Below are 121,896 nucleotides of genomic sequence, written 5' to 3' on the forward strand. Positions count from 1 at the left end.
ATCCTTCAGGAAAATGTTCACAGGGCTCTAAATGGATAAAATTGTGTTAGAGAACTCCTCTTACTAGGATTTAATAAGTCTTCATTTAGTAATAAATCTCACCTCTGAGTAAGCTTTTATGGTTTGATCATGTCATTTGATAGGTCATGATAAAAGAAAAGTGGCCATATCTGTCTTTTTCAAAACATATGAGACAATGAAGGATTGAGAAGGTGAATGAATTTTTCAGAGCTTCACATCTAGTAAATAGGGAACCATATTCTGGAGATATTAAGTGCTTTGACGCCAAATTCTATACACTTTGTTCACATCTCTTTGTCCTGGTGGGATCACTAATTTTCTCTTAAGTTTGGAAACATTCGTGATTTCAATTCTTATCACTGAGCACCATATCTTCAGGGCACCTGCAGCACAATGTAGTTATTATCCATTTTTCAAAAGCCCAACAGACATTTGTGCTAGAAGCTACGACATGGATAATGCAGAAAGAACATTTCCATCCTCATGTTACACTTTCCTGGGCAGCTGCTCTGAGCCTGCAATTGGTCTTTTTATTGAAATCATCTAATACAGAGTATTTCCAGAACAGTCAGAATTTCAGGGTGAATAAGTTTGGAGGTAAGACCTTTAATGGTCCAGCAAAATGGGGGAAGTAATAGTTGAAAGGGAGTCCTTCTCCCCCTCTCATTTGCAAACCATTTGCAATGTCTTACTGAAGGCCTCTGACTCCACAGAGTCCAGGGAAGGTCTACAAACCCTTGGTAATCTTGCGTAGCTAGCAAGCCAACAAGTGGAGAAGGGAGGGATGGGTGTGCCACTTTTCTCCAATAACTTTCTTGCAGATGTTTGTGTTCCTAAAGACTGGCTTGCGGATCAGAGGTATGACTCCACCAGCAGTGATAAAAATGACAGTCCAGGTAGGTAATATTCAAGATAAGATCCAATGAGAGAGGGTTATCAGGAACAGTCTGGTAATGCTGCTACTTTAGCAACTGAAGAAGGGACTGTGAAATCAGACAGTAATGGAAATATACATGGAGGTCTGCTTCATTCTTTTCATATTTAATAACAATAGAAAGTGGTATTATGATCATGCACTTTGAGTGTACTGTGCCTGTAATCATCTTTCCTTCCTATACTATTTAAGATCAAATTTCCCACAAGACCAATCATCAAAGCCTTTATCTTTGGTTAGAAGCTCTTGGGAATAAAGCAAAAGAGATTGTAGATGAGGTTTTGGTGTTGACCTACAATAGAGGAGATCTGGTAGGACACAATCTCTCCCAGGCTCTCACCTAGACCTGAGACAAAGTTCTTCTACTGAGTGCCAGGTGGTGGTTGAGAAACAGGGTTTCTCCCTCTGCACTTATAGGTCTGGTAGTACTGCATTAATGTTTTATCCTTTACGTGGATTCCTGACATAAAGAACATTTGCTCTGGGCTTACTATACATGTACTTGGGTCCTGGACAGATATGGTACGAAACACATCCTTGAACATCCTTCTCTTCTCTACTTCTCACACAAATTCAAAATCCTGTGATTAGATTAAAACCTGAAGCTTCTTCCATCTGAGAGAGGTTCCATGTACAACTCCCTGTCCAACACATTCCCCAGCTTGGCTGGGTTTCTGGAGGACTTGAGTGAATGGCCTTCCAGACTTGCTATACATACTGGTTCTTGCAGTCAGAGTACCTCTGGGCAGCAGGGCCAAGGATTCCCTGCTCCTCTCATATTATTCCCATATTATACTGCCACCCTCTCCAATATATCAACTGATCAATTAAACAATCCATTCTAACCAGGGAGCAACTCTCAGAAGCATGGAGTTGAATCAAGACCTGTGATTCAACTGTTGAATCGGTGTTCCAGCCAGTCAACTCTGGCCTGCCCCCGCATGACAGTCATGCCCCTCCAGATACCCTTCCTCAATCTTGTCCAGGCATCCATCAATGCTAGTCTTTCAAAGGTTTGACAAAATCTCAGAAGATTTCATTTATTTAAGTAGCCTGTAGATCCCCTATTATATCACTTTCAGACTAAGGGAATATGGACAGGTTACTTTACCTCTAATATTGCATTCATCTCCTCTAATCAGTTCGGAAACCTACAGGGATGTTGTGAGGACAAACTGTCTCCCATGAACCTAAGGTCATACCAGTCACCGGACAATCACTTGATTTGTAGGACTGATGGTCACTGTCATCCACAGGACCTGATTCAACTCCATGTCTCTGAGAGTGGCTCCCTGGTTAAAATGGATTGGTTAATCGACCAATTGAATTAGTGGAGAGGGTGACAGTATAATATGAGAATAATATGGGAACAATGATTATTCCTCCAGTGTTCCCATACTGTAGAAGAATATGATTGGTGGAGGTTGACAAAGAGAAAACAAATGGGCAGTAATATGGAGAGAGAAAAGAGGCAGGGAGGTAGCGAGGGAGGAAAAAAGGGAGGAAAGGCAATGTCATGTATATAAAGACATGGAGACGGTGTCTGCCTTCTTAGTGGAACAAGAGGATACAGGCATTCCTCGCTGGCCACAGTTGTACTATTTGAGAGCTGGGAAAGGGACCCTGGAATCTTAAGACCCAGTCTTTCATAGCAGACAGAGGTGAAGTGACTGAGGGCCTAGGAGAGGAGTGTAGTGATGAGGACAGAATCGTATCCTGGGATCAGGCCACATTCTGGCATAAACAGGAGCTCGAATTCTCCCCTCCAACCTAGCTTTCCCATTTCCTTTCCCAAGGTTGCTAGATCACCACTACTGCCCCATTTAACCAGGAGGCCTACTTCACAGATTCTGAAGTACAGAGAATGACAACTTGCATGTAATTTACTTTCTTTTTTGTAATCTCTCCCTTTCTTATTCATAAGCTTCTCTTCATAGCTTTTCTCCATTCCATCTGTTCCTTATTTTATGATTCTTATCCTGAAGGAAATGGTCTCATTCAGGAATTTGAGGTCATGGAAACAACAATGTATATAAATTTCTTCCACCCTCCTCCTTAACTATTTTCTTAGCATTGCCCTAGTTCTAAACATACGTGCACACTGAATCATCTTGCATAACCCTGAATGGCCCAGGCAGGGAATTGGGCTGGTTGTCAGAAGCTTTGGGCCACAGCCTGTGAAGTTGATTCTGGGCTGGGATCTCGCCTTACAGGTGTGTTCCTGCACACGGGCACATGGTGCACATAGACATCGAGTGTGTTCTGTTCCTTGCAGCTGTCTACACTGATCAAGGAAGAGGAGTCTCTTCATAAATTCCCTTTTTCTGCAACACACTAAAGACATTGAAGAAATGAAAAGACAGAAAGAAGAAAAAGAAATATGAGTATGGAATAGATAGGATAAAGAGAGGAAGGGAAACAAGTTCACATGCATTCCATTGCTTTCCTAACCTTTTTTTGGAACTTTAGGAAAATCAGCAGAACTAAGGAGAAACTCGGGTTTCCACTATTCTATGTGAACATGGAGGTGGAGACATGAACCGGCTGGTCAAAATAAGTGCAGGCAAGTTAATGATCCAAGGTATCTTCTGGGTCCTGTTACCCACTGCAGAAAAACTCTTTCTCCATTGACCCCTATGCCTCCCTAGTGATCCCAGACGTGGTGTTTGTGTTTCTTCTGGCACAAAGTATCATCAAAACTGATGATGAGATTCCAACGTTCTTTCCATAATGCCACTTCCTTTTCTCTAATGCATAAAAGACTTTATTCTTTCTTTACACCCTAGTAATTTTAGCTAGAATATGTCTTGCTATTAGTCGTTCTGTGTCAATACTCAGGGTAAAATTTTACTATGCCGCGTCAAAGAATTTCTTTCCAGAAAAATAAGGAATCATAATTTTAAATATTTGTTTCATGTCTTTGCTTTGGTTCCCTCATTCAGGCACTCGTTATTCCTAGGTTATACTTTGTATGCCTATCTTCAACTTCTGACACTTTTTTCTCAAATTTGTTAAATACTCACAAGTACTTGGCCATGCTAAATTTAAAAGCACTATTTTAGAAATAACCTCTAGAAGAAAACCTCATTTGATTTGGTTTACTGATTTTTAAAATATCTGTAAACATAAAAACCTGGTAGTCACATTATGCCATGAGGTTAGTACCCCGTATCTTGCCAACAAGTGAACTGAAACAATAAAAATGTTGGACTCCTACAAATTGGCTCATATTCTGGGATTTCACAAATGCACTCCCAGATTTCCTGTGTATGGGGACATTATGCTGCTCACTGAGTAGACAACCATCTGTGGAAGTCATTCAACTCTGTTTACACCTACCTCTATAACACCTTCTTTGGTATCTCTCTTAAATAAAAGATAAGAGCTACATGATTTAAGCGTCCTTCTTGCACTTGACCTCCCCTCCTATGTACAAGTAACCTGTTCCAGTATCTTCCAGTAAAGCTTGGCTGAATTTATGAATTACAGAGAGTGAGACATGGCAGATGAATACTGGGCAAAAAATGGCATTCTATTCCAGCTCGACCTTGCTTCCATGGCTGACTGTGAGAGAATCTTCAAATCTCTGGGACGAAATAGAGCTCATGGGGGGAAAAAAAGCCATTGGATTAAATCAATCCACGGACTAACGAAAATTAAGAATATTATGCTAAGTTCTTGTTCTGCACTTGCTTTTCAGATTATGGCAGAAGGCCTTGACTGCTCCTAGGAAATGCAGAACCAATAAAAAGGATATCAAATTCTTGGCTTTTCTGAGGAGGAAGAGAATATATTAGAGACTTGATGGGAGCAAGGTAGCTGAGCCAAGGAATTAGGTGGTGTATATTAGGGGAGAGAAATAGTGATGGGGGATGTCACCTGCCTATCACTTACTCAGGTGTTGTCACTGGTGTGATAGACCCACTCCCTTTCCTTGTCTGACACCGGGTCCCATGGGACTTGCCACTTGGCTAGAGGAGGGGACAATGAAGGTGCCAACATTACCGTCTCAAGATAGTCATTAGTACAAGCATATTTACACTATATGGCAAACTCTTAAGCAAAATAATATAATCACCTAAAATCAAGTGCTAGAGGAGAAGGAGGGGCAAGAGAAGGAAGAGGGAATACACTAAGTTCATCACTGCTCACAAGGAGGATTAATACATACAAAAGAAATGGATGATTAAGGGTAAATAAAAAAACGTAATTACTAGAACAAAATCACAAACCAGAAAACATACACAGGTACACAGAAGCATACATGTATAAGTGTACTTTTATTTCGGTATTTTAATTTTCAAATTTATTTCTCTCCCCTTCCCTGCCTTCCCCCCTCCCCCCCAAGTTGTCTGCTCTCTGTGTCCATTCACTATGTGTTCTTCTGTGTCCGCTTGTATTCTTGTTAGTGGCACCCGGAATCTGTGTCTCTTTTGTTGTGTCATATTCCCGCATTAGCTCTCCGTGCTTGCGGCACAATTCCTGGGCAGGCTGAACTTTTTTCATGCTGGGCAGCCCTCCATAAGGGGTGCACTCCTTGCACGTGGAGATCCCCTATGCAGGGGACACTCGTGTGGCATGGCACTCCTTGCATGCATCAGCACTGTGCATGGGCCAGCTCATCACAAAGGTCAGGAGGCACTGGTTTGAACCTTGGACCTCCCATGTGGTAGGCGAATGCCTTGGATGCCCTATCTGTTGGGCCAAATCCACTTCCCAGAACTATTCTTTTAAGTATTACTGCCCTTTAACAATGTGATGATGAATTTAAGTAGTTTTGAGTGTTAAACACTGTTAAGTTAAAATCAGCATGAAAAATAAAGAGCAATTAAGAATTCCAATCTATACTTAAGAACAGCATAAAATCAATGAAGCAATGGACTTTTCAATATGACAGAAGACAGATGAAAGTGCTTAGGCACCCCTCTGACTTGATGAGTATGGAAAGAATTGAAGAGCTGTATTGTTTGGAAATAATGGGGAAATAGGTCAATCTCTTTGCAATGGGAGAGGTCGGCCATGCTTCACACACAGCGAAATCCAGTTAAATTATATGAAATGGAATTTCAAGTTTTGGCTATCTTATTGCCATAAGTGTCTTTGAAGAATTTAAGGTCAGGTTTAAGGTTTTAGGTAGGAAACCATTTTGTTTACTTTGAGTTTTTAGCCCTATGTATTAGGCACTTTTGTAAAGTACCTAATTATGTTATTTCATTTGACCTTTATAATCACCCTATTAAGAAAGAATCTTTTACAGATGAGAAAACTGAGGTTTGTAGAGATGAAATCACTTGCCAAAAGTCAGCAAGGGTCCACCTGCTGCACAGTCTATGTTAACAGTCATTCTACCGAGACTGTCTCCCTACCATTAGTGCAGTTGGTACATGAATAGAAACTGCTTTTCCCCTTCTCAAGTGTTTTCCAATCATGGCACGTTGTAATACCTATCCTAAATCTATGCCATATATTCCTTTATTGGCTCTCATGTTGACAGACAATACTGCACAGTCACCCACACTAACTGGTTTTTGTCCTGAGCTACATTATCGGGTAGTTGTGAGGTCTAAATGCCTGAATACATGTAACAGTGCCTGACACATGGAAAGCACCTAATAAATATTATTATTACAGTCATCGTCATTATCCAGTTCCCATAGCTGGGGCCCCTGAAGCTTTCCTGAACCAAAATGCTCTCTGGTTAGAGTGCATGTTTCTTCCAGATAAAGACTGACTCTGACCCTTGGGTTTCCACATAGTGTATTTCCTTTACTGGCCTAAGTATCCTATCAACAAAACCACTTATTTGGGTCAGCATGAGTAAGAGTCTCTGTTCCTTGCAACCCAAACAGTAAAAAAATATACAGACTGATTGCTTTGATAGGTGAATTTTTAAAAAGCCTCTAAAGTTATATTGTTTTTTCAGTAATGAAAACATTTAAAATGTAAGTTAATTTAGTAAAAAAAAAATAAGTACAAATGCAGGTTTTATTGCGTTACTAATAGGGAGAGATTATACCATCACAAGAAGTGTATATATATGGGTCCTTTTTGTTTCCAGGTAGCTTACTCAAGAAAATCATTAAGGAAAAAAAACAATGAATTAGAATACATATCTAAAAACAATTCTTGATGGCCTGAGTCTTGAAACTTTACTCAAAAACTCTCTTCCTTTCTGAAACCTCTTGTTTTCCATGACAGCCATTTCACTTGCTTTCTCTTTCCTTATTAGTTATGCATACAATTTTTATTATGTATTTTCTATATTTGATCTTAAATTGGGTTACAATTGTTTTCCTTGAAATTCTTTATGTGTTTGTCCCATCTCACCTAGCAGAGTAGGAACTCCAGGGAAAAGAGGTTTCTCTCTTTATAAAATGGCAATGGTGCATAATGTAACACGCAGGAGATATGAAATAAGATGATATAGATGCTAGAGAGTCAAGTCCCGATACTCTCACACTTTGATAAGTCACTAAACCTGTCTCAGACACCATGGCATTTCTATAAAGAGGAGATGCTCTCTACCTGCTTTCAAAGTCCACTGGATTTTTTACTTTGCTTCTCTGACACTGATGGATCAAATTCATAAAAAGATTTATAGTTATATCCTCGGCTATAGGTGGTACTACTCATGTTCAAAACTAAAGTTACTACATTGAGAATGATGAAATGACTAGTAGTGTCAAATGGCAAAGGCTACCTGATTTGGATTTGTGGAGGACATTTACCTTTTGACAGTTTATTTTTAAAGCAGTGGTTAGAATTAGATTCCAAGTAATGGTATTCCATCACTTACCATAAGCTAACATAGTCCACACCCCAGCCTGTCCCCCCAGCAAGTTCACTAGTCTAAAGTTACTTGTCACCACTCACTGGGAGACTCTGAGCTTTTACCTGGCCATAGAAGATACAACTTGATATTTATAGCTCTGACCCTTATATAGTTCAATGTAAAAATCTCACCTAGCTGCACTTGATTTTAGCTTAAATTCTGTCTTCTCTTTCTCACCTCTCCCAATAATTTGATTAAATAAGAAACATAAATTAAATATAAACACTTTCAGTTCACATTTTTTCTCTTTTCTGCAGAATCATATCAACAAAATAAAAATAGTAATAATAATAATAATAATAATAATGGTAGAAGTAACAATTTGTTTTTTATAAATTGTCCAAGTAAAATAATCAGGATTCCAACTAGTGCATCCAAACAACAGGCTAGGATACTAAAAGTATCACAGAATCAAAATCACTTACTTGACATTTCTGATACAACAGTGGAGTTCTCTTGTAACTGGGGCTAAATCAGACTTTACAGACACCACTGAATTCAGTTTTTTCACATGTCATTTGAACAAAAAGCATGACAACTTAAAAATAATCCAAAAGAAGGAAAACAATACATGTACAAAGATATGTATTACAGTGGTATATTAAAAAATATATAAATTAACTAAATGTTAAACAACTGGGAAGTGATTTAGTACATCTTAGTTCCTTAATAAGATGAAGTAACAGGAGCTGATGTGGCTCGAGCAGTTGAGCACCTGCTTCCCACATGGGAGGTCCCAGGATTGATCCCGAGTGCCTCCTAAAAATAAAAAAAAAGGAAACAACAAGGAAAAAAAAAATTAATTCAGGGAGCCAATGTGGTTCAGTGGTTAAGCACTGGCTTCCCACTTACGAGGTCCTGGGTTCAATCTCTGGCTGTATACCTCAAACAAAACAAAACAAAAAATAAATAAGATAAAGTACCACTTAACTCTTCAAAATGGTCATTATGAAGACTGTAAACCAGTAGAGGAAAATATTTGTAATCTAACACTGGATGAATAAAACAAATTATAAAGTTGACTGTATATACCTAAAATATGCTGTATTATGTTAATACATTATAGAGTATATTAGTCAGCAAAAGGGGTGCTGACATAAAATATGAGAAATCAGTTGGTTTTTATAAAGGCTATTTATTTGGGTAGAAGCTTATAGTCACCAGGCCTTTTATAAAGCACAAGCTACCTCCTCACCAAAGTCTATTGCCACATGTTGGAGCAAGATGGCTGCCGACGCCTGCAAAGGTTCAGGCTTTGTGGGTTCATGTCTTCTTCCTGAGGCTTGCTTTTCTCCAGTCTCAGCTGCTTTGCTCTCTCCACAAGGTCAGCTGTAGATTACCACATGAACGGCTCATCTCTCTTCCAGGGGCCTCTGCTGTATCTGCTTCTCTGTGTGTTTACATTCCAGGTTTAACCTCAAAAAAATCCCAAATCTGTCCTTTGCCATGTCTTTTCTCTAAGTCTCTGTAAGTGTGGGGATACAAATGTCCTACTGACATGGCCCAATCAAAGCCTTAATCATTATTTAACCAAATAGAAGTGAAACCTCTGAATCCAATATAATCTCATATGCCCAGAGAGACAGACCAGTTTACAAAATAATGCAATACCTATTTTTGGAATTTATAAACACTATCAAACTGCTACACAGTCTATGTAAAAGATATATGTAGGGAGGAAAGTAAGAAAAAAGGGGGTCACCTCTGGAGGTGGGTGTTTAATAAGAATTTTCCCAATAGTCACAACACCCATAGAGTTGGGGACTGGACCATTTGTGTGCAGAAGGAGGAGACAGAGTCCCTCCAGGGAAGGGACCATGTGGTCCCATGATGGGCAGCTGCCTGGGCCTGATATGAGGATCTGTGACTCTGAAGTGAGTCCCCCTCATGTCCTGCCAATCACTCATTCCCATCCACAGCTTTGTAAATGGGAATGGCCATGCCATAAAAGGTTGAATAATGCTGCCCAGTAATTTGGAGGGCAGGAGTCTCCCAGTAAGAAAAGTTTCCAAGACTCCCTGTCAAAGGAGGCCTTCTCAGTTTGGATATGGACTCTGGGTCTCTTGTTTGCATACTCAAAAAAATGCTACATCCATTGCAGCATCCCAATCCTTCTAAGTAACAACTGGACCTCATCAATTGTTTGCCAGTGGGCATATGCCCAGGCAAGAATACCTACCGTACATAAATGTATGTTTTTTTTAATGCCATAAATAACTAAGTTGATAGGAGAGGGGGAAGAAGTCTTCAAAAGACTTTCAATTGTCAGTTTGCCCCTTTCTCTTCATCACCCTGAACAAAATCTTTAAGTATGGTTTGACTTTCCACACAACTAAAATTTTGAATTTTTCTTCTCACTTTGGGGTCCTCTTTGGAACCAGTATATACCAGACTCATAGACAATTGCTTCTTTCTCTAGGGTGTCCCAATCTACCTCATCCATGTTGGGCTAGGTTTCCACTAGCATGATAGTAGCAAGATCATTCAGGAGAGCCCCTGGCCTACAGCGTTCACGAAAGGGTGTTGCCCCACTGACAGGCATCAGGGCTTAATAGGGCCTGAGTATACAGTATGGGCATTTTACATTTTTTTTGTAATTTTGTGATATCTCCTGTAGTTGCAGGAGGAGCTGGTACCCTGGCTTGGCCTTTGGTCTTCCCCATAACCCTTTAGCCACCTTCCAGGGATTGGATCCACAGTAATCCATGGAGTCAGGGTGCAAAGAATGAGAGTAGGAGAGAGCCACAGGCACAAAAGAACCATAGGCCCCAGGAACACAACTGCCTGTGGGGTGCCACTTTATACTCCCTGTGTAGGGGGGGTGCCCCTATTGCACAGTGGAACCCCTATATGGTGTCTGGTGCACAGTACATAGACATCGTGATTGTCCCCAGATAGTTTCCCAGTTACTGTCAGCCAAGGCCTCTTAATTCCCACGCACTCCTTGCCCAGCAGGGCTTGCCCATCTCCTGTCCCTATACCAACTCCATTAGGTCAATGACCTTTGGATAATATAAGACAATTTGACTCAGACTAATCATGCTCATTCTGGGGAGGACTGGAAACCAAGGTTTCCGCTCCCTAGACATATGAGGGCTAGCATCTACAGAACCCAAGGAGGACTGAGATTTGCAAAACAAACAATTGAGGGAATTTTGGCAATACCCAACATAAACAACAAGCAGCAGCGCAAAGCAGAATAGACTTTAAGTCACCAAACCATGGACCCTTCTCAGACAGTAATGGTCTTACTAACTGAGAGAGCCAGTTAGTAAGCTAAGAGTAGGAAAAAGGCATTATGCCTCACATCCAATGGTTGCACCAACATACCCTCCTTACTGCACCACGTACTTTTTAAATAGATATTTGTTAGAAAAGTTTGAGTTTACAAAACAATCATGCATAAGGTGTACAGTTGCCATGTATCACCCCTTCAGCCCAAAACCTTGCATTGTTGTAGAACTGCACACTTACTCTGAATGAGTTAAGCTGGGGTTTAAATTTGGGTCTCGTTGGACGTCAGGTGCAATACAACTGGAACCTGAGACCTTAGTGCATGATAAATTTTATTACAGATTCTAGAGATAGAGGGTTGCCAGGAGGATAGATGGCAAGTATGATTAGTTAGGTGGCTCAATCAGCAGCTATGGAGCACACAAGAATAACCAGAGGTAACTGTGAGCCTGTGCCCTCTTGTGGTCCCAGGTTGAAGGTTGGTAGAATTCCACTGGGAGGCAAGGATTGGTGGGTTTAAAGCAAAGATGCATCCAAAGTAAAGGGACTGAGAGTACTGAGGTTGATGGGGATGGTTAGCTTATCACATAGGACTAGCTGTGGGTTTTGGGTGAGGTATGTGGATGGTGTGGATGGTGGCCTCAAATACAGGTTTGAACTCTGGGGTAGTTTATGGCCCAGGGCTGGAAAGATCTTCATTTAATGGACCTCAAGGTCAGTGCTGGAGCAAGTGGCTTAGCTGAAATGAGATGGATGCCAAAGCAGCACACAAAAGTTTTGATAATTAGGACCAGGACCCCTAGAAACACAGAACTTACCTAAACTGACTCAAGAAGAAATGGAAGCTTTCAGCAGACATATAGAAAGGAGTTTGAATCAGTACTCAAAAACCTCCCAACAAAAGTAGAAGACCAGACAGTTAAATGGAGAGTTCTACAAAACAAAGAATTAACACTGATCCTTCTCAAATGCTTTAAAAAAATTCAGTAGGAAGGAACTTTTCCTAACTCATTCTATGAGGTTAAAATTATTCTGATACCAAAGCCAGATAAAGAAACTAACAGACCAGTTCCCCTTAGGAATATCAATGGGCAAAAATCTTCAATGAAAAGCTACGAAATGGAATCCACTTGCATAATAAAAGGGTTACAAACCAAGATCAAGGTTGATTTATCCCACGAATGCAAGGGTGCTCCAACATAAGAATACAAATCAATGCAATAAACCACATTAATAGATTATTGATTGAAAGAAAAAATGAAAATGACACAGAGGGAAGAAGGTTTGGCTGAAGTGATAGAGCATCCACCCACCACATGGGAGGTCCAGGGTTCAAACCCAGGCCTCCTGACCCTTGTGGTGAGCTGTCCCACGTGCAGTGCCGATGTACACAAGGAGTGCGGTGCCTTGCAGGGGTGTCCCCTGGGTAGGGGAGCCCCATGCACAAGGAGTGTACCCCATATGGACAGCCACCCCACACGAAAAAAGCACAGCCTGCCCAGGAGTGGCACCGCACACATGGAGAGCTGACACAGCAAGATGACACAACAAAGAGAGACACAGATTCCTAGTGTCTCTGACAAGAATGCAAGCGGACACAGAAGAACACATAGCAAACGGACAGAGAGAGCAGACAACAGGGTGGGGGGGAAGGGGAGAGAAATAAAAAATAATTCTTTAAAAAAGAATGATACAGAAAAGGCATTTTACAGAATCTAACACCCTTTCTTGATGAAAATATTCTGAAAACTAGTAATAGAAGGTACTTTCCACAACAGTATAAAAAGCATGTACACCCCCCCCCCCCATAGCTAACAATGACCAATGGTGAACGACATGAGGTCAGGAACATGACAAAGATGCCCAGGTTCACCACTGCTATTCAGAACTGTACTGGAAGTTCTAACTACAGCAAGGAGGCAAGGAAAATAAATAAAAAGCATCCAAACCAGAAAGAAGTAAATCTAACCCTATTCACAGAGGGCATAATCCTTCATATTGAAAATCCCGAAGAATCCCCCCAAAAAACTATTATAGCAAATAAACTCAGCAAAGTTGCAGGGTACAAGAAAAACATGCAAAAATCAGTTGTTTCTATACACCAGCAAGGAAGATCTAAAAATATTAACTAAAAAGATCAATTCCATTTACAAAATCATCTAAAAGAAAAAAAAGGCAAACAATAAATTTAATCAAATAATCAAATACATTTAATCAAATTTGTACACTGAAAATTACAAAACAATGCTGAAAGAAAATGAAGAGCACCTAAATAAATGGCAAGATATCCAAGACAATAATAAAAAGTTTTAATATTCAGGCCAAAGAAGAGGGGAGAAAGATGTTGGTGCAGAGTAAACATATGAGTTAAAAGCGATTTTGGAAGTACAGATCCAAGCTCAGAAAACCTCACTCTGTCCAACCTTAAAAACTGAAGTGTGAAGACAAAATCGTGAAAAAAGAGAAAAATGACACGGTAAATGAAGGATATTAACAATGTGAAGGCCTTGGATTTCCCCTCAGAAAACAGAGGTCGGAAGAGAGTGAAACAGCATCTTTCAAGTGCTGACAGAAAAGAACCCTCAACCAAGAATACTACAGGCAGCAAACGTTGCTTAAGGTTTGAATGCAAAATCAAGACCAAAGGAGAGGACGGGAAGACAAGAGAATTCATCACCTGACAGCCTGCTCTCCAAAAATGTTGAAGGAACTTATCAGCGGAATGGAAATGTTCCCAGAGGGAAGCCCCTCAACCTCAGGAATAAAGGACATGGAGCAAAACTGGTGAGTATCTAGGGAAATGTGATCAACTGTTTTTCAACTGTTAAATTGTTTACTACATGAATAAACTTTGCAAAATTACACAGTTTTTGGGAAAGTTAGACCCCAGTCTGGGTGGTGGGCACATTGCATGTGGAGGGAAAGCGGATGACCCTATAACAAGGGGCATTAAATGATCCACATGGTGGCTGATGGGTATGGGGAAAGGCAGGAAGAGATGAGAGGTGGAGGCGTCTTTGGGACATGGAGCTGCCCTGGATGGTGCTTCAGAGGTAATCACCGGACATTGTAAATCCTCACAGGGCCCACTGGATGGAATGGGGGAGAGTATGGGCCATGATGTGGACCATTGACCATGAGGTGCAGAGGTGCCCAAAGATGTACTTACCAAATGCAATGGATGTGTCATGATGATGGGAACGAGTGTTGCTGGGGGGGGGGGAGAGGTGGGGTGGGGGGGTGGGGTTGAATGGGACCTCACATATATATTTTTAATGTAATATTATTACAAAGCCAATTAAAAAAATGGGAAAAAATGGGAAAAAAAAATGATCCACATGGCTCTAAGGTGTCTATGTTTTGCTTGACTTGGTAAGTATTGGCTCTATTAGAATACGAAATGGTTACTATAAATAGTCTTATTATTAGCTGGCCAAATTAAATTTTCCAAAATCAAGATAAAGCATATAGCCCCAGTACTCCTGTGTCTAGATGTGAACGAAGCAGCTGAAACATTCACCTACCAGCTTCTGTGTGGAGGTAGAGGTGCTCCCTCTTGGTCCCCTGCCTGGGAGTGGGACGCTGGGTCACGGGGTCCGTCCCTCCCAGCCTGCCTCGTCCGCCATCTTGGCCGCCACCCTGACTCCAGGGCTTGGGTGACACCCGCGCTTCTATTCTGAGTAGTTCTCCTCCCCCAGGATCCCCAGGGAAAGGGCAGGTGGACTGAGAGGTCTGACACCAGAGATGCCACCTCGAGAGGGATCTGCCGAGCCTGGCCGCGCTGCCGGCTGCTGGGTCCGGTCCGGTCCACTCCCCCCGACAGCTGCAGGTGTGGTCACTGCTCTATCAATAAGCTCATCTCCCTCATCCAAACACCTTCAACCCGCAGCAGGATATTTGAAAGCAGCAGACCCGGGCCTTTGTTCACAAATCTCCTCAGACTTCTCGTGGCGTGCTCTCTTGCCGCCCTTCGTTGGCGCGTGCGCGTTTCCTCACACCTCCCTGAAGCGTGTTCGTTCCCCTCCTTGCGCACAAGCCTGAGCTACAGCATTCTGCGCATGAGCGTCTGTTTTTCACTCACAGGTTGCAAAGACGCTGCAGAGCAACAGCCAGTACAAGGTTCAATTTGCCTTTGGCCTTGTTGGCTGATACAGGAAATGCTCAGAACGCATCTCTCTTGATCCAAGGTCCTGGCCTTACACATCTGCTGCTCTGGACATTTACCTGGGCAAGCTTTGCCCCTCGCTGCTGCCACTCGTACTGGGGGGTGAGGACCTTCCCGGGGACCTCGCGGCCTCCAGCCGGCTCACCGTGCCCGCCGTGTTCCCTTGTCCGGATTGGGTCACACAGGAGCTCCTGCCCCTGGATCGCCTGGCAGAACATCCTCAAGTATCTGGTGACCTTCCACTGGCGGTTTGTCAGTCTCTCAGAGACCACACCCCATCATCCTGCAGACCCTGCGTTCCTTTCTGGGGGTCCATACCTCACTGTTCAAGCGTCCTGTTGGAGGAAGCCTGCGTGCGCTGTCTGCTCTCAACTCCGGAGTGTCCTGCAGCTCAGCAACTATGATGAGCAGATGGACTCTCTTTTTGGTCCAGTAGCTGGGAGGAGCCTCTCTGCAGCCAGCAGTACCCACGCGAGCCCAAGGCACAGGTGCAGACAAGACTGTTTTCAGGGCCATGGGAGGGGGTGGGAAACGACTGTGCAGTCTGCATTTGGGTCCCTGGGGAATCAGTGGACGCCTCTCCTTCCTGCCCAGGCCTGGGCCTCTGAAAGAGACCTTCATTCCAAAAGCTCAGAAGGCAGCTCCATCCAGAACTCCCAGACTTCTCCTGTGAGCGCATGTGTCCAAAAGAAATGCATGATGAGCTTTTCTATATAGCTCCACTTAAGGTTTCCTGCTGCTGCAAAGGGGCAGGGGTCCAGCTCTATGCATCTCCCTGCTGCCCTAGAGGCCAAAGAGAAGGTGAGCAACTATGGAAATGGGTCCATCTCCACAGCTTCCGTGGTATTCCAGAGGAAGATCCAGAGGAAAAAGGCTTCCCATGTGACCTCAGGGATGAAACAAGGGTGAGGAATGGTTCACCCCTGACAGTTCCATGCCCCATAAAAGGAAAGTTCGTCTGCTGACACATAGGGGAGGGGACCCTCTGAGGCTGCCCCCCCCCCCACCCCCCACCCAACTAGGGAATTGAGTCACCACTGAGGATCTACATGCCAAGAAGGAAGGAGCACTCTGGGGCATCGACATTGCACTGGGTGGTAAGACTGAGGCCACCCCCAGGCTACAGTGACTCACAGCTTCTGGTCCTTTCCTCTGGCCTACTGCAGGGACTGCTCCTCTGCTAGCTGCCCCTACAGCCCCTGAAAATAATCCACAGTTGAGGAGATGCAGGATGAAGGACTCCCTAGACCCAGCTCCATCCTGGGATGTGCTGCAGTGGCCGCCTCCGTGGGTCCTTTGTATAGAAGAAACACTGCTCAGCGGGCCCCATTCTCCCCTTCCTGTCCCAGCTCCTTCCAAGCACCTTGCAACACCCTCTCCCTTCAGCTCCTTAAACCTTGCTGAGCCCTGCTGCCAGCCCATTATCAGATACCAACCAGGCTGGCCTGTGCACAAGGGCCACACATGAGGGGTGGACTGCGAAAGGAGAAGCCCTGAGCCTCCTGCGACTGCTGCTCAGAGTTCTCCCTCCTTCTGGTTCAAGCCCTTTTCAGAGATACCCCTCAATAGGGAGGGAGAAGGCCCTCTGCATCCCAGAGATTCTGTTACAGTGGCAGGATGCCAGTTCTGCCCTCCCTGTAGCTCCCAGCACCCCCACACTTCCCTGGTATCCCATCACATACAGAATGTAATCACCAACACCAATGTGTGTGGACTTCCCTGCCTCCCTCTCACAGACCGCCCCCCACCACTGAGCTTGGGGCCCCTCCCTCCACAGGCCTGACAGGGGCTGCTTCTGTGGACACTTCCAGCCCCTCAACCAGCCCATCTGCATTCTTGGCCCCCAACCTGCTTCTGACCTTGAGGTCACCCAGATGACCTCCATGCCTCTTTTGCTCCTTCTGCTCTGGCAGCCTCCCACTGGCTCCAGTGCCAGCTTCTTCCCATCTGACCAGGCCCTGCAGACACCCCCAGTGGCTGCACTGCCTCAGCCACAGGCACGCCCAGCCTGCCCACACTCAGGTTCTGCTGCCCCACCCCAACTTGTAAATTCCCCTTTAACACTGGAGACACCTCCCAGTCCCTATCTGGGGTCCCTGGTGGGCAGCCTCAGGGAGCCACCAGCTCTGACCACTCTTTCCAGTTTGCAAACCCAGCAGCTCCTGCCTCAACCTCTTCTCCAGTGCAGCCAGCTCTGGGCAGCACCACACAGTCAGTTTTGGGAGGTTCAATACCCACAGCTTCTACCTTGGGCACCCACGCTAGCGCCCAGCTGGCCTTTGGGGTCACGCCTCCTATTTTCTCCTTGGATATAGCCACTGCCTCTGGCCTCGCAGCTGCTACATAACTGCCCAGGCCTGTGACCAATGTCGGGCCCAACATGAGGCAGTGCTGCTCACTGTTTGGCAGCACACCCTCAGCCCCCTCCAAGTTAGGGGTTTCAGCAGAACATAGGGACTTTGGAAGCTGAGAGGAGGTTCCAGATCTGAGTCCATATTGAAGCACTCAGTGTAAGAGCAGGATGTAGTGGGGCACCCCAAACTACAAATCGCATTGGGGGAAGCTTAGGCCTGAAGCCTTGGGGCCCTGAAAGCCAGAGCACCCCTATGGCCATCATGGGAGCCAGCACCCCTAAGGGTAACCCTGTGTTTGGAGGTACTAATGCTTCTAACCTGCTGCCTAAGACGCAGGGGCCCACCCCAGCAGGGCTTCCTTACTTCCCGTGGAGGCCCAGAGCCATGCTGGGTTTATTCCATGTCCATCCCAGCCTTTTATTTTCACCACCCACGCCTCAGGTGCAGGTATAGCAAGGAGCAGCCTTGCCTTTAGGCTTAGTCATTGCCAGCCTGGGGCATCGCAGGAGACAGAACTGGGGAGAATCAGCCCATTCACTTCCCTCCAGGTCAACTCCACATCTCAGGGTCTAAGAGGGGAATGCTGGCCTGAGGGGCACCTGGAGAAGTGGCCTGGTCTACTTTTCTCCAGGCTGGGTCTTGGGTTGCTCAGTTTAAATTGTTATAGAATTAGACCCCTGACCTCTGCATTCCTAGAACCAGCTATAGGGATGGAAATGGAAACGGAGTTTTCCATTTCCTCTGCTTTCCCTGCAAAGTTGGGGGTTTGGGCCTGTTTTTCTGGGACCTCAGCAGTGAGATTACTTGGACAAGAGAGGAGGCCTCACCCATAGCCTGCAGATGTGGAGCTGGCGGAACCCACTGCTGCCCATGGGTGCATCCTGCCCTTGTGTATCTTCCTCCAGAATCCCTCATCTTCCAGGAATTTTATTTTATAAAATCTTGTTCTTTCTCTTTTGTGTAATTCTCATGTATCTGTGTTCAGTAGATCAAGTGTAGAGAAAGCACTGACTCGTATGCATGGAGACAGGTGAAGCCAAACACCTGGAAAGTTTCCAGGGCTCAGCTAAAGGGGGGCAGTAGCACAATGGATGAGTATGAAGGCTGATTCCTAAATATAAAAATCTGTTTTGATTTTAAGGGATGGGAGCCCATACTGCATGGGCACAGGGCAGGTGGACACATGAGGGTAGCCCAGGGTTAGCGAGCTCGGGAGAGGAGGGATATATGAGGAGACTCATTCTTGCCTGTTAGACCTGTTGCCTGTCACCCCCTCTTTGACCATGCAATAGGCTGGTTCACTCCTAATGCACCTGATAAAATACACTTGCCATGTTTATTCCTTTTAATATGGTAATTTGTTTTTTTACCTTTTTTTTTTTTTTGCTTTTATTCAGGGTTTAGAAGAATCGTAGACCCCCACCACAGCTCACCTAAAGTGTGGGCCTGGCATCAAGGCCCTGGGACCAATGTAAACAGGGAAGAAAACACACCTCTGCTCTGTAATTAAGGAATGTGTCAGTCTAGGCTGTGACATATCCTGAGCAATTCTTGTCATCCTCCTTTTAAAAAGCAGAAGGATCCCCTGAGTACCTCATTTCCCTTGTCAGAAATAGGGATGGAGGGAACTATTGGGTGGGGGTGGCAAGCTAAAAGTAGATTTTAATTATTAGAAAAGATGAAGTTTCACAACTGCATTATGATGTAGGTATGTTTCATTATGCTCACTTTGACAGATGAGGGATAGTCACAAGACCTCAAGTAATTTGCCTGAAGTCATCGATCAAGTACATGTCAGGATCTAGGTACAGGGAAGCCTGACTTTAGGCTAAACCGCGGCAAGTATGACTCCACAAGAGTCACAATTCCACCCAAGTTGGGCTGACCTCAAAGCTCATGCATGTCTCATCTACATCCACGTGCTGCAAATGTGACCCTCTGAAAGCGCCTCCCAAGCCAGGTGAGTCATTTTACAGGAAAAGCTCTGGGCACCATCCTCCACTCTCTACATGCTATTAATGAAACAGTGAGTGATGACTGTCTGCACAGTCCTGTGCTGGGCACGGGGCAGGGAGAGCTGAATGGAAACCTGAGAGGAGTTTACAATCCAGTGAGCAAGAGATGAAGAATCAGCAATCAAAACTTGAGGGGTCAGTGGTAGGAAAACAGCAGGTAAGAGAGATGTCACCTGTCAGAGGAGACAAGCCTGGAGCTGGGGATCAAAGGAGGAGGAGGAAGCAGCCAGGGGGTGAGGGGCTATTTCCACATCAAGGAAATAGCCAGAGACAAATGGACAAGGAAGGGAGAGCTTGACTCACCTCCAAGGGAAGTGGGGGTGGTGGGGGTATAACAAAGGATGCCAACCTAACACACCAGGGGGCACTGGGCTTTTTCTTGAAAGTCACTGAGTGCCAAGAGAAGACTGAGACAAAGAAGTGCTGAGATGGTGTGTAGACTTGAGAACAAACTCCATGGCTCCGAGTGAAGGAAGAATGAATGAGCACAACCAGAGACACGGGGAGATGCTGCAGTGACCCCAGGAAGATGGCCCATCGAGTTTCTGCTCTAGTGGAATTAACAGTGGGGAGGGTGAGGAGGTCTAAGGAAGAACCTGCAACAGGACTGGGCCCACCTAACCTTCTGGCTTAGATGTATGGAGTTTTTTAAATCTTTGGACAAAAATAGTAAGTTCAATTCAGAACATTATAAGATGCCTACGTAACAGGCAGCCAAAAATACACTGAAATTTGTTGAATACCTGCTACATATCAGGCAGTATTCTATGTTCAAGCATCAACAGGAAAAATTAAAATCCTATGAAGGTTGAATTCTACTGGAGTGGGGGGGGGGGGAGAAAGTGAACAACAGACATAAAAAGTAAATGTTTTGTATGCTGGGAAGTAATAATGCTATAGAGGGAAAAGCAGTTAATAGGGGATAGAGATTGGGGGTAGACGCCGCACTGCTTTTTTGTTGTTGTTGTTGTTGTTTTGTCTTTATTTTTTTAGTGTTACATTAAAAAAATATGAGGTCCCCATATATCCTCCACTATCCTCACCCTACTCCTCCCCCCATAACAACAACCTCCTCCATCATCATGAGACATTCATTGCACTTAGTGAATACATTTCTGAGCATGGCTGCACCTCATGGTCAATGGTCCACACCATAGCCCAATGCTCTTCTTTTGAGTTGCTACTTTTACAGAAAGGGCAGGAGAGGTCTCATGGGAAGGTGGAATGTGAGGAAAGTTTGAAGGAGGTGATAGAGAGAGCCATGGGGCTGAGGCAGAGAAGAGAATCCTGAGCAGAGGGAATATGTGTGACCAAGAGTCTTCACTTCCCTTTAGTGGACTGAACCTCAGACATGCTTCTCCCTGACTCTAGGCCCCGATCTTCCAATTAATCAGGTCCTTACACTCTGCAGGCACCAGACAGGTCCCTCACCAGGGAGTTTCTTCTCTCCCTTTCCCTCTCTTCTGATCCTTACATTCAGCTCCAGGTGGCCTAATCATAGTAAGAGAAAACATTCCAAACCAAACGGCCCTAACTGCAAACTCAGTAAATCACTTGCCCATCCCAATAACGTCCACCAGTATCTTCCCACCATCCCAACTCATCCCCTACAAACCCTGTCATTCCTTGTCTCAGTGGAGGTGTATTCTAATCTCTCCCCTATTGCAATAGCCCTGGAATAAAGTCACCCTGCCTGTTTAACATGGTCAGATGTAAACTTTTCTTTGACATGTGCAGAGGAAGAATGAATGGTGCCTGAGAGGAGTTAGGAACCTAATGCTGCTGGGATGGGATCAGCAGGTGGGAGCACAGGAGATGATGACAGAGGGGCCGTGGAGCACAGACCACATGGTCTTGTTGGCCAGTGTAAGGACTCTGGACTTCACTGTGAGAGAGCCAGGGATGAACTGGGGGCAAAGAGTAAAGGGGGCCATGATCTGACTTGGCTTTCAAAAGGATTGCTCTGGCTGCTGGATGAGGATAGACTTAGGACAAGCAGGGCAGCAGGGAGACCAGTAGGAGCTATCACAGGGGTTCGGGTGAGAGTCCACTGGGGCCTATTGTGTTTGGCTTCTTTTGCTCTACATTTTGTGAGATTCACCCATAGAGTTATACTTGTTTTAGGATATTACCAGCTTGGATAAGTTAGCACCAGTGGAGGGGTGCAAGGTGGTCAGGTTTTGTGTATGTTTAAAGGAGTTGATTCAGGACACAATGTAGATTATGAGTGTGAGAAAGACAGAGGAGCCAAAGTAGACCAAGGTAGGTGTCGCTGTAGGCTAGAGAAGAATTTTGGCATCATCTATGTATATTGGATTTTTGGAATGAAGGAAACAGATCCCTGCTGGAGAAAGAATAGATGAGATCAATAACAAAAGTCAACAGCTCCCTCTATAAAATGACATGTGGTAAACTGAATTATGTATCACAACAAAGATGTGCTCTTAGTTCTTAACCTTAATCCTCATTCCTAAGGGTATGAACTCCTTTGTAAATGGGGCCTTTTGATGATGTTATCTTTAGTTAAGATGTGGACCAACTGAATCAGAGTAGGCCTTAATTCGTATTATGGCACTTCTTTCTAACCAGATGCAGTCAGAGAGGGCCACAGAAGAATACGGTGGAAGCCAGTGGGAACTGGCAGGGCAGCCGCACGGAGGAGTGCAGGGATACTGCCTTATGAAGGCAGGCAGAGATGAAAGCCTAGGAACCCAGAGGACTGCAGCAAGCCAGCACCAGGGTGCTATGGACTTCAGGGAGAGAGCATGGTCTTGCTGATGATGCCTGATTTTGGACTCTACCTTCTGAAACCATGAACTAACAAATGCTTACTGTTTAAGCCAACTCACTGTGTGGTGTTCGTCATAGCAATCCAGCATACCAAGCACTTTGTTCAGCTAACTGGAGAGCTATTCAGAATGGGAGGAGCAGCCAACATTGCAGACTCAGCTGCTCACATTCCAGGGAGCCCACGGAGGGGAGTGCTGGGCAGAGCTGCTCTCAGTGGCCCCAGCTATGTGGGAGGGAGGGAAGAAGTCAGGATTAAATATGTGTGAATGCCCAGAGGTTCCTGCAGCCACCTAGGGCTTTTTGCTGCAGTGAAAAGAGTTGCTCTAGAAATCTCAATGTCGTGACTGAACTTGATGGATACTCAACTACGCAATCTGCAACCACATAACACTTCTGAGTTCACAGCCTATTGGGAACATATTGTCTCTATTTTTCTTTTGTTTTAATTAAAGTATCATATATGTATGAAATCTTCACTATCATAATTGCACAGTTCAATTAATTTTCAAGAACTGTACAACCTGTGAAATCACGACCTAGATTAAAAAAAAAAAAAACTGCTGGAACCAAGCACCAAAGAAGGCGCCTTGAGGCACCTTGCAGCCATGAACCTGAGACAGCTAAGGGTCAACACCATCCTATCTATTCATACCACCCATTAACTTCGCTTGATTTTGAAACCCATAGAAAGGAAGTGATGATCCCTATTGTGTCTGGCTTCTTTTCTCTACATTTTGTGAGATTCACCCATAGAGTTGTACGTATATTAGGATTGTTCAATCTTACGGAGCTATGGCTTAGAGTTGTTGAAATATAAAATTTATTTATGCATTCCATTGTTGATGACTGTTTGTGAAATTATAAATAATGTTGCTATGTAGAGCAGAGCACAGTGTGTGTCAGGAGGTGGTTGAGAGGGAGGGCCACTCCCTTTCTACCCCCGGGTCTTAAAGCAGCACCTTCATGTTCTGTCCTCACTGCTAACTCCTGCCATAAAGGCACACCCAGGGTTGGATAAGGGAAAGAACATTTCCTCAGGTCCTACTGCACAGGCTCCCGTGTCCTGGAGCAGCGCAACAGGAAGCATATCCTTAAGTACATTTCTAGTCTCCACTTCTCAAGCAAATTCCAGATTCTAGGGTTGGGAATAAAACCTGAATTTGCTTCGCGATGTGAGAAGTTCATGTCCAGCTGTCCAACAACACTCTCCAAGGCCAGGGTTTCTGGAGGATTTGTGTGAAGGACTTCTGGCTTGCTTAACACACTGGCTCTCAAAGTCCCACTGACCTAGTCTCCTGGACCAGGACAGGGGGTCCCTGCTCCACTCAGAACCCATGGCCCCAGCCAGTCAGCTCTTCCTTGTTCCCAATTCCAGGCATGTCCCTTTCCTCAGGCCTGCCCAGGTCCCCTTCCCTCCCAGCCCTTACATGGCTTGTGTAAATCCTGGAGGGTTCCATTTACTTATGTGACCACACCTCCTGTAGAATTCCTGTTGTCTCACAGATGAAGGGAATTTGGACAAGCAACTTTATCTCTAATCTCACAGTCATCCTTTCTAATGGGTCATGAAACTACGAGGTTGTTGTAAGGAAACAATGTCTCTGAAGTACCTAAGTCATAGGCACAGGACGGTCACTTGCTCTGGGCTGTTGGCCCCCAACAGTTACTTTCTGGATAGGATGTGTAAGGGTAAGGCCACATTGGGGAAATAGGAATAGAACTACATTGGGAGGTGGGAATTGCAAGTTCCTTCAAATAGATAAATGACTTAAGACGGTCTGTAAAGAGAGTGCCAATAAATAACAGGATGGCCTGTAAGGAGAGTGCCAATAAATAATATGGGACTGCTTACAAGAAGAAGCCTTTCAAAAAGAAAAAAAACATAGATACGTTATCGTCAGCTAACTGCAGTGTTCCGCTTCTGTGCCAGCTTGCTTGCTTGCTTATTAGTAGACGCCCCCCTTCCTAAAAGCTATAAAACCACCCCTTCCCTGAGACTCCGGGCTGCTCTCTCCTCTCAGAGGATGAGACAGTCGCCGCGGCTAATAAAGCTCTCAATTGGAACTATATTCAAAGTCTGAGTCTCGTCGATATCGCTGGTCTATAACAGATGGACTGGTTAACTGATCACCTGCCTGACTGGAGAGGCAGTAGACCCTCCATGATGACTCCAATGTTTCCATATTAGAGAACAATATGATTTGTGGTAGTTGACAAGGAGAAAGGAAATGGGCAGTAATTAAGAAAGTGAAAGAGGCAGGGAGGTAGTGAGGGAGGGAAGAAGTCGGGAAGGCAATGTTTTTAATTTCCTCCTCATCACCTCGCTGGTGAAGGAAGGTTTCACACCCTAGGTAGGGTTTTGGGGATAGATGAACACATGACACCCAATAAGGATGGATGAGATCATCAGTAGTATATCAATTACATGCACGCAGAGCCCTGGAGAAGAGGCCCGCAGGACCACATTGAGTTGCACTTAGGAAAGCCATGTCCAAGCAGTGGCTCAGGGAGGCAGGCTTTGTAGCAGCAAGAGGGGGAGGGCACCCTTGGTTCTTATATGAGGGTGTGGTGGGCTTATTTGAGTAATGCCACAGGTTTGCAGAGAACGGAAGCCCACTGCTCGGAGATGAGCAGGGATTGTGCCTGGTGCCCATGAAAAGGAGTGGTTTTGGGCTAGGGGACCTTATCCATGGGAGCGGAGTGGAGAAGAGAACATTCAGTGAGGACATTCAGGGCCCTGCAGGCATTCCCCCAGAGTCAAAGCACACAAAACACAGGGCCTTTATTTTGGTCTATACCAAGCCATGCCATGCACAGAAAGACATGGAGACAGTGACTGTCTTGGAGGAACAGAGAGGCACAGGCATTCCTCCCTAGTCAGCGTTATACTATTTGGAGGCTGGAAAGGGATCCTGGAACTGTTAGACTCCCTCTTTCATTGCAGAGGTGAAGCAACTGAGGCCCTGGAAGAGGAATGGAGGGAAGAGGACAGAATTGGATCCTGGCTCAGGCCTCATCTTGCCACAAAAAAACAAAACGCTCAAGTTTCCCCCTCAATTCTAAGTTTCCTTTTGCAAAGCCATGCAATTATTGTTATTGCCCTGGTTCATTCAGAAGTCAACTTCACAGATTCTGAAGTATCAGGTACAGACAATGATTATCTACATATACTTTATTTCCTCTTTCTGTCTCTTTTAAAAATCTATTATTCCTAAGCTCCTTCCCATGCCATCTTGCCCTCTTTTTATGATTCTCATTTTGAAGGACCTGGTGTCTTCCAGACAGAGAGTTCAATGCAATGCCAATATCTATAAAAACTTTCTGCAGCCCTCCTCACTCATTTCCTTAGCACTGCTCTGGTTTCTGAACCCTGGGATGCACCACTGAATCATGCTGAGGAAGCCGGAGCAGCCCAGGCAGGGAGCTGGGCTGGGAGTCAGAAGCACTGGGCCACACCTTGTGGAGGGAGCACCAGTAAATTCCAGTTCTGCCAGAACCACTCCTCTCACAGGCGTTTCCCTGCACTGGGTGACCAGGGCATGCATGGTTGTTCTCTCCCCCAGCTGTCAACAATGTTCCAGGAGGAATCTGGTTCCAGAAATTATCTTGTACTAGACCAAAGAGAAGAGATCTAGGAAATAAAAAGAGATGAAGAGGAAGAACTGTGAAGTGGGTAGGATCAAAAAGGAAAGGGAAACAAGTTTCACATGCACTCCTTTGTTTCCCTAATTTTTTTTGGCACGTCAGGAAATTCCCAAAAGCCAAGAACCTTGGAGTGGCTGCCATTGCCTAGAACCATTCAAGCAAAGACAACAAAGGCTGGTAAAATCAGTGCAGGCAAATGAGGGATGTCCTGAGAACATCTTCCCAGGAAACCACACCCATTCTGTATATCCCCTAATGTAGCCTGGCCACGCCCTCCAGTGGCTCCTTAGTTTGAGGAGAGGGCTGTGGGTACCTGCGGGGTCACCACATACATGATCCCAGGGTTTGCTATTTGCATAGTAATTTTTGTGAACCGTGCCCTTGGGCATCAACATTTATGCCCTGCAAGTCCCAACTCTGCTGTCCCCACCTCCTTGAGGTCAGCAGGCAGCACCCCCAGTTAATCAGCAGGCTGCTGAGGGTGTGAATGACTCTGACCTCCCCTCTTCAGCCTGCCCAGGGGACCTGCCAACTGAAGACTGCCTACAGTGTCCATGTTAAATGGCTTCCGTGGGCCAATCTCAGATACTCTATGCTGACAGACAACACCCTCAGGAGAGAGTAGAAAACAGGCTTCAGCATCCTTTGGCTCTGCCTCCTGGGGAAGCCAGGGACCCAGGTCTGCCTCTCCCTGGACTAAGGAGCCCTCTGGGTCCTACGGCGCATCCCAGCAAGCTCCCTCTCCCTCCATCTCTGCTTCTCTGCATTTCCTGCACCTGTGCTTGTGTCGCAGTTTCTGGTACTGACATCTTGGAAGCTACCACCAGGCCTCAGCCTGAGCCTCAGAGAGGCTGAAGGTTGCACAGCACTGGGTTAAATCAGGCATGAGGCCAGAGACCAGGAGCTGCCTCACCACTCACCCCTGAATATCATCTCCCAAGTCAGGTAATTTAGTGCCAGTTATTTAAATTCTGAATTGTATCTATTTAGAATTAGTTTTAGAGATATTCTTTTTATTTAATGTTGGAGATTTTACAGTCAAATATTTATGTACTAGTGGTTAAATTTTTTAATATATTTTAAAAAATGAAATACCTATACAGAAAAGCCTATATAGAAACACTGTATAGAAAATATTATGCTGCTGCCCATTTTATATGAAATCACTTTTCTTGAATTTTTAGAAAGGAATAGGATTCAGAAAAACCTTTTCCAACCTCATGGAGCTCCCTCTCTCCTGCTTATTCTGAGAAATGCTCTAAAATAAGGCAGCCTACTTCCCTGCACTTCCTGACTCTGCATTTACCCCACTCTTTAGTCTGGACCTTCTCCTTCTCTCCTCTATTGATCTGTCCTTCTTGACTTGGATTCTGCACTTGATTTTTGCTTCTCAATGGGAGCCCTGTCGTGGAACAACTGCCACCATCTTATCAAAATAAATAGTTAATCCAAATGGCAGGCAGAAAGCATTGAATACCCTAGGAAATCAGAACCAATGACAAGGAAATGAAATTCTCAGCTTTTCTAAGGCAGAAAAGAAAATATTAGGCACAAGATGTGTGCAGGGTGTTGGAGCCAAGGAATTATGGGCTGCATATCAGGAGGAGGGCAGCAATGGGCAAGGTTTGTCACCCACACTGCTGGAGTTCCAGTGGTGTCAGGAGGAGGCTATGGCACAGAAGTCTTCAAGTGTGTCATCCAGTGAGTATGCAATCAGGGTCTATCCCTGCAGCTAAAGGGACAGTTTGGTAGTGCCAGTTACTAGGGCCTGTGACCCGTATAGTTGCTCCAGAATTTTTACCTTTGAACTTGTGTTTTGTAAGTGAAATCCAGTGAACTAACAGAGCATGTGCATGGACAGAGGAGATATGCCAGGTGACAGCGGGTGTCCCTGGGGCCTCAGGCCTGCAGGCTCAGCAGGCAGTGGGCAGCACACACAGGAGTTGGCCTGACTGCCTGGTACTCGTGTGCACAATGGGGGATGTCCAGGGGCAGCAGGTCCCCAAGCAGCGATGGCAGCAGCATGAGAAGCAGCAGCAGTTGCAGCTTCAGGAGAGAGAAGGGGTTCAAAATGGGGAGTCTAAGATTGGCCTTGGGAAGCTGGCTGTCTGTCTTCAGAGCCAGTTTCTCCTGCATCTACACAAACATTAAATATCCAGCCTGAGTACCAGGGTAGGAACTACTGGTGCGCAGGAAGTAAACTTGGTTATTGAAGTCTCACAAAATGAAAGTGTATGCAAGGACATTTTGATACAGTATATTAGAGTTATAGGAGTTTTTCAAAAAGTTTAGAATATCTGTTTCTAAAATGACTGCAACATTATAAAGCAAATATCCACAAGCTGAGAAATAGTAAATCAAATGAAAAGATCATTATTTTCAGCAGAAAGAATACTTTTCCTATGAAGCTTCAGAAGAACCAAGTATTAATAAGGAAGACAACTGTAAAATTAATCTTCCCTTTCATTGAAGATAGAATGTTAAGATGAATAAACCAGCATTTTGAAATGTGTTTTAACCAGGAACCAACTTTTGGTTATCTGTCTGACCACCAGTTCTTATGGGAAATGCTAGAGGAAGCATTAAATGCTGTGTATTAATTTACATTTAAAATTAAATTCAGAATTACATAAAGTTTGTTTCCAGTGTTAAATCTTTTTGGAAAAACTGTTTCACAAGAACCATGAGCTCTAGGTGTACTCTAATTCATATTTGGAAGTAATTTCAGAAACTCATCCCATTCTTGTCAGAGCCTGTAAAATATTCTTAACAGCTCCATTATTGGTTGGATAGTAGAACGATCCTTCTCAATATTTAAAATTATCAAAAATTATATACAATTTTGAATTTCCACAAGCGACCAATATTGCATTCAATTACATGGATTAAAATTAAACTTGCTAGAAGGATACATTTTGATGTAATACTAAATGAATTTCCATAAGTGAGCCAGGAAGTTCTTATGATCCAATCAAGATACCACCCTAATAAAATGTTACCATTTATTGCATTCTACAAAATAGGACACCAAAATTATTCTTTTGCAATATGTAAGTTTAAATTGTTACTTTTGTATCAGCATCACTCATGTTATGTTTTATTTATTTATTTATTTATTTATTTTTAAAGATTTATTTTTATTTATTTAATTCCCCTCCCCTCCCCCGGTTGTCTGTTTTTTGTGTCTTTTTGCTGCGTCTTGTTTCTTTGTCTGCTTCTGTTGTCATCAGCGGCACGCACGGGAAGTGTGGGCGGCGCCATTCCTCAGCAGGCTGCTCCCTCCTTCGCGCTGGGCGGCTGTCCTTATGGGTGCACTCCTTGCGCGTGGGGCTCCCCTACACGGGGGACACCCCTGTGTAGCACACGGCACTCCTTGCGCGCATCAGCACTGCGCATGCGCCAGCTCCACACGGGTCAAGGGGGCCCGGGGCTTGAACCGCGGACCTCCCATGTGGTAGACGGACGCCCTAACCTCTGGGCCAAAGTCCGTTTCCCTCATGTTATGTTTTATATGTACTAAGATATTGTAAAGGGAAAAGCTTAATGTTTTAGAGCCTTTAAGTGCACCTTTCCCCCAACTTTTTGCACACTGGGTTCCACATTTTCATTTTGCACTGGGCACCACAAATTATGTAGCAGGCCCTACAGAAATGTAAGATGTTTCCAGCTTGCCTGCATGACAGCACTACTGCGTGGACAAGGGAGTGGAGCCAGCAGAGGGGCCTTGGCTCCACCATAAAGGGAGCCACAGGGTGACCTCAGCAGCTCAGAGCGGCCTCACCAAGCTGTAACCAGTAGGATCTGAGGGGTGCATGGAAGGGACACTCTGCCAAAGACAGTTTGGAGTGATGACCACGGAACATACCTGGACAGGCACCGTCAGCAGTAGGAAGGTCTCGCTGTCCACACCACATACCCTTGTTGTGCCCTGGACTCAGGATGGAGGGCAGGAAGAGGTGGGTGACCTCAGGATGTCACTTTTAAACCTGAAATGTCTAAGAAATCCCAGAGTTTGATTAGATTATGCTTTCTGTCTTATGCAGAAATCGAACTTTAAATAGAAATTTATGGAATGTATTGTAAAATGAAGAAATTTATGCTCACACACTCAGTTTTGTGGTAGATGCAGCCCATACTTAATACAAGGTTTTCTAAATGTGCTTCTTCATGACAAGGGGCTGTCAGGGGAGGCTGGGGACAGGGGACAAGGGCAGATGATTTAATAAAAACCACTATATTACAATTAATCAAATTTTTATATCCAGGTGTATGTAAAATGAAAACTTATCTGTCCTGCATCCACACCCGAAGTATCTACAATTAGTATTTACTTGGACTCAATTCTCAATGCACCTGCAAGTATATCTGTATATATGTTTAAAAATTGTAACCCAGGGAAGCTGACTTGGCCCAATGGATAGGACATCTGCCTACCACATGGGAGGTCTGCGGTTCAAACCCCGGGGGCCGCCTTGACCCCTGTGGTGCTGGCGCATGCGTGCTAATGCACGCAAGGAGTGCCGTGCCAAGCAGGGGTGTCCCCCGTGTAGGGGAGCCCCACATGCAAGGAGTGTGCCCCGTAAGGAGAGCCACCCAGCTAGAAAAAAAGTGCAGGTGGCACAAGAATGGCACAGCACACACAGAGAGCTGACACAGCAAGGTAACGCAACAAAAAGAAACACAGATTCCCAGTGCTGCTGATGAGGATAGAAGCAGTCACAGAAGAACACATAGCAAACAGACAGAGAGACCAGACAACTGTGGGGGGGCGGGGAAGGAGGGTAGAGAAATAAATAAAAACAAATCTAAAAACAAACTGTAACCCGAATGAGGATTTTCTGATACAGAGGTTTTGATGGTGCTCTGTTCACTTGGCAAGGTAGCTTAGACAGCTCCTCAAGTCTCCACATCAGGGAGAAAGTTGTTTGGTATATGTTTCCCCACTGAGTTTCTTCTTGAGAGGCGATCAGGCTGCTTCCCCACCTCTCATGTTTCAGTCAGTGGGTAATGAAACTAGATCCTGGATCTCCCGGCCAGTGGACACTCTCCTGGATGTGAAGGCACTAGGCCCGTGGGAGTATGCAAGTTCAATGATGACAGATGGACCAAATGGCCTTTCAGAAGGGCTGGCGGCTCTGATGCCCATCGAGGCAAGGAGTTTGTCAACACACTATGCTGGCACCTGTCCATCCACCGTGTGGAGAAAAGAAGGGCCTCCCTCCCTGGACACTTCCTCCTGCAGGATGCACAGCAGGGTCTGGGCCCACATGATAACACCTCAACCATTCTGCGTCCTGCCTCCCCATCTCCCATCCCAGGCTATAGCTGGTCCCTATGTCCCTGCTGCATGCATGCCTTTAACTTATTTCGGACCAGCTCCTGATCCATGTGGCACCTTGACTGCAACCTCACCCTTCAAACTGTCCACTGTCTCCATGCTAAGGATGAACTCTGCATCACTTTTAGCACTTTGTATTTTGATAAAAATTAACCATTTCGGAGGGAAGACCCCAGCCCTAACTAACTTCTCAGGGCTGTGGATTTAGGCTTCTGACTTATCATACAACTCCTTGCCTGGACCATTCAGGGATACACGAGTTGATTTATGGTGCAAAATAGGGTTGGAAATCCATGCAATGTTAAAATACAGTGAGTGAGGAAGGTGGAGAAAAGTTTTAAAAACATTGTCATTTGTATGACCTCACCTTCTGGATGAAACCAGGTTCTTCAAGATGAGAATTATAAAAAGAGGGGAAAAAGGAAGGGCTACAAAGAAATGCTTACAAATAAGAAACAGAGGGATTTAAAAAACTGGCAGAAAGAGGAAATAAATTATAAGCAAATTGCCGTTCTCTATGTCTGAATCTTCTGATTTCATGAAAAATGCTTCAGAATGTACCATGGCAGTGACCGTGCTAGGGTGACCTTGCAAAAGGAAAGAAGAAAGACAAGGTTGAGGGGAGAGCTCGAGCCCCTATTCATGCCATAACTTGACCTGATCCTAGCACCAAATTCTGTCTTCATCACACCCCCTTTTCTCTGAGCCTTGATTATTTCTCTAAGCCCTGTGGGTGGCCTAAGATCTCCAGGGTCCATTTTCCAGACCTCACATGCTTTAACTGTAGGGGGGAATGCCCGTGTCCTCCTTGTACTCTAAGAAGGCAGGCATTGTCTCTTTCCCTTGCTAAGCAGGAAACTGGTTTAATTCCCATCTTCCCTGCCTCAGAACCTCCCTGCCTCTCTTCTCTCTCATAATTACTGCTTATTTCCTTTCTTCTTGTCTTCCTTCACATTGTTCTTCCATATGAGAACATGGAGGAATGATCAGTTACATCACACCATCCTCTCCAATCAATAGACTGACCAATTACCAATTCAACCACCTCCAGGAGCAACTCTAAGGACCTGGGTTTGAATCTGGTCCTGTGGAAGAGAGCTACCACCAACCCCACAAATCAAGTGATTTTCAAGTGCCTGGTATGACCTTAGTATGTGGCAGACATTTTGTCCTCTCAACATCTTCGTAGGTTTCCAAGGCCTTTAGAGGATGACCATGAGATTAGAAGTAAAGGAACTTGTCTACATTCCCTTATCCTGTGAGTGAGATAGATAATAGGGTTGTGCAGGAGATGTGGTCACTTAAATGAATTGAACATTTTATGTTTCATTAAGCCTTTGTAGGACTGGGTAACTTGGGTGCTTTGACAAGCCTGAGAAAAGATATAGGAAGGGAAATGATTGTGAGGGAATGGATGGAGCTGACTAGCAACAGCACTGCTTTCAGAGAGCAGGAAAAAACTTGTGGCCTGGCTGATGAGAGCTGCTGACATGGGCCTGCTCAATTCTAGGATATCTGTTCAGTAAGACTCTGAGAGCCAGGGTGTGAAGGAAGCCTGCAGGGAGAAGCAGGCCGTATTAAGATGGAGGCGGATATTGCAATTGTGCTTTCACGAGCCCAGGATACCTGGAGCCTCCAGAAATTAACAGTCTAGGAATGATTCTTAGCTACAGTCTTCAGAGAGAGAGTCTCTGAGAGAAAGAGAGAGATACTACTATCACCTTAATTTTGGACATCTTGTCTTTAGAACTGTGAGGGAATATGTTTCTGTTCTCAAGCCACCCAGTTTGTGGAAATTTATCATAGGAGTCCACATTTGGTACAGGGAAGTGGGGTATTGCTGGAACATATACATGGAGAGGTCTCACAGAGGCTTCCAGCCAAAACCCAGCTTCTGAAAACAGACATGGGTGAAGTTAACTCATGTTTCCAAGCTGTCTCCAGCCAGTGGGTTTTTCCATTGAAGATCCAGACACTGAAGAGCAAAAATGGACTTTCCTACTGTGCCCTCCCTGGATTCCTAGCCATGTGTTACAAAAACATAGTGAAATCGTTATTGTTTCTATAATTTGGAAGAGTAGTTTTTGCATAAAATGGCAACAAAAATAATGCACTTGTAGAAAACTAAAAATATATAAAAGATTGTTCATTAAAATCTGATTGACCTTCCCTTTCTGTTCTGTATCCCTGTGTCCTGCATCTCAAGTAACAATTGTTAAGTTTTGCAAAGTGTCTCAGATTTATATTGAATACTCCTATAAAATGAACATTGTACCAAAATTTTTATAGGGGCTTTAACTTAGTTTAACTTAGCTTCAATTTGTTAAGAAAATACTGGCAATTTAGGTGAGTTACACTTCAAATAGGCAGCCTGAAGACTCAGCCACTGAATCATAGCACGTATTTTCTAATCTACGTATGGCCAATTGCTTTAGGACATTGATTTTTGTTTCTTTACTGCTACTGTCTTTGCCATCCTTCTTTCATCACGGAACATGGTCACACAGCAGCTCACACACCACTTGTTAAATTGCCAACTCTAAACCATTTAGAATCTGGTCCAGGTCCAGAAATTTCCCTAGTAATTCATAGCAACACACCAATGTGATGAGTTCTTTGTGTCCTCCTAGCCATCCAGGAACAACTGATGGTGGCACTTCCAAGTGCCCAAGAGAATGAGGAGGTACCATCTAATGCCAAGATGAGGTCTAAGGTAGTCAGTTGCTTTTTTGGTGTTTTTTTTCCAGTCAATTTCACATGAGGATGATATATACAATTACGTTATACATATTAGATGATACGTACAATTACTTTGGCATAGGAAGTGTTGAGTGAGAGCCTATTCTAACTGACCAATCATAGAAGAGAGCATCCAAAAGGGGAGCAGCAGGTTTCAAAGTATATTTTAGGGGGTTTCTACTCAGCTACAATTTTTCTCTCCTTGGATTGGCAATTCATAATCACCAACCAAATTGCATTTAAGAGATACATGTCTAAGAAAAGCTCATGCCTTTCTAGATGTGTCTGCTACACTTATTATCAGGTTTTGCTTGACCACTATTTCACATCTGAATTTCTAATGATGCAAAGTAAGCAAAAGCCCTTTGCAAACAGGAAAAAAAAAACATGATCTGATTCTCATTGGGTTTTCTCTAATTGCAGGTGGACCCAGGAGCAAGTCAAAGTGGTATATACATAGAATGATTGGCTTGAGGAAAAACTTGGCTGATAACACAACCGTGGCACTGATACTAGGTTTGCCTGGAGAGCCATCATGCACTTTCTTCATTCCTCCTCTGCCTTGCAGATTCTCTACAGTCTCTTATGTTTCGAAATTCACGAAGTTATTTACATTATTTTCTTAAAATACTTTCTAAAAATCGATTCCTAATTTTAGTCTTTTATTCCTAATGCTATTAATGCCTTTTTTTCCTGATAGTCTTGCTAGAGATTTCTCTATGTCATTCTTTTGCCACCCTTTAGTTTTGCTAAGTCTCTCCTATTTACTTTCCTGGACAATGAATGCTTTGGTTGAGGTTGTTTTTGCCTTGGTTTTCTACGATTTTACTGAGAGAGAATTTACATAGCATATATTTATCCATTAGAAATGGACAATTCAATAATTTCAGTAAATTTACTGAATTGGTTGACCACCACCACGGATTTGGAACATTTCTATCCCACTGTCTTTTGAAGTCCAGAACTGCCTAATTTTAAAAAGTCCTGCACAGAAAAAAACTTCTGAAATAATAAATAAAATTTGTCATATTATTGGAGGACTTTTTGGACAACTGACTGATATCTAATTAGTTTTCTTTCTTTTTTTTCCTTTTTTTTGGGGAGGGAGTTTTCTCTTTCTATGGAACATGTTTTTTGGATTCATATCTAAGAACTCTTTGCCTAATTCAAGGTCATGAATATTTTCTACTATGTTTTCTTCTAGATGTTTTATAGTTTTAGCTCCTACATTGGTCCATGATCCATAAAAAGATAAACCACAGACTAGGAGAAAATATTCTCAAACTACATGTCTGATAAACAAGTTGTACCTAGAATATATAAAGTATTCTGATAACTCAATAATAAGAAGACGACACTTTAAAAATGAGCAAAATATTTGATTAGACATTTTACCAAGGAAGATATTTCGTTTGCTAATAAATACAAACAACAATGTTCAACATCATTCATTAGGGAAATAGGAATTAAAATTGCAATGAATTACCCATACACATACACTACAATGGCAATAATCAAGGTAGATAATACCATGTGCTGATGAAAGTATGCAAAACTGGAACTTGCATATATTTTTGTTCAGAATGCACAATGGTACAACCGTTTTGGAAAGCAATTTGTCCATTTCTTAAATAGGTAAATATAAACTTACCATGTTCCCTGTCAACTCCACTCCAAAAAATCTATCCAGAAGATATGAAAAAAAGTCATGTTGATACAGTGAGTTGAACATAGCTGCAGTATTCATAACAACCCATAACTGGGGAAAAAAATGAAAACATCCATCATCTGTTGTATAGGGATAACAAAATGTGGTACATCCCACTAAAATAGAATATTATCCACAATAGTTTGGAACAGAATACTGTTACATAATGCAACACTGTGAACCTGAAAAACATTATACTATACTAATTAATGGGAAAGCGGATTTGGCTCAACTGATAGAGTGTCTGCCTATCACATGGGTGGTGCAGGGTTCAAACCCAGGGCCTCCTAACTCATGTGGTGAGCTGACCCATGCACAGTGCTGATGCACACAAGGCATGCCATGCCACACAGGGGTGTTCCCTGCATAAGGGACCCCACGCGCAAGGAATGCACCGTGTAAGGAGTCGCCCCGTGCAAAAAAAGCAGGCGCTGCTTACACGGAGAGCTGTTGGAGCAAGATAACACAACAAAAAGAGACACACATTCCTTGTGGACTGAAAAGAATACAAGCGGACACAGAAGAACACACAGAAAATGGACACAGAGAGCAGGCACTGCGGGGCGGGGGGGGGGGGAGGGGAAAAGAAAGAAATAATAAATCTTTAAAAAATATAGAAGAAACCATATACTTTTATCAAATACTACATATATATACACTACATATATATCATTGAATTTATCCAGGACAAGCAAAATTATAGGCACAGAACCAAGAATAGTGATTGCCTGGTCCCTGGAATGGGAGCAGGAATTGACTTCAAACTGACACTACAGAAACTTGTTGTCTTGATAGAAATTTCCTAAAATTGGGTTCTGATATATAATTTTTAAATTTACTAAACCTCATTGAACTGTGCACTTAAACTAGGTGAATTTTAAGTTATATAAATGATATCTCAATAAGGGTTGGAAGATATAGTGAAACAGGTTTTGCAATATATTGATAACTGTAGAAGCTGGATGTTGGTTAATGCAGATTTATTATATCATACTTTCCACTTTTGTATATATTTGAAATTTCACACAAGCATTTTTTAAAGAGGATGTTCTAGGAGTTATATAGGATGCGAAAAAAATCCCTACAGAATATAAGGCTTTAATTGCTCTCTTTTAAATGACAATTTCATAGGAAGGATGAGACATATACACAAATAACTCTAGCATAAGGTCGAAAAGCCTAGAAAATGAACTTTGAAAAAAGAAAGAATGGAGGATGAGAAAAGGGTTCACAGAGGAGATGGCATTTCATTCTTTCTTAGTAAGAGGATTCCTTTAATGTCAGCTTGGGGTGGAGGTCAAAGTGGAAGGAAGAAGTATGGGAAGTCTGAAGGCACGTGTCAGGTGTGCAGAGCAAGTTTTACCTGGATATTGTGATGTTTGAAATAACAAACCTGAGATAAAAATCCATTCACTCAATATGTATTTCTTGAATACTTAGTTTCCCAGATATTGTTCTACATGCTAGAGAAATAGCCAGGAAAGGAAATAGACAAACAAACAAACAAAATCCATAAAAGGGAAAATCCCACTCCCTGTAGCTTTCATTCTAGGAAGAGAAGACACATAGAAAACAAATGAATCAGTAAATGTTACTGCATTTTGAAGGAGAAAAATAAAGCTGAGGAGGGGTACAGAAATGTAGGGAAGAAGCTGAGAGCTATTAGGCTGTATTTACTGGGAAGGTTAACACTTGCAGTGAGGATATAACTCAACCACATTAGGGGAAAAAGCATTCCAGGGAGAGGGCCAGCAGGTAAAAAGGCTGAGCATGGAAGCATGTCTGGAGTGTTTGCTGAGCAGCAGGGAGGTCCTGTACTGGGAGGGGAGGCAGAGAAGAAAAGGTGCTAGGAGAAGGGTCCAAGAGATGCTCTAGGGCCCAACTGTGCAGGACCTTGGGGGTCACCAGTGGAGATGTGATCCGCTGGAGGATCCTCAGTAGAAAGGGGGCATTTTCCAAACAAAGTTTTAAATGAGTCACTCAGGCAGCTTGAAATGTTGAAAAAGGAAAAGAATTTCATGGGTGGGGGTGCAGGCAACAGCAGGCGAAGGGAGGCTAGTTAGGAGACTACTGCAGTAGTTCAGGCAAGAAATGATAGAGGTTCAGCACCAGAAGGGTTGCAGTGGCAGTGGTGAGAAGGGATGCGCAATGTCAAAGTGTCACTGCAGGATGACTCCAAGGCATTTGTCCCCACTGAAAGGATGGAGTCACTAAGAACAGATGGGAAGAATGCAGGTGGGTACTTTGGGGCAGGAAGGTCAGTTCAGCTTTGGAAATGTTAAGACTGAATTGTCCATTAGAAAGCCAGTGGAGATGTTGAACGGGACACTGGAGTTCTAGGATGGAAGTGGGGGCTGAGATAGCAATTTCAGAGATGTCAGCGTTTGAGGCACTTAAAACCTTCAGATGGCATGACGACACCCACGATGGGTGCTTATAAAGGTGAGGAGCTGACCAAGGACTGAGCCCTGGGATGCTCCAACATGGGGAGGTCACAGATAGTGGAGCCACCGCAAAGGGACAGAGAGGGAGTGCCTAATGAGGAAGAGGGAAACCAGGAGAGTAAGGTGCCCTGGAAGCCAGTGAACAGGGAGTCTCAAGAAGGAGAATCAGGGCGGCGGACTTGGCCCAGTGCTTAGGGCGTCCGTCTACCACATGGGAGGTCCACGGTTCAAACGCCGGGCCTCCTTGACCCGTGTGGAACTGGCCCATGCGCAGTGCTGATGCGTGCAAGGAGTGCCCTGCCATGCAGGGGTGTCCCCCACGTAGGGGAGCCCCATGCACAAGGAGCGCGCCCCTTAAGGAGAGCAGCCCAGCGTGAAAGAAAGTACAGCCTGCCCAGGAACGGTGCCGCACACGAGGAGAGCTGACACAAGATGACGCAACTAAAAGAAACACAGATTCCCATGCTACTGACAACAACAGAAGCGGACAAAGAAGAAAGAAGCAGCAAATAGACACAGAGAACAGACAACCAGGGGGGGCGGGGGGAGAGGAGAGAAATAAATAAATAAATAAATCTTTTAAAAAAAAAAAAAGAGTTATCCATAGAATCAGTCTTCAGACTGCACAAGAGGCCTGAGATTTCACTACAGGACTGAGCCATGTGGAGGTCACTGAATTTTACAAGAGCAGTTTTAGCGGAATTAGGAAGGTAAAGCCTCATTGTCCTTTGCTTAAGGACCAATGGGAAGAGCTGAATTAGAGCCAATGAGTATAGACAGCTCTTTGAGGACTTTCACTACTAAATGGTTACAGGGAATTGAAGTGATAGCTAGAGGAAAAGGAGAGGGGAATCTTTCTAGAGAAAATTTCTGTAAGATGGAGAAATTAAAGCATGATCATATGATGATGGAAAAACCCCGCAGTTATGATGGTTGTATGTGTTTTTATATTGGGGGGGAGACTTGTGTGTGTGGGATGTGGAGATTGATGGACTCACATTCTTGAGTGAGAAAAAATTTCTTCAGGATTGGGTTGTAGTAAATTTATTGCTAGAACACACTCAAAACAACAAAAGTATTATAAATTTTAATAAATAATTATTAAACAAAAGTGAAAAATTTTATTGGAAGTATCTTTTCAATCAGATAGATCCAGGAGGCATTTACAGTGATGTGATTGAAGGAATTATCTAATTGCCCACCTTTGTTTGATGCACCATGAGGTTTCCAAGACTACCAATGTCTGTGCGTCTCTTGAAAAATGGAGAATTTTGAGGACCTCTGGTCCAGACCAGAATTCTCCAAATTGAACATGATAACTAATCTGGTGATCTGTGGAAACCAATATTGGATATTCAATTTATGTTCATATTTAACAAGAAAACAGAGACATTTATAGTTTTGCTATTATTACCATACAGTTTGACACTGGCTCCCTCACTTATCCTGCCATCAGGAGATACCACCTGACTCCACAGTATTCAGGGTTTTGGCCTATGTTATACTTGCTATACGAGTTATACTTGTGCCTAGATTTGTGGATTGAAAGCAGAAATGACGTAATTTAATTATATTAACTTTATCAGAATAGACAAGTGTCTTAAAGCAGGGCGTGAAACAAAGACAAAGATTGAAAATGCTGATACTGCAGGCACAAAGGAAAAAACAAGAAAAGAGCATCACTGAAATGAATCTTACTCAATCATGGCAGTAGCCATGTAAGAGGCAAAACCCATTATTATATATTTCATGGAAATATAAATCATCAAGGAGAAGTAATATCAGCCAAGATGGTATATTAGGGAACGGCAAAATGCCATTCCTCTACCGAAGGGTCCTGACTGGACGAAGCTTGCAAATACAATTAGAATCAACCTTTGAGGAGCTCTGACACCTGACCACTAACACTTAAAACAACCGAGTGAACGCAGAATGAAGAAGCACTAAATTCCAATAAGAGGGTGTTGTGGCATTTTAACTTATCCACCTGCCATTCCTGTTCCTCAGCTTGGCAGTGGCCATGGGGACAGTGTCCTGTTTTCCTGATGTGGCTTGGGGGTACCAGAGAGGGCAATATAGAGGTCCTTGTCACAGAATTGCAGTTGTGTGTTTTGACGGTCTGGGGACTCCCTGAGAGACTAGCTCGTGTATTTGCCTTTGTTTCACCCACCTTGGAAATTTCTCAGACCTTGAGTGGTCTCCCAGCTCATGTTTATCAAAAGCATTTAAGGGCAAACATAGTACCTATAGTTGCCTGTGACAAGGGACAAGAGATGTGAAAGTGGGCAGATCAAAAATCAAAGAAAGAGAAGAAAGGCTCTGGGGAAGGAGACCCGTGGGCGTAATCAGGGCTTTGAAAAGCTCCCCTGTATCTGCCTGGGGCTGGACACATGCTCAAAGCCCTGAGAAAACCCTAAGCTTTCAGGTCTGGCTCACCTTTAACTCCACATAAGCAGTATGTGGAGGCTAAGACAGAGTGGTAAATAGCCTGGCTAAGCATTGGAGTGCCTTGACACAGCCAATGTGGAAAGACTGGGAGAGGTTTTATTTTCCCTTTCCTTCTGAGCATATGAAAAATCTTTGAAAAATTAGGCCGAGCTAATGGGACAGATTTCTGTGAACACATGACAAGGATGACAATCTTTACTAAAAATAAACAAGTACAGGAAGTGGACTTGGCCCAATGGTTAGGGCATCCGACTACCACATGGGAGGTCTGCGGTTCAAACCCTGGGCCTTCTTGACCCATGTGGAGCTGGCCCATGCGCAGTGCTGGTGCACGCAAGGAGTGCCTAGCCACGCAGGGGTGCCCCATGCATAGGAAAGCCCCATGCGAAAGGAGTGCATCCCGTAAGGAAAGCCGCCCAGCACGAAAGAAAGTGCAGCCTGCCCAGGAATGGTGTCACACACATGGAGAGATGACACAGCAAGATGATGCAACAAAAGAAGCACAGATTCCTGTGCTGCTGACAACAACAGAAGCAGACAAAGAAGAAGACACAGCAAACAGATACAGAGAACAGACAACTGGGGCAGGGGGTGGGGGAAGGGGAGAGAAATAAATAAATAAATAAATCTTTTAAAAAATTAAAACAAAACAAAACAAAAAATACAAGTACAACCCACAATAGCAGCAACAAACAATCATGGCAAGGGGAAAGAGTTTGCCCTCCTGAGCACCACATTAGAAGGGGGAAGAATTTGACCTCCGGAGTACGACAATACAATATTCAAAATATCCAGTTTTCAACAACAAAAAAATTAAAGTCTATGCTGCCATCTCCACGTCTAGTGCTGGGAACAATGTCAGGTCCGACACTGGCAGCATTGGTCAGCTTTTGACAGCACAACCCCAGACCTTTCCATGCTGGGCTTTCAACAGCACACAAGCGCTTCAGGAGCAGGGAGGACACCTGGGTGCTCAGTGCCCCAAGCTCTCCTCTGGAGCACTGAGGAATAGTGCAGACACGAGTCAGACCCCTAGCACCACGACCATTTATGCAGGAAGGTTGGTCCTGAACTCGTGTAGCCCCTCTAGCCACAGCACCCCATGGTCATCATGTGACCCAACACCACTGAGAATATTCCTGTGTTCGTAGGTACACCCCTCCTATCAGTCAGAGCCAAAGGGCCCAACAGGAAAAGCCCAATTATCGTCAGTGAAGGGCCCAGCACCACTGAAAGCAATGCTCTGCTTAGATGCATGCCTCTCCAGGCCTTTGGTCCAAACAAACTGACCTCTGCTCTGGAAAGAGTAACAGGCTCATATCCAGGGCCCCCTCCTCTCTACATAGGGCTTTGTTGGACATGGACAATGTGCCAAGGCTCCTGGGCTGAGGCAAACAAGGAAAAAAAACTCTGTAATAAAAGAAACTATAAGTCTTGGATGTGACATATTCCTGAGAAATTCATGCCAGTCTGCTTTTAAAAATGTGGAATAACTCCTGAGTATACCTATTTCCTTTGTTAGGAATGGAGATGGAGGGAAAATATATGATAATAAAAAGATTATAGGGAAGCGGACTTGGCCCAGTGGTTAGGGCGTTCGTCTACCAAATGGGAGGTCCGCAGTTCAAACCGCAGGCCTCCTTGACCCCTGTGCAGCTGGCCCATGCACAGTGCTGATGTGCGCAAATAGCGCTGTGCCATGCAGGGGTGTCCCTCACATAGGGGAGCCCCACGGGCAAAGAGTGCACCCTGTAAGGAGAGCTACTCAGCGTGAAAGAAAGTTCAGCCTGCCCAGGAATGGCGACGTACACACAGAGAGCTGACACAACAAGATGACGCAACAAAAAAGAATTCCCATGCCGGTGACAACAACAGAAGTGGACAAAGAAGAACACATAGCAAATAGACTCAGAGAACAGACAACTGGGGCAGGGGGTGGGGAGAGAAATAAAATAAATAAATAAATCTTTTAAAAAAAAAGATTATAATTCTAAGATTTGTTCAGTATAGAAAAGAAAATATTTCATAACCACCCTCTGCTGTAGGTATTATTTTTCAAATGAGGAATAGGAACAAAGGTCTCAAGTAAGGGAAGCGGATGTGGCTCAAATGATAGAGCTTCTGCCTGCCATATGGGAGGACCTGGGTTCAATCTCCGGGGCCTCCTGGTGAAAAAGAAGAAGAGAAAGCATCCCTGCATGGTGAGCCAGTACCCACGCGAGTGCCAGCGTGGTGAGTACAAGTGCCTGCGTGGTGAGTCAGTGCCCACACGAGTGCCCATGTGGTGAACCAGTGTCCATACAAGTGAGTCACGTAGCAAGATGATGACACATCAAAAGAGAGTTGGGGGAGTCAATGTAAAGCACATCAGAAATCAGGAACTGAGGTGGCGCAATTGACAGGGAACCACTCTCCATATCGGGGTTCTCCAGGATAGAATCCTAGAGGAAAGAAAATGAGAAGACAACACAGACGAGCAAAAACAGCAGGACTAGAGAAGAGGGAGTAAAATAAATAAATCTTAAAGAAAAAAAGATCTCAAGTGATTTGCCTGAACTCCCTAAACTAGTAAATTCCACATTCTGAATACAGGCAATTATGGTTATTGTCTAAACACTTGCAAATATCAAACCACAGTTTTATTTTATTTTTTTTTTAAGATTTATTTATTTATTTCTCCCCCCCACCCCGGTTGTCTGTTCTCTGTGTCTATTTGCTGCATCTTCTTTGTCCGCTTCTCTTGTCAGTGGCACGGGAATCTGTGCTTCTTTTTGTTGCGTCATCTTGTTGTGTCAGCTCTCCGTGTGTGCAGCACCATTCCTGGGCAGGCTGCACTTTCTTTCGTGCTGGCCGGCTGTCCTTACGGGGCGCACTCCTTGCGCGTGGGGCTCCCCTGTGCGGGGACACCCCTGCGTGGCATGGCACTCCTTGGGAGCATCAGCACTGCACACGGGCCAGCTCCACACGGGTCAAGGAGGCCCGGGGTTTGAACCGCGGACCTCCCATGTGGATAGACGGACGCCCTAACCACTGGGCCAAGTCCACCACCCACAGTTTTATAATTCCACCAAGGTTGGGCTGACTATGAACTCCATCAAGTGCCTGCTCTATATCACAGTACCTAAAAATGCAATTCTTTTAACGCATTTCCACACATACACATTATAGGAGTCGTAGAAGGAAAAGAGAGAAAGGTGGAAAAAGTTAATACGTAATTACTCAAACTTCCCAAATCTGTCAAAAGATATGAACCTACAGAGTCAAGAAACTCAATGAACTTCAAGCTGGATAAGCTCATTGAGATTCACACTGAGACACATTACAGTCAAACCAAAACCCAAAGAAAAAGAGAATTTTAGAAGCAGCAAGAGAGAAGCAACTCATTACCTACAAGGGATCCTTAAGAAAACTGACAGCTAATTTCTCAACAGAAATCACAGAGGCCAGAAGGTAGAGGGTTGACATTTACTTTCTGAAAGTTAAAAACTGTCAACCAAGAATTCTATATCCAGAAAAATTATCCTCTAAGATGCTGGAGATAGATGTATCCCCCTCACCAACCCCCCCCAGAAACTCTGGACAGCCAGCAAGAACTAACAAAAACATCTTTCTCAAACCTCCAGAAAAAGTTAAAGGACCACAGGACCAGGATGAGCCCAGAATGAGAAAAAAGGCAACTTGAAAGTGGGAGGATTGCATGGCACCCTGGCTGGACCCTACCCCACCCCGCACTGGCTCTGGACATAGCTGGCCCATTCTCCCAGTGCAGATTCCTTGTCCCAGTTCTGCAGGGAGCAGCATAACCCTCGTGCACAGCCTGGGAGCATGTATGTCTGGCCCAATCTGTTTGGTGGTGACCTAAGGAACTCACCATCCCAGAAAACTTGCCTGCATGTAGAAGACAGTTCACAGAGCCCTCCTATCAAACATGGTGGGAGAGCAGTTAGCTCGAGCTGCTTGGAGCAAAAGAGTGCTGGCAGTAGGATATAGAGCACAGCGCCTGGGACCCTGAAGAAACGGTTTCCGAGGGAAGTGGGGACATTAGTATTTGTGTAAATAGAGGGATTCCTAGGACTACACGTGCATGGCCAAGACAAGACACATGTGCAGAAAGGATTAGGGTTGTCCCTACACTTGGCCTTGACCTATTCTCTAAATTCATTGTATAAATAAGTTCTGAAAGTGAGCACTTGCACAGGCCAATCTGCAAAGACTAGGAAAGGCATGTTCTTTTTATCCTTTTTTTTTGTTTGATCCTGGCATTCAAGGAAAGGTTGGTCATAACACTAGCTGGATACAAGCTTAAGGAACAGATGCCTCAAGAGTCTAAATTCCAGCAGTAACACATTGTTCAGGTTTCAACAAAAGATTACAAACAGGATTAGAAACCGGAGGTGATGGCCCAGGCATAGGAGAAAATTGAAGCATCTGAAACCATCAATGAGGAGGACTAGACCTGGTATATTCTAGACAAAGAATTTTTTAAATGGCCCTAAATATGCTCAAAGAGCAAAAGGATAACATAGACAAAGAACTAAAGGAAACAAGGAAAACAAAATAAGAATATAAATAGATTATCAATAGAGAGGTGGCAATAATGAAACGTAAACAGAGCTGAAGACCATAGTAACAGAAATTAAAAATTCCCTTGAGGGAAACGGACTTTGGCCCAGAGGTTAGGGCGTCCGTCTACCATATGGGAGGTCCACGGTTCAAACCCTGGGCCTCCTTGACCCATGTGGAGCTGGCCATGTGCAGTGCTGATGCGCGCAAGGAGTGCCTTGCCACGCAAGGGCGTCCCCGGCGTGGGGGAGCCCCACGCGCAAGGAGTGCGCCCGTGAGGAAAACCGCCCAGCGTGAAAAGAAAGATCAGCCTGCCCAGGAATGGCACCGCCCACACTTCCCGTGCCGCTGAAGACAACAGAAGCGGACAAAGAAACAAGACGCAGCAAATAGACACCAAGAACAGACACCAGGGGAGGGGGGGACATTAAATAAATAAATAAATAAATCTTAAAAAAAAAAATTCCCTTGAGGGCTTCAAGAGCAGATATGAGCTGCCCAAGAACTGGTGAACTTGAATATAAGACATTGAAATCATCCGGTCTGAGGAACAGAGAGAATAAAGAATGAAAAAAAGTTAACAGAGTTTGAGAAACCTGTAGAACACCATCAACTTATCAATATACATATTCTGAACCCCTGAAGGAGAAGAAAGGAACAGAGTGAATATGCAAAGAGATAATCTTTATTATTATTGTGTACTTTGTGAAAAATTAAAACATGCTCATATTAATAAAAAATCAAATGCTGAAAAAGGTGCACAATTACAGGTAAGCCTCTCTTCTCATCCAGCCCTTGTTCTCTCGTTCTACTCCCTCACAGACACCCACTTACCAATTGCTTGCATCTCCTTGAATGGGCAGGCCATCCAGGCACAAGTATACATGCCGGTGTCTGATTGTACAGCCTATGTTTTGTACATTTTTAATTTATAATTTTTTAATTAATAAATTTTAAAAATGTTTTACATTAAATTATTAAGTTGTTCACTCGCTAAGTTAAATTTTCTTGGAGAAATTTCCATAATAGACCTAATAGTGGGACCACATAACATAAAGACCACATCAGGGGACTCAAGAGGGAAAGGGGGTGACATGAAAAGGTAGGACAATAGACATAAACCAGGACTGCCCTAGACAAATGGGAACACGCAGCCATCCCAGAACTAACCAATATTTGTAAGAGCTTTATTGTAATCCAGCAAACGGAAGTACTACATACATACTCTCTAGGTGAGGTGCAAGTGAGTTTCGATCATTTGCCTAAGAATGAATTAAAAGACAAAGAGCTCTCTAAAATAAAATGTCACAATAAAAATGATAACTGTATGGAGTGTGAATTCCTAGTGTACACCACAGATGTCCAGCCTGCTCTCAGAATTCAATGAGATGCAGCTGTTTCAATAGTCAAAAATAAGTCTCCCTTTCCTTATCTGAGCCCTCTTTAACCTGGGCTCTCACCCCCAAAATGCCAAACACAGATATGCAGGCATCAGCCCTTGTGACCATCAGGTCATGCTCCATTCTTTAATGCGTTAGGTGAGCACAAGAAACCTTACACAGTTAAGTCTGCCTTAAGTGTAACAACATATTACAACTCATGCAAGTCATTAGTTTCTCTATAGCTGATTGACAGTACAGATGCATGAGATTTATGTAAAAGAAACAAGAGCAAGACTTTAATCATGAAACATGCAGAAGATACACAAGGGTTTCAGGAAGAAAATGGGGAATGGAGAAGGAGAAACCGTAAACAATAGTGGCCATCTGACCTGCTCCAGGACTGAGGGGAGAAGGGCCAAGAGCCACTCCCTCCAATTGCAAGGACTCTGGTCACTGGTGTCTGCCAGGCTAACAACCTCAAGCTACACAAAATGGGGAGAAATTGCAGGACTGGAAGTGCGAATGAATACAATGTCTTTGGGGAGAGAGTTGGCTGAGCTGGTGGCGGGTGTGGATCTTTAGGAACAGCAGCCTCTGCTTCCTCAGAAGCTGAACCCCAGGGCAAAGCATTATCGTCTCCCTTAATGATCATCCAAGAAACCACGAGAAAATGCACCAAAACTCAAGGAGGCAGATCCTTGGGGACTGACGAAAGTAACTTCTTCCTGCTGGCAGGCCAAGCAAAGTGAAGGTTGAGATTCATTCCCCCTTGCAAAGATGATAAGAAGATGCTGTCTTTCCTGCCCTCTAGCCAGGTTTTCTTCAAGGGAAAGGAAGGGGAGGTCTAATCGACCTCCCTCAGGGAACAGGGGCAGAGAAAGGAGAAGCCAAGTTGGCACTATGGATACACTTCTCTCCAGGCTCCACGTGGAACTCTCACTGTGCGGGTAAACCCTTGTCTTTCCTCATTCTGCTGCCTTTCCCTTATACCCACCTACAAGTATTGGGCCTCCAGTTTACTTGAGGAAGGCAGAGATCAGGCGGAAGTTTGTACTCCACCCTGAGATAGCACGGAAACAAGATCCAGCCTGGGTAATGTGAACACTGCCTACTTCTCAGGGAAGCTGTTCTTTCAGGCCAGCTTTCACTAACTAGACCCTAACATCCTGAACCACAGGAAACTGCACTTGTTCATGGCACAGTAGTCCATGTCCAACAAAGCCCTAAGTAGAGAGGAGAGAGCCCTGGATATGAGCCCGTTACTCTGTCCACAGCAGAGGTCAGTTTGTTTGGACTAAAGGCCTGGACAGGCATGCAGCTAAGCAGAGCGTTGCTTTCAGTGGTGCTGGGCCCTTCACTGACGATAACTGGGCTTTTCTTGTTTGGGCCCTTTGGCTCTGACTGATAGGAGGGGTGTACCTACAAACACAGGAATATTCTCAGTGGTGTTGGGTCACATGATGACCATGGGGTGCTGTGGCCAGAGGGGCTACACATAAAGACCACATCAGGAGACCCGAGAGGGAAAGGGGGTGACATGGAAAGGTAGGACAATAGACATAAACCAGGACTGCCCTAGACAAATGGGAACACGCAGCCATCCCAGAACTAACCAATATTTGTAAGAGCTTTATTGTAATCCAACACACGGGTATGTAATTTACAAACCAGTCATCTGGAGTTCCCCGCAGGGTCCACGGCAGAAAAATCCACACCTCCTGCTCCAGCCAAGAGCGTGGGGAGGGTCAGTGGATTAAAGAGTCAGAAACTCAGCAGAGGGGTCAGTCCCCCGTCAGCGCACAGGACTAACACCCTCCACAAACATGCCCAGGCCACAGAGCTCAAGGCGGCCGAGCACCTGAAGAGCGACAACCACCGCCAACTGCTTCCAATGGCCTAAGTCTGCAGCCTGCCCCTAAGCATCATGGGAATCAGGGCAGCTTCTGACCACACCCCATGTAGGCTCCGCCCCTACCCTGCTGCACCCAACCAGTGCCTTTAAGTGTGGGTGGCCCCGCCCACTTCCTGGAGGGGAAACTGGTTTCCTACCTGGAGGGCAGGCCCCCAGCACCCTCTGGTAGCTCGAAGAATGCAGGTTGGCCATTTAGGAAAGCTGTGCCCAAGGGCAGCACCGCCCACCTGACATGAGTGGCAGGAGGCCACACCCAAAGTGCGGGTCCCCCAGCCAGCCCACTGCTCCTCAAAGGCTGAGGCCAGGTTCTCAAAGCTCTGTGCACTGAGCCGCTAGTGCCTGGAGAATTTGAACAGTGGGGATTGAATGATAAAAATGGGAGGCCTAAAGTCTAAAGACAAGTTTTCCTGACTTCGAAACTTTTACAAGTAGAGACAGAATTTCACCCTACACAGGAACATGTACAGCCTTCTGCTCTAAAGCTCCATGCAAGTGAGAACCAAGTCCAGGTCTCTGAGTGGTAATTGGAAATTCAATTCTACAAAGAGCCTCAGTGCAGACCTCACGTGATCTAAATTCAATGTCAATCATAAGTGGGGGAGGAGGGGCCTGGGAGACATTTCCAGCCTGAGCTGTCAAAACCATGAATTGCTGTTATTGCCAGTAACCCCCGGCAGGTGGGCTGCGCTTTGTTCCTGACACCCACTTCTCAAAGTCTCCCTTTAATAAGGAGCATTGAGACCAGAAGTGTTTTACATAAAACTGAGAAAGTGATTCTTACTCTATTTGCAGCAACTAGGTGGAGTCTAAGAGTCCTGCTATTAACAAAAACTAAAGCGACAGAGTTGTCCTCACCTCTGCACGTTTCTCCAGGCCTGCTCTACTTTATACTTCGTAAAAATTATAAAACATTTACAAAATTTAAGATATTATTAAAAGTAGACAGTACTTATATAAGAGAGGCAGAGGGAGGTCTGCCACAGCTACACGGAGCTAAGGGAGGTGAGGTGTGAAGAGGAGGAGAGGGAAACTGGAAGATGCTGGCCTTGAGGTTTAGAGTGACGCAGCCGGCAGCCACCAGGAGCTGGAAGAGGCAGGAAGAGATTCTCCTCAATAGCCTCAGGGGGAGAGGAGCCTGCCAACACCTTGCATATGGTCCAATGACAGTGACTTCTGACCCCTGGCCCCCAGAACTGTGCACGAATATGTTTCTATACGTTTAAACTACAAAGTTGGTGCTCATAGGTTACAGCAGCCATAGAAAACTAAATCAAGGGCCTTTGGTTTCTGGCTCCGCCCCTACCCCGAGGCTCTGTCCCATCCCTGGTCACAAGTTCTCCTCCCTCTTTAAACACATTTTTCTCCCAGCTCCTTCTCCACAGCAGAGTGGCTGGTGGGATCTACCTTGTAGCATTGTGATGGTTTCTCAAGAGAAGCTGAGAAAACACAGAAAAGTCACAGGTGCATAGTAAGTGCTCAAGAAATGGAAGCTATTGCCACCACCACCATCATCATCACCAATGAGGGAAGAAAAGAACCTACATTTTCTGAGATTTTTTATTCATCCATTTTTTAATGAATAAATTTTATTGATACATAATAATAAAGCATAAATCCATACGAAGTGTACAATCAATGGTATTCGCTGTAATCATGCATTTGTGCATCCATTACTTCAGACATTCTTAGAGCGCTTTCATTATTCCAATAATAATAATAATAACCAACAAAATACAAACAAACAAAACTCATCACCTCTCAATCTCTCTGTTCCCCCTGCTGTACATAGCTACTATTCTGTTTCCTTCTTTCTAGCATATTGGTATTTATATTTTGTAAAAAGAGTCTTATATACACAATATCACCCATATTCTTGTTTAACATGAAGTTTTATTATCTTATACAGTCCCATGCTACAGTTTTTAGCTTTCCTTCTAGTAATATACATGACCTTAAATTTTACCTTTCAATCACAAAAATCAATGTTTCTATACACTACTGTCATACCCATATAATAGCTCTGATAGTTACAAATACAAGGATGTGCTGTCACGATTTCTATTCTTTTCCAAAGATTTACAAATATCCCTTTTTTTTTTTTAGGAGTTTTGAACAGATTAACCCTCAACTTTCAATTCTCTACCTTCCTTCTATTTCCTGGTGACCTATATTCTAATTATTAACTCCATGAGTTTATACAATATATTTGGTTCTTAATAGCTCAGTCATACAGTATTTGTCCTTTTGTCTCTGGCTTGCTTCACCCAACATAATGTCCACCAGGTCCATTCATGTTGTCATACGCTTTATAACTTCATTTCTTCTTACTTCTGCATACTGTTCCATCATGTGTATATACCACAATTTGTTTACCCATTCATCAGTTGATGGATACCTGGGTTGTTTCCAACTTTTAGCAATGTGAATAATGCTGCTACAAACACCAATGGCTATGTCTGTGTCTTTGCTCTCAGTTCTTCTGGGTATATAAATAGTAATGGTATTGCTGGGTCACATGGCACATCTATATTCAACATTCTTAGGAATTGCCAAACAGTCCTCCACAGTGGCTGTACCATTCTACATTCCCAACAACAGTGAATATGCACTGATGGTACAGGTGCAAGAGTGTCCTTTGTTACTTCGAGCAAATGTACATCACTACTGCAGGCTGCTGGGAACGTGAAGAAGGATGAGAAAAATAAAACTGGAGTGACCTATGGATTGTGGTTAGCAGTCATAATATAATATTCTTACATCTATTCCAAAGATGTACTATGTTGATAATGGGGCAGTCTGGAAAATGTGAGCCAAATATACATGATGGATGTGGTAACAATCAGATGATATTATCTTATCTGTAATAAATGTTCCATCACAGTGTGTTGTGTTGATCGAGGGGTGCTGTTTGGAAATTCTGCACACGGGCATGATTATTTTATAAGTTTACAACTTCTGTCATAAAAACTATATTTAAAAAATAATAATAGGGTGGGTTGGGGGAAAAACACACCAAATGTAAGATAAGGAATATAATTAGTAGTAAGATTTTGATAATATTCTTTCATAATTTTTAACCAACGTTTCACAACAATGCAAGGTGTTGGTGGAGGGTTGATGTATGAGACCCCTTATGATATGCATGTTTGCTTTGTAAGTTCACAACTTTTACTGTATAGTTAACTATTTATGTATGTTCATATATAAATGATATAAAGATAATAGTAGTAGGGTGGGTTGGAGGAAAATACTTTGGTTAGTAGTATTTTGACAATGCTCTTTAATCATTAGTTAAAAAAGTTTCACAACAATGCAAGGTATTGGTGGTAGGGTGAGTTATGAAGGTCTGGTATGATTTTATATATGTTTGTTTTATAAGTTCAAAACTATTATTATACACTTATTGTTTATGTATGTTTATGCATGAGTGATATATTTCAATAAATTAATTAAAAATTTTTTTGTAATTACTAGGGGCCGTAAGACAAAAAAAATCATGAGAAAGTCTGGGACAATAATAAGTACACCAACCACGATATCATCCATAGTTATTCAACATAACAAATAAATAGGAAAATCTGGCCTATTTTCAAAAGGAAACACAAACAACAGATAAAATCCCACATTAACTACAGAAGGATTATCAGACAAAGCATCTATTATATGTACTCTCAAATAAAGTCAAATTCTCTTGAAATTAATGGAGAGATAGTAGTTGTCAGGATAGAAATAGAAAAAAATGAAAAGATATAAAAGGAAATTTTAGATCTGAACATAAAATATCCAAAATTTTAAAAATTCACTAGGTGGGATCGATGAAAGAATGGAGGTAACAGAGGAAATAGTCAATAAGCTGAAGTTTGATTAGTACCAATGGTATAAGTTGAAAAGGAAAGAGTAAAAAGAGAACAAATTTAGCAGAACCTCAGAGACTCATGAGACAATATTAAAAGGTTTATTATTTATGTCAAACCCTGAAGAGGGATGAAAGAGGCTGGAGTAGAATGAATACATGAGTTAAAAAGGACTGAACAGGGAAGCCCAATGGATAGGGCATCAGCCTACCACATGGGAAGTCCAACATTCAAACCCAGGGCCTCCTAACCCGTGTGATGAGCTGGCCCACGCGCAGTGCCGATGCGCACAAGGAGTGCTGTGCCATGCAGGGGTGTCTCTTGTGTAGGGGAGCCCCACACGCAAGGAATGTGCCACACAAGGAGAGCCGCCCAGCGCGAAAAAAAGTACAGCCTGCCCAGTAGACACGGAGAGCTGACGCAGGAAGATGACGCAACAAAACGAGACACAGATTCCGGGTGCCACTGACACAAGCAGACAGAGAACACAGAGCAAATGTACACAGAGAGCAAACAACTGGGGTGGGGGTGGGAGTGGGGGTGGGGGCGGGGGCGGAGAAGGGGAGAGAAATAAATAATAAATCTTTTTTAAAAAATGAATATTACCATACTTTGTGACGTACTGATCTGAGCAGCTCAGACAATCTTACCATGGCACATCAAATCAAACTGCTGAAACCAAAGATGATAAAATCTTGAAAGGAGGAAGAGATAAACGTGCATTTGAAGCTTTTGTGAATCCCAGAAAAGATCATGTTCTTTGAACTAATTCATTCCTGTGACATAGGATCCTTTCATTGCAATGAATTCAGTTGGGGGCCTTTGATTGGGGCACTTCAGTGAGGCATGACCTAGGGTGGGTCTCTGGCCCTTTCTTCCTGGAGCCCTTTATAAACAGGAGAAAAATGTAGAGAGCCGCAGAGAAAGACAGCCAAGGTTTTACCCTGCCATGTGAAAGAAGACTCCAGGATTGCCTACAGCTGCAGAAGACAAAGAAACCTTGACATGCTGAGAGAAAGGCTGGAGGCTGAAATCAGTGGAGAAGCTGAAGCAAAGAGCCCCCAAGAGGCTAGGCGCCCCCTTTTTTTTAAACCCCCCCCTCCCTTGCTGCTCTCTGTGTTCATTTGCTGTGTGTTCTTCTGTGTCTGCCTCTATTCTCATTAGGTTGCTCTGGGAACTGATCCTGGGACCTTCCAGAGTGGGAGAGAGGCAATTACTCTCTTGTGCCACCTCTCTTCCCTGTTCTGATACGTCTTCTTATTTTCTCTCCTCTGTGCCTCTTGTTTCGTTATCTTGGTGCGCCAGGTCTCAGCATCGGCTGGTACTCCTGTGTGGGTGACATTCCCTGCATGGGCCGGCACTCCTTGTGGCCAGCTTACCCTCACCAGGAGCCCTGGGCATCAAACGCTGGACCTCGTATATGGTAGATGGGAGCCCAATTGGTTGAGCCACATCTGTTTCCCAGGCTAGGCCTCTTGAAGTGGAAAGGGAAGGTGAGCCTGGAGGAGAACGCAGATAGCAACTAGCAGACCTGCCATTTTGCCTTACCATGTGGCAGGAGTCCCGGATTCAGCAGCAGACCTTTGGTAAGATAGCCATCTCTGATGATGCCTTGATTTGGACATTTTCACAGTCTTGGAACTGTAAGATTTTACCCCAAATAAACTGCCATTATAAAGCCAACCCATTTCTGGTATTTTACTCTCAGAAGCTTTAGCAAACTAAAACAATAAATGACACAATGCGACCCCAGGGCAGAAAAAAAGTTTTGGGATGGCTTACCCCCATGCCACAGATTCCTCTGCTACCACAAACGTAAGGGTACCCTCTGAGGTTGTTGTCAACCCTTCCCCCAGCTAGGTTATCAAAACATTGTCAATGATCTAAGCCCAGAAAGGAAGTAGTGCTCTGCTGAGTCAAGAATGCATTGGCCGTGGGGGAATACAGACCATCTCAGACTGAAGAGCCACATAGCCTTCCCATTCTTTCCACGTACCTTCCAGTTAATTCTATATCCATCTATATATTAAACACTATAACTTCACACCAGTACATCCAAATCTAGTCCACTACAACAGGATTGATTACAATTTATGCCTTTGCATATTTGTAACTTTATTATTATTTTTTCTATACACAGGAGGTAGATGGGTCAGTTCAATCCAAAGGTTATGGTGAGATTAGTAAATGCAATTGGTGGTCTTTTTTTTTAAACAATTTTACATTATGTATCCTTTCGGCATTCTTTTTTTTTTAAAGATTTATTTTATTTCTTTCTCTCCCCACCCCTTCCCCATTGTCTGCTCTCTGTGTCCATTTGCTGTGTGTTCTTCTGTGTCCGCTTGCATTCTCAGCACCAGTTACCTGTGTCTCTTTTTATTGTGTCATCTTGCTGTGTCAGCTCGCCGTGTGTGTGGTGCCATTCCTGGGCGGGGTGTGCTTTTTTTGTGTGAGGGTGGCTCTCCTTGCGGGGCACACTCTTTGTGCATGGGGCTCCTCTATGCTGGGGACACCCCTGTGTGGCATGGCACTCCTTGTGTGTGGCAGCACTACACGTGGGCCAGCTCACTACATGGGGCAGGAGGCCCTGGGTTTGAACTCTGGACCTCCTATATGGTAGACAGATGCTCTATCAGTTGAGCCAAATCCACTTCCCGGTATTCTCTTTTATTTAACATTGCTCTTACTATGTCATTGCTGCTATGATATCTGTTATAAGACGGCAAAGCCTTGTGAAAACCTATGGTGGTGAAATCTTTCTCTCTTGTGAAACTGGAATAGGTTGATTTACATACCAAGATGAAGGCTTTGGTTGAGACCTGGCTGACCTTGATACATAAGAATTTGATGGGGCCTCTGAAGGATTTTGTGGTTCAATGAATATTGGGATATAATTCTCCTCCTTGGAGGAGAATCATGGGATTCTCTTGTCTTATGGGGCCTCTGAGTCAGGGGCATAGAATGTCTCTGAGAACAGGACTGGGTTTCTCTCTTGGGGGATCTGTGATCAGGGTGAGAGCAGGCTGCGGTTCTCAAGGGATGTGAAGCTCTTTGATAGAGACAAATAATCCACTGTGTTCCCTCTTTTATAAACCTTTAATCATATTATCTGTAATGAGTTCAGCATGAACAAGCATGTTAAAATGTGTTATAAATCACTAGTGATCAGTTAAATGCATATTAAATCTAGAAGTCCTCATTCCCATATCTTGCAGAAAATAACACAATTTTGGGGAGGAAGGACTTGAGTAGGGAAGACACACACCCCAGGCTGCTCAGAGAGTTGTTTAATCTTTAGTCAGGGAGACAACTGGAAATGCAGCCTTCATGCATTAAACCACCAAGTTGCAGGCCAGTGGGTGACTTTCCCAGTTGTTGAGTATGAACTGCTCATCCAGGGTTGTTCACTTCAAGGAGAAGCTAATTCTTTGCAGAGCTGTTATGTGGCAGTTGGTCTGGAATGTCCTGGGTTCTGATCATCATGGGAGCTTAGCAGACCACTGCTCATTAGGAGTGGTCATCTGAGAGTGTGAAGATGTTGTAGGAAGATAGACACGTTTGAACGTCCCCTGGTCTTTCAGAGGGGCTTCATGTGGGGGAAACTGAATTGTATTTTGGGTCAAGTTTTGAAAAATAGAGGCAAGTGCCTGGGTCAGTATTGGATCCCTCTCTTGGTTTGAGTACCTCTACTAGGATATCAATGATCAGCCCCCAGCATTGGGGCAGGAGGATTTGTGAAAGGGACTGTTTTAGATTGCCAGGGCTGCTATAACAAATACCAAACACTGGCTGGTTTAAACAATGGGAATTTATTGTCTCATGTTTCACAAGCTCAAAGTAAAAAGTCAAGGGGTTGACAAGACCATACTTTTCTCAAAGTCTTTAGTGTTCTGCTTATGGGAATCCTCCATCACATGAAGACTGATCTCTCTCTCTCTCTCATTCTCTCTGACTTCTACTTCTGTGTCCAAATTACTCTTAGAAGAACTTCAGTGGTATTGGATTAAGAACCACCCTCATTCATTTGGGCCACACCTTAAATAATAATACAATCTTCAAAAGTCCTATTTAAAGTGGGTTTACAACCAGAGACCTGGGGGTTAGGACTTGGACATATCTTTTGTGGGGCGACTTGATTCCATCTCTAACAAGTAATGAAGGGACTTCTTGGTCCAGGTGTCCAGGGCATGATCTGGAGGTCTCAGGTGCTTGGGGATCATTGTCCCCAGTGAACTAACCACATTTCTTGTCCCAGATCCATCACACATCAGTGGCATGACTATGGCAAGTGACTTAACTGTCTATACTTCAGTGTTCTGAACTGTTTTGATAACAGGTCTTCTCCATAAATTGTAAAGTATCATACCCATATGAAGACCGAAATTTATTCGGTCCATTCTCCCCTGTCCTGAAGTCATTCAAGTACCCCTCTGGAGGCAAGTACTACCATTTTCCTGTTTACTATTCTAAAAATTTAGTAACTGAACTCTTATAGAACCCTTACGATGTGCCAGTCATTTTTCCTACTTTACCTGTATTTCTCATATTTAGCCACATAAAATAACACTAGTAATTTGGCCCTATGAACATTTCCACACTGTGCAACATGGAACTAGCACAGAGGGGTGAGGTACATGAGGCTTCTACGTGGGACTTGAGCCCATGCTCTCAGTTACTGTGCTGTGCTGCCTTCCTGTATTGACTCATCTGAAAAAAGGTATATCCCATGCTTAGTTTGTTGGATATATGAAATGTACAAAAAATGTAAAGATCCATCTACCTATGGCCACTTTTGATTCAGGTGTCTCCAGGAGACAGCTTCTGAATAAGGTTTTCAAAAGTTTGATTTGGGAATATATTATTACTATTTTTCCCACGGTTTTCTGTCAGCAAGAAATCAACAGCTCTCCATACTGTGAATGTATTTCCTGGGATCTTGCCTGAACAATGCAAGAAAAGAGAAAGATATTAATGTATTCAACCATATGATACACATGGGGATTAACTGTCCATCTGGAAAATGTACTGCCCGTCCCCAGTGCAATTCAGCAGCATCAAAACTGGCATCTGGCCAAAGCCACAGGTGTACCATCAGATATCATCCCTGACACAACCTACTGCCTAAAAGGTACTGTGAAAGTTTAATCATTCATTGATTTAAGAGTAATGCTTTAGGGGAAAACTACAAAAACGTTAAGCCATATTCTTTTTTACTGAGATATAATTCACATATAATAAAGTTGATGTGGTTGAAGTGGAAAAGTCAGTGGTTTTCAGGATACCATGAGGTTGCACAACCATCATCACTATTTAATTCCAAACATTTCATCATCCACAAAAGAAACCCTGAATTTATTTGCAGTTAATCCCTTTTCTGCCCCACACCCCCAGTCATGGCAACCACTTTATGTTGCTGTACATTTGCCTATTCCGCATATTTCAGACAAGTGGGAAAATATACTATATTGCCTTTTGTGCCTGATTCCTTTCACTTAGTGTAATGTTTTCAAGAGTCCTCCATGTTTAGTATGTGTCAGTGCTTCATTCCTTTTTATTCCTGATTAATATTCATTGTATGGATATGCCACAATTTGTTTTCTCTTTCTTCTGTTGATGAAAATTTGGGTTATTTCCACTTTTTGGCTCTCATGAATAATACTGCTATGAACATTTTATGGGTATGTTTTTGGAGAAACTTACATTTGCAGGTCAACTGCAAATTGAGATAATTTACTTCTTCCATTCCAATTTGGACACTTTTTAATTTCTTTTTCTTGCCTATTAGCCTTTGCTAGAATGGTTAGTACAATGATGCACAGAAGTGGCGAGTGCATACATCCTTATATTGTTTCTGACCTGAGGGGGAAAGCTTTCAGTCTTTCTCCATTAAATATGATGCTATTTCTTGGACTTTGTGTCATTTGTCCGGTTGAGGGAGTTCTCTTCTATTCCTACTTCACTGAGTTTTGTATCATAAAAGGGTGTTGAATTTTTTCATTTGCTTTTTTCAAACTCTCTTGAGATGATCATATATTTTTAAAACTTTATTTTATTAATACGTTGGATTGCATGGATTGAATCGCATTTATGCAAAGAGGCTTACGTTGCTGGGATCTGTCATGCATGGCCACTGTAGTCTTGCTTGTTTGCCTTAGTATCAGCTTTATAGGATAGAGATTTACTTAAATATGACAAAACAGTAATTCTCCCAGTCTTAGGTGAGAAGTTTTGTGCACATGTTTGATCTGCCTTCAACAAGCAGCCAGGAAGTGGAAAACTGTAGCCTTCTCTTCTTGTGAAGAGCATCAAGGGACCTGAGGTGAGAACTTGGGCTCCTTTGTCTTTCCAAAAATTCATAAGCCTGCCCTATGCACACAGACCAATGCTTGTGCGTGGCTTTCTAGATTCCCATGAACATACCTGAGTTTTTCAAAGCCTCTATGGATGTCTCATTTCCAATTCTTCCTTTTAAGCTTTGGGGTTAGTCTATTGCTTGCCTTCACATCATGCATCCATGAACTTAAACAACTGCCTGTCATTGTTTTTGACAAATGTGCCCAGGAACAGGCTTTTTGCTCTGGGCAAGCTCCAAGGCATTCCAAATACAAACCACTCATCAAGTGGGGTCTTCCATAGACACACCGGCCAAGTCAAATAACGATGATTCTTTGGGAACGAGGCTTTGAAAGGGCTCCAAACACCATCTGTTCTTCCAGAGGCTTCTAGTTTGCTAATTCTCATTTAAAAATGTGGGTTATTCATTTTTGAGGCTACCACACAGCAGGCTATGGGACAGACATGGTAAAACACAACCAACATCACCATTCTTAATGAGATTCAGCCATTTTTCTTAAGTCGATGCTCCCTCAATTGTTGCATGCTGTGAATTAATTGCCAGTATTCTGAATATATTGATTGTAGCAATTTTTGCCAGTTTTCTTGTTGCTTTTTTGGGGGGGAGGAGAATTGTCAGAAGTTTTTAATTTGCCATTTTTCTTCTTTATTTTCTTTTTTTTAAAAAAGATACATAGGTCACACAAAATGTTACATTAAAAAATATGAGGTCCCAAATACCCCACTCCCCACACCCCCACACTCCTCCCACATCCACAACTTCTTTCATTAGTGTGGTATATTCATTGCATTTGATGAGTACATTTCGGAGTATGCTACACAGCATGTTTGCCATTTTCATTAAAACAGTTCCTAAATCATATGCTGCACAATTTGCAGGAAGTACTCTCTGCCACAAGTTAGCACCTATCCCCCTGTATGCATTTTTCAGATGGGGCCCAGTGAACACTACTTCCACCATGCTTCCTAATATCTCCCTAACTAGCACAACAGCCAGGTTATCTGTTCCATGGATCTCATAATATTGTTACCCTATATTGCATAGTTTTTTACGTCTGTCTTGCAGTAAGAAGTGGGCACCATGTAGGCACAGGATGTGATGTTACCACTTGCTAGTACATCTTGAACCTCCTGGCCACTGGTAAGCAACAGGACACAGCTACTCCTTAGAATGCAGAAGACAACACGTGAGATTAGGGAAGATACAAAGTCAGAGCCAGGATGGACTGCCCACTGCCAGGATCCAAGGCAGGATCAACAGCTCTGTGAGTCAAGTTCCTCATCTCTAAAAAAGGAGAGAATGCACTGTCATCCTCATGGGGAATTTGTGAGGATGGACAGTGATGTTCACATAAGGTGCTTGGAAAGTGCCTGTCATGTTATTACCATTTAGTAAATGTTAGTTGGTGGCTTACTTGTAAACAGCCTCCAGTGACTGTAAAAGCATGAGACAGATGTGAAGAAACTGGAAGGCTGCAGGAAGACGCTTCATTCTGGGCAAGGAAATCTTAAAAGTGGGAACTGAAGGAAGAGAGAGTTGTTACCATCTGTGGAGCTGCTTCTCCGTGCTCATCACTGCGTGAAAAGGTAAAACAACAGAGCCACGGTTTCTGGCCTCACAGGGCTTCAAACCTACAGGGAGGGTGACCACTACACAAACTATGCAAATTTGTTAAAATATACAAGTGTGTACATTGCTTGGAAAGAGAAGTGCCAGAAGCTCCAGGGCCTATACATCAAGTATCTTGGTGCTTGGCGGGAATACTTCCTTCATAGAAGGCATATAGGGTAGAGTTCACTTTGAAAATTGTCCTCGGAGGATTCATAGATGTCTGTTTTTGTCACACAGCTCAGAGTGGAGGAGGCAGCTGTCAACCACATGTCTCCTTAAGCCATCTCCTGCACCATATATTTTGAAGTGGCATCCTGCTACTGAGTATTTGTTAAACTGGTTCATATCTATGGTGGTTTGAAAACATGTTTACAATTTTTCTTTTACTTATTTGTCCCAAGACTGCCCTGCTGCCCAGAAGCCCTGGACACATTGGGTGGACTCATGTAGGTGCTCCAGGTAAAGCCAGCTTCAACCCACAGACATCGGAATGAAGTCAACCCAGATGATTCAAATCCCAGCTGAAGAAAGACCCTTAGACAGGGAGCTCTCACTGCTGAGGCTCCAGGCATCAGAGAGCAGAGATGGCCATCCCCACTGTTCCCTCCTGAATTCCTACTCCCAAGAAACATGAGCAAACTAATATTGTTGTTTTCTGTCACTATTTATTAAAGCAGGAGGTCAGTTTTGCTCTTCTTCCCCTTGAAACCTCACTGTTGACGATAATGGGGGATAGGTCATTTTCCCTCATACACCTTACTTTCAAAAAAAGATAATGGATGGGTCTAGAATTCAGTTTTAAAATAAAACATGTACTCTGAAATAACACACTTGTCCATGTAAAAATGCAGAAGTCTAGAGAGTAGCAGTTGGACATTGAAATATGGAGAACACCCGCACTCTGAAAATTCTGAGGTGGCCCGTCACCATGGTTATCTCGTGATGCGCTTGCGGCTCACGGTTCTAACTGTCACTCTGTGCAGAGACATTCAAAGTTGTTAGAGGCAGAAAACCTCTCAGCCTCATTCCTACACTTCCGAGAGATGGGAAATCTCAACTGCTGTTCAAGAGGTATGCTCATACGGACCTGCCTAAGTAACTTCCTCCCTCCAAAAGGGCTAGTTAACTTTTCAATTTCTCCTCTTCAACTGGTCATGAGTTTTAGATGTGTTTTAGTTTTCTGTTACTCCTCATTTTATATTTTTGATTCTCTATTAAGATGGTTGACTTAAAAAGAGTCTCTATTTAGAAAAATTTATATCTCATATGATGTCCTTCAGCCTTCACTCTTGTCCCTTCTAGTTACTCATTGAGAGAATATACTAGAATGTTTATTTTGATGCTGTTTTTACTCATTAAGCATATAGTAAATTATTTCAGAAATTTAGACTGAATCTGGAATGGTGTAGATAGGACGGGAGGCATTTCACACAATGAAAGGTAGTGGATTTGTTTTTAACATTCATTTCCACTGGGAATTATCCTGTATATAATTTATCAGTATAATTGGGGCCTGTTGATTCCATTCATATAAGCAGTTTTCCAAAACAAATGGTAAGAATTTGCTTTTCTCAGTGTCAATTTAGGGCCCCAAACATACATTTACTTTTATTCTTGATAGTTATCCAAACATTCCCATTTTACAGAGATAAGTATTTCTACTTTTACTGAAACCACTGCCATTCCTAAAGGTAACCATGGGGAAAATAGAGTAGCTTTCTCTCAATTAATCAAAGAACCTGCCGTTCTACACACAGCAATAGACAGAAAAACAAGTCAGTGACCTGACAGAGACTACTAGATAGCCAACGATTTAGACAGCTAAACACACAGAAAAATAGGTATGGTATACAGATGAGAAAAAAGCAAAATGTGTGAACTCGATGGTCCAGCAGCTGCTCAATTCATACTTACCAAACAACATGATAGTCTACCCTTTGTCCTCCAAGAATAGTAGCCCGAGTAATTCCTGTGCAGGACCACCAATGTACTGTAAGGTGCTCTGTGTCCTCCCAGTTCTCCCAGAGGACCCGGTGGAGGAGCAACCTAATGCCAGGGCAGAAGAGGAGAACCCACCCAACGCCAAGGTAAGGTCACCTTTCTTGGATTGAACTAGTTACGCTGTTTTCTTGGTTTTTCTCTTTTCAGACAAGTTAAAATTTGAAAACATCATGTAGATCATATAATTTAGGACCCGCCCTCTTGTGTGTGTAGTGTGTGTGTGTGTGTGTGTGTGTTTGTGACTGACTCTCTTGCTGACATGTGGTTCCATGGGCATTCAATGTTAGTAGCATCAGATTGGAACATATATTGTAGAAGGCTTTTTCATTAGTGGCAATTTTCCCCCTTTGGATTAAGAACTTTGTAACTGTGAACCCAAATGGACTTGAAAGAGAAACTCTCGAGGCCTCTTCTACAGGTTTTTATGTTCTTTTGTGTTCTTTCACATGACCACTGTTTCCCATCTGGTTTTCTAGCACAACAAAGAAAGCAAAAATTCTTTGCAAACAATACACAGCATGATATGAACCTCACAGTGTTTGTTTTCCTTCTTTGCAGGGGACCTCAAGTCCAAGAGGAAAAGGTGTGTATTCTGGTTTCCCTCTCTGGCTCAGGAAAGAAATCTAGATGACTGCAATGCAGCTTCCCTGTTGGCTTTAGTGTGGAGAGTTCAATGATTCTGCATCCCATGTGAGAGTGAGGATTGAGGGTGTGGTGAGAAAAACTGGTTTTCAGGGAAAGATCTTTCATCCTGTTCCTATGGTTCACGGAATCAACTGGGTTCCCTTTCGGTGGTTTGGCTTACCATAAACGGAGTTGTGGGTTTTCAGTGGCTAAGTCTATGTGGTGTGATTGTGCTTCTTCATGTGTGTGTGTACTTGTATGTATCTTAGATAAATTTCCTATTTATGCACTAGTGCCACTGTCAACTATGTCAAGAAAATAATCCCATAATACTGCAGAGTTTACATACAGGAGCTACTTAGTCCTCATCACAGCCATATGTAGTGGGTTTGTTTACTATACACACAACTCAGATGGAGAATCCCAGACTAGAGAGAAAATGTTCCCAATCTCATGTGCTTCTATATGGCAGAGTCTAAATATGTACCCCATCAAGTAATCTCATGTTCATACTCTGAACCTACACTTAAAACTGAAAAATGGGAAAATTAGACACTATACAAGGGAGGTCTAGCATCTGTGCATATTTCTGAAATTACTCAGTCCTATAGAGTTTCCAAATACTGCCCATCTTTATAAGGTAAGCTAGGGAAGTGGACATGGCTCAGCTGATAGAGTCCTTCTACCACATGAAGGGTTCAGGGTTCGATCCCCAGGGCCTCCTAACTCATGTGGTGAGCTGGCCCATGTGCAGTACTGATGCCTCACACAAGGAGTGTGGTGCCACACAGGGGTGTCCCCGCATAGGAGTCCCCCATGTCCAAGGAGTGTGCCCCATAAAGGAGAGCCACCCTGCGTGAAAAAAGCGCAGCCCACCCAGGAGTGGCACCGCACACGTGGAGAGCTGACGCAACAAGATGACGCAACAAAAGAGACACAGTTTCCCAGTGCCGTAGGATAATGCAAGCAGGCACTGAAGAACACACAGCAAATGGACACAGAGAGCAGACAAGGGGGGGAAGGAGAGAGGAATAAATAAAATAAATCTAAAAATAAAATAAGGTATGCTAAGTAGTCACACCATCTATTGCACATTTCAAATGCCTTCACATCTGGATCTTGGATGTTTTAAGTGAACACAAAACTACAAGATTTTTTTGAAACCCCACTTGGATTCACATGGGTCCACTAGGTAACTTAGGAATAAGGGGATCAAAAGTTTCAACGATAGATAAATTAATATTTTCCTACCTCTGTCTGTCAGTAAGTCATCAACAGCTCTCTTGATTATGAATGATTTTCCCAGGTTTTTGCCTCAAGGGTAAAAAAAGAAAAATTGCTTCTCAATCCGACATATGTACTCTTCACCACACTCAGACAGACAGTAGCATGGAAATCAGTATCAGGCTAGAGAAGAGGAGTCACCGAAAGATACTGCGGACCTCCTACTGTTCAGAAGGTAATGTGGCAATGCAATCATTATGTTGATTCAAGAATAACGATTGCAGCTTATTCAGTGTCCTATATTTAGGAAAAACCCCATAAAATGCCTAAGGCATATTCTTTTTTTTAAGTGTGAAAATTCTAATTTACTAACTGAATTAGTGACACAAGCACAGAATGAAAGATGCATTTACATCTCAATATTGGTTGACATCTAATAGACTGTGTTTTAACCTAAAGTTTAGCCATTAGTTTATTTTTGAACATTAGGTGAAATACATCTCTTCTGAAATAATTAGGACAAATTTTGAAAAAATCAACACTATTTTTTAGAGCAGAGATTGATTCACATAAAACTGAACACCTACTAGTAAAGTTCCCACATCTTCCCCTACCATCTTTCCCTGTCCTCCCCAGCACAGTTTGCACTGTTATGAAATACCACAATCGCTGGATTGTTTGCACAATTAAAGGGCCAGTACTGATAAATCCTTATGAAGGTTCACTCTCTGTTGAAGAGCTGTGCGAGTTTTGACCAATGGATGTTGTCATGTACTGTAGAAAACAGTGGGGCAATCTCTCAAAAAGTGAAACAGAATTGCCATATGACCAGCAATCTAATGAATCTGTATACATGTATATTAATATATACATATTGAAATATATATTTGGGAAAGGTACTTGCATACCAATATTCATTGCAGCATTATTCACAATAGCCAATGGTCACAACTACCCAAGTGTCCATCAACACATGGATGGGTAAAAAAAGAAAAAGTGAGGGAAGCGAATTTGGCTCAACAGGTAGAAGGTCTGCCTACCGTATGGGAGGTCCAGGGTTCAAATACAGGGCCTCCTGACCCATGTGGTGAGCTGGCCCACACGCAGCACAGATGTATGCAAGGAGTGCCGTGCCATGCAGGGGTGTCCCCTGTGTAGGGGTGCCCCATGCGCAAGGTGTGCTCCCAGCAATGAGAGCTGCCCTGCATGAAAAAAGCTCAACCTGCCCAGGTGTGGTGCCACACACACAGAGAGCTGACGCAGCAAGATGATGCAACAAAAAGAGAGAAATTAATGAAAAATAAATCTATTAAAAAAAGAAAAGGTGAATGTAGCAGTTTGATATAATTGATGAACTGCAAAAAGAAATATTGGATTATGCTTGTAATCTCATCTGCACGTGGGCATGCCTGAGCTTTGATTAGGGTGTTGAGTCCCCACCCCTTGGTGGGTAGGGACTCACACATAAAAGGCATGGTGAACAACAGAGTTGAGGGTTTTCTGATATTGGAGTTTTGCTGTTGGAGTTTGATGCTGAAGTCTTAAGCTGGAGCCCTGGGAAGTCAGCACACAGAGGAAAGAGGAGTCAGCACCAGGAAGGAAGGAACATTGAACCCCAAGGAAAGCAAGCGCCAGGAATGTAGGAACCCAGGAAGCCTGAACCCTGGCAGATGTAGGCAGCCATCTTGCTCCAAATAGACTTTAGTGAGGGAAGTAACTTATGCTTTCTGGCCTGGTATCTGTAAGCTCCTACCCCAAGAAAATAGCCTTAATAAAAACCAACCAATTTCTGGTATTTTGCATCAGCAACCCTTTGGCTGACTAATAGAATGATATATCCATATCATTGAATTCAGCCATAGAAAGTAAGGAAGTTTTGAGACATCCTCCTACAGAGATGACATGAACGGGATTATACTGAGTGTAATTTTATGACACAAAGGACAAACAGTGTATGATTCTTCATAGGTGAAACATCTAGAAAAAGAAAATTCTTAGAGGAAGAAAGGAGATCAGGGATTATTAGTAGAGACTAGAGGAAAAGGGCAATGGGGTTAAAAGAAATGGAGGGTCCACAGGATGGAGGAATAAAATAGGGATTAGAGTGGACTTACTGATATTCTACTGTAGAACTGTTGTGACTAGTGATGGAAGAAATTGTAGCAGTGATGTGGAGAAAGTGGCCACAGTAGTTGCTGAGAGCAGGGAGAAGGAAGAAGAGATGTGATGTGGGGGAATTTCCGGGATTTGAATTGTCCTAAATGATATTGCAAGGACAGGTGCTGGACATTATATATCCTGCCATAACCCACTGAATGTTCTTGGGGAGAGCGTGAACAACAATGTAAACTATTATCCATGTAGTGCGGTGCTCCAAAATGAATTCACCAAATGCAATGAATGTGCCACAAGGATGAAAGAGGATGTTGATGTGGGAGGAGTGGGGTGGGGAGTGTGTGGGATATATGGAACTTCTTATATTTTTTAATGTAACATTTTTTGTGACTTTTATATCTTCAAAAAGAATACAATTTTAAAAAACGATGGGGGTAGGGGGTCGGTAGTGGAGTATGTGGGAACCTCTTATGTTTTTTAATGTAATGTGTATGATCTAGTAACTTTAAAGAAAGATAATTAAAAAATAAAATAAAAAATATAAAAAAAGTTAATGGATATAGACTTTCTATTACAAGTAATGAAATTCTGGAGAATGAATGATAGTGATGTTAAAAGTTGTTTATGTAATTAATATCAATGAATTAATTGTACCAATAAAAATAGCTAAAATGGGCATTTTATTCATACAAATACCACCTTGTAATATTAGAAAAGACATGAAAACACATGGGATTGGCAAATCAGTCATGGACTTGGATGACGTCAAGGAGATACTGGAAATTTAGTTGGGCTTCAAAATGAGCAGGAGAAGGGCAGGGCCAATGTCACTGAGTCATGGTGTATAACATAGCACCATTATTAGAGGCACTATTTCACATCAATTTAGATTGCCTTTAGCTACAAAGCCAAGGACTCTGTTTCTGATGGTCTTCCTGTTCTCATTAGTCTCTCCTTCTTGCACAAAGGAAGGATGAATAACATCGAGTCTATACTTTCTAACCAACTAGCCCTGTACACTCCAGGCCCTTGTCCTAGTCAAGCCAAGTTCCTAGGTCAGGCATGAACAGCACCTTACTATCCTGATGACTCCTCTGTGTCCACCCAGATTCCATGGAAGACGTGATGGAAGAATATCTTAGGGACAGGGTAATTGAGGAGAATCCATACAATGCTGAGGTAAGGCCACCTGTTTTTCTCTAAGAAATGTTCCCATCTCAGATTCTCTTTCCATTGAGTACAGATCTTACTATATGATATTATACCCTATAGACAGTAGCTGTAGTTTTGTGGAAGGAATAGCTGAAAGGGCGATTTCTACAAACAGATCCCTGACACAAGAAGGCTTTACAAATGGCAGCATCTGGTGATAAAACACATGGGATTTTTTTTTTAAATCACAGCACCCTTTTCCCTCTTTTGACTAAGACTTTTGTAATTGCCACCAAACTGCACTTGGGAGACACATCCCACAGGTGTCTGCCATGTTTATTCATTGGGTTTTTGACTTTACCACTGTTGCCCAGCAACACCAAGACCTGAACAACACAACACAACATGGTCCTATCCTCATTGTGTTTTCTTTTTTGCCATTGCAGGTGTCCTTGAGAGCAAATGAAAATGGTAGGTATTGTGAGTTCCTCCAAGTATTGTGGGAAAAAATGAGATAATATAGGGGGCTTCCTTTAGGCTGGAGACCTAACCTGATCCCAGCCTCATGGGAAAATGTGGATATGGGCTTTGATGAAAGATTTTCCATGAGGGAATTCTGTCCTTCCTTTCACAGTAGATGCTATGTTCTCCTTGGTGGTACAGGTTAGGCTCTGGAGAGGCTTAAGGGCATACACATGTGAGTTTCTGTGGTGTGACTGTGTGTTTGTGTATGAGCATGTGTGGGTGACTGAGTGTATTTCTCCCAGGTTAGATGAACTGCTTAAGCTCTCATGCTCAGGGGGATGGGCCTTAGTATGAACCCACGCGTGTGGCGCTAATGCTTATGCTCTGACCTACAGATCTGCAGTTACCACTCACTCATTGCACCATTAGAAACCATGCAAGGGAGTTCCACCATCTCTCCAGTGCCTAGAATTAACTGACACTATGGAAAGACCAAACAGTCCATCTTTAAAAGATGGCCTCCATGATCACACGGATTATGGAAGCAACATGTGTAGATAACCTCAAGACTCTGGCTAGTTATTTATGTACAAAGCTAAAAAAGGCTCATATGCTTCTGTTTAGATCAACATTCTGAGAGTTGTGAGGCATCAGACAGGATGACCGGGTCAACCCCCACATTCAGGTCGCAGCTCACCAGCTCATCCAAAACAGACAGGCATTGGGAAGAAAACTTAGTGCATTGATTACATCATACCATGGACCCTCTAGCTGCTCAAATCCTATGAGTCACAGAGTAGGGTCTTTAACAAATTCGTACCCCGATTACACTTGGCTCTTAACCTGGTGTCAAAAACCTTTGTTGAAATGCTCCTAGAGAGCAACTTAGAGGGAGTCAGCATTGAACCTTTGTGTCCCTGTATAATGAATGTCCCACAGATAACGGCCATTGATGGAGAGCTAATAATTCAGTGAATACACACATTTGGTGGAGAAAAGGAAGACTGCATGGAAGACTATATTACTATTTAGTGATCATTTTGAATGGGAAGATATCAGTATTTTGAAATCTACAATTTATTCTGTTTACCACAAAGATGAGTGAAGAAAAGTTATAGAATGGTTTGCCTAGGATTGAATCTATTCCACCAAAAAGGTTGCTTCTAATCAAGTGGAAACTACTGCAGTATATATGGTAAATGCAGGGTCAGTTTATGAAGATCCATGTCGGTTGAAATCATTGGAGATGTCAAGAAGACACTGGCAATTGCAGTGAGATACGTAACATTCAGGAGGCGTAGTGGGACTCTGTCATTGAATAATGATTTATTTTAGTATAATCTGTAGAGTTACTAACCTGGTTGCTTTCATTTTCCATTAACTACAAAGCTAAGGTTCTTGTTTCTTTCCTGCTACACACTTTGCCATCCTTCAGTCATCATGGAATATGGCCCCACAGGTGCTCAGACCAAGTTTGTTAAACTCCAAATTCAAAACATTCTAGTACCTTGTCCAAGGCTAGAATAGTCCAAGTCATTGACGATAAACACACTGTGTGATGAGAGTTACTCTGTGTCTGCCTAGAGCTCCAGGAGCATCTGATAGAGGTGCTTCCACGTGACCAAGAAGATGACGAAGTCCCACACAAAGCCAAGGTAAGGTTGCTATGCTTTGCCTAAGGTCGCAAGGTTCTTTTTATTTCTTTTTTATTTCTTTATTTAAATTTTCTTAAATATTTCTTTTTAATTTTTTTCTCTCCCCTTTCCTGCTGCCCCCAGTTGTCTGCTCTCTGTGTCCATTCGCTGTGTGTTCTTCTGTGTCCAGTTGTATTCTTGTCAGTGGCAGCCAGAATCTGTCTTGTTTTGTTGCATCATCTTGCTGTGTCAGCTCTCCGTGTGTGTGGTGCCATTCCTGGGCAGGCTGAGCTTTTTTCCCTCTGGGTGGCTCTCCCTACAGGGCACACTCCTTGCTCGTGGGGCTTCCCTACACGGGGGACACCCCTGTGTGGCACGGCACTCCTTGCACGCATCAGCACTGCGCTTGGGCCAGCTCATCGCATGGTTCAGTAGGCCCTGGGTTTAAACGTTGGACCTCCCATATGGTAGGTGGATGCCCTATCTGTTGGGCCAAATCTGCTTCCCAGCAAGGTTCCTTTTTGGTTTCTTTCTTTACATTGAATTTCAGGTAAAGTTGTCTAGTCATGTACATTATAGATGATGTACACATGTTCATTTCGGGCAGAAAGTATCTAGTGGAAGCTTCTTTTCTACTGATCCATGACTCAAGAGAGCATCCACAAATGGCAGCAGCTGGTTAAAATGTATATGGTAGGCCAACTTTTGCTCACTTGCAAAGTTTTCTCCTTAGTTTAAAAAATTATAATTACAAACGAAAAAGCACTTGAGAGGTATATGTCAAGCGAAGGCTTATGCCTTTCCAGATGTGTCTCCAACACTTACCCATGGGTTTTGTTTTCACCACTGTTTCCCATCTGCTTTTCTAATGGTATCATGCAAGTGAAAGTTGTCTTTAAACAGGACACAGCATGATCCCTTTCTCAACAGGTTTTCTCTAATTGCAGGGTGCTGTTGGAGCAAGGGAGAAGGGTATGTATCAAGAATTAGTGACTTGTGTAAAAATCTGGATAAGACAACCAGGATATTGATGGTTCGGTTCTCTGGATCATCATGGTTCCAGTTTCTGATGGGAATGAGGAATGAGAGTAGAGGTAAAGAAAGTGATTTTCCAGGGGAAGGTTTATGGCATGTTGTACAGTCCTGAAAGCCCCTGTGTTCCCTTTATGTGGCAGGGATTTGTGTAAATAGCTGAGAGGCAGTGACTATGGGTGAGTCCCTGTTGCATCTGTGATTGTGTGAGTGTCGGAGGTTAGCACGTGTTCCCCTAAAAGGTCAGTTCAACCTACACAGGACTACTGCTATTGAACTTTTCTCAAAATCTGTCCCATCACCATACATGATGCATATATTAACTTATAGTATCATCTCCAGAATCATTTCTGGGATTATGTTTACTCTCCCCATTCCTTATATGAACATACTGAGGTGCTCAGATGAATGACCTAAGACCTCAAAGTCTTAAGTGCTAGGGTCAAAATATCAGCACAGGTTGTGGCCTCTGGGCTGATACTCTGAACCGCTGAATTGCACTTTTCTCACAACCATGGGTCATTAATGACCATGCAAGAAATTTCAACAATCTGTGTATATACATGAGCCCATGCCAAGTAGGTTCTAAACACTACTCTTCTGTATTTGGAAGCCCCCAGGGTCACATAGCAAATATTAGAATTAGGTGCACTTTACCAGACATCTAGACAGTTGCCAGGGCACAGAGCACATTGAATACTCCAGGAGTTTCTGGCAAGTTCACAGGTACTGATATCTGTAGGATCAGCTTGTCCACTTCTGTCAGTGCCGGGTCATTGCTCAGTGATGGTCAAGCAGAACATAATTCCAGAGATGTTTTCACCATTTGGATGGCTTTTCCATTTCAAGGTCTACAAATGATCAAATTGGCGAGCAACATACTGTAAGGATGGTAACCAATAGGAACTCAAAGTCACACTTTCTCATTATTTTGTCGTTCATCACTATAGTTGCAACAATCTTTCAGAGCTGGCGTAGGATCTCCATGCTCAACCTGTGCTTCTCTCCTCATGAACTGTCCCATGGTGGGCTGCTTAGTGTGAGAATGGAGAGTCACAGCACACAATACTTATATAGTAATGAAATTATTACATAGCAATGAAAATGAAGACTGGAAGGAAAACTCCATATGCACACCTTGGTGATTTTTAAATTGTAGGGTATCAGTAAAACTCTAAAATTCTATGACAAGTATTTTGCCTAGAACAAAGCCCAGCCCATCAAAAAAAATTTGGCATAATAAAGAGCAAAATATTACGGAATGGAAGAGAATTGTACTAGCAGCACTTTGGATCCCTGAATTTGAAATGGTCTTAGAAATTTCAATAGGATACTGACAATTAGCTTAGCTTTAAAACAGGGAGGAGCAGGAATGGGACCTGTCAATTGATCATAGTATCTATTTTCATATCATTTGTACACAATATTTCATTGCTTTATGCTGCCCTAAGGTACATAACCAAAAACTCTTATTTCTCATTTCTGCCCTGCTCCTCTTCTGCACCATCTTTTGATGCTATGGAGAACGATCCAGCAAAGGATCATTTCATGCTTATTATCCATTTCCCTCTTATTCTATTGTCTATTCAAAAACGTGAGCTCCCTGAATAATATATAAGCAACACCCCAATATGCTTACAGTTACTTGTGTTCTCCTAGCAAACCCTGAGGCCCTGTTGGAAGAGACTCCTAGAGACAGGACAGATGAGGAGATACCATCTAATTCCAAAGTAAGATAGCTTTTTGTTAGCTAAGAGAAAACTATTGATATTTTAAGTTTCTTATTTTTTAGACTGAGTTCAGATATAAAAATCTAACCATTTAGGGGAGCGGATGTGGTTCAAACGGTTGAGTACTTGCTTCCCATATGGAAGGTCCTGGGTTCAGTCTCTAGTGCCTCCTATTAATAAAAATATAAGAAAAACAACAATAACAGCAAGAATCAAACAATCGAAGCGCTGATCTCAGGGGAGCTAACGTGACTCAGTGGTTGAGTGCTGGCATCACACATACAAAGTCGTGCATTTAATTCCCAGCCTCCATTCCCAAAAATACAAAAAAAATCTGACCATTTAATTACAGATGATTCTTTTGTTGACAGAGTGTTCATTGGGAGCCGATTATTAACTGATCCTACATAAAAGATGGCAGTAGTGCAGTCAATTGTGTGCTATGGGGCCTTTTCCTCAGCATCAATTTTTCCACTAAGATTAAGAATTGTTTGTTACCCAACCTAAATTCCCACCTTAAATACTCTTGAGAGATGATACATCACCCAGGGAAAGCTAGCACATTTGAAAAGGTGCCTGTTACAATTATTACGGGGCCTCAGACTTGACCCTTTTTCCCCATCTGCTTTCCTAAATTCACCAAGAGAACAAAAGACCTGTGTAACTTTACTCTGCATGGTCCAATCCTCACAGTGTTTTTTCCCCTCTAATTGCAGGTGACCTCAGGAGCAAGCAAAAACAGTAAGTTTTTAGATCTCACTTGTTTATTGAGAAAAATCTAGATGATTACAAAACCAGGGCATTTGGGCTGGATTGAGTCTGGACAGGCACCTTGATTCCTGCTTCCAGGTAGGAATTAGGGATAGGGATGTGATTTTGATCGAGGAAAGGAAAAATAATTGTGACCTACAGGCCATATAGGCCGCTATGTTCCCTTTAGGTGTGGGTTTTTGTTCATATGCCATCACAACTGCCCGCTTTACATCTATTATATGGCCAGGGGTCGACACTACTGCACTGGGGTTCTTTTTCCTATTTCTACATTTCTGATAGGGAAACTAAGGTGCAAGGAAGAATACCTTAAATTTTGAACTCTGACATATACAAGATGTTTTGTGAAATCGGGCACGTGCTGACACCTGGAGTCTCTGCATCATCACTCAGCCATGGGCTCACTGCCACAGCAGGCAAATGAGACAGAACACCTGCATATTCCTGGAAGTATCTGAACTGCAGAGACCCCAATCCCTGCTCATCAGTAGTCTCATGACACAAAGGTGTTACGGGTTGCTTTTGGCACAGGCACTAGCCTTGATATACTGTCAGATGCACAGAGAGAGCCCACATTCTGTGGTCAGCTCACAGATACTAAGAGGTACAAGGCGATCCATACCACAACATAGTTTACCTTAGCAAGTCCTCCATACCTGGCCCCACACAGGTAAGCATCAGGGAGATATGGCCTCACACAGGTAAGCATCGGGGAGTTATTTAAGGGTCTCTGATAATATCAACATGAGCCCTAGTAATGTTCAAATCCTGCTACCTCCACAAACAAGGGACAGGGTCCATAAGAACTCAAATTACCACATGGATACTGCATGGTACACACAGTCCTTCCTTCAAGTTTTATAGGTGGTTGAGAATCTTAGGTAAACCCACACCTACCCTCAGTTATGAGCCCTCCCACTGGACCTGGAGAGTGCTAACATGGACGGCCAACACATTCTATAAATACACAGGGTATAGAAAAGGAATATTGGAAGGAAAAATATTACATGATTTATATTGATTGTTTTTAAATGGGAGGATTTCAGTATCTTCAAATCTTCTATATTTGATTATTTTTATAATAAAGGATTAATGAATAAATACAATAGAAAAGTTTGAATAGAATTGAATCCAGTCCCAGAAGAAGAGATTAGAAATAAAACTGCCTTCAAACAACTATTCTGTTACCATACTCTGCAAAGAAAATAAAAGGCTGATGTATCATTAAGTGCAAAATTCTATACAACACGTAAGAATTGCAATGTCAGCTGATCCACAGAGGCTGAAATGTTCTCAGAACATACAAAGAACATAGTGGCATCTTCGTTGCACTTTATACCCTGCAGCAGGACTAAGATGACACTGTCACCAACCAAAGCATGTATTTTAGTACCATTTATAGATTGACTACTTCATGTTGCTTTGGGCAGTTTTATGTAAAAACGAAGGACTACTTCCACTTTTTTCCCCAGCTCCTCCGTTTTGCCATCCTTCTTACACTGTACAGCAGCTCTCTCAATGCTTGTTAGATCCCTCTTCCATATTCCTCTAATCCCGTGTCCAAGTCAAGCAAAGTGTCATGAGCAATTCAGAAGCAATGCCCCAATGTACTGACAGTTACTCTGGGTCTTCCCAGCTCCCCCTGAAGGTCTTCTGGAGGAGCTTCCGAATACCAAGGGCGTAGAGCAGTCTCCATGTTATTCCAAGGTAAGATCAACTTTCTGCTCTTAGATACAACCATGTCATTGTTGATTTCTGTCATTATCAATTCATGGTGGACAGGAAAATCTGATCACATACATTAGAGATGATACCTACAAATTCCTTGGGGGGGGGCAGTGTTCAATGGGAGTTTTTCATTAGCTGATACTTACTACAAGGGGGCAATTAAAATGGCATCAGATTATAAACTGTATGGTAGGAAGCCTTTCCTTTGTACCAGTATTTGGATTAAAAATTTTGTTACTGTCAACTAAAATGGACTTGAGAGGTGCATCATTCAGGAAAAACTCATGCCTCTTACGAAGGTGTCTCCTCACTTGACCACTCTTTCCCATATAGTCTTTGCCTGTACTATACAATAAGTTCTGAAACTTACCATGTTTTCTTTTCTGTAATTGCAGCTTGCACAAAGAGAACACAACAATGGTAGGTATTCTGGAAGCACACACTTGTTGAGGCAATACCTAGATGATGAGAAATGTGGGTGTTTCTTGCTGGCTTTAGTCTAGAGAGGTCCCTGATTACAGCTTCCTGGTAGGAATGAAGTTGGGATGTGTGAAGGAAATCCATATCCAAGTAAGTACTAGGGTTGTGTTTCTTGAGTAGATGGGTTCTGATTAGGATGCCTTGAGTCTGTGTTCATGAGAGTGTTGTGTGTTTATACGTGTATGTATATCATGTGATTTTCAGTGTACATGTGTGTGTTTCTTAATGTGCATAAGTGAAAACGTGTGTCCATTGGTGATCTTCCCTAGATTTTTCTCTCATTCTTCAGCACAATTTCTTGAGTCAACTTTGTATATAACCATAATCATCTTTTCATGGGTATATATATGTGCCAATATTTTCAAATTATATATTGAATATGTGTGATATATGGTATGTCAGGTATCCGTCAGTAAACCTGGAAAATATCCTATCTCCATTCAAGAAAATGTTCACAGGTGTTTAAATGGATTAAATGTGTGTGAGAGAATACTTCTAATCAGGTCAATAAGAATTTCATTTACCCACAAGCTTTTGGCAACACCTGTCAGAATGATTTCCTGGAATTTTTCCTGTTAACATTTTAGGTCTGCATACTCACTTAAATAAACATGGAGAGTAAGAGAAGATGGTGTGTAGTTAAGATCTAAGTATTGTATATTGCCATTTCCAGGAGTTCTTGTTATATTGTGGTTATGTATTCCTTCCCATTGAAATAATTTTTCTTCATCTCCACTCTCATGAAATGCTCAAAAATCTCTTTTCTTGACTGTAAGAACTATTTTTCTTTTTCATTTTCCTCTTTATGATTTTAGTTTAAAAAGTTATGACTATATCTTCATGTTCCTATACATCCATTAACTCACTATATTCTTCAATTTAGTTGTTTGCATTAATCTTTTACATGAAATTTTACATTAAAAAAGAATAAATCTAATCAGTGAATAAACCATTACATTCACATCATAGCATTTGCACTGGTCATGATAAAAAGAAATACAGCTCTATCTATCCTTTTATTTTTTAAAGATTTATTTTATTTCACTCCAACCCCCATTGTCTGCTCTCTCTGTCCATTCAATGTGTGTTCTTTTGTGTCCCCTTGCATTCATGTCAGTGGCATCAGGAATCTGTGTCTCTTTTTGTTGCGTCATCTTTCTGTGTCAGTTCTCCATGTGTGCAGAGCCACTCCTGGGCAGGCTGTGCTTTTTTTGTGCAGGGCGACTTTCCTTGCAGGGCACACTCCTCGTGCGTGGGGCTCCCCTAAGTGGGGCACACCCTTCCATGGCAAGGCACTCCTTGTGTGTATCAGCACTGCGCATGGGCCTGCTCACCACATGCATCAGGAGGCCCTGGGTTTGAACCCTGGACCTCCCATATGGTAGGTGGATGTTCTATCAGTTGAGCCAAATCCACTTCCCTCTATCCTTTTATAAACATAAAAGAGAGGGGAGATCTGAGAAAAGGAACGAATATTTCCATGCTCACAAAAAAGCTCTCCTGGGCATTTGCTTAGAGTCTGGCACTGGGTAGGTTTTACGAACTCATTTAACAGAGTGTGTCCAGAATAGTCAGAGTTTTAGGGTGATAAGATTGAAAGTGAGGGCTGTAATGTGGCAGCTAAATGAGGGAGTAAGATGTTGAGAGGGATTCCTTTGCCTCCTCTCTCTCTCATTTGCACACTGCTTGCAGTGTCTAAATGAATTTCACTGACTCCATGGAGCTCAGGTAAGAACCGAGATCCCTGGTGAAAAAGCTAGCGTAGCCCTTGGTTGCCATATCACGTTAACCGAAGAAGAGAGGGATGGGCGTGCACTCTCTCTAGTAACTTTTTTTTTTAATTTTTAATTACCTTTTTTTAAAAAAAGATACATGGATCACAGAAAATTTTACATTAAAAATAGAAGAGGGTCCCATATACCGCACTCTTCCCATCCCCCATTCCTCCCACATCAACAATTTCTTCCATTAGTGTGGTACATTCAAAGCATTTGATGAATACGTTTTGGCACACTGCTACACAACATGGATTATAGCTTATATTGTAGTTTACACTCTCTCCTAGTCCACTCAGTGGGTTATGGTATGATATACAGCGTCCTGCATCTGTCCCTGCAGTATCATTGAGGACAACTCCAAGTCCCGAAAATGCCCTAATATCACATCTCTTTTTCCCTTTTCCTGCCTAACCTTTGTGCCGATGTTTGTTTTCCTAAAGATTGGCTTGCTGATCGCAGATATGACTGGACAAGCAGTGAAGAAGATGACAATCCAGGTAGGTCACAGTAGGGAAAGTCAAGCAAGGATCCAATGGAAGAGGTTTCCTGTTTCGCTGGAGACAGAGAAGAGGGTATGAAATCAGAAAGTAAAGAAAATACTTACGGAGGTCAGCTTTGTACTTTTCATATTTTATAACATAATAGTAAGAGGTATTATGACAATGGAGATTTGATTGTGCTGCTCAATGTTTCTTGATTTGCTATTTAAGTTTATCTTCCCACAGGTGTGTTCTTTCATTCCTTTTTCATTGCCAAGGGACAAGCCTTCCGTTTTCTTTGGTTCGCATGCCATATGAATTGCTTTCAAGAGATTGTGCTTTCTGGTTTGGTATTAACATGTGATCAAGCAGTCTGGTGGGACATGATCTCTCTGAAGCACTCACCTGGACCTGGCAAAATGTTCCAGTAAATGCTAGATGTTGACTGAGATGTAGGGTCTCTTCCTGTGCAGTTAAGGTCTGTGGTACTTCATTCTTGTTTTATCCCCATTCGTGAGGTCAGTTTTAAAGGTACACTCTGGCTTTAAAGGCACATACCTTTCCAAAGTCTAGTTCAGGAACATTTTAAAGCTTGAAATCATAGAAGATTCCATTTCCTTAAGTGTCCACACTTCCTGCACAACTCCTAATGTCTTCCTTGCAGGTTAAGGGATTGTGGACAAGTTACCTTGCCTCGAATGTCACTTTCACCCTCTCTAATTGGTTGGACAACCATGGGGGGTTGTCAGGATGAAACGCTCCCACAAACCTAAGATCCAACCATGCACATGGGTATTATCTGATTTGTGGGGTTGGTTATGGCTCTCTTCCACAGGATCTGATTCAACTCCAGGACTCTGGGAGTGAATGCCCTGGTTAGAATGGATTGGTAATTGATCAATCAATTAATTGCAGAGGGAGGCAGCATACCATTGATCATTTTCCAGTGGCCCCATATAGGAGAACAATCTGATTGAGTAGGTTGACAAGGGGAACATAAGTCAGCAGTAATTAGGAGAGAGACGAGAGCCAGGGCAGTAGTGAGAGAGGGAACATGGGAAGAAAGGCAACACCATGCTCAGGAGATGGGAACCCTGTTCTCTGAGGAAAAGAAAGACATGGGCATTCCTCCATACACCTATAGTATGTGAAGACTGGAGAGCCCAGACAATACCCTGGTGGAAGTGAAGTGATCAAGGCTCTAAGGAAAGAGTCTAGCAAGGAGGAAAGAATTGGGTCCATGGATAAGGTCACAGCATGTCACGAACAGCAAGAGCTTGACCTCTCCCTCAGCCCTAACTTTTTGCTTTCCTTTCGCAAGGTCACCCTATCACGGTTACTGCAATGGTCCATTCAGAGGCCTTCTTCACAGACTCAGAGGATTCAGATAAAGAGAATGACAATGCCCATGTAATTTATTTCTTCTTTCTGCCTATTTTGTAGACTCTCTATTATTTGTATACTCTTCTTTGTACCTCTTCTGTCTATGCCTCTTTTTATGATTCTCATCTTTAAGGACCTGGTCTCATGCAGGAAGCTGAGGTCAGGGGAACCACAATGTTACGAAACCTTTCTACACCCTCCTGGCCTGCTTTTATAGCATTTCCCTGATTAACAAACCTACCATGCACCATGTGTCATCTCAGGGAACCCTGAATGGCCCAGGAAGGGAGGCGGGCTGGATGCCTAGAGCCCATCTTATTGAGGGGACAGCTGGGAAGATGGTTCTGGGGTGGGCTCTCTCCTTCCAGATGTGTTCCTCCAAATGAGGCTGTGGACATGCAAGTGTGTTCTCTTCCCTGCAGCAGCCTGTAGTATTCGAGGAAGAGGAGTCTCTTCACATAAACTCTCTTTTCCGGGAAAACACAGAAGGCAACCAGGACGTGGATAGAGAAGATGATGAGGAAAAGGAAATGTGAGTGCGGAGTAGGTACAATGCGGAGTGGAAGCAAAACTAGTTCACATGCAATCCACGCTTCCTAACTTTCATGTTGGCATTTCAGGAAAATCAGCACTGCTGCGGAGCTCACTGGGGCGACTACTACTGAGTGTGAACGTGGAGGTGGAGACAAGGACTGTGTGCTCCAAGAGCAAGCAGGCAAGTGAAGGATGTCCTGAGACCCCTTCCCCACAATGAGACAGGAAACCCATTCCATATAAGCCTTCAATTTGCTCGGCCATGCCCTCCCTCCATAGGCTTTTTAAAAAACACTTTTTAAAATTAAAGTTAATAGATCATAAAGAATGTTACATTAAAAAAACTTAAGAGATTCCCATATAACCCACTCCCCAACCACCCCCTCATCATTTTTGTAAATTGTTTTTTTTTTTTGAAAATATATACTTCTCAAAAAATGTGACATTAACACAAAGGCTCTTAATTTAGAGGAGAAGGCTCTACCTCCTTTAGTATCCAATGTCCATTCACAGTGCGTTCCTTGTGACGATCGTCCCTGGATTTAACGTGTCAGCCCTGCAAGAGCGAGATTTGCTCTCCCTACCCACCTAAAGTCAAGAAAGAGCCTCCCCTCTTTCTTACTGAGTGTGTTGAAGAGTGACTTGAACGTTCCCACGATCCCAATTCAGGTCTCCTGGGGAAAGAATGAATTAGCTGTCTTAGTTCACCAGGGTTGCATTTAATGAATACCAGTGACTAGATGGTTTCAACGTAAGGATTGGCTGTCTCACAGTTTGGGAGGTTAGAAGTCCAAAATCAAGGGTTTGGACCATACTTTCTCTGAAGCTGGTGGAAGCTTGCCAGCAACCACAGTTCAACTCCTGCCTCCATCACCTAGCCATCTTTTTCCTGACTCCTATGACTGAATTTGTCTAAATGCCCTCTACTAATAAAGACTCCAGTCTTACTGGATTAAGACCCCCCTTGACTCAGTCACCTTCCCTGATAGGATCTCTGATGATCCATTTACACATTTCACATTCACAGGCACGGAGGTTAGCACTAGAACATGACTTGATGGGAGATCTGACTCAATCTATGACAGTGGTATTTTGGGCTCTCTTGTAAGCTGGGTAATATTTGACCTGGGTTTTTGTTTTTTTTTAATCTCATTATGACTTAAGCCTGATAGGCAGATTTTCAGGAACTGGGGATTCTCAGCCTCTGTAGTGCCCTGCCCAGGCACCTTCCCTTAAGCTGTACTTCTTTAGAGTCTGTTCAGGTATGCAGAATTCAAACAAACATAGCACCTGAAAAACCTGCAAAGCACAGCTCACTTGCAAAGAGTAAAGTGAAGAGCATTACATGTTACTTGAATTCCTTTTATTTATTTTCTAATTTCACAATGAGAATACAATTGTTTTATTTTTAATTTGTAAAGTTTTCATATGTGAATATATTAAAGTAAGAAAATTTATGTTTTTAATATCACAGCATAACTGTTCTTTTACCTGAAAAGCATAGGAAAGCTTTGGAGTTTTAGGCTGAAAATGGTTATTAGAGTGAAAATAGGAACCTATCTATTTTTAATGTTAAAATGTCATGACTAGACTGTGTTGAGGGTAGGGGTGGAGGGTGCAGGGTTAAAACTTCCCTCCCTGTGCCTTCAGACCTCCTTCTCCTCACCTGTCCTAGGTAAGTGGGAATCTGCCTTTCCTTCTTGCAGTCCTACAGACCACACTTTCCTCTATGTAAGTTTCTTCATTGAACACAGTCATCTGAAGTGTGTATGGCCAAGAAACCAGGTTAAATCCCTTTGAATGGACAATTATAGACACTGTGCAACAGGGATGGTACCCTGAGCAAAGAATAGCAGTCACAGTGCTGTCTGGCTTTGGCTCTTGGTGATATGTGGGGCCAAGTTTGCCTCTCTAGGGCCTGAGATGCCTTCTGGGTCCTGCAATGCTTCCCAGTAAAACCTGACCTCCATCCACCTCTGTGGCTCCCTAGTGATTCCAGATACTTTGTGTTGCAGATTCTACCACTGACAGTGGCAAAGAACTTGAACTGGAGGCCTCGGACTGAGCACCTGTGGAGCGGGGGATCCTATGGTCTTTGGAGTTGCCACAGTGCTCATCCCCTTCTACTCCTTCCTGACAATTTAGTTTTCAGTTCCATAGCTATAGGTTGAGTTTTAAATATGTTTTGTATGTAATTTTAGATGTTATTAAATTAAACAATATCTACCCTCTACTAGTTGCTTTTGTTAGTATTGATCAGTAACATAAGCATATGTACAGATAAGCATCCTAAATAAAGTTAGAGCTAATGAATCATTGTATTTGGTCTCCCTAAGCGCTTTCACCAAGGCTTCTCCTTTTTCGTAGAATCCTCACTGAATGGTAGTTGAGCCAAAAACTTCAAATTTAGTACTTAACATCTGTCCTCATGTCAGTGTTTTAGAGACATTCCATTTACTGAAATCTGTTCATTCATTTGGATACAATATCGCCCAAGGGTAACAGGATAACTTGGATCAAGGCCTTTTTCACTTACATTTCAGATTTGTTTGTATAAAACCATGATTCCAATTTGTTTCTCTAAATATATTTCCCTATTTTCTCATGGAACAGTGTAAATTTCTTGAAAGAACTGATGAACTTTTTTTTCTAATGTTCTTTCCATAATGCCTCCTGCTTTTGTCTGATGCATAGGATTTTACTTTCTCTTTAAACCTTAGTCATTTTATTAGAATATGCCTTGCAGTATATATTTTTATTGTGTAGCTTCTAAGATTTTTTCTCCCCTGAAAAAAGTACTATAATTTCGAATATTTGTTCCTTGTCTTTCCATTGGTTTTGTTGTTTATGTACTCCAATTATTAACATTTTGGACCTCCTGTGCCTATGTTCACCTTTTTGTATTTTTTTACAAATTTTACATTCCTTTTAGTTATTTTAAACACTTTCCTTCTTTTCACTTTGTTTCTATTTAGGCATTATGCTTTCACTGCATTTCTTCTAGTTTAAAATACAATTATAAAATGAAGTGGGGTTTTTTCATTTTTCTTATAATTTTTTTTAAGTTGTGTACCTTCATTTTTTTAACAAGGTATCAGAATTTGAGCAAAGGATCTTATACATGGGAAGCAGGTGCTCAACCACTGACATTCATCTGCTCCCCAGTGAGGGATTTTTTAAATTGTATTTTTGGAAGATATATAGGTCACAAAAAATGTTAAATTAAAAAATATGAGGTTCCCATATACCCCAGCCCCACCCACCCCACTCCTCACTAATCAACAACTTCCTTCATCATTGTAGCACATTCATTGCATTTGGTGAATACATTTTGAAGCACTGCTTCACTGCATGGATTATAGTTTACATTGTGGTTTAAACTCTCCCCCAGTATTTTCAGTGGGTTTTGGCAGGATACATAATGTCCAGCATCTGTCCCTGCATTATCATTTAGGACAACTCCAAGTCCTGAAAATGTCCCCACATCACATCTCTCCTTCCCTCTCCCTGCCTTCAGCAACTACCATGGCCACTTTCTCCATATCAATGCTACAATTTCTTCCATTACTAGTCACAATAGTTCTATTTTAGAATACGAGTAAGTCCACTCTAATTCACAGTTTACTTCTCCATGCTGTGGACTCTGGGATGGTGATGTCCACTCCACCTGTCTATCAAGAGGGGTCTTAGATCCCACATTGTACCTTCATTTTTTGAGTTATTCCTATCTGATCTATGATGTCCTCTGATATACCATATTATTTTCTTACTGTCTTTTACCTTGCTTGAGAAAGTACATTTCAGGAAATAATGTATATCAAGGTGGGGAAGAACTTTCACTCATTTCTTGTGATGTCACTCTGCATTTATTCCTTTTCTCTGTGTATTAGTATTATATTGGACACCATACGAATAATTTTCCTTTGGCATTTAGTATGCTTTTTAAAAAAATGTGTATATAGAATTGAGATTCAGAATACTTTTCTCTAAAACACACATCAGTCTCTCCCTTCTGATTTTTTTTTAAAGTTCCAAAATATATGACAGCTTTCTCCCTGATAGATCTTGGTTTTCTACTTTTACTAATCTTAAATATAGGTCTTCTTGAATTACTTCTATTGTAAATGAACATCTCTATTTTGTTTCTCCTCTGACTTTGAAATATTTTTAAAAAAATCTATACTTTTGGGAAGCGGTTGTGGCTCAACTGCTAGAACATCTGCCTACCATGTTGGAGGTCCAGGGTTCGAACCCATAATCAGGAAAACATGGCCCAATCCAATGAACAAACTAAAAACCAGGAAGAGGAGGAGAACATCAAACAAGTAATTAAAGCTCTCAAAATATGTATTAGGGGGAAGTGGATTTGGCGCAATGGATAGGGTGCCCACCTACTACATAGGAAGTCCACGGTTCAAACCCCGGAACTCTTTGACCCATGTGCAGCAGGCCTATGTGCTGTGCTGATGCGCGCAAGGAGTGCCGTGACACGCAGGGGCTTCCCCCACATGGGGAAGCCCCACGCACAAGGAGTGCACCCCGTAAGTAGAGCCACCCAGTGTGAAAGAACGTGCAGCCTGCCCAAAAATGGTGCCGCACAGACGGAGAGCTGACGCAACAAGGTGATGCAACAAGAAAAGAAACACAGATTCCCAGTGCCACTGATAAGGACAGAAGCGGTCCCAGAAGAACACACAGCGAATGGACACAGAGAATAGACAACTGGGGGAGGGGAAGGGGAGAAAAATAAAAAATAAATGTAAAATATATATATATATTAAGGACCGATTTGATGAAGTGAAGGAAGAGAATAAGAATATGAAGAAAACACTTGGAGAGAATACAGAAGAAATTGCAAAGTCAGAGGAGAAACAAAGTAGAGATAATAGAGATAAAAAGATAATAGATATGTTGGTGATGAACAGCACAATTGAAGAAATCAAAAATACTCTCTCAGCAAATAACAGCAGATTTGAAGAGGCAGAGGAGAGAATTAGTGATGTGGAAGACACTACATCTGAAGTCAAAGAGATAGTATAACTGACTGATAAAAAGATAGAAAAAATCCAGCAGGGACTTAGGAACTGGAATGACAAGGCAAAATGAACAAACATATGCATTATAGGCATCCCAGAAGGAGAAGACACGGGAAAGGGGACAGAAGGGGTGTTGGACAAAATAATGGCTGAAAACTTCCCAAACCAATTGAGCAAGATGCATGTACATGTCTAGGAAGCACAACTCACCTCAAACAGCATAACGCCCAATGGGCGTACCCCAAGTCATATACTTGTCAAATTATCCAACGATCAAGACAAAGAGAAAATACTAAAAGCAGCAAGAGAAAAGAGAACCGTCACATACAAAGGAAGCTCCATAAGATCAAGGGCTGATTTCTCATCTGAAACCATGGAGGCAAGGAGTCAGTGGTATGCCATAGGCAAGATACAAAAAGAAAAAAATTCCCAACCAAGAATACTCTATCCAGCTAAGCTGGCATTAAAAAATGATGGAAAGTTGAAAATACTCACAGATAAAAGAAACTAAGAGAGTATGTCAACAAGAATCCTGCCCTTCAAGAAATACTAAAGGGAGTTCTGCAGGAAGAAAGAAAAAAGAGGACAGAAAGGGTTGGAGGAGAGGGTAAGAGCAACTAAAAAGAGAAAAAGAGAGAGAGGAAAAAAACCCAAAATATGACAAACACAAATCCAAAGAAAACATGGTTAATGTAAGTAATTCCTTGAAAGTAATAACACTGAATGTCAATGGATTAAACTCACCTGTCAAGGGACTCAGACTGGAAGACTGGATAAGGAAATTCAACCCATCTCTATGTTGTCTACAAGAAACACATCTTAGACCCAGGGATTCAAGGAGGTTGAACGTGAATGGCTGGAAAACAATCTTACAAGCAAACAATAACCAAAAAAGGGCATGAGTAGCTATATTAATATCAGACAAAATAGACTTTAAATGCAAAATGATTGTGAGAGACAAAGATGGACACTACAAATTAGTGAAAGGGATAATCTTTCAAGAAGAATGAACAATCATAAACATTTATGCTCCTAACAAGGGCATCCCCAAGTACATGAGGCAAACACTGAAAAATTAAGTGAAAGAATAGATGCCTCTAAAATTATTGTGGAGGACTTTTAAAAAAATTTTTTTAATTTTATTTTTTTACTTATTTCTCTCCCCTGCCCTGCCCCCCTAGTTGTCTGCTCTCTGTGTCCATTTGCTGTGTGTTCTTCAGTGACTGCTTCTATCCTTATCAGCCACATTGGGAAATTTTTTTTTTTAACTTTATTCTTTTTTTTAATTTTAAAAAATTTTTTGTCTTTATTTATTTTTTTTATATTACATTCAAAAAATATGAGGTCCCCATATACCCCCAACCCCCCCACCCCACTCCTCCGCAGTGGGGGACTTTAATACACCACTATCAACTTTGGACACAACATCTCAAAAGAGAATCAATAAAGAAACAAAGACTTTGAACAATATATTAGAGGAGCTGGACCAAATAGACATATACAGAACATTACACCCAAATACAGCAGGATATACATTCTTAAGTGCACATGGGTCGTTCTCCAAGATAGACCACACACTAGGCCACAGAAAAAGTCTCAATGAATTCAGAAAGATCAAAATCATACAAAATAATTTATCTGACCACAGTAGATTTGGTAACAAGATATGGAAGTTCAACAAAATACTTGTAGAAAAACAGTGAGTCAAGGAGGAAATCTCAAAAGAAATCAATAACTACCTTGAAACAAATGAAAATTATAACACAACATATCAAAACTTATGGGATGCAGCAAAAGCAGTACTGGGAGGGAAATTTATAGCCATAAAATTCCTACATCAAAAAAGAAGAAAGGGCTAAAATTAGAGAACTAACTGTGCACTTGGAGGAATTAGTAAAAAAAATAACAAACTATCCCCAAAGGAAGAAGAAAGAAACAACAAAGATCAGAGCAGAACTAATGAAATAGAAAAAGAGAAAGCACTTGAAAAAATAAACAAAAGCAAGAGCTGGTTCTTTGTGAAGATCAATAAAAGTGACAAACCGTTAGCTAGACTAACAAAGAAAAAAAGAAGATGCAAATACACAAAATAAGAAATGAGAAAGGAGATATCACCACTAACCTGACAGAAAGAAAGACCATCATAAGAGGATAGTTTGAAAAACTATATGCCAACAAGAAGGACCATTTAGATGAAATGGACAAATTCCTAGAAACACATAAGCAGCCTACATTGACGAAAGAAGAAACTGATGATCTCAACAAACCAATCACAAGTAAAGAGAGAGAATCAGTCATCTCTGATGACTGGGCCAGACAGCTTCACAGGTGAATTCAACCAAACATTCCAGGAAGAACTAACATCAATCTTGCTTAAACTCTTCCAAAAAACTGAAACAGAAGGAACATTGCCTAACTCATTCTATGATGCCAAAGCCAAACAAAGACACCACCACAAAGGAAAATTACAGACCAATCTCTCTAATGAACCTAGACATGATAATCCTCAACAAAATACTCGCTAATCTTATTGAACAACAAAACGAATTATACACCATGACCAAGGAGGATCCATTCCTGGTATGCAAGGATGGTTCAACATAAGAAAATCAATTAATGTAATACACCATATAAACAGAGTGAAGGGAAAAAAATCACATTTTCATATCTATAGATGCAGAAAAAGCATTTGACAAAATACAGCACCCTTTCTTTTTTTTATTAAAGATTTATTTATTTATTTATTTCTCTCTTCTTCCCCCACCCCCACCCCAGTTGTTGTCTGTTCTCTGTGTCTATTTCCTGCATCTTCTTCTTTGTCCGTGGCATGGGAATTCTTTTTGTTGCATCATCTTGTGTCACCTCTCCATGTGGGCGGCACCATTCCTGGGCAGGATGGACTCTCTTTTGCGCTGGGCAGCTCTCCTTACAGGGCACACTCCTCGCGCATGGGGCTCCCCTATGCGGGGGACACCCCTGCATGGCACGGCACTCCTTGCGTGCATCAACACTGTGCATGGGCCAGCTACACACGGGTCAAGGAGGCCTGGGGTATGAACTGTGGACCTCCCATGTGGTAGACGGATGCCCTAATACTGGGCCAAGTCTGCTGCCCACAGCACCCTTTCTTGATAAAAACACTGCAAAAGATCAGAATACAAGGAAACTTTCTGAACATGATAAAGGGTATATATGAAAAGCCCACATCATTTACAATCATTTACAGGTAACATCATTTACAATGGTGAAATCCTAAAATCGTTTCCTCTAAGATCAGGGACAAGACAAAGATGCCCACTATCACCACTCCTATTTAACATTGTCTAAGAAGTACTTCCTCAAGCACTGAGGCAAGAACCTGACATAAAAAGCATCCAAATTGGAAAGGAAGAAGTCAAAATTTCACTATTTGCAGATGACATGATCCTATACACAGAAAACCCTGACAAATCTACAACAAAGCTTCTAGAACTTATAAATGAGTTCAGTAAAGAAGCAGGTTATAAGATCAATGCGCAAAAATCAGTAGCATTTTATACACCACTAATGAGCAATCTCAGGAGGAAATCAAAAAACAAATACCATTTACAATAGTCAATAAAAAAATCAAATAGCTAGAAATAAATTTAACTAAAGATGTAAAAAACTTATACACAGAGAACTACACAACACTGTTCAAGGAAATCAAAGAAGACCTAAATAAATGGAAGAATATTCCCTGTTCATGAATAGAAGACTAAATATTATTAAGATGTCTATCCTACCTAAACTGATCTACACATTCAATGCAATCCCAATAAAATCAACACAGCATTCGTTAATGAACTAGAAAAACTAGTTATGAAATTTACTTGGAAAGGAAAGAGGCCCTCAATAGCCAAAGACATATTGAAAAAATTGGAGGAAATTGGAGGACTCACACTACCTGACTTCAAAACATACTACAAAGCTACAGTAGTACAAACAACATGGTATTGGAACAAGGATAGACACACTGACCAATGGAACCAAATTGAGAGTTCTGATATAGATCCTCATATATAGAGTCACATAATATTTGATAAGGCCACCAAACCCTCTCAACTGGGAGAGAATGGCCTCTTCAACAAATGCCTGCAGAACTGGATATCCATATGTAAAAGCATGAAAAAGGATTACCAACTCACACTTTATTCCAAAATCAACTCAAGATGGATCAAAGACCTAAATATAAGAGCCAAGGCCATAAAGACTTTGGAAAGCAATGCAGGAAACTATCTACAGGACCTTGTAATAGGAAATGGCTTCGTGAACTTCACACCAAAAGCATGAGCAGCAAAAGAACAAATAGTGAATGGGATTTCCTCAAAATTAAGGCCTTCTATACCTCTAAGGTGTTTGTCAAGAAAGTGAAAAGAGAGCCTACCCAATGGGAGAAAAATTTGTTAACCATATTCTGATAGGAGACTTATATCCTGCATATATGAAGAACTCCTATATCTCGAAAATGAAAATACAAAGAACCCATTTAAAAAATGGGAAAAAGATTTGAACAGATTTTACTCCAAAGAAGAAATATAAATGGCTAAAAAGCACATGAAAAAATGTTCAAAATCACTAGCTATTAGGGAAATGCAAATCAAAATTACAATGATATACCACCTTACTCCAATAAGAGTGTCAGCTATCAAAAACAACAATAACAACAACAACAACAACACAAAACAGAAGACTACAAATGCTGGAGAGGATGTGGAGGACTGAGAACACTCATCCACTGCTGGTGGGAATGCAGAAGGACCCAGCATTCTGGAGGACAGTTTGGCGGTTTCTCAAAAAACTAGCTATAGATTTGTCATATAATCCAGCAATTTCACTGTGGGTATATACCCAGTAGAACTGAAAACAAGCACACAAACTGATATATGCACACCAATGTTCATAGCAGCACTATTCACTATTGCCAAAAGTTGGAATCAACCCAAATGCCCAACCACAGATGAATTGATAAATAAAATGTGGTATAAACATACAATGGAATACTACTTAGCTATAAGACCAAATATAGTACAAACACATGGGATAATATGGATGACTCCTGAGGACCTTATGTTGAGTGAAGCAACCCAGGCATTGAAGGACAAATATTACATGACCTCTGATATAAACTAAGTAAAGAAAGCTGTCTCAGAGAGCTAGAGACTGGGTGATAGGCTTAAAGGAAGTTGGGAGGGTAGGAAGGTTGCGAGCTAACACCTACATGGGTTGAAATCGATGATAAGCTGGAGGTCAGTACATGTACAGGGAAGGGATAAAATGGGACCATAGGGATATGTCTGAGTGGAGTTTTGCAGGCTTGAGTGGGGCTAGATTTGGGAGGACAGGTCAAATGGCCCAAGAAATTGAGGGGAGGGTGGGAGTAACATTTGAATTTAGGAGATTGTCAGCAATGTGGTTCAAACTATTTGAAAGCTATTGTCTCAATATCTGTACATCAGCTGCAGCAAATATAATATGAACATGCAAAAAGATCATTGCTGGGGAAGGGACAAAGTGTTCGAAGTTGGTTATGTGGGAGTACCGTATATTGTATATGTGAATTACTGGAATATAAAACTTTTGTGAAGACAAACATAATAATTAGAAAAAAGAAGAAAGAAAGGATGTAGACACTAAGGAAGAAATGAAAGAAATTGACTTGCCACTGTACATATAGGGCAATACCTATAGCAGTGATGAAAGGCAAAACATCAAAAACAAAACTTTCTCATTTTTTCATTTTTGAAGTCCCAATTTATTTTTACTTTATTTTTCTAAATTAGTATGTATTCTATATCTAACCTTTAAACCCACCACTATGTTCCATTATACTATTAATGGAACCTGGCTATATATTAGGCTCCATTTTGAAGAAGTTTTGGACCACAGAGAGGTTCAACTATGGCAGTGTAGGGACACTGGTGTGGGGTGTTATTGATGGGGGGCTCATGGTTGGGAGGGAGTTCTCCAGGGCAGGTATACAGGGTACATAAAAATGTTTGGATATTTTCATAGTGGTTAGAGTTACAAACAGCTGGGACCTGAGCCTCAGCAGACTTGCAACTCCTACACTCTGGTATATTGGACTTACCCCGGCCAGCTAACAGGGAGGTGAAGGTCAGTCACCACACCAGGGAGTCAAGAGTACCTACAACTGCAAGCAGGAGAATTGCATCCATCATCCACGTGGAATCCAAGCCCCCTCTCAATATAGACGTGGCGTGAACATAAACCATCCCAGGGGCCACAAGATGGACGAATAGAGTATGGATTAGAGTGGACTTACTGATTTCTACTATGGAACTATTGTGATTAGTAATGGAAGAAATTGTAGCATTGATGTGGAGAAAGTGGCCACGGTAGTTGCTGAGGGTAGGGAGAGAGAAGGATATGATGGGGCGGAATTTTCAGGACTTGGAGTTGTCCTGGTTGGTACTGCAGGGACAAACGCTAGACATTGTATGTCCTGCCATGGCCCGCTCGGTGGACTGGGGGAGAGTGTAAACTACAATGTAAACCATTATCCATGTGGTACAGCAGTGCTCCAAAATGTATTCCCCAAATGTAATGAATATCCCACGATGATGAAAGAGGTTGTTAATGTGGGAGTAGTGGGGTCAAGGGGGTAGGGGGTAAATGGGGACCTCATTTTTTTAAATGTAAGATTTTAAAAAATACAGGAAAAAAAAGGTTAAACAATAATGCAAATTATTTGTGGTAGGGTGAGTTATGAGAGTCCTGTATGATATTTTATATGTTTGTTTTATAAGTTCACAACTACTATTACACACTTATTATTTAGATATGTTTATGTATGTATGAGTGATATACTTCAATAAATTCATTAAAAAAAGACATAGGAAGATTACATGCTTCTGGTCAATTCAAAATTCTGAGAGTTATGACCTGGTCAACCCTGCCAGGGCTTACAGACATTGGAAGACAATTTACTGTATTTGATAACATCACCACTATGGACCCTATGCTCAAGTTCTGAGTCCTTGATAAAATAGAATTCAAACAAGACTTGGTAATCAACACATTCTTAACCTGGGGTCCAACACCCTTGGTGAAATGCTCTTGGAGATCTGGCTTAGAGGTTTTCAGCACTAAATCCATGTCTCCCTCCATAAAGAATGTCCCAGTCTTGACAGGGCAATGATGGAGAGCCAATAATGCAGTGAATACACACATGGGGCACAGAAAAGGAAGACTAGAAGGAAAACTGTATGATTAATAAGTAATGATTTTAAATGACACGATCTCAGTATATTCAAATCCACAATTACCCTTACAACAAAGGATTAGTGAATAAATGCAAAAGAATAAATTCACCAGTGTAGCAGTTTGATAATACTGATGAATTCCAAAAAGAAATGTTGGATTATGTTTGCAAACTGATCTTCACCTCTGGGCATATTAGATTATATTGGATTCATAGGTTTACTTGATTAAGTATGTAAACCTCTTTGGTGGGTGGGGACTCACAGATAAAAGGCATTGTAGGGAAACGGACTTTGGCCCAGTGGTTAGGGCGTCCGTCTACCATATGGGAGGTCCGCGGTTCAAACCCTGGGCCTCCTTGACCCGTGTGGAGCTGGCCATGCGCAGTGCTGATGCGCGCAAGGAGTGCCGTGCCACGCAAGGGTGTCCCCCGCGTGGGGGAGCCCCACGCGCAAGGAGTGCGCCCGTGAGGAAAACCGCCCAGCGTGAAAAGAAAGAGCAGCCTGCCCAGGAATGGCGCCGCCCACACTTCCCGTGCTGCTGACGACAACAGAAGCGGACAAAGAAACAAGACGCAGCAAATAGACACCAAGAACAGACAACCAGGGGAGGGGGGGGGAAATTAAATAAATAAATAAATCTTTAAAAAAAAAAAAAAAAGGCATTGTAAAGGACAGAGTTGGACGGTTTTTGATGTTGGAGTTTTGATGTTGGAATTTGATGCTGAAGCTGGAGCCCCAGGGAGAGAGAGACAGAGCTGTTTGCCTGATGGTGTACAGCTGATCTTGTGGAGAAAACAGAGGAGCTGAGCCCAGAGGAACCCAGGAGGCCTGAACCCTCACAGACGTCGGCAGCCATCTTGTTCCAACATGTGAAAAAACACTTTGGTGAGAGAAGTAACTTATGTTAAGATCAGTACCCCACAAGTCTGAGAGCGGTGGACCTATCTCCCAAAGAATAGGGAAGGACGGGTGGTCAACTCATTACTCTGAGAGAGTTGAGTCTGTATGCCAAAGGTTAGGAGAAATGTTGTCTTCACATCACTAGGGGGGTTAAGACTCAAACCCAAAGATTGGGTAAAGTGTGGCAATCACTCCAACACTCTTGGAGGGAGAGGTCTGGAGGTTGGTCGACACCTAGATGCCTGATGAGGGTGGAACCAAGAAAATGGCCATTGGGCAAGCATGTGGAAAGGGTGGGTTCCCCATAAGCCACCAAGAAGATAAACCATCATCTTCAGAATGACTCTCAGACTGAAATCAAATGGAGGATGCCCTTCAGGTTTACTCAACTGTAGAGGACTTGTGATTCATGTGTCCCTCCCACTTTCTCCTTACTATAATGAAAATGTTTATCCTTTGTCTGTATAATTTTGTATTGGGTGTAGATGAATTATTTGGTAAGTTTCAGAGGTTACCCATTGGCTCTCTTACAATTGTTTTAACATCTGGACTTCAGAGGGTTACTTACTCCAGAAAGGGATGCCATAGCAGAAAGAAAGAAAAAGGACCAAAACAGTGCTTTTGAGTTTCAAAATAAGTTTTTAAAACAAATGGCAGATAGAATAGTATTGAAAAGGACTTTGAGTTAACATAGCCTGCTTGTTTTTGGGTTTGCTTTGTTTAAAAGTCTAAGCTCTAGAGGTCTTAGGACTTAAAAAAGAATTTTCGAACCTTCAAACAATATATGGAGAAGAACAGAACAAAGGCAGGCTGGTACACTCCCAGACTTGATAGAGTGCCCATGATTGTTTATGCGGAGGGAGAAAGATAAGAAGACAATTTGGGTCATATGTCCTGTGCACCAGCCACTTCCAACCCAGGCTAAGGGCTGGTAGGAGATAGAATCTCTAGAGAAGTTTGAGTTACTAAAAACTAAGGCCCCTATGCTTGACTTAGACGGAAGCATCATGCTTTTCTTGACATCCAGCACGGTGTTTGAGCATCAAGAAGCATGTAACTTGTACAGTCGCACAGGGCCCTGTGCTTGGTTTAATGCTTGTTGCCGTCTTGAAATTCTTAATACTTTTTAAACAAAGGACCTCACATTTTCATATTTAATCAGGCCCCACAAATTATTTATCTGATCCTGTCTATGCAAAGGGATCTGAAACAATTCTGAGTCCCCAGCATATAAACGGAATCTAAAATAGTATGACCATCTTCGCCTACCCACCAATGAGGGGAGTGAAGTGGTTGAGAGACATGTGACAGCCTAAAAAATCATTATAGTGGGGACAAGTATGCAGTACTGACCTGCACAGACTGAGAAGGAAAGATCAGGTGTCACAGGCAGATGCTCTGGCCTGATATTTTGATCTCCTATAAGTGGAACTCCTGGTCCGCTGGGGAAATACAGAAGGAGACCTGCAATAGCCTGAGACTGTGTTTCCCACATGCTACCAAATGGGGGCTCAAAATAAAATAGAAATATTTTTAAAATAGGACATCTTTGCATTCATGAAGTATGAACTGATGTTTTAACCTACAAATTCATAAATAAAAGTGTGGCTTATTTTTTAAAAGGTGGGAGTGATAAGAATTCATCAATGAACATTAGCATGTATTTTCCTAACCTGGTAGATTGATAATTTCATGTGGCTTTGGAATGTCTAGCTACAAAACCAAAGATTGCTTCCCTTTTTTCTCCTCCTCTCCATTTTACTTCTTCCACTGCATGCAACTCACTCTATACTTGTTGAAAACCTGCCTCCATAAAAATCGAATTCCTTATCCAAGATCCACAAAGCACCATTAGTAATCCAGGTGAAACAGCCCCAAGGTACTGACTGTTCTTCTCTGTCCTCCTAGCTCCCCCTGAGAGCCTGTTGGAGGAGCTTCTGGATGCCAGGGCAGTAGAGTACGCTTCACCTTATCCTAAGGTACGGTCACTGCATTAGTCAGCCAAAGGGGTGCTGATGCAAAAGACCAGAAATTGGTTGGTTTTTATAAAGGGTATTTGGGGTAGGAGTATACAGATAACAGGCCATAAAACATAAGCTACTTCCCTCACCGAAGTCTATTTTCAGGTGTTGCAGCAAGATGGCTGCTGACATCTGCGAGGGTTCAGGCTTCCTGGGTTCTTCTCTTCCCAGGGCTTGCTTCTTCTTGGGCTCAGGGTTCTTCTCTTCCTGGGGCTTGTTTCTCTTTCCTCTGTGCATTGAATTCCTGGGGCTCCAGCTTAAGGCTTCAGCATCAAACTCCAATATCAAAAACATTCCAACATCAAAAACCCTCAACTCTGTCCTTTGTCAGGTGTTTTATCTGTGAGTCTCCACCCACCAAGGGTGAGGACTCAATGCCCTGAAGACACAAGGAGTTTACTTAATCAAGTAAACCTCTGAATCCAATCTAATCTAATATGCCAAGAGGAAAAGACCAGTTTCAAACATAATCCAATATTTCTTTTTGGAATTTATCAATAGTATCAAACTGCTACAGTCACCTTTCTTTGTCTGAGATAAAGCCCTTTGTTTCTCGGTTTCCTTTTTGAATCCAATTCAGATGATCTGACATGTGCATTATAGATAATATGCACAAATTGGGGAATGTCTTCAATGGGAGTCTATTACTAGCTGAGCCTTGTTTCAAGAGTAAAATTTAAAAATGGCATCATCAGGTTATAAATTATACGGTAGAAGGCCTACCCTGAGGAGCAATATTTTCAACCTGGATTAAGAATTTTGTAACTGGCAACCAAAATGGATTTGAGAGATGCATCAATGTGTAAAAACTCCTGCCTTTTCCACAGGTGTGTCTGCTCACTGGTTTTAGCTTCCCTTTAATGGACCCTTCTTTCCCATCTGGTATTCTAAAGTCACCAAGAAGACAAAATCCTTCCGTTAGCATTACATAATAATTTATAATTCTTATGTTTTCTTTCCTGTAATTGCAGCTGGCCCCAAAAGAAAGTGCCATTAGTAGGTGTGCTGACGAAAAAAATCTAGATGAAAAGAAATGTGCGTCTCTCTTGCTGACTTTAGTCGAGAGCCCCATTAAAACTTCCAGGTAGGAATAAGCATTGGGGTGTGGTGAAGTAAATGGATATTTGAGAGAAGAACTAAAGTCATATTTCTTGAGTAGCTGGGTTCTGTTTCCATGGCACGGGTTTGTGTTCAGGTGAGTGCTGTGTGTGTATGAGTATGTGCTGTGATACTCAGTGTACACGAATGAGAGTCTCAACGTGCATGTGTGAGAACCTGTGTTGGCTGTGTGCCTTCCTAGACTTCTCTATGAATCAGCAGAATTGCTAGTACAATCCCATAATAATTTCTTCAAGGACATGCATGTATGTCATTATTATCAAATTAAATCCTTCAAATAATATAGTTTATTGTAAGTCAAGTATGCCTCAATAAACTGGAAAATATCCCATAACAACCCAGGAAAATGTTCCCAGAGCTCCAGTGAATAACACAATATTACAAAATCACTGTCATTAGCATTTAATAAGAAGAATTCATTTAATAGTGAAACTCATGTCTCATATCTGCATAGAGGACTTTACTTGCTCCTAATGGCATTTTTATTGATCATGATAAAAGAAAAGCAGCCATAGCTGCCTTTTTGAACATAGGAGAAAAGAGAGGCTTAGAAGCTGAATGAATTTTGCAGAGATGCACAGTAGCAAATAGGGAAAGAGGCACTGGAAATATCAGGGGCTTTGATTCCAAGTCCCACACATTTTCTTCATGCCTCTTCTGCCTAGAAGTCTTTAAATCTTCTACGATGAATTTGGCAACATTTGTCATTTTAATTCTTGTTACTGAGCACCACACCACCAGGGCATCCACAGCACAAGTAGTTGTCATCCATTTCTCAAAAGCCCAGTTGCCATGTGTTTTAGTAACTATGACATGGACAATGCAGAGAGAACATTTCATCCTCACAAAAAATCTCCTTGGGAGGCTGCTCAGATCCTTCCACTAGGTCTTTTCACTGAACTCCTCAAACATGGAGCAAGTCCACAGCAGTCCAGCTTTCAGGGGGATGAGATTGGAGGCTTGTGCTGTAATGGTCCAGCAAAATGGGCAAAGGAGAGGTTGAGAGAGGATTCCATCGCCACCTCTCCTCCATTTGCAAACTGTTTCCAATGTCTTGTTGGAGGCCTCCTAGTCCACAGAGCTCAGGGAAGGTCTGAGAAGCCAGGATAAAGAGTTGAGGTGACCTTGGGTGGCTAGCCTGGTCTCAACTGGAAAAGGAAGGGTTTGGTATGCCATTTTCTCTAATACATTTCTTAGGGAGATCTGTTTTCGTAAAGATTGGCCTGCAGATCAGAGGTATGACTGTACAAGCAGTGATGAGGATGACAATCCAAGTAGGAAACAATTCTCAAGGAAGTATCCAATGGGACAGAGTTCCTGGCAGCATTGCATAACCCTTCTGCATTGGAGATGGAGGAAGGGGCTGTGAACTCATAAAGCAAAGGAAATATTTATTGAGATGTGCTTTATTCTTTTTATATTTCAGTAACATCATAGTAAGAGATATTATGATGTCACAGTCAGGCAAACACGGATCAAGTGATTGCCTTCTAAGAGGAAAAGGGGGACATACTTCCCTACATTTAGAGTATATGAGGACTGGAAGAGGGACTGTGGAGATCCTAGACCAAACCTAGATGGTAAAGGTGAAGGAAGCAATCAAGGCCCAAGGAATGGACTGTTGTGATGAGGACAAAATTATGTGCTGAGATCAGGTGAAAACCTGACAACAACAACAGTGGTTCAAGCTCTCCCCACAAGCCTAACATTTTCCTTTCCTTTTGCAAGGATGCCCCATCACGGTTACTGCCATGATCCATTCAGAAGCATTTTTCATGGATTCAAAAGATCCAGACACAGGGAACGACAATCTGCATGGAACTCATGTGTTCTTTCTGTCTTTTTTCCTCTACTCCTATTCAGAAACTTCTCTTTGCACCTCTTCCACCTTATTCTTTCTATAATCTTCATCTTGAAGGATTTGATCACATCTAGGAAGCTGAGGTCATGGGAATGAGAAGGTATATTATAACAGCTTTCTACATCCTTCTCAACTACTTTTTTAGCATTTCCCTCATTTCCAGACCTGCTATGCACCACACACCATCACGCATACACATGAATGAAACAGGCAGGGGGCCAGGCTGGGAGTCAGATGCCTTGGGCCACACTTTTGGAGACGACACTTGTGAACTTGGTGCCGGGTTGGAATCTCCCCTCACAGGTATGTTCTTGCCATGGAGGCTCTGTACATGCAAGTTTTTTCTCTGTTACTTGCAGCTTTCTACACTCTTCACTATGAAGGAGTCTCTTTTCATAATTTCTCTTTTCCTGGGATACACAGAAGGCATCAAAGAAATGGAAAGAAAGGAAGAAGAAGAAAAGAAAATTGAATGTGGAGTAAATAGGATGAAGAGGGGAAGGGAAATAAGCTACACACATTACATTTCTTTCCTACCTTTCTTTTTGGCACTTCATGAAAATCAGTAAAACTTAGGAGAATGTTGGGGTGGCCACAACTGAGGTGAACATGGAGGCAGAGACAATAACTGGCTGGTCAAAAATAAGTGCAGGCAAGTGGAGTATATCCTCAGAGCCTCTTCCCAGGGACCAAAACCTCACTCCACACAAGCCACAGCCTCCAACGGCCCCTTAATGTGGAGGAGAGGGCACTAACCCCCTTTGAGCAGCATGTGCATTCCCACTGCATTCTTTGTAAGGATTGCCCCTGGATTAGTTCAACACCACAGCCCTGCCAAAGTGAGGCTTACACTCCTAATCCACTTCTAGTCAACAAAAGCCTCTCCTGTTTATTCCTGAGAAGGGCGAACAGGGTGCAGTGAACCTAAATGCCACCAGTCCAGGTCTCCTGGGAAAGGGGTAGATTACACTGCCTTACTCTGCAGGGCTGCTTTAATCAATACCAGGAAACAGCTGCTCAGAGGAATTGATTGTCTCACAGTTTGGGAGGTTAGAAGTCCAAAATCAAGGTTTTGGTGGGACTGTGCTTTCTCTGAAGGTGGTGGCAGCTGCCAGCAATCCATAACTGAACCTCTGCCTCCATCACCTGGCCATCTATGTCCTATCTCCTGTGCCTGAATGTGCCCAAATTTTGTCTTCTTATAAGTTCTCCAGTCATATTAGATTAAGGTCTCCCTGATTAAAGTTGGCCTCACATTCATTAACATGATCATTGACATTCTTATGAGTTCACTTCATAAGAGCAGAGGTTAGGACAAAAACCTGACTTTATGGGGGGACCTGATTCAATTCATAATAAGGACAAGGGCACTCTGGGGTCCCTCCTGGGAAGGTAGGGTAGCTATTCTAGCCCCTGTTAGCGGGAATCTTGAGTCCTGCCTGGCAGTTGCCCAAGCCCTGAGGGTTCTCAGCCTCTGGAGGGCCCTGTCCAGGTCCCTGGTCAGCTCATGCCACTTTTCCCCAAGCTGTGGTTCTTGAGAAGTTTTTTATGTATGTATAATTCAAACAAACCTGGAAGAATGTTCAATGAAGAGCTCACGTGGGATGAGTAAAATGGGTAGAATTACGAGTTATTCATATTCCTTTTATTTTGCTTTCAAAACTAAATAAAAATAAATATAATGCTTATAGTATCTTTTTAAAAGGAGTGTCCTGTAATGTTTTCATGTTGGAATATTTTAATGTAAGAAAACTTGTTTTTAGTACTAGAGCCTAGCGATTTTTTAACTGAAAAGCACAGGTAAGCTTTGGTGTCTTTTAAAATGAAAACGGTTAATAGAGAGAAAAAGGAACTGTCCAATTTTGATGTGAAGATGCAGTCATGACTGGACCGTGTTGAGCGCAGGGCTTGAGGAGGCAGGGTTATCACTTCCACACCTATCCTGCAGATGTCCTGCTCCTCACCTGGCTCAGACATGTAAGACTCTGCCTTTCCTTCCTGGAGTCCTACAGTCCCACAGGGAATAGTCATGTCAAGGGTTCCCATCCAAGCAAACAGATTAATCCCTTTCAGGTGGACATTTACAGACACTGTGCCAAAGACGGTGCCTTAAGCAGAGCGGAGCAATAGGAACTCAGTGCCATCTGCATCTGGTTCCTAAGTATCAGGGGCCAAGTTGGCATCTCCAGGATATACTGTGCCTTCTGGGTCCTGCAACCTTCACCAGCAAAACCCTCCAACATCTCTGTGTATCCCCAGTGATTCCATATCCTGTGCTTGTATTGCAGATCCCACCATCGACAGCTACAAAGACCTTAGGCTGGAGGTCCTAGGCTGAGCCTCAGAGGGGCTGGAGATCAAAGAGTGTTTAGAGATGACTCTGTGCTTATCCTCTTCTACCCATGCCCTAATAAGCCAATTTTGTGATGACTTAGATTTTAGTTAAATTTAGATTGTGTTTTAGGGAAACATTTTACATTTAATGTTAGATATTACTATATCGAACAACATTTTCCCATATTAGTTGTTTCTTCATTTGTCAAAAAAAATCAAACACATATTTAGATCAGCACGCTAAAAAAGAGCCAAATTAATTATAAAATTAGGCCCCCTACTGGCTCCCACCAAGGTCACAACTCTCTCACAGAATCCTCAATATTTCATAGTTGAACAAATAACTGCAAATTTAGTGCTTAACTTCTGTCCACAGGACAATAGCTTCCAGATATTTCATTTACTGAAATCTGTTTACTCACCCAGAAGGGATCATGGGACTAATATCACCCTTGCTCTAACAGGATAATTTGGAATTCACTATATTTTTTACTTTCTTTTCACTCTTGCTAGGTATAAAACCATGATTCATAGTTCCTTCCACAAAGATATTACCCCATTTACATAGAGCACAACATATTGTTCTCAAAAATGTTGGTGAGATTCTAATATTCTTTCCCTAATGCCATTTGCTTTCCTCTAATGAAGCATCTTAATTTTTCTTTAAACCCTAATAATTTCACTAGAATTTCCCTTACCTTTAAAGCTTCCATATCAATGTTCAGTGTGTAATTTTCCTATGTAGCTTCAAATAATTATTTTCAGAAAAAGAGGAGTAATAATTTTTATTGCTTCAAATCTTTGCTTTGTTTTTCTCATTCAAATGCTCCAGGATTCATATATTCAGCCCCTGTTTGCTGATCTTAAACTTTTGATATTTTTTCCCTCAAATCTTTTACATTTTATTAAATTTCTTTTAAGCAATTTCCTCTTTTTACATTCTTCATTTAGGCACTACCTTGTCACTGTGTTTCTTCTAGTTTACAACTGAATCATGAAGTGACTTTTTTCCATTTTTTTCTCATTCTTCCCTGATGTCTGTCCCTTCATTTTTAAAGTTTTTTTTTACTACCTGATTTATGATGTCCCCTCATATACTATTTCATTTCATCAATGCTTTAACTTCTTTTTGAGAAAGTACATTTCAATAGATAATGTATATCAAGATGAAGAGGATTCATTCATGTTGTAATGTTACTCTGCACTTATATCTGTATTGCAAATAACATGAATATTTTTTCTGTTAGTAACTCATACAATCTTGAAAATATTTGTAGACGGAAACAAGATTCAAAATAGCTTTCCCAACAACACAGATCTATCTCCCTTGCCAAATATTTCTTTGAAATTAAAAAAAATTATAAGTGCTTTCTTCCTGGTATTTCCTGGTTCTGTACTTGTACCACTCTTAAACATGGGTCTTCACTATTATTACCTCTCTTGCACCTGTCATTGTCTATTTGTTTTTGCATCTCACTATAATATTCCCTTTGATTGTACGCTCCTGTCTTGAAGTAGAACATCTAAAACCACTTTGCCAAAATCTTGTCATTCCCTATAAAGATAAAGGTCTATATAATTTCGGAATCAACTATCTTTAAAGCTATGTTTAATTGTATGCCATGAAACGTATTTCATTTATGAATCACCTTATTATTATATATTTATGTGTATTTTATGTCTGTAATTTTTCTATTTTAGTTTCTTATTTTATATTGAATTTTCTTTGTTTATTTTATACGTTACAATTCGGTCATTTATTTCAGTATTATTTTCTTTTTATTTAGTTTTAAATTACTCTATTTTCAAACATGTTTGGTGTTAGCAATGGCAATTCATTTTTAAATAACATTTTAATTTATATTGTTTTGATTCCTAATCACATAAGATCAGTATTATCTATAACTGCACTACATATATGGCACCAAGTAACTTGTAACTATCCTGAGGCACATGCAACAACATTTCCCAAAGTAATCTGTATATTTTCCATGGTGCCCAAGAATTGCCCTTAATACCTGTCCTTGCTATATGAAAAGCACGATTTTAGAAATAACCTCTACAAAGAAAAAATTCCTTTAAAATGGTTTACTGAATATTAAAATTTAGGACCACATAGAAATATTTCATCCATACTATATCATGATCTCCTTATGAAGTCTTGAATATATACTCATTAATAAGAAAGATGCCATTCAAAACCATTAAAAGGTTTGCCTCCTACAATTAGCTCAAATTCCAAGACTTCAGAAATGCACACCAAGGGTTCCTGTGTCCTGGGGATGTTCTACTACCCACTGAGTGGATGGTCATTAGTGGAAGTCATTCAACTCTATTCACAGCTGCATCTATCTAAACCATAGCAATCACAGGTCTTGCCTTGAGATAAGGAACAAGATAAGGTAGTGAACTTTCATCACTGCTATTCAGGATTGTACTGAAGTTCCTGTCAGAGCAATTATGCAAGAAAAAGAAATAAAAGGCATCCAAAATGGAAAAGAAGAAGTAAAGCTATTTCTATATGCAGATGACCTAATCCTTTACAAACAAAATCCCAAAGAATTCACAAGAATAGTAATGGAACTAATAAAGGCATTCGGCAAACTTGAAAGATACAAGATATACATGCACAAGTCAGTTTTGTTTCTATATTCCAGCAAAGAACAATCTTAAATGGAATTTTTAAAAAATTCCATTCAAACAGCCTCTACTACATAAAATATCCAAGAATAAATTTAACAAAAGGTGAAGTACTCATACACTGAAATTAAAAAACACTACTGAATGACAATGAAGACCTAAACAAATAGCAAAATATCTTTCTTCATAGACTAAATATTGTTTTGATATCAATACAGTGTAAAGGAAAGTACAGATTAAATGCAAAACCAAAATTGAGTAGATTTTTTTTTTTTCAAAGATGGGAAAGCTGGCCCTCAAATTCACAGGGAACTGTTAAGGGGCTAGGTTAGCCAAGACAATCTTAAAACAGTATCACAATGTGAACATGTTAACCAAATTATCATGCAAATTTACCCTACATAATGTACAAAGAACTAGGAAATCCTGATCTATTCTTAAGAGAAAACCCAATCAACAGACACTGTCCTAAATTAACCACAGAAGGACTTATTAGACAAAGTGGTTGTTCTGTCTACACTCAATGAGATTAAGGTGCATTCTCTTTAATTCAATGGGAAGACAGTTCTCAGCAGAGGAAAAGGAAGAAAGAGAAGAGGTAAACGACGACTTTGGATCTGAACATAAAGTTATAGAAAAAAAACTCATTGGGGATGAATGAATTGGGGAGATGGAATTTAGATGAGTAGAAATTATATAATTTGAGAATAGAGAGAGAGAAAGAGAGAATTGATCAAAAACTAAATCTCATGATCTGTGGGGCAATACTAAAAATTTTAATATTCATTCCAAATATAACCAAAAAAAGAGAAGGGAAACAATGACTGACCTTAACTTTATGAACTGGAGAACCAAGGAGCTAAAGTCTCACCGTGTTACATGATAATCAAACTGCTAAAAACCAAAGAAGAAGAAAAAATCTTGAAAGGAGTCAGAAAATTTGACACATTATATGTAGAAGAATAACCACTTGAAAGAATAACCACATATATATCAGAAACTACGGAGGCCAGAAGAGAGTGAAAAAACCTCTTTAAAGAGCAAAAAGAAAAAACCGTCAACCAAGAATACTGCAGGCATCAGAAGCTGCTTAAGGTTTAACAGCAAAATAAGGAGAGAAGGAGAGAAGGAGAGGATGGAGAAAGAAGTGAATTCATCCCCTGATGACTTGCCCTACGCAAAGATGTGAAAGGAACTTCTTCAGGCTGAATGGAAATAAAACAAGAAAGAGGTTTTCAACTTCAGGAATAAAAGATGCGGATCAGAAACAGTGAGTGTCTGGGGAGAAAAGATAACTTATTTTTCAACTGTTAAATTGTTAAATATATAAAGGAATTTTGAAAAATTATAAAAATATAAAATGTTTGCACAATGTATACCCTAGACTGGGAATGCAGCGGGAATGCAGAAGATGACTTTAACAAAGAAGGTGGTTAAATGACTCATATGGCTGTAAGATGTCCACATTTTACTTGGAAGGTTAAAACATTGTTTTAGACTGCAATACCTATATTACTCTCAGAGCAACTACTAAAAAAGAATTCCAAAGAAACTCGAGAAAAATTGCCTAACCTAAATGGTTCTTTTTCTAAGAAATATGAATAAAGCAGCTAAAACATCAGCATACAAGTTATTAAGGGAAAAATAACTCCCTTGGACAAACACCTACACTACATGTGGTAAAGCCATCTCTCCCAGCTTGGCCTCCCCCCCACCACAGTCACCCTCACCACAGAAGGACTGGTGGCTTCTGCTCTTTCACTCTGAGTGGCTCTCCCCCAGGCGATAAGGTAGGGGGATTCACAGGCCCTGATGACAAAGATGCCACCTTCAGCTGGCTCTGAAGCACCTGAGCCAAATGGCTTACCTCTATCTGCTCTATCAGCTCCAGGGAACCCTATCCCATGGGGATAACAACTTTTCTCATGCCAGGGTAGAGGATGGTGGCTCTGTCTCCCAGTAAGTCTGTCTCCCTTGTGGCAAAGACTATCGTCCAGCAACAGAAAATCGAGACTTGCCAGAGGATCCAGAGGGCTGAGCCACAGCTTCTGACGTGCCTGCATCCTGCAGGTATTTGGCTGAGGAGCAGTCAGGACAGGCAGAGACAGGTCCCCTATGGCACTGGCAATGCATACACGCTGGGGGTCAGTGGAGGACTCTCTTCCTTCCTGCCCAGGCCTGGACCTCTGATGAGAAGCCTCCATTCCAAAAGCTCAGAAAGCAGCTCCATCCAGAACTGCCAGACCATTGCTGTGAGCTCATGCACCAAAGCAAATGCCAGCACAAGCTCATACACCTCCACTCTAGGTTTCCCACAGCTACAGAGGGAGTGGTGTTCACCCCACACCCCTCCAGGCTGCCCCAGAGGTCTACAAGGAAGGTAAGTGATAATGGGCATTGGTCTAGCTTGTCAGCTTCTATGGTATCCCAGAGGAAGATCCAGAGAGAAAAGGGTTTAGATGTGACCTCTGGGATAAAATAAATTCAAGGAATTGCTTACCCAAATCCAGTCACCATAAAGGCAAGATTCCTCACCTGCCACATAAGCAAGGGAACCCTCTGAAATTACCACTCGCAGGGAATGAAGTCACTTTTGAGATTCTAGACTTGGAGAAGAAAGCAGCACTATAGAGTCAACAATGCACTGGGGGAGGAGGAAGACTGAGTCCATCTTAGACTGCAGCTCCACACAGGCTTCCAGTCTTACCTGCTTTGTAGCTAATCCTACATCGACTGATGGAGTCAACATCATGAATTCACACCAATACATCCACTTCAAGAGGGTTCACTGTAAATCTTGCACTTTCACATCTGTAACTCTATCACACAGTAGGTATATGGGGTGAGATACAAAAAAGGATTTGTTGGTCAGTTGAATCCCAAGGCTGTGGTGAGATTATTGAAAAGAAATGGTCATCTTTTTCATTTTACATAGTGGGCACTTGATGAATTCCCTTCTGAAAGTTCACCGTTGCCCGCATTGACTACATCCCTGCTGCTGTCATCTCTCCTAAAAGGAGACAAAGCCTTGTGAACACTCATGGTGGGAACATCATTCTCTCTTGTGAGACTGGGTTTGGGTTAATTGATACAACATGATGAGGGCTTTGGGTGGGATCTGGCTGACCTAGATATATAAGAATTTCTGGGATCCTCTCAGGGATACTGGTATTCATGGAGTATGGGGATGAAATCCCCCTCTTCATGGAGGGCCACCTTTCTTCTTTAAGTCTAGTGGGGACTCTTGAGGAAGAAACATGAAACATCTCTGGAAACAGTGCTGTGTGTCTCCCTTGGGGTTTTGAGATTGCTCTGAGAGGAGAATTTTCTCAAAGGATGTGGACATCTCAATGAATAAATGATTCACTATGTCCCCTCTTCTGTAAACCATAAATCATAAATTCTGAAATAAGTTCAGAATGAGCAAGAGTATAATAATGTATTCACATCACTAGTGATCAGTGAAATGCATATTAGAACCACAAAGTCTCACTTCCATATCTTCCAGAATGAGCACTATTAGGATGAGGAAGACTTCAGTGGGGAAGGTACACACACATGTTGCTCAGGGAGTTGTTTAAGTATTTAGTTAGGGAGATAGTTGGAGCATGCAGACTTCCTCCATTAACTCACCAAGCCTCAGTCTGGCAGGTGACTTTGCCAGTTGATGAGCACCAACTGTTCTTCCAGGGTAGTTCAACAGAAGGTGAAGCTAATTCTTTGCAGAGCTGTTATGTGGCAGTTGGTCTGGAATGGCTTGGGTTCTGAGCCAGTATAGGAGCCAAGCAGACCACCGGTCACTTAGGGGGGTTGGCCAACCCCTAGGAAAGCTCACATGAGGCAGAAGATATTGTGAAGATGCTGGGGGAGGAGGGCCAAAAATCTGGACATCCTTGCTACTTTAGAAGGGCTTTATGTGGGGGAAAGGACATCATATTTTGGGTCAGGGATGGAAATGTAGAGACACGAGGAGGGTCAGAATACATACTCTACTTAAAAGTCACCTCCTCCAGGGCATCAATTCTCCCTCCAGCAACTTTAGGGCAAGAGGATTTTTTAAAGGAAGTGTTTCAGTATACCGTGGCTGACATGTAATGCATACTGGTTGGCTTAAAGGAGTTTATCGTCTTACAGTTTTGGAGGCAGTTATGCCAAGATTAGACTCAGTAAAGGTCCTTGCCCACAGTGCTTGCTTTTGCCTTTCCTTCCCATCACCCAGGGTAACACGGGTTGTGGAGGTGAGGATTTCTGATTCCCACCCACCACTTTCCCCAGAATAGTCACAATAACAAACAAACCCAGGCTCCTGGGACGGTCACTGTCTAGAAGGCCTCACCTTACTTCCTTTCCCCAACTACCTGGGGCCATCTGGCTCTTCACAGGCCTGTCTCCAAGTGTGTCATGGTTTGGTTTGGGTTTCTATCGCCATGATTTGTAATGCCCTCCTCAGGCGTTGGTAATAAACTTTCTTTCCTGAAAACAGTAACAACAACAACACTACCTTAATGACCTTAATTTGCAACTCCTGTGAAGAACTTACCCAATATTCCATGCTCTGGTCGTCCAAACAGATATTTTAGTATTTCAGACTCAGTTTGGGCCTAGTCCTTTCACAGAAGTTTGAGCACAACATAAGGACAGTATGCCAGCTTCACTATTAATTTGCTGCCAGTTTTTCTCAGTCTGGCTTTGCTGTTCATAAATATTTGTTGGTGTGAGGGTAGGAAAAGGTCAGAACTCCACTGTGGGTACTGCTCTTGGAATGTAGTTTGCCTTTTGTCTCACAATACTTAACAGTTACACTTTTGAAATACCATATGAAGAAAAGTAACTGAGTCAACAGGTGAATAATAATAAAAATAACACTATATGTAATAATAAATTAATATGGATTGTGTCTGTAATTTGAGCCAGGACAAATAGTTAATTCTGAGGGCAGCCTATGAGGCCAGTGGTACTATCTCTGTATTTCAGATCTGGAAATGAGACACAGACAATTTAATAAATTTCCCAATTGACAAGAAGCAGAGGCAGAAATCAGTCCTTAACATGTTTTACAATGTCCATGTTCCTATTACATTCATCTTCTGGGCTTGAAGATAACAGTTACTGTCAAAAACATGCTGGGTAAGGTATTAGAAAAGCATTTCAAGGCAAGTGTTCAGAACCACATTCAACCTTTTTACTTTTACAGGTGTAATTGGCACTCAAAAGAGTTATTTCGGTATGCAGCTTACAGATCTATTTAAGAAACTTCAGATGACACAGCAAAGGGAATCAAAATCACAGTCTCACCACTGAAAAAGTACCCAAGCTAATTTTTTTTTTAAAGTCCTGGTGCCAGAGATTAAACCTGTGACCTCACATGTGGGAAGCTGGTGTTTAACCACCGAGCCACACTGGCTCCCCTGAACTGGGTGTTTTGTTTGTTGTTTGTTTGTTTTTTAGGAGGCATTGGGAATCAAATTTGTGACCTCCCACTGGGAAGCAGCTGCTCAACTGCTTGAGCCACATCCACACTCCAATGCTAATATTTGAAAGTATTTCTTCTCTGACCTTTGACAATTAAAAAAAACAACACAAGATAAAGAACTCGGTTAACTATCTCCCCTGAAGGACAATTAGAATACCGAATACCCCAAATACACTACAACCACAAACAATTTCTCAAATCTTCTTCTTTAAAGCCCCTTTCCTGGAAATACCAAGATGGGACACGATTTGGATTGCTACCTGAATCGGTGCTCCCCTAATTGCAATTCTAAGACCATAAATAAATGCCTTTGTTGCCTTGCAGCCTAGTTTGTTATTCCTCAGTTGACATTACACGGTGTCAGAAACAGGATAGTAAGTACCTACCATCCTGACTCTGGAGCTGCTGCTGGATTCGAGCATGGTAAAGGCAAGAGCCTCTTTAGCTCTGCCATCTCCTCAACATCCCTGAGTTCCTGTGTGTCGGTCCTCTCGGCTCTGAACGTCCCTCTTTTTAGTGGAGGATCTAGGCATTTTGGGGATGACTTGTGGTAAAGGACATTTTGAACACTGGTTCTTTTGGTTTAGGCTGCTAACAGCAGCCCTTTTTGTGTACTTGAATCTTTTTTCTTCTGGTTTGGCCTGGTGGCATAAGGCCTTTCTGTTTGCCTTTTCTGTATACAAGGAAAATTTGTCTGGCAAGTACTTGAATGGGACTTTTAAAATTCTGTTTTGGTAATGAGCTCTTTTCAGTGGGGGATGCCTCCCTAACAATCAATTTGACTTCTGTGATCAATCAAATAATTATTTTTTGCCAGCATGGAACAGGCATTTAAACACTATTAGAATGCCTACCATGCTTGGATGAGAAGCCTTGGTTTCCGAAGAACAAGATTCCCATGAAAGGATAAGGTGGTCATAGATGCGCTTGATTGGCACAAGGTCACCCACCACCACAAGACAATTTCTGTGTAATTAGGGACACCTAGTCATAGGTTGGACAACTAGAGCACAGGCCTTCTTCCAGGTACAACAAGTATCCTGTCAAAAGCACATCATAAAACATCACATTTGCCCCAAATTTGCCAGACCATCCCTCTCATGCTTAGGCTTTAGGACTGCTCACAATCAGAACTGACTGAAAGAATGAGTTCCAATTCATCCAAGAAATCTAATGGTAAACCAGCACACCCGCTGCTTCCTGGTTTCCTGTACAAAAACCATGGTCCTGTCTCATGACAATCTTACCCTGCTGGACCTGGCACACTAGAGAAAATCTTGAATTATAATGACTAAAATGTGACCTTCTGATATGCCTAAATGTGTATATCTGCATGCTAAACTATGAAATAGAAGCTCTGAAACTAAGCAACATGAATGAAATACTTCTTTTACTAGATATCCTGAAGGCTTCCAAATGTATAATGAATTGTAAAATTGCTTCTCTTCAAGAAACAAATACTAAATTAACAAAAACTAACAAAGATGGGAAGTGGATTTGGCCCAGTGGACAGGGCGTCTGCCTACCCCATGGGAGGTCTGTGGTTCAAATCCCGGGCCTCCTTGACCCGTGTGGAGCAGGCCCATCTGCAGTGCTGATGCGCGCAAGGAGTGCCGTGCCACGCAGAAGTGTCCCCCGCGTAGGGGAGCCCCACGCGCAAGGAGTGCGCCCCATAAAGAGTAGCCACCCAGCGCGAAAGAAAGTGCAGCCTGCCCAGGAATGGCAGCACACACACGGAGAGCTGACACAACAAGATGACACAACAAAAAGAAACACAGATTCCCATGCCACTGACAACAATAGAAGCGGACAAAAAGAAGAACACGCAGCAAATGGACACAGGGAACAGACAACTGGGGTGGGAGAAGGGGAGAGAAATAAATAAAATAAATCTTTAAAAAAAAAACAACAACAAAAACTAACACTTATCTAAGTGCATTACTGAGCTTGAAAAGGTATCCAGAACTCCGGAATCTGTCCTAATCCTTTTTCAAACCCCTTCTGTCTTCCTCCTTTATGTCCCAGCTTAGCCTAACTCCACTTCCATAGTGATAAAACTTCCCATATCCTACTGAAGACCCAGTAGCCCTCCTGGGGAGTACGACAGTGTATAAAATATGGAAGGATAAACTCATTATGCTACATCCTTACAATGGTATATACTTACATGGCACTCCGAATAACAAACTTTTGATTCACACAGCAACAAGATGGAATTCACATAATAATTAGATATAACATTCAGCCAGACTCAAAAGGGTTCATATTCAGTGTTTTCATTATAGGATGTGAAAAAAGAGAAATCTAAATTATGGTGATCACAGAATAGCAGTAACCACTGGGGTTACTGATGGGAAGTAGCACAGGAGCAGCTACAATGGGCTGGATGAATTATGCTGATTACTGTGTTGGTAATACATGTGTTTATGTTTATAAGAAACAATCCACATGTACACTTAGCACTTGTGCAATTACAATATGTTAAGTACTGATCGATCAAAAAAACAAGAAATACAAAAAGTAAATGTATCTACAAATCGAACTACATGCTCTGGTGGCTTGCACTGATTTCTATGAAGTTTTACTATAGTTATAATACCAATCTTGTACACACACTTCCAAGAAATAGGTAAGAGGAAGCACACTTTGATAAAATCAGGTGGATCTTGATACCAAACCCAAGAAAGGACATGACAAGAGAGGGGAATTAAATTATGGGTCATAACTCTTCTGCCCACAGATGCTGAAATTCAAACAAAATATACAGAAGCTGGATCCAGAGAGTTAGAAACTGATTTCATTGTGGGATTTCTGTGGGATGTAGTGTAGCCTGGGAGAGTCCTAAGAAGAGATGGATATTAATGATGAGCATGTGGTACCAGAGGGAAGGCAGGCCTGGGGGGAGCTCAGGAAATTCCTGTGTGGGATCTCCAGGCTGTGGCTTATGGAGAGTCCTCTAAAAGGAAATGGGACTCTCTTCCCTGCCATTGCAGGGAATGGGGTGGGAGGAATATTTTGTACAGCACAGACTGAATTTGCATTTTTACCCTTAACCACTCTCCTCATCCATCTCTGGGTTCACTGTGTTATTCAGTCCCTAGATTATTCTTTAGCTTTCTTTCTACTGACATTTACTACTTCCAGACTACTGTTTTCAGCCACAATCCCATTTACAAACCACTTGCTACTCACTATAATGTGTTACCATCAACTCTATCCATTTCCACACTTTTACAGTCAAGTTAATTAAAACTTCTATATCCATTAAGCATCAGTAGTGCTTCTCAACCCTCCTTTTACCTCTTAATAACCTATACTCTAGGTTTTAATTCCATGAGTTTATTATTTGTGTTTAATTCATATTAGTGAGACTAGGCAATATTTATCCTTTTGTGTCTGGCTTACTACGCTTAGTATAATGTCTTCAAGACTCACCCATGCTATCACGTGTCCCAATTTCATTTCTTCTTACTGTGGCATAGTATTCCATCATACATATATAGCACATTTTGTTTATCCATTCATTGGTGGATGGACACTTGGTTTGTTTCCACCTTTTGGCAATTGTGAATAACACCACTCTGAACGTTGGTGTGCAGATGTCTGTTTGTGTCATAGTGTTTAGTTCTTTTGGATATATTCCTAGCAGAGGAATTGCTGGATCATATGGCAGTTCTATATTCAGTTTCCTGAGGAACTGCCAACTGTCTTCCACAAGGCCGCACCATTTTACAACTTTTATCAACAGTGAAGGAGTGTTCCTATTCCTCCACATCCTCTCCAGCACTTATTGTCATCAGTTTTTTAAATAATGGCCATTCTATATGGTGTTAGATGATATCTCATTGTTGTTATAATTTGCATTTCCCTAATAACTAGTGATATGGAACATTTTTTCATGCACTTTTTGGCCATCTGTATTTCCTCTTTGGAGAAATGTCTATTTAAATCTTTTCCCATTTTTTAATTGGATTGCTTGCTCTTTCATTGTTGAGTTGTATGATCTCTTTATATAGAATGGACATCAAACCCTTATCACATAAGTGGTTTCCAAATATGTTCTCCCATCGACTGGGCTGCCTTTTCACCTTCTTAATAAAGTCCTTTGAATCACAGAAATGTTTAAGTTTGAAGAGGTCCCATTTATCCATGTTTTCTTTCATTGCTTGTGCTTTTGGTGTAAGGTTTAAGAATCCACCACGTACCACCAGGTCTTGAAGATGTTTCCCTACATTTTCTTCTAGGAGCTTTATTGTACTTTCTTTCATATTTAGGTCTTTGATACATTTTAAGTTAATTTTTGTACAAGGTGTGAAATAGGGGTCTTCTTTCTTTCTTTTGGCTATGGATATCTAGTTCTCCCAACACTATTTGTTGAATAAACTGTTCTTTCCCAACGGGGTGGGCCCGACAGGCTTGTCAAAAATCACTTGGCCATAGATGTGAGGGTCTGTTTCTGAACCATCAATTCAGTTCCATTGGTCTATGTGTCTATCTATATGCCAACACCATGCTGTTTTTACCACTGTAGCTAGGTAATATGATTTAAAGTCTGGAAGTGAGAGTCCTCCAACTTCACTTTTCTTTTTTAAGATGTTTCTGGCTATTCAGGGCCTCTTATCCTTCCAGAGAAATTTAATACTTGTGTTTTCCGTTTGCTTATAAAATGCTGGTGGAATTTTTATTGGCATTGCATTGAATCTGTATATCAATTTGGGTAGAACTGACATCTTACTGATATTTAGTCTTCCAACATGAGCATGGAATGTTCTTCTAATTATTTAGGACTTTTAAAAATTTCTCTTAGCAATACATTATAGTTTTCTGAATACAAGTGCTTTGCATCTTTGATTAAGTTTATTCCTAAATATCTGATTCTTTTAGTTGCTATTGTAAATGGATTTTTTTCCTGACTTCCTCCTCAGATTGCACATTATTAATGTGTAGAAACACCACTGATTTTTGCATATTGATCTTGTATCCTGACACTCTACTGAAATCATTTATTAGCTATAGCAGCTTTGTTGTAGATTTTTTCAGGACTTACTAGATACATAATCATATCACTGTCAACAATGAAAGTTTTAATTCTTCTTTTCAAATTTGGAGGTCTTTTATATCTTTTCCTTGCTTGATTGCTCTAGCTAGAACCTCTAGCACTATATTGAACAACAGTGGTGACAGTGGGCATCCTTGTCTTGTCCCTGATCTCAACGGAAAAGCTTTCAGTCTTTCACCATTGAGTACAATGTTAGCTGTGGGTTTTTCATATATGGCCATTATCATGTTGAGAAAGTTTCCTTCAATTTCTATTTTTCTGTAGTACTTTCATCAGAAAGGATGCTGTATTTTGTCAAATGCCTTTTCTGCATCAATTGATAAGATCATGTGATTTTTCTTCTTTGACTTATTAATGTGGTGTATTATGCTGATTGATTTTCTTGTGTTGAACCAGCCTTGCATGCCTGGTATAAAACCCACTTGATCAAGATGGATAATCATTTTCATGTGTCATTGGATTCAATTAGAGAAATGGGTCTGTAAGTTTCTTTTTTTTTTATATCTTTATCTGGCTTTGGTAGTAGGGTGATATTGGCTTCAGAGAATGAGTTTGGTAATATTTCTTCTTGTTCAATTTTCTGGAAAAGACTGAGTAAGACTGGTATACATATTCTTTGAATGCTTGGTAGAATTCACCTGTGAAACCATCTGGTCTTGGGCTTTTCATTTTGGAGAGCTGTTTGATGACTGTTTTAATCTCTTAACATGTGATTGGTTTGTTGAGGTCTTCTATTTCTTCGAGCATCAGTGGAGGTTGTTTGTACATTCCTAGGAATTTTTCCATTTCATCTACATTGTTTAGTTTTTTAGCATAAAGTTGTTTATACTAATCTCTTATGATTTTTCTTATTTCTGTGGGGACAGTAGTAACGTTCCCCTTTTCATTTTTTATTTCATTCATTTGCATCTTCTCTCTTTTTTTCTTAGCCACTCTAGCTAAGGGTTTGTTGATTTTGTTAATTCTTCTCAAAGAGCCACCTTTTGGTTTTGTTAATTCTCTCTACTTTTTTTGTTGTTGTTGTGGTTGTTGTTCTTAATTTTATTTCTGTGCTGATCTTTGATATTTCACTCCTTCTACTTGCTTTGGGATTAGTTTGCTGTTCTTTTTCCAGTTCCTCCAGCTGTGTAGTTAGGTCATTGATTTCAGCTCTTTTTTCTTTTTTAATGTAAGCATTGAGAGCTATAAATTTTCCTCTTAACAGTGCCTTTGCAGCTTGCCATAGGTTCTGCTATGTTGTATTCTCATTGTCATTTGTCTTCAGAGATTTATTGATTTCTCTTGAAGTTCTTCTTTGACCCACTGATTTTAAGAGTGTGTTTTTAATCTCCATATATATGTGAATTTTCCCTTTTTTGCCGCTTGTTGATTTCCAGGTTTATTCCATTATGATCAGAGAAAGTGCTTGGTATAATTATGATTTTGTTGAATTTATTGAGATCTGCTTTGTGACCCAACATATAGTCTATCCTGGAGAAAGACCCATGAGCACTTGAAAAGAATGTATATCCTGGTGTTTTGGGGTGCTATGTTCTGTATGTGTTTATTAGGTTTAGTCCATTTATCATATTATTCAAGCTGCTTCTTTATTGATCTTCTGCCCAGGTGTTCTGTCCAATGCTGACAGTGGTGTATTGAAGTCTCCAACTATTATTGGAGAGATGTCTATTTCTCCCTTCAGTTTTGTCAGTGTTTGCCTCATGTGTCTTGGGGCATTCTGGTTAGGTGAATATATATTTATGGCTGTTATTTCTTCCTGGTGAATCATCCCTTTTATTAATATGTAAGGTCCTTCATTGTCTCTAATAACAGTTTTGTTTTTAAAACCTGCATAATTTGATATAAGTATAGCTACCCCAGCTTTTTTCCCCAACCTTTCACTTTCAATTTATTGGTATCCTTTGGTCTAAGGTGAGTCTCTTGCAGACAACGTATAGATGGCTTATATTTTCTTATACATTCTGCCAGTCTGTGTCCTTTGATTGGGGAATTTAATCCATTAAGAAGCAATGTTATTACCAATCCAATGTCCACATAGAAGAGGTGGCATTGGATTGGGAAAAGTGGACATAATGGACAAAGGGTATGGGGAAAGGCAGGAAGAGATGAGAGGTGGAGGCGTCTTCGGGACATGGAGCTGCCCTGGATGGTGCTTCAGAGGTAATCGCCGGACATTGTAAATCCTCACAGGGCCCACTTGATGGAATAGAGGAGAGTATGGGCCATGATGTGAACCAATGTATATGAGGTGCAGAGGTGCCCAAAGATGTACTTACCAAATCCAATGGATGTGTCATGATGATGGGAACGAGTGTTGTTGGGGGGGGGGGGAGAGGGGGGGGTGGGGGGGTGGGGTTGAATGGGACCTCACATATATATTTTTAATGTAATATTATTACAAAGTCAATAAAAAATAAAAAAATTTTTAAAAAAAAGAAGCAATGTTATTAATATAAAGGCAGTTCTTATTTCATCCATTTGATCTTCGTGGTTTACCCGTCATTTGATTTTTTGACACTTTTAGTTACTCTCTTCCAGACCTCTCTCTCCTGTCTTTTCTTTTCAGGCTGTAACACTCCCTTTAGTATTTCCTGCAAAGCTGGTCATTTTGTTAGAAACTCTCTTGATTTCTGCTTATCTGTGAATACTCTAATCTCACCCTCAGTTTTAAAAGATAATCTTGCTGGGTACTAAATTCTTGGGTGGCAGTTTTTCTCCTGCAGTATCTTAAATATATCATACCACTGCCTTCTTGCCTCCATGGTTTCTGATAAGCAATCAGCACTTAATCTTATTGGGCATTCCTTATATGTTCTTATATGTTATGCATTGCTTTTCTCTTGCTGTTCTCAGAATTCTCTGTCTTTGTCATTTGACATTCTGATGAGTATGTGTCTTGGATGTGGTCTATTTGGATTTATTCAGATGGGAGTACGTTGTGCTTCTCAGACATGGATATCTATGTCCTTCAATAGAGTTGGGAAATTTTCCACCATTATTTCTTCAAATATTCCTTCAGCCCCTTTTCCTTTCTCTTCTCCTTCTGGGACACCCATGACACATATGTTTGCATGCCTTTTGCAGTCATTTAGTTCCATGAGACTCTGTTCAATTTTTTCCATTCTTTTCCTCATCTGTTCTTTTTAATGTTCACTTTCTGAGGCCATGTCTTCAAGCTTACTGATCCTTTCTTCTGCTTCCTCAAATCTGCTGTTATATGCCTCCAGTGTAATTCTTATTTCATTTATTGCACCTTTCATTCCCATAAGGTCTGCTATTTTTCTATGTGTGCTTTCAAATTCTACTTTGTGCTCAATTAGAGTCTTCTTAATATCCTTAATCTCTTTAGCCATTTCATTGAATTTATTAAGGAAATTTGTTTGAACATCTAAGATGACTTGTCTTAACTCCTTTATGTCATCCAGAGGCTTATCTTGTTCCTTTAACTGGGCCATCTCTTCTTGTTTCTTCGTATGGATTATAATTTTTTGTTGGTGTTTCTGCATCTGGCTTGCTAGATGTATTTATTCTGGGTGCAGTTTCTCCCTTCAGTTTAGCGATTTCTTGTCTTCTCTCCCTTGCTGGTTGTGTAGTAGGAGCCAAGGATGTAGTTGGTGCTGTAAGCTATGGAGACTGAAGTTGCCCACATTGCCCCAGGAATTGATGAAGCTTCTCCCACCTTTCTCTTGTGTCAAGGGTAGGGACAGAGCTGCAGCCATGTACAATAATCCAAGTTGGGCACAAGACTGTCTGTAGTCACCTGGAGACACTGAAGAAGCTTCATACCCCTTTGTGCCCTACCTTAGGCAGGGATGGAGTCATAGATGTGGTCAGCAATCTATGTTGTGTGGGTCCAAAATGACCACAGCTGCACAGGTAAATTGATGTAGTACCAGACCCTCTCCCTGCTAGCGGTGGGAATGTACTCTCTGGAGTACCCAACAATCTAATCTCTGTGGGGTAAATATGCCTGCAGTTGCCCTGAGAAGCTGAGGGAGTACTGTCCCTTCTGCACTCTAGGGGGTGGGAATGGAACCACCAATGCTCAACAGTTCAGTCCTGTAGGCCGAAAGTACCCACCACTGCCTGGAGAGGCTGAGGAAGCACCAGCCCCCTCCCATCCTATTGGGTGTGGGGGTGGTTCTATGGGTGCTCAACAGTTCAGGCCCTTTAGGCTGAGAATTGCCACTGTTGCCTGGAGAGGCTGAGAAAATATCAGTCCCCTTCTATCCTCTTAAGGCATGGGGTGGGATCCATAGGTGCCCAACAGTTCAGTCCCTGTTGGCCAAAAGTACCCACCATTGTCCAGAGAGGCTGTGGAGACACCAGACCCTTCCTATCCTATTGTGGGTGGGAGTGGATTCACAGGCATCCAGTAGTTCAGTCCATGCACACCAAAGGTCTGCCATGGCCCAAAAGGCTATGGAAACACCAGCCCCATTCTTTCCTATTGGGTGGTGACGGTGGGTCCACAAGTACCCACCAGTATAGGCTGTGAGAGTCAAAAGCACCTGCAGTTACCCAGAGAGGCTGGGTAAACACAGTCCATCTCTTGTCCTATTGGGGATGGGGGTGGAGCCACAGGTGCCCAATGATCAGGCTTGTGCAGGCCAAAACTGCCTGAAGTTGCCCTGAAAGGCTGAGGGAACGCCAGCCCCCTCCTATCCTGTGGGGGGACAGAGGTGGAGATGGTCTCAAAGGCATTCAAGAAACCTGTTTTTGTGGGCTGAAAGCTCCTGCCATTGTCCAGAGAGACCAAGGATACCCAGCCCCTCCCCTATTCTCTTGGGGTGCAGGGATGCAGCCTCAGGGTCTGACTACTCAGCCTGCGCCATCAGAGAGCACTTGTAGTTGCCTGGAGAGGCTGATGCAGGTCCCACCAGCTACCTCTCTGCTGCAGGTGGAGATGGGGCCTAGGCTAGGGCTGCAGTAAGATCTTGGTGGAAAGAAGCCAGTCCCTAACTTCACTGGATTTCAGCCAGCCAGGCTTCCCCTCATGCCGGAAGGCGGAGTAAAAATGGTGGCTACTGGACTCTTTCCCACTTAGACAGGCTCAGACCGTACCTGTCTCTAGGATTATACTTTAGCCAGCCTCAGACCATACCTGTCTCTAGTATTATACTTTAGCCAGCCAAGTCCACTAATCAGTAGCTGAGGTCAGTGGACAACTGTCTCTTCCTCCACCATTTATGGGAAATGGAGCTTCTAACTCCAGCCATGGAATAGCTGCTAAGGTAGCTTGCGCCCCTGAAGTAGGATGGGCACCAGCCTCTGTGGCATGGCTTGCAGCTTCCCAAGTAGGTCGCTGCAGCTTCCTCCTGCCAGAGATGGAACTGGGGTTTAGGCTAGACCTGCAATCTAACCAGGGTGGGAAGAAACCAGTCTCCTTACAAGCACTATGATTTTCAGTCAGCCCCGCTGCTCCTCATGCCAGATGGCAGAGTCAAAATGATGGCCACTGGCTTCCCTCTGACCTGGACAGGCTCAAAGTTTAGTTGTTCCTAGGATTCCACTTCATCCCGCTGAATCCAGTAACCAATAGGTGAAGGTGGTGCCACACTGTGTCTTCCTCCCCTGTTTTTTTAAAAATTAATTTATTGAAGTATATCACTCATACATAAACATACATAAATAGTGTATGATAATAGTTTTGTACTTACAAAACAAACATATATAACATCATGCAGGACTCTCATAACTCGCCCTACCACCACTAACTTGCATTGTTGTTAAACCTTTTTAACGAATGATTAAAGAGCATTGTCAAAATATTACTACTAACCAAAGTATTTTTCCCCCAACCAACCCTATTATCTTTATATCATTTATATATGAACATACACAAACAATTAAGTGTATAGTAAAACTTGTAAACTTACAGAGCAAACACGCATAATATCATACAGGGGTCCCATACATCAACCCTCCACCAACACCTTGCATTGTCATGAGATGTTTGTTACAAATTATGAAAAAATATTGTCAAAATCTTATTACTAATCATAGTCCTTATCTTACATTTGGTGTGTTTTTTCCCCAAACCACCCTATTTTTTAAATATATTTTTTATGACAGAAGTTATAAACTTATAAAACAATCATACACGTGTGCAGAATTCCCAAACAACACCCCTCCATCAACATACCACCCTGGGGTGGAATATTTGCTACAGATAAGATAATATCATCTGATTGTTACCATGTCCATAGTGTACATTTGGTTCACATTTCCCATACTGCCTCTTTATCAATACAGTATAACTTCCGCATCAATGCAAGAATATTATATTATTATTAGTAACTACAGTCCAGAGGTCACGCCAGCATATTTTTCCCATGCTTCTCCACATTCCCAACACCCTGAAGTAGTGATATACATTTGCTCTAGCTCACAAAGGACACTCTTGCACCTGTACCATCAACCACAATTCTCATCCACCTCTTGGTTTACTGTGCTATTCAGTTCCTAGATTATTCTTTAGCATTTTGTCAATTGGCATTTACATACGTAGACTATCATTTTCAGCCACATACCCATTTATAAATAGCTGTTACTCACTATGTGTTAACATCCACTCTATCATTTTCCACACTTTTACAGTAAAGCTAATTAAAACTTCTACATACAGTAAACATTAATAGTTCATCTCAGTCCTCCTCTTATCTCCTTTAAGAAACCATCTACTGCCAGGTCTCAAAGATACTTTCCTACAATTTCTTCTAGAAGTTTTATGGTTCTTGCTATTATTTTTAGTTTTTTTTTAATCCATTTTGAGTTAATTTTTGGACAAGGTGTGAGATAGGGGTCCTCTTTCCTTCTTTTGGCTATAGATATCCAATTCTCTCAGTACCACTTCTTGAATGGATTGTTCTGCCTGGGCTGTGTGCATTTGACAGGCTACTCAAAAATCACTTGACCATACATGTGAGGGTCTGTTTCTGAACCATAAATTTGGTTCCATATTCTATGTGTCTGTCTTTAGGTCAGTACCACGCTGTTTTTACTACTATAGCTAGGTGGAGCAGGTTGATATAATTGATCAATTCCTAAAAGAAACACAGAATTATGCTTGTAATCTGATCTATACCAGGGTTTGATTGAGTTAAGATTAGGGCTTTAATTGGGCCACATCACTTGGGCATTGGGTCTCCACCCCGTGGTGGGTGGGGACTCACTGATAAAAGAACAGAGTTGAGGGTTTTTAATGTTGAAGCTTCAATGTTGGAGTTTGATGCTGAAGACTTCAACTAGAGACTCCGGGAAGTCAGCATACAGAGGAAAGAGAAGCCAGCCCCAGGAAGGAAGGAATCATTGAGGCAGAGAAAAGCAAGCCCCAGGAACATAGGAATCCAGGAAGCCTGAACCCTTGCAGATCTTGGCAGCCATCTTGCTCCAAATAGACTTTGGTGAGGGAAGTAACTTATTCTTTATGGCCTGGTATCTGTCAGCTCCTGCCCCCAAATAAATGCCCTTTGTAACGCCCAGCAGATTTCTGGTATTTTGCATCAGCACCCATTTGGCTGACTAATACACTAGGGAATATGATTTAAAGTCTGGAAATGAGGGTTTGCTTTTTCTTTTTATGATGTTTCTGGGTATTCAGGACCCCTTACTCTTCCAAATAAATTTGATGATAGTGTTTTCAATTTTTTTTCTAATGTTGGTGGAATTTTTATCCAGATTGCATTGAATCTTTATATCAATTTGAGTAGAATTGACATCTTAATGATATTTAGTCTTCTAATCCAAGAGCATGGAATGTTCTTCCAGTTATTTAGGCCTTTTTTTATTTCTTTTAAAATTGAGTTGCAGTTTTCAGAATAAAAGTGCTTTATATCGTTGGTTAAGTTTTTCCTGACAATTAAGAGTTTTATCTGTCATATTTCATTTTCACCACTCTTTTGATACTTTTATTGATATAATCTTCATTTCTAGACTCTCTTCCAGGCTTCTCTCTCCTGTCTTTTCTTTTCAGGCTCTAGCATACCCTTTAGTACTTCCTGAAAATCTGATCTCTTGCTTAGAAACTCTCTCAGTTTCTGTTTATCCGTGAATATTCTAATCTCGCCCTCATTTTTGAAAGAGTCGTGCTGGTTATAAGATTTTGGATGGAAGTTTTTCTCTTGTAGTATCTTATATATATCAGACCACTGTCTTCTTGCCTCCATAGTTTCTGGGAGAAATCAGCCCTTAATCTTATTTGGTATCCCTTATACGCTATGCATTGCTTTTCTCTTGCTGTTCTCAGAATTCTCTCTTTGTCTTTGGCATTTGACATTCTGATGAGTATGTGTCTTGGAGTTGGTCTATTTGGATTTATTCAGATGGGAGTACGTTGTGCTTCTTGGACATGGATACCTATGTCCTTCAATAGAGTTGGGAAATTTTCTAACATTATTTCTTCAAATATTCCTTCAGCCCCTTTTCCCTTTTCTTCTCCGTTTGGGGCACCCATGATATATATGTCTGCATGCCTTTTGCTGTCATGTAATTCCCTGAGATCTTGTTCAATTTTTTCCGTTCTTTTCTTATCTGTTCTTTTGTGTGTTCACTTCCAGAGGCCATTTCTTCAAGCTCACCAATCATTTCTTCTGCCTCCTCAAATCTGCTACTATATGATTCCAATGTGTTTTTAATTTCATTTATTGCACCTTTCATTCCCATAAAATCTGCTATTTTTAATGTATGCTTTCAAATTCTTCTTTGTGCTCATCCCTTGTCTTCTTAATATGCTT

The 121,896-nt window shown here is 42.0% G+C and overlaps 1 protein-coding gene and 2 long non-coding RNA genes across 3 annotated transcripts; 2 read left to right on the forward strand and 1 right to left on the reverse strand.

Moving 5' to 3' along the window:
* The first annotated feature begins 57,275 nt into the window (after nucleotides 1–57,275).
* LOC131274514 (uncharacterized) lies at nucleotides 57,276–60,023 on the forward strand. The gene is made up of 3 exons (XR_009181740.1): nucleotides 57,276–57,506; nucleotides 58,591–58,697; nucleotides 59,799–60,023. It is a non-coding gene; the product is annotated as an uncharacterized lncRNA (long non-coding RNA).
* Nucleotides 60,024–60,647: 624 nt separating this feature from the next.
* LOC131274594 (uncharacterized) lies at nucleotides 60,648–81,787 on the forward strand. Its single transcript, XM_071209836.1, has 16 exons — nucleotides 60,648–61,415; nucleotides 62,361–62,431; nucleotides 62,904–62,928; nucleotides 64,276–64,428; nucleotides 67,417–67,487; nucleotides 67,907–67,931; nucleotides 69,510–69,580; nucleotides 70,507–70,531; nucleotides 72,251–72,321; nucleotides 73,038–73,062; nucleotides 74,729–74,799; nucleotides 75,216–75,240; nucleotides 77,519–78,967; nucleotides 79,363–79,472; nucleotides 79,561–79,655; nucleotides 81,490–81,787. The coding sequence occupies exons 1-13, from the start codon at nucleotides 61,388–61,390 to the stop codon at nucleotides 77,587–77,589; spliced, it is 732 nt and encodes a 243-aa protein (XP_071065937.1). The 5' UTR covers nucleotides 60,648–61,387; the 3' UTR covers nucleotides 77,590–78,967; nucleotides 79,363–79,472; nucleotides 79,561–79,655; nucleotides 81,490–81,787.
* LOC131274595 (uncharacterized) lies at nucleotides 71,166–106,327 on the reverse strand. Its single transcript, XR_009181861.2, has 4 exons — nucleotides 106,263–106,327; nucleotides 105,337–105,448; nucleotides 72,410–72,491; nucleotides 71,166–71,442 (listed from the first exon to the last, which is right to left on the reverse strand). It is a non-coding gene; the product is annotated as an uncharacterized lncRNA (long non-coding RNA).
* Between the last annotated feature and the right edge of the window lie 15,569 nt (nucleotides 106,328–121,896).

Source organism: Dasypus novemcinctus, chromosome 19 (assembly GCF_030445035.2).
Source record: "Dasypus novemcinctus isolate mDasNov1 chromosome 19, mDasNov1.1.hap2, whole genome shotgun sequence".
In the NCBI taxonomy this organism is placed as follows: Eukaryota; Metazoa; Chordata; class Mammalia; order Cingulata; family Dasypodidae; genus Dasypus; species Dasypus novemcinctus.

Bases quoted from the DNA above. Each gene is read 5' to 3' on its own strand.
- LOC131274594 (XM_071209836.1), top strand. From the start codon at position 61,388: ATGGGAAATCTCAACTGCTGTTCAAGAG. The intron at 73,063-74,728 runs GTAAGTTTTTAG...GGGTCTTCCCAG, and splicing joins CTCAGGAGCAAGCAAAAACA to CTCCCCCTGAAGGTCTTCTG. The intron at 74,800-75,215 runs GTAAGATCAACT...CTGTAATTGCAG, and splicing joins AGTCTCCATGTTATTCCAAG to CTTGCACAAAGAGAACACAA.